The sequence below is a fragment of the Lacerta agilis genome, chromosome 10 (genome assembly GCF_009819535.1).
Source record: "Lacerta agilis isolate rLacAgi1 chromosome 10, rLacAgi1.pri, whole genome shotgun sequence".
Lineage (NCBI taxonomy): Eukaryota > Metazoa > Chordata > Lepidosauria > Squamata > Lacertidae > Lacerta > Lacerta agilis.
In genome coordinates, this window is record NC_046321.1 from 18,163,024 (window position 1) to 18,290,317 (window position 127,294).

At 41.2% G+C, this 127,294-nt stretch overlaps 1 protein-coding gene across 18 annotated transcripts; it reads left to right on the forward strand.

The window, feature by feature from the left end:
- The first annotated feature begins 1,889 nt into the window (after positions 1-1,889).
- On the forward strand, positions 1,890-120,289 carry BICD1 (BICD cargo adaptor 1). 18 transcript variants are annotated; one of them, XM_033163175.1, is made up of 12 exons: positions 1,890-2,017; positions 2,138-2,916; positions 49,152-49,364; positions 69,917-70,069; positions 72,797-73,234; positions 76,454-77,545; positions 81,978-82,129; positions 84,587-84,904; positions 86,123-86,322; positions 88,872-88,982; positions 116,751-116,835; positions 119,098-120,289. In XM_033163175.1, the coding sequence occupies exons 2-12, from the start codon at positions 2,704-2,706 to the stop codon at positions 119,180-119,182; spliced, it is 3,060 nt and encodes a 1,019-aa protein (XP_033019066.1). In that variant the 5' UTR covers positions 1,890-2,017; positions 2,138-2,703; the 3' UTR covers positions 119,183-120,289. The 18 variants fall into 18 exon arrangements, 16 of the variants coding, with proteins under 16 accessions (XP_033019066.1, XP_033019067.1, XP_033019069.1 ...); XM_033163176.1 differs by having other exon boundaries at positions 116,761-116,835; XM_033163178.1 differs by having other exon boundaries at positions 84,587-84,794; positions 86,151-86,322.
- The last annotated feature ends 7,005 nt before the right edge of the window (positions 120,290-127,294 follow it).

The window sequence follows — 127,294 nt, forward strand, 5'->3', positions numbered from 1 at the left end:
AATCCATGGCGGATCCGTGAAACGTATTCCGACATGTGAGTAAGGCCAACCGAACTTAGTGAAACTGACATCTGAGTAACCATGCATAAGTTTCTGCTGTGAATCCTAAAGATTGACTGACATGAAGCAGCTGAGCAGAGCAACCACAAAGAAAAATTTATAAATTAGCACCCAGCAGGCAGAAAGGTTTTTAAAAATATATTATTATTATTTATTAAATTTATATACTGCCCTTCATCTGAGGATTACGAGGCAGTTTACAATAGAAAAACAAAAATACACAACATAGTAAGAAACAAAAACAATAACCCTCTCCCCAGTTTAAAAGCTCATAGATTGTTTAGTTAGCCAAAGGTCTGGGAAAAGAGGAATGTTTTTGCCTGGTGCCTAAAGATAGGAAACAAAATGAAATTGAAATGCCGTGGCACATGATTTATTATTTTCAAATATTTGTGCCATCCCCAGATCCTCAACATCAGGCATGAGACAGAAAAAAGTGAAATACTGTACATTCATAGAGCTTTCACATTATCTCATAAATCCTTACAACAGCCCTGCATAGGTCACTACGGTATTTATTATTCCCTTATATATTGGTGGACTGATTGTGGTGAAATGCGGGGTATCTCATGACTTAATAGCTGAGGTGAGATATGAAGCAGGGCATTTGGGCTCAACTCACAGCAGACCACTTCCACACCACCATTGTATTCAAATAATAATAGTGATTGTTACAATAGACCAGGGGGCTGCAAACTTTTTCAGCCATGGGCCGGTCCACCGTCCCTCAGACCATGTGGTGGGCTGGACTATATTTTGAAAAAATAATGAACAAATTCCTATGCCCCACAAATAACCCAGAGATGCGTTTTAAACAAAAGCACACATTCTACTCATGTAAAAACACCAGGCAGGCCCCACAAATAACCCAGAGATGCATTTTAAATAAAAGGACACATTCTACTCATGTAAAAACACGCTGCTTCCCAGACCATCTGCGGGCCGGATTTAGAAGGTGAATGGGCCGCATCAGGCCCACAGGCCTTAGGTTGCCTACCCCTGGTCTACAAGGCTGTCCCAAGACATTTTGTTTCCTGAGGCAAAGCACAATATGGTGCCCACATATCATGTACAAGTGGTATCCGGACTGACAACTGAATTTTACACTAGATGGGATAGCGTCCTCCACTGCTCCTGAGACAGCGGGACAGACTTTGGGGGGGGGTGTCCAGGAAAGGTGACACGGCAATCAAGTGGAACATCTGGAGGCTTAAAAGATACTATTGCCTCCGGAGCCCCCTCAGCTGCTGCCCCAGCACCTGCTGCCTAGAGGGGGGTTTCCTCATCCTGTCTCATAGGAGGCAACCAATGAAACATTTGAGAGGGCCAGGCTCCCCCAAAGTTGATGGGCATTGCCCTTCATATGGTGTGCATGTACCACATCTTGTGATAGCTCACGTTGGGTGGGGCTTACCTGCCCGCCCAATATCTTATTCAAGTCGGCACCTCTGCCTTGCCCAAGGGTAGGGCAGGCCCTGAACATTGTTAAAAGGCCATTGTGTGGTCTAGAACAAGGTCTTTGCAGGATGCCTCCAGAAGCCTCAGTAGGAAACCTGAGGAAAATATACTGTATGGCAAAGCTCAGAAGAGTGTGCACAAGCACCACCTCAGTATTGGCAGTGAAGAGGGGAGTGTGTGTGTGTGTTGTGTGTTGGTTCTTTCCAGGTGAGCTCTGGGAAGCGTGAAGTGGGGCGGGGGGCAACTGCGCGGGAGACACGCAGCCTCCGCCCCGTCGTCGTCCAAGAGCGCGGGAAGAGAGACGCCGCCGTGAGGAGAAGGAAGAGGCGGCGACGGCGGCGGAGGCGGCGCTGTCATCTCTCCCCATCTGTCCCTTTTTCCTGGCGGCTGGGAGGGGAGGAGAGGGAGGAGAGGCGGTTAAGCGGGAGAGAGAGGGGCAGGCGAGGCGAGGCGGCCTCAGGACGTGTCTGTCGGTAGCCTTTCTGGCTGCTCTGCTATGGTAAGAAATTCATCCGCCCCGTTTCCCATTATTTGTTTCCTGGGTCGCCAGGAGACCGACACGGCCAGGTCTGTTTTTTACTGATATATTGACTTGTTTTCTCCACCCCCCCCCCCACAGGCTGCAGCAGTAACGGCGGCGGCGGCGGCGGTGACCGGGAGAGGGGGAGCAGGTGGAGAGTTGAGAGACTGCAGTGAAGCTACCCTGGAGACATGGCGGACCAATGCCTCTGAATAAGCAAAAAAAAAAAAAAAAAAAAAAAAAAAAAAAAAGGAAGGGAAAAAGGGGGGTTAAAATTAACAATTAAATCCCCCTCTGCCTCCCTCTCCCTTCTCCTCCTCGGTCCCCAGCGCCAGCTATGGTGCCGGGTTGAGGTAGCAAAACGAAGCCGAGGAGCCGAAGGACAAATGGTGCAGCAGCCTCGGGGGGGCTTTGAATTCCTCCTTTCCGCTCCTTCATGGTGCGCCGCATCCCCTCCCTCTTAGCCTTAAGCCGATGTAGCTGGCTGCTTCTCAGGAGGAGCCTCCCGGGGAGAATCGCCGGCTGCCCTGTGCCTCCTGCATCTTTCCACCCCTCCATCTGTCCGCCCGTCCCTCCTCCTCCTCCCCTCCTCCCTCTCCCCTTGCATCTCACTCCATCCATCCATCCTTCTCTTTGCCTCCCCCACCCCTCCAACCTCCAAGGCTATGGCTGCGGAAGAGGTGTTGGAGACGGTGGATCACTATAAGTCCGAGATCGAGAGGCTAACCAAAGAGCTCACGGAAACAACCCATGAGAAGATCCAGGCTGCGGAATATGGGCTGGTGGTCTTGGAAGAAAAACTCACCCTCAAGCAGCAGTATGATGAGCTGGAAGCTGAATATGATGTCCTTAAGCAGGAGCTCGAGCAGCTGAGAGAGGTGAGTTGGCTTTCAAGATTTGTGGTGTGTTTCCCTACCCCTCACTCCAGTGTGCTAGTTTCCCCCCACCCTCCACTTTTTCACTCCTTCCCTCTCACTATATGCTCTCTACATTTTTAAAAAATAGGATGGAAAAGCAGCTCAGTATCTCTTCTGCTTAGAATTGTCCTCTGAACTGCTGTGTCTGATAAGGCTTTGTATTGTAGGCCGGATGATTACAGTTATCCTGGAACTATGTTTGCTTGAGACTGAAATTGCAAGGTGTGATTTATCACAGGACTCAAGGATCAGCCCTGACCATAGAAGATGCTTAAGAATGGATTATGGATGTGATATTTTAAATCTACTACTGACTAAAATTCCAGCATTGCTTAAACTTGCATAGAAATAACTTCTGACTTTCAGATATTTTTATGCAAGCATTGTGATTTATTGCTGTTATAAGTGGGTGGCTTGGCTCTTATTCAGAAAAATGCTATGAACATTTAACCTTTAAAAAAAACCCACACATATTTTTATAACAATATAAACTACAGCAAACTGTGTATGCTGACTTTATGTGTTGACAGACTTTGAGGTTATTTATATGTTTGCTGTAGTTTCACCTGTCAGTGGCATCCACCATCTTTCCTTCAAAATTGCTTCTGTACCAGCACAGAAAGATTTGCTTGATCTGAAGCAACCAAGCTTGTCTGACATAGGTAGACAATCACATACAGCTCATATGTATAGCTAATCTTTGTGTTTTAGTTGGGTTCTTTATATTTTTTCCTATTTGTGTGTTTTGAGAAGAGATGCAACAAAGGTTTATATTTAGTGCATTTAACTATTTCCAGAGGGTTCTGAATTCTGTTAAGTTCTATTAAGTTGATCAAGTTCAGAATTCTGAAATATGTTCATTTTTTGTGTCCAGGAATCATGATATTTCACTTATACATGATAATAGGTGTCAAGGGGTGAACTCCTATATAGGAGTAAGCCTGACTGCATACAGTATGACCTGTTTCCACATAAATATTCATAGGATCACATGGCACATAGACAACATCTTTATATAAAAGGTAAAGTATAATGGGCAAGATCTAGTAAGATTCAGCACTTAATGCTTAAATCTTCCACTGAAATCAATGTAACTTAAAAGTGTTTCTATTACTCAGGATTATATTTGAAATGAATTCTGTAGACATGAGGAATCACTGTTTTATTTATTTTATAAAGCTATATTGCTACATATGTCATACTATAAATTAAACTTTATGTTGCTTTTTGCTTTTTTCAAAAGTTCCTGAGACATCTCATTCTTTTTAGTAAGATTTTGTAATCTTTGTGCATTTGCTTGGGACACCTGAGTATATAAACTATAACGTTTTTGTTTATGTCTGTAAATATTTGTGCCACAATATGATCAAAATCTCCACAGTAAGTTTCAACTTTCTTGGTACGAAAAATTACCAGAGACTTTCCTGAACCACAACAACTGGTATTCCATGTCAACTATAATGAAAGCTTGACTTGGTCTTGTTCCCCAAAACTTTCTGAATCTCAATATGTGAGACAAATGAAAGACTGATTGAGACAGGTATTACCTTTAAAAAATGATTTTTATTTTTATATAACAAATACTGCATAAAAATCAACATAAGCCCTCTGCCCTAAACATATCAGGGAGGTACAAGTTATTGCTTAGAGACTTAGAGTAATGCCTTAAGCAATAGTATTTATTTGTAATAATTTTTAATTAAATTTTCAAAAGTTTGACATACAAATTTCAATACATAATACTGGTAAATTTAACTTTTCTCGATTTAAGCAATAGTCACTTGAAGTAATAGTCTTAATATTTGAGATAGAGCTTTTGCTGATGAAAGTAAATATATTTGGAATACAGTCATAAAGCGTTCAACAGGAGAAACTACAGGACAGGATTGTCATGAAGATGGCTGATACTTTCCATCAAGCAGGAAATTGAGCGAGGAGCTATTTAAGATCTTGCCCAGTTACAACTAGCAAGTGTTTTGAAGCTTAGTAACAGAATTTAAGTGTGTATAGCTTGATGCACCAGTAATAAGAGATCATAAAGAAGCTGCTAACTATATTGGGCCCTGACAGAAATATTCTGCCTGAATTATATTCTTATCTAAACTGTAATTGCTTCCCTCCAAAGGATTATCCAATAGATTGGTTTGGATCATGATCAATTTAAAATAGTACTGAATTAAGTCTTGAGAAGCCTCATCAGAATTGGAAAATTATCCTGTCTACACTGGAAGGACATTGTTTAAATTCCCCTTAAGAAAATGAAATTAATGCTATATAGAAATCTTGCATAGCTTTTATGTTGAGATGATTTTGATAGAATCCCATGTTTGATAGAATCCCATGACTCTATGTTGACTTCCAAAATTCGATTTGTCAACTTTTTACTGTGACTTAAACAGAGCTATGTGACAGCTAGAAACTCAAGAGCAGCAGCTTTTGCAAGCATGAAAATACAGTGATGTGTAAACCTTTACATATTGAATTTCTGTCTGATATGCAGCTATTAATAGCAAAGAAGCCTTGTGAGTAAAAGGTGGAAACTGATGGTGAAACAATTTAACAAGTGGTGGTTCATTTTTTGAGTTCTTAACATATCTACAGTGGAGAGAATACGTATTATATACAAGTTCTAGGTATTGTTATTTCTTTTTGGTTCCCCAGTATGAATCATTTTTGTAATTATATAATTTCCTGAACAGGTATCAATACAGTATTCCATTCCAGGTATCTCATACATTTTTTGAAACCTTTGCCAAGCCACAGTTTCAAACTAGTTTTCAGCTCATCTTCTAAGTAGTGGATGGAAATCCATTTCCTGCCTGTGTTCCTTATATGTAAAATGAAGGTGGAGATACAGATAAATGTACAGAATATAACTGTCATACTGATGAGAAATGAATCTTTTTTCTTTTTTGTAAAACCAGTTTGCAAAAAAATGCAAATACCAATACATTACTGCAGCTCTAAGTATCTCTAAATAGATGATGACATTGCCTGGGCAACTGCTCTCTTCTGGAATGGAACCTCCTGTAGACCTTGTGTTTACAGTAGATGAGATACAACCAGCAAGCGGTGTTAGCAACGTAGTTCTTATAGTACTTACAGTATGGCATAGTACTTACAGGATTATGGTGCAATCCAGTCAAAATTAATGAATGAGGATTACTTCATATGCTACAGTGGACATTACTCCATATTTATTACAGGATGCATATAATTGTGCTAATCCAGTTTAATGTAATTTATTTACAATACCAGACAATATCATTACAGTCCTGCCTGCTTACAAGTACTATACATCCTTCCAGAAGAGCAAGGTTCATGCTCTGTTAATTCCAGCTATTTTTTATTTAACAGGATTTATAGACTACTTTTCTTTCCTCTCCCAGGCTTCTGTCTTTGGCCTTCCTTTCCCCTTATTACTCTGGACTACTTCCTTAATTTTCTTTTCCCAGACACCCTTTCTTTCTTTGGCCTACTGCAATCTCAGGCTCCTGCTTTTTCCTTTTGGGTCAATCTCCCTGTGACTTACTCCTGATTTCTTGAGGCTATAATCCTATACCTGGATTATATCCTATACCTGGGAGCAGCCCCTATTGAACTCAGAGGGACTTCCTTTTGAATAGCCACAACACTCTTTCCCTTGCACTGTATCTCCCTTTTGTCAAAGGAGCACTGTCAATGGCAACCAGGGGCCAGAGTAGTACAGCCAATGACAATCCACAAATCCTTCATCTTGTTCCCTGGTTCAGTATTATTGTCACCACCACAAGCCACAGTGCATTAAAATATACATAATACTGAGATATTGCCCTAAATATTTATTTCCCTACTAATCATTTTAAACCATGCTCTGCTCGATGCAGATTGTGCATACCAATACATTATGTTGGTATATTGGTATATTAGTTTGGGTTGTTTGTGTTAGTATTAGTTTTGTGTTTTGTGGACCTGATGTGGTATGCGGTAGAGAAAAAGGAATATGGTAATCAATGATCTAATAAGGAATATGAATTCCAGTAAGTTAGGCAGGCATTATGTCTGCTACCTTGATCTAAGAGCATTCTCTGAAGAGTGAGGAATCATTCTGTTGCATTTAGGTTTTCAAAGAACTGGACCAATTAGTAAGAGGGTGAAAAGACAGATACTGTTTTGCTGACTATACAGCTTTCAAGGTTGCAATGTGCATACAGTAAGGCAGTCTTACAGCTTTAGGGAAGACTGAATGAAATGTTAAAAGGAATGCAAGTCTTTAGAAGCTGATAATAGTATGTGAGGAATGAAATCCTTAAAGAGGAAAGGTTATTGTCCCATATCTTTCACGTCTGTCCATCTCCCCTGTCCCCTTGGAACACTTTGCTGGAATGAGTGGGATGTGTACTACTAGTGGTGCAGCAATAAAACTGTTAGTACATATCCAACCTATGCAGGCTCCAGTATGAGAGACCACGTGTTGAGATTCCTACATTGCAGGGACTTGGACCAGATGACCCTTGGGATCCCTTCCAACTCTACAATTCTTTGAAACTATGATTCTGTCTGAAAGTTGAGAAGGATTGGGCTGTAATGTGATATGTTTGGGTCACCTGCAACCTTTACTCTGGAAGGGAACACCCTTTTCCATCTCAGGACTGTCTCAGCCATGACACTAATGGGGTACCAGTGGACCTTTAGATGTTGCTGGAATCAAATTCCCATAACCCCCAGCCAGTATGTCCAATGGTCAGAAATAATGTGAACTGTAGTTCGATCCATCCATGACTAGCAGCCAATACACTTCTCTTCTACATACTAAGGAAAGGCAAAAACAGCCTCAAAAACAACAGATATTGTCTGAACCAAACTTGAATGACAATGCAAGAGTCCGGGAAGCTGATGCATGTTCTCGAATATGGGGCTAAGAATGCTGACTAACCTTTAAGGTTGTTATAATGATAGCTCAGCTTCTATTAAGAAAGTGCTCAGTACTGTATAAAATTTCTGTTGTTGTTAATAAGGTAATTTAGATATTACATTTTAGAGAATGACATACAAACTCAGTGGCAATCCTATGATCAAGGGACAAAAATCCTGTATGAGAAGACAACCCAGCCAGATGGGCAAAATGGTAGTGGTGGTGGTGGTAGTAGTAGTAGTAGTAGTAGTAGTAATAATAATAATAATAATGAATCCCAAATATTTCAAAACTGATGTGTGGAGGGGAGAGTCCATATTCAGATGTTCACCATTTTGCATTTGAAAGGCAAATTATTCAAGGTCATTCTAATCATCACTGTGGTGTGAGGTTGTATGTCAAAATAAAGTTTTCATGAACTGGGTACAAACATGTTGCTTATTGAAACACATTTAAAACTAAACTAATTTATTTGTCATGCAGATAAAATGTGAATTCTGAATTCATTGTTTATTGTGTTGCATACAAATTGAATGCTTAACTGCAAGATTCAAGTTCAAGAATTATCTGTTGCTATCAATGAAGTTTATTTATATTTCTTTTGACACTATATAAACTGCTAAAGGTTACAAAATTACATAGAGGAATAGAACAATAACAAAAACATACAAATAAAAGCAAGTAAAACAGTTCTAAAAGAGAGAGGGTGAAAGAAATCTGATCCTGTCCACAAGCCAACTCATCCTTCTGTAAAAGCTGCAAAAATAAAAATGTTTTTAGCACCTGACAAACTGTATACAGTGTTGGAGCCTAACTTGAATGGGCTGTATATTCCATAAGTTGGATGCTGCTGTACTGAAAATCCTAGTCCAAATCCCTGTGGGACAAACCTCCAGCTCAAGTGGCACCACATGGAGGATCCCCCAGATGACTGTAGCAAATGGGCAGTTATACAGGGGGAAAGTCACCATTCTGTGGTCCTTGAATAATACTATTGAGATTGCCTCTGCCAATGAGGTTGTTGGGGAGCAAGACAGGTAGTACACTAACAGTATCCCAAATCTGTCTCTGGCCCAACATCAGATGCAGGCCCTTTAGCTCCATCCTAAGTAGAAGAAGTCTTGTAAATTCTTATGAACCATTGTGATCGCCCTCCTGGCTCCCCAGCTTGTGCTGGTGCTGTACTGAGAGAAGCTGGGTGGAGAAATCTGGGTCAGATCAACTCTGCCCTGTTCAGTAATACATGACAGATCAGTTCCCTCATCCACAATTAAGGACTCAGCTATACGGCTGCAAATAAAACATTTTAAGTGTGTTTTAAGTGCAATATACAATGTGACACTAGATGGCAATGGTGAGCCTTATGGAAAATTCAATGTATTTTTTTTAAAAAAGCATTTTCAGATCGGTTTTTATATGTGTGTAGATTCCACCTAAGTCATGGATCTATGAGGTCTTATTATGAAGCAGTCTGGAGTTTAGTAACAGCACCACCAGGCTAGGGGCAAGGTGGAAGAGAACCCAGATATCTGCAAATTTGGGAAGGGATGGAGAGCATGACAGTGTATGATGATCAACCCCTCCATCCTTAACCTACTTCCCTCTGCCTGATAGCACTGAAATGGGGACCCCTCCCACTTGTTGCCCAAAACTAACCTTGCACACAGACATTCTATGAGACCCACTAAGCAATCAAATACATTATCATTCACAGGCAGGCAGTAATTCCAAAAGCAGCTGGTATCCTATCAGTCATACCCAGATTAAAATTTGCACCGGTTCTACTCCCATTTCCCACATGATGGTGTAGCACATATCATCCCACCCTTTCACAGGCTCTCGCCCTGCATGGTATTGAGCAACTTTTATATCCTTCCACCTCACACTATTTACCATTGCTCAACAAAGAATTCAGGGTTTTACCCTTCGCTTGTGTGGCAGCCTTGAAGGGGCAACCCAAATGTCACCCTGTCGGGGTGGCTCCTCTAGCACTGGACCTATTGTCCACATCAGTGTCTCCTCTACTCCAGGAAACAGATGAAAACTGATGTAACCTTTTTGGAAACTTCTGAGTCAAGCCTGGATGCCTTGGTTATTTCAGTTTCATACAGCTTAGTCCTTCATTTCATTTCAAAGTGTTGGTGCTGACCTTTAAAACCCTAAACAGCCTCAGCCCAGTATACCTGAAGGAACGTCTCCACCCCCATCATTCAACCCAGACACTGAGGTCCAGCGTCGAGGGCCTTCTGGCGGTTCCCTCACTGTGAGAAGTGAAGTTACAGGGAACCAGTAGTGGCGCCCACCCTGTGGAATGCCCTCCCATCAGATGTCAATGAAATAAACAACTATCTGATATTTAGAAGACCTGTTTAGGGAAGTTTTTAATGACTGATGTTTTAATGTATTTTTGTTCCCCAGAGTGGCTGGGGAAACCCAGCCAGATTGGTGGGGTATGAACGAACAAACAAACAAACAAACAAACAAAAATTTCCTAGGCAGGTTCAAGGGTATGCAAGTAGCACAATCTACATTCCCCTGAATTCTGTTGGAAGCCATGTTGGTTTCTGTTGCATACTCAGCTGGAACAAGAGGCAGAGGCTGTGTAGGTTCCAAAAGTCCTTTATTATTGAAAACAGAACTAGACTTCAAGAACAGCCATGTTGCCTGTGAGCCTGCCCGAGCCAGACTGACTAGCTGCTGCTAAACTCTGTTAGTTAACTTGTTTCCTATAGGAGTGTTCACCCACCAAGCTCGTCTGTAATTGGCTAGGTCGCGCCAGGAGGCGGACCCTGTAAGGTGGTTGAACAGCTCCTATTGGTTCCCATACACAACACCCCTCCCCCCAAATTCCAAACATTATGAACAAATAAAATCTTTAAGGTGTGTTGGACGTTTACGTTCTCTTTGGGACCGTCGCAGTTCCGGGGTCTGCACCTGCGACTGAGGAACATCTCCAAGTCCCTGTTTGCTGATTGGTGCCATCAACCGAGGCGGCTCTGCAGGTGTTGCCGGTTGCGGGGCTGCTGTGGGCACCGGCCCAGGATTGCACTGTTGAGGTGTCTCAGTTGGCGGCACACCCTCCGTTTCCCCACTTGTCCCAGTTGCCAAGTCACCAGCTGCGTCTGTTGCACTACCCTGTGGTTCCTCTGGCCGTACTGGGTCGGGAGATGACCGGGGTCTGATCTGGTCGAGGTGTCTTTTCCAAACCAGTCCACCCTCCAGCCTCACCTCATAGGAAACCGGCCCTGTACAACGCTCAATGGTGCCTGGTACCCAACCTGGTCCAAACCCATAGTTCCGAACATATACAGGATCCCCTGGGGCAAATCCCTTAGGTGCTTTCCGCTCCACGGTGTGTGGTCGCTGCTCTAAGGCCCTGTCGGGATGTATGCGATCCAGGAGAGTAGTGAGCCTCCTTCCCATAAGCAACTCAGCTGGGCTATGGCCAGTGGTTGCACTTGGGGTGACGTGTTGAGCCAACAAAAACTCTGATAAACGGAGGGTCCAGTCTCCCTGTATTATACGCCTGAGCGCATCTCAGCTGGAACAAGAGGCAGAGGCTGTGTAGGTTCCAAAAGTCCTTTATTATTGAAAACAGAACTAGACTTCAAGAACAGCCATGTTGCCTGTGAGCCTGCCCGAGCCAGACTGACTAGCTGCTGCTAAACTCTGTTAGTTAACTTGTTTCCTATAGGAGTGTTCACCCACCAAGCTCGTCTGTAATTGGCTAGGTCGCGCCAGGAGGCGGACCCTGTAAGGTGGTTGAACAGCTCCTATTGGTTCCCATACACAACAGTTTCAATGGAAATGTACTATACCCTTGAGCTTTTAAAAAGGCAATATTGGATTAATTGTCTTCTATGCATGGATCACTGTTCCACTCTTTCTCCATTCGTTTCCTTGTTAACCACAGGGTGTAGTCTCATCATTGTGATTCCAGTGAGATGCTGCTCTAGCAGCCAGAGTTATGTGAATCCCATAGTAATTTCCATTGGCTCCATTGTAGATCAGTCAACAGAAGAACTGCCTTTAAAGATCTGCAGTTTATAGGTTTGTGGAAGGGAGTCATGCATGTTTTCGTAATCCTTCTGATTCACAGTTGTAGGTATGGGTATCATCCTCTATTAAATGAATTGGGCAAATGTAAATTGTGCATGTGTTGGGGTGGAGCAGGTTTTTTAAAAGAAAACAGATGTTTCTAGTTTGTTTTTTTTTAAAAAACCCTCTTAAAATAATGATAATTAGGAAAACTGATTGTAGATGGATTATTACAGAGACATGATTGTATTTTTCTAGGTTTGTATGTACTATCTACTGTCATAATGGCAAGTGACTGTGAACCATAATTGTTTTCCTAACACGAATTTATTTTGACACCCATCAGTTTTTGTACATTTGCTTCCAAAAGAAGCATGTAACATTGTTCGGACAATAAAAACTGCAACATGACAAGGTTAAAAGGTTAAGAGCAACCCAGAGAAAAGGAAAGCCCAGTCTCAGTGTTTTGTCTCCAGTGTAACCATATCTGCATGCTGTATGGAAGAGCATTGTGCAGCGTAGGGTTACAGTGAACTCGAGCTATATGGGAGACCAAAATGGAATTTATATAATAAAAAAATGAAATATTCAGATTACAGTGACAAAGATAAGTAATTTCTTTTACTGTTCTATTTATTTAGTTGTGTCAATGTTCACATGTCATTTCACTTCTACTGGCCTGTGTTCAATGTCTTGAGTGTTTTATTGCACTGATTTAACATCACATCTTGTGGCATTGCAGTGGTGCAAGGGTGGGGAAATTAACATGCACATTTTTAAATAAAATGTAAATAGTAGTCACAGGAATAAATAGCAGCAATTGAGGCTTGTCTCCAAAAAGCCATCTTCAGGGGTGAGAATTTTACTCAGGCCATGGCATGGCAGGGAAGCTTTAAACTCTACTTCTCCACCACTTCAATCCCATTGCTCCTTCCTTGTGCACCTGCCATTTATATTTTTATATTTTAAAAATTACATTAATTGTGTGAATGCAATTAATGTGATTTATGCATTGTGTCTTAAAATGACATTAATTGCATTTGCACAATTAATGTCAAGTTCAGTTTGGCCCTTTAATTCCATCAAGGATAGATCTGACCCTTTCCCTTTATATCTCATATTATATTTAGAAAATGAGTTGCTATGTCTTCCACAATCTGGTTTATAAGTACTCCTTGATATTTCTGTTGTGTTCTCACTTCCCCATTTCCTTCTTCCCAAATGGGAGAAATGTAATTAAAAATACAGACCTGGAAAATGTTATTACTTGCAGCCATGGTTGTGAGGCCATGGAATAAATAACTATGTATATGCAGCAAGATTATAAATGCAAATAGCTCAGTCTTGGGACTATCACAGTTGTACAGTATTTGTGTGCACACAAATATCTTTTCTAGCAACTTCAAAAGCAGTTTCCCCACATTTACAGTATTCCTAACTATAGAAGCAGTTCAGCAGTATAACAAACTGCCCAGAGAACAGAATTGCTTTTGCCATTGAAGTGAATGGAGAGAACCTGGCTTGTAAAGGAATTCAATATATGTGAACCAAAGCCTGAACTACTAGCCACAGTATTTAAACAATATATATTTTTAATAAATGCAACTATTTTAGCTTTCTTTGTAATAAAGCCTTCTGTAGTTTTGGGGTGATGCAGTTGGTATTTTGAGGCAGATATCTGTAGCTCTAAGAGTTAATAACTTTTTTGTTTTAGCAAAAAAGGCTGAGATTCATAGCTTTTTAGGAGCAAAACTTCAGTATGCACAAAAAAACAGGAGACTTATGAGTGAGAGCAAAATAATGCAGTTATTCTGCCAATTTCAGTCAGATGAAATGGCCCCATTGTGAACCGCCTCTGTGTGATATTTTCAAAGCTATGTTCGCAAGTTGGGTTGCATAGAAGGAAGGCAAGGGGGAAAAAACATTTTTGAAAAGTTCCACACAAATCAGTATAGGGCATTTTTATATATGATACTAAATGCAATTTTAAACCTTTCTCGTGGTATTGTATTTATGCCTTGTATGAATGCAAGAGAGAAAGTGAGAGGGTACCATTTTTAATTTTATTTATTTCCAAATGTATTAATGACATTGGCATTCTTGGAGCAATCACCTTATTAGAATGGGAGAAAGAGTATTTAAATATGTCTTTGATAGCCAATTAGGATGAAAATTTCCTTAATGGGGGGATAACATCTATGCAATTTGAATGGGATTCAAGAATCTAAAAAACTGCCTAAGAAGACATTGGGGAATTAAAAGCTTCAACTGACTGGGCTTAATTGGGGTGTAATAGTTTGTGACAGATAGTGTGTTCGCTTCTCTTACTTTTTTGTGTGGCTAGGGATTAAATCATTTTTTAGTGTGCATCAGTTTCCAGGAGCTGTCATAACTAGAAAGTGAGTTTCCTTTATTCCATAGTTCTGCAAAAGGAGCACAATTTTTAAATTCCTTGAATTTATTGTTATTGAATCAGTCAGACTTCAGATTTTTATCCTGGTCAATAGCTGTGGCTTCTCCATGTTGCCTTACTTTCTGTTAAATAAATCATGACATGGTGTAATATGAAGTTATATTTACTTAATTTTAAGACCTGCTAAGGAACAGATGATTGTTATTATGCCCTCATATGTAAAACAACAGAATTCTTTTTCCCATGACTGTAGCTGCACAAACTTGATTATTCATTTTTTGCTGTGATTGTCTGAGGTACGTGCTTACCCCATTTTTCCAGAAATACAAAGGCTTTTCAAATGCAGCAGAAAAATATGTGGTCAACCCATGGTAAAACCCCACCCTCCATGTGAAGCTACCTGAGATTTCTGGTAATTACACCTAAATGTTAAGTATCCTAATCCCATGTTCCAGTGAAACATGGTATTTTCCTGGCATTGCAGGAATACAGTGACTACATTGAAGGCTGGTTATGCTGCCTTTGATGTTTAGGTTCCTCAGGATAAATAGCAGTGTGCTGTTCATCTGCAGTGCATGCAGGAATCAGAAACGAGATAGTGTGAAATGCTTTAAATGCAATTGATTCTGCCCTCCACCTCATGCCATTTGTAAAGAGAAGGTAGTGCAGCTTTGCAAGTGACAGGAAGATTATGAATTTGAGAACATCTTGGGGAATGAGGATGGGGAGCTGCAGCAGAGGAGGCTGGGAGAGAGCCAGGGAAGTGAGTCAGCATCACCTTGGCTCTTGCCAAGGCAGTGGCTAATGCATGCAGCCTGAACAATGGATGACATCAGTAGGGATCTCAGACAAGAAAGGCATATAATGGTATAAAACTTTTCCTATTTAAAACACTCAATCGCACAGGCAGTAATAGACATGGCAGAATAGTCAACTTAGTAGATTTTGGAGTGGCAAGCAAATGGGATTCAATTTATGGTTAAAATAATTCCCTCTGGTAATAATGGAGCTCTCCTTCCCCTATCAACCACCCTGGTGCTACAGCATTATGACAAGTTTAGAGACATTATTTTAGCTTTTGACAGACACTTCTCTGCAGCATTTTTTTTAAATATCTTGATTGTAGAGGTGCCATGAAGTACTTCAGGGGTCCTTTTACAGATCAGTAACAGTATGTGGCGGGTGGCGCTATGGGTTAAACCACAGCCTAGGGCTTGCCGATCAGAAGGTCGGCGGTTCGAATCCCCGTGACGGGGTGAGCTCCCATTGCTCGGTCCCTGCTCCTGCCAACCTAGCAGTTCGAAAGCATGTCAAACTGCAAGTAGATAAATAGGTACCGCTGCGGCGGGAAGGTAAACAGTGTTTCCGTGCGCTGCTCTGGTTCGCCAGAAGCGGCTTAGTCATGTTGGCCACATGACCCGGAAGCTGTACACTGGCTCCCTCGGCCAGTAAAGCGACATGAGCACCACAACCCCAGAGTCATCCGCAACTGGACCTAATGGTCAGGGGTCCCTTTACCTTTACCTAACAGTATGTGTGGTGTGGTGGAATTGCCCTCCTGACACTGGCACCACTACTGCATATCTGCATATGAGGTTGTGGCAAGGGCAGGGTTATATGGGTGAATACCCACATGGCCCCAACCTTGCAGTCACCTGTCCAGGTAAATAGCAGAGATGCTAGTGTTGGGAAGGCATCTTTGCCCCTCCCTCCTCTGCTACTGGTGCAGATTACCCTTTACCACTGATAATAATAAAAATTCCCTCAAGGAATCCATCTTTACCTCAGGGTTTGGGTCTTGTCTATATACAGGCAACTCCCCATTTATGCAGGGGTTGTGTTCTGAGGCACCATGCGTGTGTCAGCAGGATGCGCATAAGTCCACCATATTTTGCCTCTTTTCGCCCCCTTGCAGTGCTGAAAACAGTGCATGTGTCAGAGGTCGCACATGTGCTGATCGCTTACAGATGGGGAGTTGCCCATGCTGCAATCCTATATACAGTATATTTTACCTTGGAGTGAGCCAGATGAACTCAGTTAAACTTGCTTCTGAGTAGACATGCATATGATTCTGCTGTAAAAATCTAAAATTATTGATAATCATTTGGCATTTGTAGCGCTAAAGACAGGTCCTCTGCTGGTGTACATTATCATTGTCTAATTTCCCCCTGCATTTATTTTCATCAACAACACAAGCAGATGTGCACTGCTTAAAAATACTTCACTAAAGTTCAAGTGACCTATAATATGTTATAGCATCAACAGAGCGCTTGATTTTTGTAGTCAGGAAAAGAGCTATTAAATTTCTGCAGCATTAACAAGAGAAGCTCTGTTTAAATATTATTTTCTGCTTAGTGTAGTCAGGATAATTTTTTCTGGGTACGATTAACTCTTAGTTTAAGGAAGTCACAGTGTGTTTCATAAATTATTAACTGCCGTAGTCTAAATATTGAAACACCTTTCCTTTCTCCTTCCTACTGCAAATCAGGAATTTCCTTTTAAATGTATGCATATTCTCTGAAATGACCATTACAGAGAGAGCTTTAGAAAAATTAAGGAAACAGCTCTTAGCACTAGACTGTGAGGACATGGCCTGTGAGGACATTCTTGAGAAACTATGGTCATGAAATGTAGTACTGTACACAGTTTTTCCATATTTTTTATTATTACATTTGCATCCCACCAGCAAGCTTAAGACATTATACATGGGATTATCCCATGTTAACCTTATAACAGCTCTGCAAGGTAGGTTGAGAAACCACAGGAGGGTAAAAACAAAATAAAAAATTCTTTCCAGTAGCACCTTGTTGTTGTTCAGTCGTTCAGTCGTGTCCGACTCTTCGTGACCCCATGGACCAGAGCACGCCAGGCACACCTATCCTTCACTGCCTCTCGCAGTTTGGCCAAACTCATGTTAGTAGCTTCGAGAACACTGTCCAACCATCTCATCCTCTGTCGTCCCCTTCTCCTTGTGCCCTCCATCTTTCCCAACATCAGGGTCTTTTCTAGGGATTCTTCTCTTCTCATGAGGTGACCAAAGTACTGGAGCCTCAACTTAAGGATCTGTCCTTCTAGTGAGCACTCAGGGCTGATTTCTTTGAGAATGGATAGGTTTGATCTTCTTGCAGTCCATGGGACTCTCAAGAGTCTCCTCCAGCACCATAATTCAAAAGCATCAATTCTACGGCGATCAGCCTTCTTTATGGTCCAGCTCTCACTTCCATACATTACTACTGGGAAAACCATAGCTTTAACTATACGGACCTTTGTTGGCAAGGTGATATCTTTGCTTTTTAAGATGCTGTCTAGGTTTGTCATTGCTTTTCTCCCAAGAAGCAGGCGTCTTCTAATTTCGTGACTGCTGTCACCATCTGCAGTGATCATGGAACCCAAGAAAGTGAAATCTCTCACTGCCTCCATTTCTTCCCCTTCTATTTGCCAGGAGGTGATGGGACCAGTGGCCATGATCTTAGTTTTTTTGATGTTGAGCTTCAGACCATATTTTGCGCTCTCTTCTTTCACCCTCATTAAAAGGTTCTTTAATTCTTCCTCGCTTTCTGCCATCAAGGTAGTATCATCAGCATATCTGAGGTTGTTGATATTTTTTCCGGCAATCTTAATTCCGGTTGGGGATTCATCCAGTTCAGCCTTTCGCATGATGAATTCTGCATATAAGTTAAATAAGCAGGGAGACAATATACAGCCTTGTCGTACTCCTTTCCCAATTTTGAACCAATCAGTTGTTCCATATCCAGTTCTAACTGTAGCTTCTTGTCCCACATAGAGATTTCTCAGGAGGCAAATGAGGTGATCCGGCACTCCCATTTCTTTAAGAAAGTAGCACCTTAGAGACCAACTAAGTTAGTTCTTGGTATGAGCTTTCGTGTGCATGCACACTTCTTCGGATAACACGTGCATTCAATTCGCTTTCACTTAAACACAGCTTGTTCTTTTCACCTGAATGGGGGATTGTGGCTTTTACACTATCTGTGGTGTTTCTATAAGTTAGCTTCATAACCCATGATTTGAAGATGACTTGTTTTTAAACTAACCATAGGTGGTGTTAAACCACAGCCCCCCCCCCCCACTCAGATGAAATGAAATGTGGTTAGGGGAAAGCAAAAGCTTTCACACTACTGTTCCTAGTTCCATGAGAGGGGAGGGGCAGTGCACAAATCTGGGAGGACACTAAACCATGGTCTTGCATTGCATCAAATGCTGCCAGTGACTTGTCTCATGCCTTCCAGTGAACTTAAAGCCTGAATGGGAATTGACCCCATATGGAACTCACTCCCACAGTAGGCAGTGGTGGCCACCAACCTAGATAGATGTATAAGAGGATCAGATAAATTCATGGAGGAGAGGAATATTAACTAGTACTAGCCATGGTGGCTATACTCTGCCTCTACAGTTGTGGCCAGCAATACTTCAAATACCAGTTGCTAGAAAATAAAGAAAGGGAGAGTGCTCTTGTGCTCAAATCCTGGTTGGCCACTGTGACAACAGGATGTTGGACTAGATGCGCCATTGACCTGATCAAGCAGGCTCTTCTTATTTTTTTATGAACCAATCCAAGTCTAACCTTTTCACACAATATGCCATACTAGCTCTTAAAGCAGGCCTGAGCATTTGACTCATTAAAAATAGAGTCAATTGACAATTAAAAAAAACACAACAATATTTTTCTAATCAACTGCTTTTATACTAATGCTAATTTTGAAAGTGTGATTTGTCTCATTTGCAGCAGCGTATGATATCCTTTACATCAACTGGAACTTTCCAAGTGCTGTTATTTTTGCGGCTGTTGCAGAAAACAAAATAGTGTCATTTGCAGTCCTACACCTTTGTTGCTGATGACAGTTTGAAGATGGCTTGAAGTGATGACTGGTGGCCAGTATAAGAACCTTTATTAGGCTGCTAGGTTAGCTCCTGAGTTTCGTAGCTGTAAAAGAAGTCTGGTTCCAAGCTAGAGTTTATTCAAGTCTGATATTTCTTGAACAAATATATTTTTGTCATGCAAAAACCTGGGCAACCTCCCTCTTATTCAAAGGAGTTTCTTAGTCTGTGAGTCCTTCAAGTGGTTGCCAGTGGTTCATTTGCACCTGGTTTATTCTGTGTTACACCTTGTAGTGGGATATTACAGTGGTACTGAGGCATCTGATCAAAGCCTGCATTTTAAAATGAGCTTAAATATATATTTGTAAATGTTTGTGTGTTTCATTATCATCTACACCAGCCTGCTAAAAATATAAATTTGGCTGTAGATACTCATTTTACTCCAAGAAAGAGAAAGCCAGCATTTCATAGAAAGGGGGCCCCTATCTACAGCTGCTTTAGGAGACAGGTTGACATCTAAGATTAGGAAAGCAGGCTAGAATAAACAACTGGCCAGGCTGTTCCCCCATAATGGATTTTAAAGCTTCTAAAGTTCCCTGTAGAGAGTTAAAGAGCAATAAGTTTTAGAGAGCAGATGGGGAGGAGGTGTCAACTGAAAAAAACCCTTTTCTCTCCCTTTTAAAAAAAGGCATCTTTTGAAAGCTCCCCCCTTATTTTATATATTATAACTAATTGTATTTGCCTTTGTTTTACTTCTGTATAAGATGTGTTAGGTTAAATGAAATAATGCAAAGGGTTTAGAAAGCAAAATGTTAGTTTGTAAAAAGTTTCTTATTTACTTGGTGCTGTCTGGGTAGAAATTCTTTGTATTGATGAAGGACTCTTATCTAGGTAAAAGTTTCAAGTTGTTGCTTGATTGATTTAAGAATGTGTATTTAGGGTCCCTCCCTAGATAGAATTTATTACTTGGTATTAAGTATCCTGATCAACTATCTGTTTTGGAATGCAGAAGTCAAAGATGCTCTGTTAATCAAGGTCTAGGCTTAATGGCAGATTTGTGGCTCCTTGTCAGCCATTAATGGATAGAAGGAAATATAGCTATTTGTCTCCCATAAAAGGCAATAGGAAATGGGTGTATCTTTTATTATTGGTTCTAGCAAACAGCCAATAGGAATTTTAACCAGGCTGATTGGCCCAGGTCAGCAACCGAAGGAGGATCAAGGGGTTGGTCTGAGGAAATATAAGTGCTGGCCAACAGGGCTGGAGTGTGCAGAGCTCTGGTAACCATATACCACTGTGCCTATCATTTATTTGTCTGACAAATAAATTATTATTTTAATTTGTTAATTGCTGCGTTGAAGATTTCATTCCAGCTAAGCGTTAACCACAAGCAAGGTGCTTCAGTACCTCGGTTTAAGAACAGCCCTGTTTATGAACTATTTGATTTACGAACTCTGCAAAACAGGAAGTAATGTCCCGGTTTGCAAATTTTACCTCGGTCTAAGAACGGAATCCGAACGGTGGAAGGGCACCGGTGGCAGGAGGCCTCATTAGGGAAAGCGCGCCTCAGTTTAAGAACGGTTTCGGTTTAAGAACAGACATCTGGAACAGATTAAGTTTGTAAACTGAGGTACCAGTGTATTGTTGAACTATTGCTAGGCTGGTTTAGTTGTTACTGTTTTCTATGTTCTTTTTGCTGCTGTATGCTATCCATTGGCTATTTTTTTAATTAGGTAACTCATGTATGGAAACACTAAACAAACAAACCAGTTTCTTTTTTTGTGACACTATTAGTGTAAAAATGAAGTCTTCACAGTGGAGCCTGGTAACTGAGGAGGGGAAAGAAAGATGAACAGATATTTTGCACATGTATGTAAACTATCCAACATGGAGTTTATTCCAATTAATCATAAATATCAGTGGAGCTATACAGAATAATAAAAACTGCTCCCTACCCCAAGGTGGGGAAATGTGGAGGCAGCAGAGGGAGGACAGGAAGCTGGAGGGGAGGGTAAATGGGAAGAAATCCCATTGTTGTCTGGCTTGCAGACAAAATTAATGTGTTTGGGAAGAGAGCGCATTAGGGAGCATGGCCAGGGGGCTGTGAGCTGTGCCCATGCTTGCAACTTAGTATATTTTCCTCAAGGTACCCTTCCCTTTCACATATTGCTGTGAACTGAGCATCAAGGCCTCTCTGTCACAGCTGACTGAACACAGAGCAATCAATATCAAGCAGTGTGATGAAAACATATGACTGAGAAGTGTGAAAAAGACAAAGGACCATCTGGGGGAAATAAAGGAAGGAAAGTATGCATATAAAACACGTGTTATTATGTTGACTGTCCATTTCGTGGATTACTGTGAGCCATAATGTTAGTATTTAAACAGGCCTTTTTCTTTGGTGGCCTTTACCTCCTGATTTATAGGAAATTGTTGTTGTTGTTGTTCAGTCGTTCAGTTGTGTCCGACTCTTCGTGACCCCATGGAACAGAGCACGCCAGGCACGCCTATCCTTCACTGCCTCTCGCAGTTTGGCCAAACTCATGTTAGTAGTTTCGAGAACACTGTCCAACCATCTCATCCTCTGTCGTACCCTTCTCCTTGTGCCCTCCATCTTTCCCAACATCAGGGTCTTTTCTAGGGAGTCTTCTCTTCTCATGAGGTGGCCAAAGTACTGGAGCCTCAACTTCAGGATCTGTCCTTCTAGTGAGCACTCAGGGCTGATTTCTTTCAGAATGGATAAGTTTGATCTTCTTGCAGTCCATGGGACTCTCAAGAGTCTCCTCCAGCACCATAATTCAAAAGCATCAATTCTTCGGTGATCAGTCTTCTGTATGGTCCAGCTCTCACTTCCGTACATTACTACTGGGAAAACCATAGCTTTAACTATACAGACCTTTGTCGGCAAGGTGATGTCTTTGCTTTTTAAGATGCTGTCTAGGTTTGTCATTGCTTTTCTCCCAAGAAGCAGGCGTCTTCTAATTTCGTGACTGCTGTCACCATCTGCAGTGATCATGGAACCCAAGAAAGTGAAATCTCTTACTGCCTCCATTTCTTCCCCTTCTATTTGCCAGGAGGTGATGGGACCAGTGGCCATGACCTTAGTTTTTTTGATGTTGAGCTTCAGACCATATTTTGCGCTCTCCTCTTTCACCCTCATTAAAAGGTTCTTTAATTCCTCCTCACTTTCTGCCATCAAGGTTGTGTCATCTGCATATCTGAGGTTGTTGATATTTTTTCCGGCAATCTTAATTCCGGTTTGGGATTCATCCAGCCCAGCCTTTCGCATGATGAATTCTGCATATAAGTTAAATAAGCAGGGAGACAATATACAGCCTTGTCGTACTCCTTTCCCAATTTTGAACCAATCAGTTATTCCATATTCAGTTCTAACTGTAGCTTCTTGTCCCACATAGAGATTTCTCAGGAGACGGATGAGGTGATCAGGCACTCCCATTTCTTTAAGAAATCATCTTTTAAAATTTTAAATAGTTCAGCTGGAATATTATCACTTCCACTAGCCTTGTTGTTAGCAAGGCTTTCTAAGGCCTATTTGACTTCACTTTCCAGGATGTCTGGCTCAAGGTCAGCAACCACGCTACCTGGGGTGTATGAAACCTCCATATCTTTCTGGTATAATTCCTCTGTGTATTCTTGCCACCTCTTCTTGATGTCTTCTGCTTCTGTTAAGCCCTTTCCACTTTTGTCCTTAATTGTGGTAATCTTTGTACGAAATGTTCCTTTCATATCTCCAATTTTCTTGAACAGATCTCTGGTTTTTCCCATTCTGTTATTTTCCTCTATTTCTTTGCATTGCTCGTTTAGAAAGGCCCTCTTGTCTCTCCTTGCTATTCTTTGGAAATCTGCATTCAATGTCCTGTATCTTTCACTATCTCCCTCGCATTTTGCTTGCCTTCTCTCCCCCACTATCTGTAAGGCCTCATTGGACAGCCACTTTGCTTTCTTGCATTTCTTTTTCATTGGGATGGTTTGCATTGCTGCCTCCTGTATAATGTTACGAGCCTCCATCCATAGTTCTTCTGGCACTCTATCCACCAAATCTAAATCCTTAAACCTGTTTTTCACTTCAACTGTGTATTCATAAGGAATTTGCTTCAGATTGTATCTTACTGGCCCAGTGGTTTTTCCTACTTTCTTCAGTTTAAGCTGGAATTTTGCTATAAGAAGCTGATGATCTGAGCCACAGTCAGCTCCAGGTCTTGTTTTTGCTGAGTGTATAGAGCTTCTCCATCTTTGGCTGCAGAGAATATAATCAATCTGATTCCGATGTTGCCCATCTGGTGATGTCCATGTGTAGAGTCGTCTCTTGTGTTGTTGGAAAAGAGTGTTTGTGATGACCAGCTTGTTCTCTTGACAGAACTCTATTAGCCTTTGTCCTGCTTCATTTTGAACTCCAAGGCCAAACTTGCCAGTTGTTCCTTTTATCTCTTGACTTCCTACTTTAGCATTCCAATCCCCTATAATGAGAAGAACATCCTTCTTTGGTGTCATTTCTATAAGGTGTTGTAAGTCTTCATAGAATTGATCAATTTCAGTTTCTTCAGCACTGGTAGTTGGTGCATAAACTTGGATTACTGTGATGTTAAAAGGTCTGCCTTGGATTCGTAACGAGATCATTCTATCATTTTTGAAATTGCATCCCAGTACAGCTTTCGCCACTCTTTTGTTGACTATGAGGGCCACTCCATTTCTTTTACGGGATTCCTGCCCACAGTAGTAGATATGATAGTCATCCGAACTGAATTCGCCCATTCCCGTCCATTTTAGTTCACTAATGTCTAGGATGTCAATGTTTATTCTTGTCATCTCATTTTTGACCACATCCAGCTTACCAAGGTTCATGGTTCTTACATTCCAGGTTCCTATGCAATACGTTTCTTTACAGCATTGGACTTTCCTTTCGCTTCCAGGCATATCCGCAACTGAGCGACCTTTCGGCTTTGGCCCAGCCGCTTCATCAGCTCTGAATCTACTTGTACTTGTCCTCCACTCTTCCTCAGTAGCATGTTGGATGCCTTCCGACCTGAGGGGCTCATCTTCCAGCGTCATATCTTTTATATGCCTGTTGTCTTTGTCCATGGAGTTTTCTTGGCAGGGATACTGGAGTGGCTTGCCAGTTCCTCCTCCAGGTGGATCACGTTTGGTCCAAACTCTCCACTATGACCTGTCCATCTTGACCTGTCCATAGCTTCCCTGAGTAATTCAAGCCCCTTTGCCACGACAAGGCAGTGATCCATGAAGGGGTATAGGAAATTAACAGGACTCAAATGGAGTCCTGCCGCATTACTTCTTATTGTGTCCTTAGATATACTGTTGCTTATAAGTAACTGGGTACAGAGCTCTGCTCCATGAGAGATGTGGTCTGAGAGCGCAGGAACCAGGGAGCTGGAAGTGAGCTGCCTGTGCCTTGACAGGGTTACAGTTCTTACAAATGTTTGTTTTGTAAAGAACCATTATTGAAAATCAAAACATATTTCAGTTTCCTGACACAATATGAAACTCAGTTTTATATGAGGTCATAAAAACTGAGGTCATTCTTCAAATTAGCCTGGCTTATGCCAGAAATTCTCTACTAGGTCCACTGGATAAAAGGATGAAAGTCTTACCACTTCATTGGCTATTATCAAATGTTAGCAACATTCACCTAACTTAATTTGCTCACATAACTTAATTTACATATGTTGAATAGTGCAGGAGGAAACAGGATTGTTTCTTTATACAACTGCAATGTGCTTGTGTACCTACAGCTGCAAAACAAGATCCCTGCATGTATGCAAGAGGGACTTGTCACTGTGATTCTGCTTTTTCACCTTGTGTCTAGAATGTGTGTCTTATTTTCTCCATTCTTTAGTCACATGCTATTATTCTAGCATTTGCCATATATGTAGTCTTCCTGGCTGTGGACTGTGGACGCAGGTTATGTGCTTATTCTTAAAGATAACACAATACAGTCGTACCTTGTTTTGCGACCGGGATCCGTTCCAGAGGTATTACTGTATATGCTCACAGACAACTACTTCCTTCTTTGTGCAGTCAACAAACATTGCTGTGGTGGGCAGGGGTGGGGAAAGAGGAAATAAAAAGCACCATAGGTCTACCATATGTCCGGGAAAAACCTGGACATGTCCTCTTTTGGGGGACCAACTTGCCCACCTGGGCGGATTTTTAAATTTTAAAGGAAATGTCCAGGTTTGGGGGGGTTGAGCTTGGGCTTGGGATGCTTGGGCTTGGGCTGCTCTGCATATACACTGCAGCTGCTGCCAGCCTGAGCTGGGGAAAGAGGTATGTGGATGTGGTTGCCCCGCACACCTGTGCCTGTGTACCTCTTTCCCCAGCTTGGACTGGCAGCATCTTGGGCTGTCCTCTTTTTTGCTCTTCAAGGTATGGCAACCCTACCATAGACATACCTGAATTTCAAAGTATACAAACTTGGCAAGGTCAGTAATAATCTCATCCCCCACGCCAAGAGAGATGAACAAAAATATCTCTTGGAAAGTGGTTGGACATCACATTTTTTAGAAAAAGGAGAATATAAAGAGGAAAGTGGTGTCATGGCTGGGATGAGAAGCACTGCAAATCAATATTTGTTTAAACGTATTCCACCATGGAATCCTATGGAAGAAATATTGGATATTACAATATAAATATAATAAAAAATAATAATAATACATAAATATGTGGCAAGGGGCATGCTGCATTTGCTTCAAGGCTGTGGAACCATCTGTGCAATAAATTCCTTAATTGCTCTGGTTTTGCAGCATTTCAGAAAGGATGCAAAACTTATCTTTTCTGAAAGTGTGGGCACTGTACCCCTGTGCTGTGCATACTTTGGATAATATTTTATTGATTGATTACTAACAGCCTCGTACCCAGCGTTGCTTGGGAATTCTGAGAAATCAAAAAATCAGTGCAGTTTCAAAAGGTTCAGTCTGGCATCTTCACACACACACTTCAGCTTAGCCAAAAGGCCGAGAAGCGATTCAGTCTGGCATCTTGAATGGTGTCCAGTTGTATCAAAACATTGACAAAAACCTGCTCCTTGATCTCGAGCCATCATGCAAATTCTGGTCACGATATCTTAAGAGGTGTTCAAATGCACAACTTTCCAAAAAGGCATAGTAGAATGTAAATTATTTTTCTGACCATTTTAATTGTTGTTATTGTTTGTTTTCTTTTGGAAGCCACCTCAAACCTTTGAAGAGGTGGGATATAAATGTTTTAAATAATGCATTGTCTAGAACCAACTCAAGCATTGCTTATTCACATTGCTGCCCCCCTGTGGATTTTAATGGAATTAGTTTGGTGTAATTGAAATAGGATTTTTTTCATCCCATGCATGAATCTTGTTATGGCAGTATAATCAAAAGTTCAGATTTTAGAAGTGAGGTTTCTATTTTATATTGCTCTCTTGCAAAACATCATATAACAGTACCATACAGAAGGTAAGAGGACTGGTGCAACTTAAGAATATTATACAGTTGTGGGATAAGGAATTAAAATTAAATTATTCTTAGTATCTTAAATACACATGGGAGATTTTCAGAAATTTTTTATTGCTTTATTGCTTTATGGGTAAGGTTAAATGTAACTATAGTAATATATTAACTATGATTTTTAATATGTGTTAAATCAATTTTTTTTAAAAAAATTACAGACACTGAAAAGGCAAAAACATAAGAAATGGAGAAATCACATTCATCAAAAGTAATTAATAGAGAAATCAAAGTGTGAGCTGTTTGATTATTACCAAATACTATTACTATTACTACTAATAAATAAGTAGAAGTTGATAAATTTCCATTGCAATAGATTGCTGGCAATTGCCAGGTAGATTGGCTAAAGCTTAAATATTATTACTTATATTTGTAGGAAAGTTAGTGTTTAGATATGCAGACCACCTATATTTCTTTTATGACTTGCTGTTCCTTTCTTTGAAGACCATAGACTATCAAATGATATTGCTACATATTTATCCTATTAGTATATATTTTACCCATAGGAACCTATTCTTCATATGTAAGAATAAATTTAAGGTTTTTAATGTTTCAGAGTGAATTTGTGCCTTTTCTGGAATCCGTCAAACCCTCCTCCCTCCTGCACACTCATTCCTTGCTTACATTCATTTTAGATGCATACATTTCTTTGTTTAGCTTGAGCTTCCTTTGGTAAGTGCCTTGAAACTGTCCCTGCCAACAGATCTATCCTGAGGACAAAAATTAAAAATGATTTGTGTAAGACTCCAGTGGCTTCATGCACCACAGAGTGATGTCCAATTCTGACTTCTGTTTTTATGCACTTTGGTATTCCATAACTCCAGTGCCTGCAAAGCATGGTGTCTAAAGTCAACTTCTGCTACTTCATGAAAGATTAAACGAACATTTACCAGGCTTGCTGGTAACTTTTTACTGAAATTTGTATGAGTATGTTCATGTTGTCACAATAGCACAAGCAAATGACTCATCTGTCCTTGGAGGGCATCCTTTTTGGAAGGCTGTTCATCAGCTGGTAGTGATAAAACATCTAGCTACCTATGATTTCCTATCACCGAGGTATGTGTCAGCTTTAGGCGATGAGAAGCGCAGTCAACAAATACTCTCCCCAGAGTGTAACACATCACTACTAAATATATTTGATTGGTTGCTGGAGTCGGTGAGTCAGCTACTGTACATTAGCAAGTGGCTGAAAGGAAAGGGTAATCAAATTAACTCAGCATTACATACATCTAATCAGGGCCGTCTTAAGCATATACGGCGCCGTGGTGTGAAGATCCCTCCGGCGCCCCCCCCCTTTCCCAGAATTGGCGGACAGCGGCGGACCCACTGCTGGGCACCCCTGCTCCCTCAACTCTGCAGCATTCCCGTGGTTCTCTCGCGTGTGTGCCGAATCCTGAGTTGAGGGAGCAGGGGTGCCCAGCAGCGGGTCCACCGCTCTCCACCGAGTCTGGTGTCTCCTTGGGTCTCCTCAGAGGAGGCGCCACACCAAAAGCCCTACAGAGGCAGGGTGGGCGGGCAGGCGCTGGCTGCTTCCCCTGAGGGGGCAGGGTAGGGAAGGGTGCTGGCTACTTTCCCTGATGGTGCAGGGGTGGGTGCAGGGTGGGCGGGTGCCCAGCTCTCTCCCCCCAGCCAGCCCTTTCTCCCCCCCACCCCAGCAGCTCCCCCCCCAAACCAGCCCTTAATTCCCCCCTCCCCTCAAACCAGCTGGGCTGTGGAGCTCTCCCGGGCGACGCTTCTTCTCCCGCCCACCCCCCAAACCAGTGCGCCATCTCTCTGTCCCCCCCTCCACAAAGAGAGCCATGCAGCTGATGTGGATCCTGATAGTGCCTTCCCTCCCTCCTCCCCCTCCCCCTGTCAAAGGGGGCCGCTCAGCTGATCCTCCTCCTCCCTCACTGGGGAGGGGGAGAAGCTCGCCAGCCCACTCCTCATTCCGAAGGGCTCTGCTCTCCCCGGACTCCAACTCTCCTTCCCGGACACTCAGCTTGGCGCCCTTCAGACCTTGGCGCCCTGGTTCCCCGCACCACTTGCGCCACAGGGTAGAGATGGGTCTGCATCTAATGCACTTGGCTCTGGACCACATTCAGGCAGACTTCTCTGCCTTCTCACTTGCCTGCCATTCCACCTAGCCATGCCATAGAATTTGGCTGGCCTAATGCCAGCACCAGTAACTCCTTGCATGCTGGAAAGGGGCAGGGGATGTGTTGAAGGAGAGTGTTTAGGAGAAAGTAGTAAGAGTGGTACTGAAGGAAACAAGAAAATAAGGTGATACACACAAAAAGGGAATAGAAAGGAAGAGGGTGAGAGATGAAAGTTGCTTTGGAAGTGACTCTGACAGAATTTGGTAGGAGGAAAGAAAGAAACTGGCTGTTGGGGGTAGGCATATAGTACTAGTTGAATGTGAAAGGAAAATGGGAGAAGGAATTACTTAGCATTCAAAAGGGGGCAGGCATCCAGGGGGGAAAAAATCCTTTCACAATCTCACCCACCATTGCACCCATTGTGTTTTGACTATATATGATTTTGATGTTAGGTTTTATCTCTGGATGAAAGAAGACTGTAAATCCTGCATGGGAAAATAACATGTCCAAGGGCAAAAGTAGATCCTTTCTTTGTAATGTCAGTTGTCCAATTAACTTGTTCATATCATGCTTTTGATCTGAATCCAGAACTTTTTTTCAGTCCCTAGTAGAGAATCAAAGAACAAATCTGTTGTGTACAAACCTGGCTCTAAAAATGCTATTAGATAATAGTAGTTGTGGTGCAGGAGCTATTTTTATCCATAAGCACTGGATGGAATGTGAGGAAGGAAGGAAGGGATCACTTATAGACTTATACAAACTGATCTGTTGGTATAAGCACACAGTAGCAAGGACTTGTGGCACAGCTTCTAGTCCTTCAACAGGAGGATTGGGCCCTGTCCCTTGTTCATGCCACAGTGTATCACAAAGGATCGTGGGTATGGAGGGACAGAATCTAGGCAGCTCCCTCCTTAGTAAGGACAGTGCTTTTTCTGGGAGTACTGAAGGTACGCAGAACTAGCACCTCCCCCCCCCCATGTTTAAAGTGTGGCACCTACTGTAACAACTTCATGGTGAGTACAGGCACCTTTCTTTCTTAAAAAAACAACAAACCCACTAAGGATATGCATGTTCCTCATAAATTCTACCTCTATTGCCCATATTTATCCCATTATACTCTGCCAGCTGCATTTGTAGTGTTGCTGGGAACCTGATAAAGCTTTAACTCCATCCCTCCGGAAAATGAATCTTGTGTAAAAAAAAAAAACCCCAACCATGTTGGTAACCTACCAACACTTGTTAATTAGCTGGTGTGATGATTGTGCTGCATGAGGTAATTCTGTTCTCTGGGGGTTGCCCTTTGTCATTTCAGTTCCTGATGAGCACTGGGTGCGTTTAATGTTGCTTCTCCATGGCAACAGTTCCCTGTGCAAGGGCTTTCATGGTTTTATTTTTTATAGCAAACACCTTCCTTTATCAGTATGGAACATAACAGTTTGAGAGCTGGTGTAGTTCACAACACAGTTTTGGACTGGGATCTGAGAACTTTGATTCTGTAGCCCTTCCTGTTTCTGTGCAAGTCTTCTGCTCTCTCAGCAAGAAATAGTATTCTGGCTAATGGAGCTGTTGTGAGCATGAATGAAATAAGAAGCTATATAGAAACTTGCATAATATGCAGCACAGCCCCATTCATTTCAAAGAGGCTCATTTCCAATCCAAGTAGATAATTGGGAAATGTTAGATTATTCCTGAAGTAATTTTGATGTGTGTATACTTGTGTGAGAGAGAGACCCACAAAATTTACTCATAAGGCAATACATTTGTGAACAGAAGATGACTGATGCTTACAGGATTTTCTGGAAGCAGGACATGTGTACAGAGTATTGCACTGAAATTTCAACATGTCCATGCAGTATTTAGAGGCAGTGGCCTCAGAATTTAACCCATGAATGCAAAGTAATCTAATGAGGTTATGAATTAACTGGAGCTTTATTTGAAAGATACATGCTCATAACTTCACACAAGCATATAAAGATGAAAAAATAATAGAAACCTCTTAGATTCCAAGGATAGTAGGGTTTTTAAAAAATGTGTTTGTCATTCTGTCTTACCAAATGCAAGATGGTTCTTTCAAAATTAGATTCGGAAGCAATACAAACACAAGTGAGTAAGCAGATTACAGATTTTATTCCAAACAGCAAGCAATATACAGTATACATTACCAAGCAGCACTTTGATCTACCACTGGGAAGCCCTGAAGAAGTGGCGAGGTGAACCCCAGGTAGTCTCAGGTTTCACAAGATTCTCTCAGCTATGCCCAAAAAGCATCTAATTTATAGATGGCTGGCTGTGCCTTGTTAGGTGCAGGTACTGGCAGCGCAGATTTAGCTATTGGCTACTCTGCTCTACATCAAAGACAGTAAAAAGGCACTCCACCAGACCATACATCAAAGGCAGCCATCAAAGAATTTTTACAAGGGATAGAGAGGAAGTAAAGAGGCCTGGAAGAGATAGTGTTGGACCTGAACCTTCCTCGGGATGTGGAGCAAAGGATCCAACCACAAAGAGGCAATACGCCATGCAGGGTGCAAGTGAATTACTTGTCATGCATATGCAGGGCAAAGGTGCAGTGCAAATGAGCTCGGCAACTGCACAACCCCTAAGAGGTGAGCTCTTCTTTTTATACACAGTTTCAGGAACTCGAAACTTAACCCTCCTGATTTCCCCAAAAACGTGATTTCTGGGAAATTGTAAATTACCATCCGTTATCACCTCAACCTCCAGGAATTCCAAATTTATTGCTGGAGTCCGGTACAGCCCGGTACAGATAAGCTGCTCCTTGATTAACTGCTGAACTATTCACCCTGGCTGCTACAGACTCACTGCATAGAACTCAATTACTGAACAAATAAAATAGTTATTTCCTATTAATTAACAGACACAGAAACTCTTTCTCATTTATAGATCAAAGAGAGCATAGTTATTTCCTATTGATTACCAGAGTATAGTTATCCATTAATGATTAACCATTCGACTAGGCACTACTTTTTGGAAACATAAAAAAGGTAAAGGGAACCCTGACCATTAGGTCCAGTCGTGTCCGACTCTGGGGTTGCGGTGCTCATCTTGCTCTGTAGGCCAAGGGAGCCGGCGTTTGTCTGCAGACAGCTTCCGGGTCATGTGGCCAGCATGACAAAGCCGCTTCTGGTGAACCAGAGCAGCGCACGGAAACACCATTTACCTTCCCGCCGGAGCGGTCCCTATTTATCTACTTGCCCTTTGATGTGCTTTTGAACTGCTAGGTGGGCAGGAGCTGGGACCAAGCAACGGGAGCTCACCCTGTCGCAGGGATTCGAACTGCCGACCTTCTGATCGGCAAGCCCTAGACTCTGTGGTTTAGACCACAGCGCCACCTGGGTCCCATAGGAAACATACTATGAATGAAAATCTTCTATTGGGGTATAAGTGAATATAAAAACAGTTACACATAAAAAAGGATGAATATAAAAAGAGTTACACATAAAAAAGAAATATTATTCTCCATAATATTACATTCATGGTTCCCTTGCCCCTTCAATAGATAAACAGAGGCCTGGAAGAGATGACCATGTCAGATCACTATCTCCTCGAAATCACAATTAATCTTCTGGAAAAGGTTGCTATTCCATGCCAGGGAACCTGATGTCTGTTGTAGGTACAGTTGTACTGAAATATACTGTTTTGGTGGTGGGCAAGAATCACCTAAACTCTTGGGTGTCAGATCCTCCCAATAATTCCTAGATTTAGTAAAAGTTGGAATTAATCAAGACCAGCTTCTTAGAGCTAGTTAGAAGAACAAAGGGTAATGATGGCTGAGCCAATAGCAGATACAAAAGGTCAGAGTTTTAGGAGGAAGGAGCAGAATTGCAGCGGGCCTGTCTTACCTTTAGGTAAGTGAACAGGATAAAGTATCCCTTTTGCAAGCTGGAGTGGGGGGGCAGAATATGGGCGGACGGGCGGGCGCTCATGCACCGGCGGGCGAGCTACAAGCTGCCCGCCCTCCGGAGCCCCAGCTGGAGCGCTGGGAAGGGCGTGCAAAGCCCCGCGCCGCTCCAGCGCCACACCCCTCATCCCCCCGCTCGCCCACCCCCTGAGGGGTGGCCAGCGTGGGAGGGAGGCGGGCAGAGAGGCGGCACGCCGGGGGCGCCGAGGGATTGTTGCGCCACGGCGGCCGATCCCTTTAAGACGGCCCTGAACACAGGTTGTATATATGTATAAGTAAACCATATATCCTAAAGGTAACACAGATCCTGGTAAATGCACCTGCAACCCCTGGAATCTTATACCGCTTATAGAAATTGAGGTGGTGTGTAACAATACAAAGAATAACAATATTTGGGCACCCAATATTTTTTTTAAAATGGTGGTTGGGGCTTCAAGATACTCTGTTTGCCAGTAGAGAGTAGCATGATTGATTTTGAATATTTATTTTTGTCTCTGTATAGGAACTAGCTTAAAAGTTAAGCTGTCAAGTGACCATATCAGACTCCTTCTTGGTGATGGGGAACCAAGGAACATTTTTAATTGTATTCATAGCTCACTAGCCCATCAGGCTCCAACCTTCTCTTACACTTAACCTACACTGAAGTTCTTTAAACATTACAGCTCATTATTGCTAGTAACCTGAAAGCTGGAACCTCCAATGACTTTTCTCAATGATTTGCTTGGCATCATTGCTGTATTTCAGAAACACAACAACATGCTGAACATAAAAGCCAACAGAATGCCAAAGTAAAGGATGAATGGAGAGGTCATCATGGTTGGGTCTAGCAGCAAAGTCTAGCAAGCAGTATCAGGGCTGGCATAATCTAGTCTCAAATGTGCCAAAACTGAAAGTACATGCAAACAACAAATGGCAAACATGGAAAAGCAAGTTTCCAAAGCAAGTTGAACACACAAAATACACAGTACATCTGTGTACTATATTACATTTATACCATTTAAAATGATATTACTTCCTTTTTACTGGTGCAGAACACTGAGGTACAGCAATAAGTAGCTGGCCACAGATCAGTTAGTGAATCCATTACACAGATTCTTACATATAAATAACAATTAAGGAATAAAGAGAGTGCCTCTGAGTATATGCTGAGTGTTCCCCCTCTCCTCTGAGCAACTGAAGCCTCTCCCTTTCTCTCTCCCCCTGCCTTATGATTAAGAAGCAGGACCTACTGTATGGTTGGGGAATCTGTGTCTCCCTTCCTTAATTCTATGAGTACAGTCGTACCTTGGCTCCTGAATGCCTTGGGAGTTTAACGTTCTGGCTCTTGAACAATCAAAAACTGGAAGTGAGTGTTCCGGTTTTCAAACGTTCTTTTGGTAGCCGAACGTCCGATGGGGCTTCCTGCAGCCAATCAGAAGGCGCGCTTTGGAAGTTAAATGTTTTGGAAGTCGAACAGATTTCCAGAATGGATTCTGTTCAATTTCCAAGGTACAACTGTACTTTGTGCTTCTTCTCTGGCACTATTTTACAGCTGGCTCTGATTGGTAGATCTTGCAAGTTTGAAGTCTGCCCACCCCTACCTTTAATCTTGCCCACTCTAATATCTAGCACAAACTTATTGTTCTTATTACTGATCTTTACCACCTTATCTGTTTCTGTCAAATTCCAGTTCATCCAAGCTTTTGCTCTTGCATACCTACCACGCCAAACTGCTCAAAGAGTTCCTCCAATAGACGACTCTGGCCATTCTCTTTTGTTGCCTCTTATGCTGTACCTAATATGCCTGCTAGAAGACCTGTGTTGGGTTGTCAAGCCTGTTGGCCTTCAAATGTTGTTAGACTCCAGCTCCCATCAGTCCCAACAAGCATAGTTAGGGGTAATGGGAATTGTATTTCAGTAACACCTGAATGTTAGCCACACCTGACCAATGTGGCTTTCCAGCTGAAATTAAGCCTTAGTCTCTGCAACTGCATTTTCACATATTGTTCACTCATTATTCTGGCATACCCTCCTCTCTCCCTGTTATATCCTTCTCTGTTGAACTTTGGGGCAGCTGCTTAGGGCAGGGCCTGGATATCTTTTATGGTACTCTATGCAGTGCCATGTGCATTGATGGTGCATTAATAAAAATTAACAGTAACAAAATAATAATGTCATTTCCAGCATTCATTGAGCAGCTGTTAAGAGTACATATGGATTGCTTTTCCCTTCTGGGATATATGCCTTTCACAATATTAGTAAGTACTTCTGAATACAAAACTGAGAACAAATTTTCTTACTGAATTACAACGAACAGTTACGTTGAGTGTTACCTTGTGTGAACTGGAGTACTGCATAACAAACAAGGATATTATACTCTCAGATGACAGGATGAAAGGACATTAGTGAAATCAATATTCCATTAGAGATGCAGACTCCATTAACAGTATGTCAATATGACAGATTATTTTCCATCAATGCTGACATCACAGTCCTGTATACATTTTCCTGGATCTCCATGAGATAACTGTTCCCCTCACTTAGACCTGTTATTATGGTGTCTCTTGGAGAGGTGCACTATGCATGCCATGTATAGTTAATCTTTTCCAGTCTGAGGGCTACTCTGAAAGTCAACCACCTTCCAAGGGCTAAATTCCAGAGGTGGGAATGTCCAATACACTTGTATGCATGCACATGCCAATGCTAACAAACCCACACATGCAGTCCACACACTCATCACACATGCAGAAATAGTTCTCTCACTCAACTTACATACATACGCCACTCTCATTTTAGCTTTCCCTCTCTCTCTGAAGAGCCGTGGGAGGAAGATGAAATGCTTGGTAGTTTATTGTTTAACTCTTATGAATAAACCATGACCTTTGATTTGAACAACATACTAACCCAAACCATAACTTAGTTCAGTGCAATGCAGCAACAAAACTGGCTACAATATGCTCACAAAGTGGCTGAAATACGTTCACGTGCTCACTCTATCCCATGGTTTGGCATAGTGTAATAGGTGAACCAGACCATAGTCTGACCTGGAATAAGATAAGAGACCTATCTTCTCTTTACTGAAAGAAACAGAAGCTTTCTTACATGATCACACTGCTCCCACCCCCACTCACCACAACGCTGCCATGACCAGTCACTGCCCTGTGTTAAATGTGCTACTCAACACTCAACTCACATCCATGTTGCTGTTCTTGGTTCCACACAATGCAATGTTGTCTGCTCCAGATGGGAGCCAAGTAGCACATAGACTACTGTGCAAAAGTGCTGCTTGATGCAGCACTTTTATTTATCTGTGCACACAAATATTTAGCTTATTTCTGCACACAAAGATGAATGCACTGCAAGTTATACCACACCATACTCTGAAGGAGCAGAGGAAGTACAATTACAGATACACAGTAAGATTTAAAATAACCAATCACGGCTTTACATGGCATACACGGCCTTTTATGGCACATTACATCACCCAACTTCTTGGGCATGTGTATTGTCTTCAGGCAGTCTTCGGCCTAATCTTTGTGGGGCCAGCATGGACAACTGTCTGTATATTAATCCTTACGTCGAGAGAATCCATCCAAGCAGTTTGTTTCCCAGGTTCAAGAGTAGGGATCCTGAATAACAACAATACTAAGAAATACAAAGCAAAGCTCATCCTTTAGCAATCAGAGTTTTTCCACAAACCACGGCGTTTTCCTGTTACTTTCTTCATACATACTGAGTCCCAGTGAAAACAAGCCAAAAGAGCAATTCACAATAAAATGGATTCATCTTCAACTTAAAAATTGTCACTAGCAGGAAGTACCTGGTGCTGCCCGGGGGAAAAAAAAATAGGGGTAATTTTTATATGGATTTTATATGGTTGGTGTAATATGTGAGTTTTAGGGCTCTGCGTGTACACACATGCACATGCACACAAACTGAAGGCTCCAACCTGACCCGTGGGACACCTGATCTTGTCTGAATCAATTTAGGAGGGAGGCTATTAATGTTTAATTATGGTTTATTTGGTCTACTAACTTGATTCAACACAGTGTCTGACATCCAAACATGCACAAAAACTGCTTCTTCCACCTCAGGAACCTTCATTCTGAGTTGGTTGACAATATCTTCAGAGCATCTAAATTGGCACTGGTTGGAACCGTTTCCCCAATTTTGGCGTAGCCATGTCAAACTGGGTGATGATATCTTCAGATGTATCCTAATCAGTCCTGTTTGGATGCTTAACACCAACTTGGCTGAAGTCACATTGAAGTCATGTTTCAGTCCACCATCTTGATTCAAAATGGCACCTGGTATCCAAATGTAGATGAAGATTGCCACCTCACCTTTGGGAGCCCTTATGCTGGCACAAGCTGGAACTCTCATGCCAGATTGTGATGGTTCTTTAGAGCCATACAAATTGGTACAATTTGGTTCTGTCACAACAAATTACTAGTCTCACCAAATGAGGTGATGATATCTTCAGAGGCATCCAAGAGAGGGATCCGAATGCAAAGACAGCTGACAGAAAGAAAGACAAAATATTTGCCAAAATATAAAGATTAGAAAAATGAATATATGTGTTAATGTGATGCATAATGTCAACCCATGATGTACTTGCAGATGCACAACCCATTTCTTTTTCGCCACTTGGTCTCAAGCTGTTCCATTTTATCAGTTTGCTTACATATAGACAGATGGCTTTTCTAACCTTCTCACTGGGATTCAGCTCATTAATTCATCCAATTTCTGTTGATTTGCTTTGTTAATAAAACAAGCAATAAGCACTAAGTTCAGACTCCTTGGTTCTGCCATGATTCTCATCAAATTCCTCCCTTAGGACTGCTCTGTCTACTGCCCAGATACTGCATTTCCATAGAGAGCAATTGCCCTTGCTTGTATATCCCAGTGCAGTACAGTGTCACCAGTTTTAGCAATTCAGCAGAACAATCTTAACCCTTTCCCAACTGAAATTAACGTTGTTTTCAAGATTGTTTCCTATATAAGGGGTCTAAAGTTGCATTTCTAGCTGAGGTTCGGCCTTTATCTGGCTTGCTTTAGAGATTTATTTTGTTTTCAAAACTATGATGCAAGTTAACAAAATGTTTACATACACTATTTCTCCTTGAAGTGAAAAGTGGTATATTAATTTCTTTAAGAATAAAAAACCAAGAATAATAGTATGTTATGCAGGGCCAGGGGCAGTGCATCCTGTTTTGCCATTTTCTTAAAAGAAGAAACTTCATTAATTTTTGAAATAAAGACAAAATATGAACAACATTAAAGATACTGTTACAAGGGGGTAGGGTGGGACTAGAATGGATAAGATTGAAGGGAAGAAAAGAGGAAATAATACCCTATATTCATGTAATACATCTTTTGTAATCACAATCTAAGGCATCAAGAAATCAGTTTGTCTTAATCTTCGAAAATATATCCTCTCCAAGCTTTCCCCCTCACTTCCCTTCCCCAATGCTGCAGCGGCTGTCTGTCTCCCGAGTTGGCCTAAGAAGGGGCTCCTGCTTTTGCCATGGCTGTCGGCACCACAAGCCTGCCTTCTTTTTTGCTTTTACACCTAGTGATGCAGGGATACATTTTTTATTTATACATACATACATTTACAAATTATTTTTGTACATATATAGAGAGAGAAAGAGAGATCAAGAACAAGAGAGCTAGAGGGACAGCATCTTTATTTAAATGTTCTACCTTTTTACATCATCTCTTGCTATATTTGGAGTAGATTCTATTTTTAAGTATATGCAGTTGGAACCCATCCCTTATTTCTGCGAGGAAACTTCAGATCAGAAATCTTTTGAATGCACAGTAGAAGTGTTCTGCCAAAAGTAGGGGTTCTTTTCCAGATTCGTACACAATTAACACTGATGCAGTGCAGGTAAAAGATTTTATGCAACATCTAAGAGAAACTATAGAGCAAGATTAATTATATTTATGTCCCTTCTGTTGTTTTGAGAACCCCTCAGAGAATGACAACAGACAGACCCTTAAAGATGGAGCTGGCTGATACGCAACACCTTTGGTTTTAGGTCTGTGATAAGGTTCTGTCATATACTATTAAGTTCACATTGATCACACCTGCTATTTGGATTATACTTCAGTGACCCTGACATACCACATTCAAACATTATTGCAAGCATGAAGGATTGCTTTATATATGGCAAGTGGCCAACACAGATAACTTCTAAAACTATCCAGATATCCTCTGCCCGGATAAGCTGTATCATTTCAGCATGTAGCTAGCTAACGTTTAGAGAATAATATGTGAGAAAAACTTAATTAACTGTTATTAATAAATAAGATATATTATTCATGTTGAATAGCTGGTTCACTGCTAGCACTCTTTCACCAGGTACTTACGACATGGTGGCAGGGGGAGAATTTCCTTTGAGGTCCAAACTCCCTTACTTGAGTACTGTTACTTTTAGGAACCCAACAGTAACTATTGCATGAGGCTGTTGAGTTTCCCTGTTAGCTAGTTTTAACTTACATTTTTATTAATTGATCACACTAATTTATTGATTAAAAATTGTGGTCATGATAGCATTTTCTCCCAAGATACTTGTTAAAGAAGTTATAGTGTAAATCATTTACAAGAAAATCCAGCTCCTAAAAAGTCAGAGATGTTTTCAGCATAGCACTACATTGAGCATTCCAACAGAACATTATCCTCATCTCCCTCTGTGCCTTCCTGGTATATTCTGGGGTTTTCCCAGAAGTATGCAAGGCTCACTTTGGGGGAGGAGGTGGGGATGAATCCCCTTGTGCTACCACAAAAAATAATTAAATGCTGTTAGGTTTTTATGTAGCCTCTGCTGCGCCAGCTTAGCTATTGTGATTAGTATAAATCACATGAGTGTCTGAGAGAGTGTGGGAATGGAAGACTGTCTTATCTCTTCCTCCTGAGTGTGTTATTGTAATGTGATGTTAGTTTCACTTCTTCTGTGTCGCAGTTTGCTTCTTGTTCTGCCAGAGCTTGAACACAGACATAATGATGGATTCTCTGTATATAGATTGTAAATAAACATAGTTAAGATCTACGGATGTTTCCTTCTTCTTGCTGTGTGATGCTAGAAGACTTGTGTGCTCTTCTCATATGGGAAGGGTCACAGATGGGCACTCTGGACTGAAGGGACATGCCATTCCAGAGGCGACCTTCTGGGAGACGCTAAGGGGGTCTTGGGTCTGCCGTCACCCGAGAGAGTGTTTTCCAACAAATACTTCCCTCAGTTTTCTATTGACAAACAGAAAGATGCTTTGGTGTGATGTGCTTTGTTAGTCAGTGTACAGTGGCAGGTAGTTCCGCAGGTTACAGCCCCATGCCTAGAAAGCATGGGTCTGAGCAGTTTCCCCCTTGACCTGCACTTTCTAGGCTTCATGCAAGCGGTTTTGCCCTTGCTCTGCTCCTTTCCCAGGGAAAACCAGGTCTTTAGCTCTAAATTGTAACAAATCATACTCCACGAAATACCCGAATTGCTGTTTGCTCAGATTGAGTGCTGAAGAGCAGTTTTTCCTGGGGTAAAGCAGTGGGCAAGGGGAAGTCAATGGAGTGACTGCCCAAGTCAACCACTAGTGGGCGTCTCAGGATTCTAGGTGGGTGGTAGGGAGTTCTACGGCACAAGCTGAATCTTCCTTCCATCGAGCACTGGTGGGCAGTAAGGAAATTTTACCATCAAGAAAGATGCATTAGTGGGCAGTAGGTATAAAAAGGTTGACTATCCCGGTCTACGGTATATTCTTGGTTCTATGATTAAGGCTAAAATGAGACTGAAAATTCATTTGTTCAGGAATATTAGAGGATCACATCTGACCTGTTTACAAGGCTTTGGGAAGTGGTAAAAGGCATTGTAAAGCAATGAAGATTATCTTTGCCTATGGAATTAAAACATAATAATTCATTTCTATGCCCCAAGAAGCTGAGATAGATAAATCCTAAGCACCACAACATAAAGCATGTTGGTTGTTTGTTCTTAGACTAATCCTGACAAATGTCTGTTGGCTGAAGTAGTGAGGGAAAGCTTTTTATTTGGGCAGTAGATTAAAGCAGAAGGCCATTTGTCAAGAAGCAAGTTGTTTTTTTATAATCCTTATTGAAAAATTATACCAATACATATACAAATCAAATAAACAAAACATAATGTCAAGAAAATAATAAAAAGGGTGAAAAAGATATCACAGATCAATATCATATATTACATTAATTTTTAAAATTCCTTCAAATGTTGTTATGTTTCGCCCCTTCTCTCATCCTCCCCCCTCCCTCCCTCCCTACTTCCCTCACCTATGTGTGATGTTGTCGGTATTGTTATATTCTATATCCTATTCTGCTGTGTTATTTACTTTTATTCTTAATACAGTGGTGCCTCGTAAGACGAAATTAATTCGTTCTGCGAGTGCTGTCGTATAGCGAATTTTTCGTCTTGCGAAGCACCAACGGGGCAATAGCGGTTTGACGGAAAAAAAATCGCGGAAATTTTTCGTCTTGCAAGGCAAGCCCATAAAAAAAATTGTCTTGCGAGATAGCCTTTCGCTAGTGAATGAATGCCTTTCATCTAGCGAGGCATTCGTCTAGCGAGGTACCACTGTATACACATTCTTTTCCTAATATGTTCTGCTAACCTTGCAATTAATATTCTATTGTATTTGCGAATAACTAATTTTCTTTTCCATATTTCTCCATATATAAATCTACACATTCCCATTCTTTATTAATTTTTTGAATAGAGCCTCCTCTCACTGACGCTGTTAATTTTGCCATTGTCATAAATTCACAAATTTTTACTCTCCATTCCAACAACTCTGGTATTTTTGTTGTTTTCCAGTTCTTTGCAACTAATAGTCTTGCCGCTGCTGTCCCATATAAGAATATATAAGAAGCAAATTGTTTTGAGTGTCTTGAAATATAACAAATACCTCCCCCCTGAACTGGGTCTATGAGCTGATGTGTCTTCAAGTGTTCCCTTGAACTGGGACAAGTCCACATTCTTTTAATGCTTTGCTGCTGGTACTTCCTCTCCCCTCATCCCTGTCTGGCACATCTGATGCTACAGAATGGCTGTTGACAGCTCTGTTGAGAGTGGGAAGCTGTCTCTTGCTTCTTTGAGTAAAATAATCGGAAGCTTTCATGCTGGTATCTTGTGTTTCTGGTAAGTCAGAGTTGCACTGGCATTAGTAGGTGGCAGGGAGGGTTCAATATATGCTGTCATACAAATAGCAGGGAAGCGCTGTAGCTCAGTGAGTGGTAGAGCATCTGCTTTGCATGCAGAAGGTCTCGGATTCAGTCCTTGCCATCTGCAGGTAAGGCTGGTAAAGACTTCTATATGAAATCCTCGGAAGATGGTGCCAGTCAGTGTAGGCAATACTGAGCTACACAAACCAAAATTCTGGCTTGATCTAAGACTGCTTTTTATGGACACTGGGGCAGGTTTGTGCAAGTTGTTTATTCTAGTTGTTGTTGCAGTTCAGAGTGAGGGTCCCAGATAATGGACATGCTTAGCCTAGAGCAGGAATTTCCAAACTGTGTGTCGGGCACACTAGTGCGCTATGGGAAGACTGATACTGTACAAGAAGAAATAAGTTTAATTATTGATAGTCAACATTCACCAAAGACGTTCCTGTTGGCTCTTTCTAAAAATAAAATAAAATTCTATCACCAAATCGTCCTGCCACATCTCTGTGTCAGCTGCGATTGGATCACTCATTCACTTCTGATGTGAATTTGCAGTAGAATTATCTGCCTCAGAGGTAGAGAAAGTGGTGAAATTGTGCTTCTCTTGTCAGCTGGCCTTGCCCATCATGTTGTCAACTCTAGCTGTTCATAAATGATAGGTTAATACTGATGTTATCATACACTAAAGTGTCACTTATAAAGAATGTGATCTGTATAGGCTGTAAGGGCATGTAGCGAATGCTGATCTTTGCCATGTTTGACTGTGGAAAGGTACCGAAGAATCTGCAAAGACTCCAGCTCATTAAGCAATTTAGCAGAGTTTGCACTTAAGATTGAGGCTACTAGTTGGGTGCTTTAATTCTCACCCGAAGATAATTGAAATACTAAGCCTTTGTATCAGCTTTTTATTTCTAGTAGTGACTGCAAAAGTAGAACAATGTTTTAATGTTTTGTTTTATGTTTGGATTTTTTTTTTAAAAAAACACAAATTTAATAAAGGTTTATTTAAAAAAGTAGAACAATCAAGATTATAAAAAAGCTTCACAGAGGTGTCAGTAAATGTGCGCTGACTGCCTTGAGTAAGATAAAATAAAGGTACGGTAAATGATCCCTGGGCAGTTGAGTCCAGTCAAAGGGGACTGGGGTGCGGCATTCATCTTGCTTCAGGCCGAGGGAGCTGGCATTTGTCCACAGACAGCTTTCTGGGTCATGTGGCCAGTAGGGAGGTATGACCTAACACAGATCCTTTGTAGATGCATCTGGTGATATATAGGGCCAGCGGTGAACATGTGTAATGCACACTATGTACAGGTATTTGATTTCATGTGTAAAGCATATAATGTGTGAAGAGCCTATCGTTTTATAGCAGATTTAGTCACGTTGAATGACTCTTGTTTGCAGGGCTAGTTTACAGCTGATGGGTATCAAACCTTCGGTGAGTTAGGAAGTTCCCCTGCATGCGAAGACAGGCTGTGGCAGATTGAGCAGATGAGACCAATAGTGGATCCAACGGTCAAGAAGGGAGTTTTGGTGTGTGCTGTAGAGGGAAGTGTGGGACAGGTGGGACTTGTCAACCTGGGAAGGTAGCCCATCTAGGAGAAGGAAAGCCTCTGCTGCCTTGCAGGAATTGGATAAAATAATTGTATTGGCTATCTGCAGTTTTCTGGCAAGTCTTCAAGAAACCCAATATTGATTTTAAAAACCCACAGTAGCTTGGATTTGTTTTTCTTTTCTTCTTTTGTTTTCTATAATGTATGTTCTTATTAAGTTTAAGGAACTCACAAATAACCTTCTGGCCAGGATTCCGGAAACTGGTAATGTAAGACTGCTGGCATATGTAATGAATAATGCTAGATATGACACATGAGACTATTAAATTTTATAAATAATTAAACACAAAGGTTGTTACATGCAGTAATAAATCCACGAAACATGAAGGTAGGATGTGTTATGACAAGGAAAGTGAGGAAGGAAGAAGATCTGTTTTTTGTCTATCTTCTTTTGATTGCCACATCACTATTCTTTAAACAGCATGTGCCTTAGCTTGATACCAGTTTACCTTGTCTGAAAAATGCAGGTCCTTTTGTTTTGATGGCCATCATAACCTTTTCTGGTGGCAATGAGGTATTCCCCCCCCCCCAGGAAAGTAGATACTGTTTCGTCATCATAAGGTAAAGATTAGTAAACACAGGGCAGCACAGCTGTATGTTGAGTACAGCCCATTTATTGAGGCATATTGCTTTACCAACTTGCTGGATCCAGTTTTACTTGTCATGTTTTTAAAAACAGCCTACTGACGTTTACTCACAGCTCAATAGAAGTCTTGGTCCCAATTGCTTCTGACAATCTGAGCTATTATTCTGACCTTTTTGTCTATTCTGTACATACCATGTTCAAGGATTGCCTTGAACGGTGTAAATCAGAATTGCACAAAACATTTTTTGACTCTAAAGTTGGTGTTTTTGATCACTATAATATAGCAGAGCTGATTGGTATTTATCAGTATTTTAATGTGTACTTTATATTTTACATAAACCGCTGAGAGGTTTTGATGATTAAGTGGTATATGAATCCAGCTAAAGAAATAAATTAAATTGTCAGAACTGAATGAAGTTTCTCACTTCTATAATTCTTGATTCACAACATAATTAATGTACATAATTGTCCCATCTTTCCCCAAAAAGGGGAAAAAGGAAGACCCAGGTAACTACTGACCGGTGAACTTAATATTGATAATAATTAAACAGTTGGTCTGTGAGCATTTAGAAAAGGATGCTGTGATTATTAAGACCGAGCATGGGTTTCTCAAAAGTCATGCCAGAGTAATTTGATTTCTTTTTTTGATGGAATTACAAACTTGGTGGATCAGGGAAATGCTGTGGACATAGTGTATCTCGATTTCAGTAAAGCTTTTGACAAAGTCTCCCATGATACTCTTATGCACATTACCGGTAAGTGATGTGTGAACATGGCCTGTGTCTACGACCATTTCAGTTTTCCATGTGTTTGCTCCAGTTCAATTATTTTCTAAAATAAATTTTCTTGCTATATTTTCTTGCTATATTAAGAAGACAGTGCTTTATGCATCATTTTTTCCAAAGTAAAAAAAAGGTTAAAATGAAAATGCAGCTAATCAACATATGCAGCTAATCAGTAAGTGTGAGAGAGCGTGCTTCATGTTTGTAGCAATGCCAGTTTCAAATAAGCTTTTTTGAAGATAAGGAATATTTTAAGTAGCATTTTTCCATTACTAATTTTATGCACTTGAAAATAGTATTTAGAATTCCACTCCACCCACCCAATATCCTACAGCTGCTTTGAATAAATGGACTGTGTAGTTATGTGGCAACTATCTATATAAATAAAAATGAAAATGTTCATTTGTTCAAAATCTTAAATCTCAGAAAGTCCTTCACCGATTGCTTTGAAATTTTGACACAACGTTGCATTTGAATAGGGGAGTGTTTTTATATACCTATCTTCTATAAATGTCACACCTGTGACAGGTAAAAACATGATTTTCGGCAAAAACAGTGCCATTCGCTGGACGTAAAAGCAACACATGGTAATTCCATTTCAGTGTTTCTGATTTACGAAGCGGGGTCGTGTGCACGGGGGGCGGAACCAGCACTTCTACACGCGGGGGCACAGCCAGCAGTTTTGGCGGAAAAATGAAAGGAGCCATTTCTGAGGGAGGAAGAAAGGGGGGATTGGGAGAGGGATGGTCTGAGGGGGGACCTTGGAGGGGAAGGAGCCTCTCTGCTGGGAGACGAGGCAGCCGGGAGTTCAACGGGAGAAGCTAGGGGAGGCAGGCGAAACGGGGTCTCCTTCCAGTACGGGGGGGGGGGAGATGGAGAGGAGGCAGGCGGGAGTTCAATGGGAGAAGCTGTGGGGAGGCAGGTGAAAACTGGGTCTCCTTCCAGTACGGGGGGGGGGAGATATTCGAGGGAAATGTCTGACAGAGGGGGGAGGGGAGGGAAAGGGCCCCCCTCTCAGGAACCCCCCCAACTCTGAATCCGGCAGGGAAGCGGGGCTGCATCCACTTCACCACTCTGAGCCACAGCAACGTGTGGCTGGGTACAGCTAGTACAACATAACATGATAAATGCAAATTTTAACAAAGCATAGAAAAGCCATTTAAGTAGCTCACCAGATAATGCTCATATCCAACAATAAACTTCTCATTGACCTGGTTTGTATGTAACAGTAGGTCAAATCATGGCCTAGTGTGGAAGCAGGAAATATGATCTAGCCAGCAGGTCATGTCATTATCTCCCATGGACCAAATTTGACAGGAAGTGGGACTTTGACACAATGATGTCAAATCTGACACAGTGATGTCAGGACTTCAAAGCATCACACACAGCTTGCAAGAGCCTCTTGTGGCGCTTTGAAGTGCCACTTGTTGTCAAACCCTGGCTCCTGGCTTGTTTTCCTTCAGACAAACTGCAAGCTTGTTCTATAATTTAGCAAAAGTTTGTTCTATAATTTAGCAAAAAGTAGTAGGCAAACCATGAGCCCATTTATTATGGCATAGGCTTTTGCGAATGGGACAGTCTATCCAACCATCTTAGCGACTCCGCTCTGGATTTGTGTAGGGTTTACTCCTTAGCCTTTTCTTTCCCCAAAAATATTCTGCAAGGTAGTGGAGGTTTCAGATCGGAGTTTTTCTTCTCCTAGACAGGCTGCCTTCCCAGCTTGATGAACCCCATCTGCCCCTCATCATTAGATGCAAGCATTAAATATTCTCATGTGCCTATATATACAAGTGTATATTTTAGGGAAGAGGGAGTCTTTTCCTGAAAAATTATGAGCTTTAAAAATTCCGGAAATTTTACATCTCTAGCCCGAAACAGAAGGGGAATAAACCATTCCCTCCCCTAATTTATGGAATAGTCACAATGGTTTCAGTGTTTGTTTGTTTGTTTTTTATAGGAATTATATACAGTAGATTCCTAAAGGGGTAACCATGTTAGAATTTTTCTAAATATAAACCCAGAAGCCCTGATGCTCAGGGGCTCAGCTTTTGGAAGTATCCTCTGAGCCACTGCCAGCTGCCAGCAAACAATAAATTTACTTTCCTTTTCTCTATTGCTGCGTTTTGAAGTTTTCATTCAGTCTGCAGAGTCTTGCAACAGACTATAAGCATACTCATATGAGCTACTGCACCATTAAATAAATGTTGTAGGGTAAGATGCTGTGGTGGTTTTCTGTGGTGTCTTACTTGTGTCACAAGCCATATTAGAACTTTGCACTTGAGTTGGCACTGCTACAGAAGCGACAGCAACTATTGCTGGCAGACTGGCATAATGCAAAGCTATCAGACAATACAGAACTGGGATGTCACCACAGTGTGTCTAGGGATTAATTAACTGTGGTGCATCTTAACAATGTTTCTGTCAATAAAGACCCAGCTCTGTACTTGATATTAAGGTGCCCAGTTACAAACATTCATAGCATTGTCTGGGAGACCATGGATGAGTTCGCCTTTGGAGGTGAATTCAAACAGTTGGAAGGTTACAGTGCTTGCTGTGACTGTAGAGACCAATATGGGAGATACTGTTGTAGCTGGGGCAGATGAAGGTATTCTCCCAGCGATCATTCTGTCCTGCCTGCTCAATAATTACCCTGGTCAGGAGCAACCACTAAGCATCAGGTTCTTTCGATTCTCAGTAAATGGAGGACAACAAACCTTTAAATAGCAGAAGAAAGCTTTATTAATTACTAAAATAATAAGCACAGAAACAGAAACAGGTGCTGATATACAAAGTAAAGATAATTAAAGGATATAAGGGAATACTTAAAGATAAAGTTGCAAAGCTAGCTCAGCCATCCATCATTCCTGCCATTGTTGTTGTTGTTGTTTAGTCGTTTAGTCGTGTCCGACTCTTCGTGACCCAATGGACCAGAGCACGCCAGGCACTCCTGTCTTCCACTGCCTCCTGCAGTTTGGTCAGACTCATGTTGGTAGATTCAAGAACACTGTCCAACCATCTCATCCTCTGTCGTCCCCTTCTCCTTGTGCCCTCAATCTTTCCCAACATCAGGGTCTTTTCCAGGGAGTCTTCTCTTCTCATGAGGTGGCCAAAGTCTTGGAGCCTCAGCTTCAGGATCTGTCCTTCCAGTGAGCACTCAGGGCTGATTTCTTTAAGAATGGATAGGTTTGATTTTCTTGCAATGCATGGGACTCTCAAGAGTCTCCTCCAGCACCTTAATTCAAAAGCATCAATTCTCCAGCGATCAGCCTTCTTTATGGTCCAGCTCTCACTTCCATACATTACTACTGGAAAAATCATAGCTTTAACTATACGGACCTTTGTCGGCAAGGTGATGTCTCTGCTTTTTAAGATGCTGTCTAGGTTTGTCATTGCTTTTCTCCCAAGAAGCAGGCGTCTTCTAATTTTGTGACTGCTGTCACTGTCTGCAGTGATCATGGAACCCAAAAAGCCGGTCCTGGAGCACTGGAAGGGCGCGTAGAGACTCGCGCTGCTCCAGCACCACGCCCCTTATCCCCCGTTCACCCACCTCCCCTCCCGAGGGGCGGCAAGCGCGGGAGGGAGGCGGCGGAGAGGCGGCACACGGGGGGCGCCAGAGGGATCGCCGCGACACAGCGGCCGATCTCCCTAAGACGGCCCTGTGACCAGCACTAATCCAGCATTCTAACCTCTACATTATGCTGGCAACTCCAAATTATGATCATATGTGGATTGTATAACCAAAATAGTTGTGTTCTTATCAGAGTTTCACTTTAATTCAAGTCTGTGTTTCTAATGAAATAAGATACAATTCATCACCATTTTGTGGTATGGTGTATTGATGGAGTCTAAATTTAACTTACTCTTTTGAAATCAAATTAGTCTAGCAGCTTGCTGACAATTTTTCTTTTATATGCTGCAGTCCTTGAATAAAGCAGCTAGAGTGATATATTATTGAGCAGATAGAGTCATTTAATGTTGAATTGCAAGACTCCAAGCATGGTTTTAAAATAAAGTTCCCCAAATAGTTTCCCCTTTTGGCTATGATGCCAGATGTAAAATATTACAAAATCTTGATATGGTATAAATAAGAGCAAAGCAATGAATTTAATTCGATTTCATGCTTCTATTGATGAAAAATAAAGAAAATAACATTTGCACCTGAAATATCACCTGGTAGTTTAGATGAATCTGTCTGAGAGCTGGTGTTAATGTTCAGATTTTTTTCTTATTTCTAATGACAGTCCTCCATTCAGTAGCATTTTATATAGTGACAGTTAGTCTCTCAAATTATACAGCACATCCCTAATGACATATTTATATTTTTTCATTTCAATAGTCTTTTTTATTATTATTCTTGCAGGCATTTGGACAGTCATTCTCAGTACACCGCAAAGTAGCTGAAGATGGTGAGACACGTGAGGAGACACTCCTCCAGGAGTCTGCATCAAAGGAAGCCTATTACCTAGGGAAGATTTTGGAAATGCAGAATGAATTGAAACAAAGTAGGGCTGTTGTTACCAACTTTCAGGCAGAGAATGAACGACTGACGGCGATTGTGCACGACTTAAAAGAGGTAAATCCGGTTAAGAAGTGGTGTGAGATTTAGACTGGATTCTAATTACAGTTTGTTTAAAATGTAACATTATATTTCCTTTTTAGGCCAATTAAAAGTAGTCACAGGTTTGTTTATATTCCATCTGAATGAAGACAACGCTATGCCAAACTAGATCAATTCATGAATTAATCTCTTTAAGCAGAATACCACAACATTTTAGCAATAAGCAGATAGGTAAAGGTAAAGGTAAAGGACCCTTGAAAATGGTTAAGTCCAGTCAAAGGTGACTATGGGGTGCAGCGCTCATCTCACTTTTCAGGCCGAGGGAGCCGGCATTTGTCCACAGACAGTTTTCCGGGTCATGTGGACAGCATGACTAAACCGCTTCTGGCACAACGGGACACTGACGAGTGCCAGAGCGCACAGAAACATCATTTAACTTTCTGCCGCAGCAGTACCTATTCATCTACTTGCACTGGAGTGCTTTCAAACTACTAGGTTGGCAGAAGCTGGGACAGAGCAATGGAAGCTCACCACTATTGAGCAGATTCGAACTACCGACCTTCTGATCAGCAAGCCCAAGAGGCTCAGTGGTTTAAACCACAGTGCTACCTGTGTCCCTGTTAATAAGCAGATAATAAAAGCACACACAGAGGATTTCCCCCCTCTCTTATGTTGGTCAAGTGCTGTCCCTCTGGTTTATACAGGTGGTCAGTCCCTTTACCCTAGTTGTTGTTGTTGTTGTTGTTGTTCAGTCGTTCAGTCGTGTCCGACTCTTCGTGACCCCATGGACCAGAGTACGCCAGGCACGCCTATCCTTCACTGCCTCTCGCAGTTTGGCCAAACTCATGTTAGTAGCTTCAAGAACACTGTCCAACCATCTCATCCTCTGTCGTCCCCTTCTCCTTGTGCCCTCCATCTTTCCCAACATCAGGGTCTTTTCTACCCTAGTAGAAGAGAACAAAGATGAATCAAGTCTCCAGACAACCAAGGCTGTGTCTGCTGTTTGGTTTTGCAGATAGCAGAGTCAAATACTCATGGTGGTACTTGCAGGTTTTCATTATGCTTTCTGGCTCCAGTCCAGACTCATTTTTATAGGCAAACCACCACACACATTGACCAGTATAAGGGTGTATAAATATCAGCAGCAATTTCCTCTAGCAACAGTTCTCACAAGTGTCTTTGTACATGAAGTGGCTGTGTAGGTGTGGCAACACTGTAAACAAATCCACATGGACACATTGGCATTCCAAGGGCATGCTGATTGCAGTTCTCACACATACCTTGTACTCAGTGGCAGCACGGTAGAGCAATACCAAGGTGTATAGCCCGGTGCAAAAGGTTATTGCAGGGTTCGCAGTCCACACAGGAACAGCAGCACAGAATAGCACAAGACAGCAGAAACAGCCCTCCCACATCCTTATGGGGATAACCCTCATGTACTGTGACATTGTCCAACAGCATGATGAACCGGGGGCACCACCACAGTGGCCAAAGTCCCCTAGCCTGCAACCACCCCAGCCACCTGGATTTACCCACAGAGCAGGGATGGCAGCTTTGCCACACACTCCATCAGTGATGCCAGCTCATGATGAACCTGCCCCATGGCTTGCAGGAGGTGAATGGCATAGATGAGGGAGGTGTTGAAACCCATCAACTGTAATGTAAAGCCCTCACATTGAATAAACACTCATCTTCCTAGACAAATTATATGCATTTTCAACAACAGTTTGGACATATATTCCAGTAGTAGTTTTATATCATGTCATGTCGCTCTACTAAGGTGATTGCTTATAGTGTGAAGAAAGAAATAGCTGACCTCCTATGCAGTATTTTCTGTAGAGTTGGCCCAATACTTTTTGCTTCTTGATAAGAAGCACAAGATTGTTGTGGCGGTTCGCTCAACCTACACAGGTCCCCCAGATGTTTAACGGTCCGTTGATACCTGTGCTCACCACTTTGTTAATTAACCGCTACCACCAACCAGTTTGTCTGGTATTTACTTCACTCAGTTCAATCAAGGAGAATATTGGAACAAACTGTTTTTATTGAAGTTTAGTACATAAGCATGTGGTTTCTGAATAAACAGTTCTTTCTTGGTTGTGTTCTTGTTAACAACAGTGCCCAACGATTTCTCCTGCCCTTGTACCTACTCCTTCCCTTGCCACCCTCCTTCCAACCTCTCAATACCCACAAGAAGCCCCAAGTCCCCCTCAAAGACAAAAGACCAAGACCAAGACCAAGACCACTTAACTCCGCCCCCCCTTAAGGTTCTTACTGGTTAATCCTTTTAACTCATTCTATGCCATTCCTAAGTTTGGGTGGTCGCCACAATTGTAACGAATGGCATGATTTGTGTGGGCCTAAGATGACTGAAGTACACCACAAAATGGCTGCTGTCAATGAACTATCAGTGAACTGTGCTGTATAAGAGCTAAGGGAATGTGCATGTTTTGGCAAAAGCAGTGTGCTGGGAACAGTACATGCAAGGAGGCATGAAGACTGACTATGCAACACTAATTTCAAACAATAAAAGTTGTAAAATGCCAAGAACATGCCAAGGACAACAAGGATTGCCAAGAACATGCCAAAGACAACAAAGTTATGCCAAGACTCAGGAGAACAGAAAGAAGAGTATGTAAGTCAAGACTCTCCAGCCTGGGGTGTGTGCTAGACACTGTTGGGATCCTGCTGTCTGGTCACCCATAAGCTCTTGCTGAACTTGATCAATTCAGCAGGGAGTGGTGAGAATGGGAGAGACATGAATGTGTGTGTGTGTGTGTGTGGCTGAGTGCATGTTCCCCTGTCTTGTTATATGTATTCCATGGTAATAAATAAAGTAGTACTATAGAGAAAAGTCAATTTTGGTTGTCTGTTATGTTTACTTCTGCCCCCACCCCTTGTACCAAATCCAATTGTACTGGCAGTTGAATCTTACTTCAGTGGCAGCATGCTTCATAGTATGGTTGGCCCATAGCCTCTGAATAAGGCTCAGACTTCTATATCATTTGGCTGATCTGCTCCTGGTCTGTGTTTGGAATACGCTTTTTTTTAGGTTTTATACCCAGCCCCAATAGCATGTTACTTACCAGAGCATGTGGTGACCTAGCAATATTCCCTCGTAGCCACTGGGAATAGTTAGAACCAGTGTGATTTGATACTTAAGGTTCTCTCAAAGACTCCCCAATGGGAAAATGGACCATTTGCATCTCCTCCAGCTTTCTGCTCCCCCCCCCCACAACCACTCTATAATATTTTGTTCATAAACCCTTGCCCAGTTGCCTAGTGTGAGTATAAATCACTTCCAGGTGACCAGGCAATAAAAATTTTTATATTGGTAGAAAGTTGTTTATTTGTCTTTCTTTATATTTTTAATGTTTAATGTTTTGTTTGTTTTTGTATATGCTGGAAGCCACCCAGAAAGGCTGGGGCAACCCAGTCAGATGGGCAAGGTACAAATAATAATAATAATAATAATAATAATAATAATAATCCTTAGAGTTTGCCATAATCATATTTGTGGGCAAGTACTGTAAGTTAATTTAGTGTTTTGTGATACAGTAATTGCAGGATAATTTTTTTGCAAAGTTGCAGTAGTAGGAGACCTGCAGCAAATGCTGGAAAATCATGAATTGTAAATCAGAGCCAAGCCTGTCCTGCTGTTTATCAAGAACCTACATCAGGCTGCAAAGTTTGCAAAAAGTGTCTCTTCAGCTGTTAATAGCAAATACAAAAGCTGCCAGTAATTGACTTATCCACCTCAGTGTTTGAGCAGTCTGGAATTGACATAAGTTATTTTTAACCAGCAAATCAATACACAAAAAGGCGGATCAGCACTCATGTTTCTCAGTAGTGCTCTCTCATCTATATAAATCTAGATGGTTCAGTCATTAGTTATTACATCGGGTGAATTCTAGTAACTTTCAGATGAAAGTTTGTGAGTTGGAGTGTGCTGTGAAGTTAAGTAAATTATTCTGTGCTCAAAGCAACATTGGAAGCACAAGCAAGACATGGAGCCATCAGTTACTGGCATGTTACTGAAGTAAATTTATTTTCATTTTCGTAGATGTGTATTATCCTGGAGCCACCCAAAGACCTTGATCATAAATTGTAAAGGATTTCTCTCATTTGACTGAATCTCCACCCATAAAGCTATTTTTGATTGAGCAACTTGCCACACCATTCACATAAAGGGTAAAGGTAAAGGGACCCCTGACCATTAGGTCCAGTCATGGACGACTCTAGGGTTGTGGCACTCATCTTGCTTTACTGGCTGAGGGAGCCGGTGTACAGCTTCCGGGTCATGTGGCCAGCATGACTAAGCTGCTTCTGGCGAACCAGAGGAGCACACGGAAATGCTGTTTACCTTCCCGCTGGAGTGGTACCTATTTATCTACTTGCACTTTGTGCTTTTGAACTGCTAGGTCAGCAGGAGCAGGGACCGAGCAATGGAAGCTCACCACATCACGGGGATTCAAACCGCCAACCTTCTGATCAGCAAGTCCTAGACTCTGTGGTTTAACCCACAGTGCCACCCCCCGCGTCCCATTCACATACTAAGAGCATATAGTATAAAACTTTGGGGTGAAAGTTTACAACTTACAACTTCAATCCTAAAAAAAGGTCGGCCTTCACTCATGTTCACTTCATCAAATCTGGCCCTTAAAAAAAAAAGTTTGGACACCCCTGGTATAAACCATAAGTGGGGTAGAGCACCTAATTTTAAGTTATGACATTATTATATATTGTTTTTTTTCCATTTATTTGTTGAATTGGTCCATTGTTTTCCCCCCTAGTGTTAACTGTACTTCTTGACATGCATCTTTAATAAATCTCAGTACTGTATTATTATTATTATTATTATTATTATTATTATTATTATTATTATTAAAAAAGAATATTATGACTGTTATAAGAAAAAACTGCTCCTTTTCCCCTTATGGTGTATCCAAGAGCCCGTATAGAGTCCTTATGTAGGTTCTCTATCAGGAGAAAATAACAGAGGCCAACCAGAGAGTATTGAGAAGCAAAGTAGCTAGTAAGCATGATCTTTATTAAACTGTTGCAACAGGGTCCCCCATTCCTCCCACACATGGAGGGAGGAGAGGAACCCAGAACATTGGTGTGCAAGCTCTGGTTATCTCCTGTTTTGCCCAGTCCATTAACTCATCCATCTTGTTTTGCCCCGTCCCTACATCACAGAAAGAGGTGGCCCCCAGCAGAAATTGCTTCTCTCATGTCTGCCAGGATACCTGATCTCAGGGGTCAGCAACCTTTTTCAACCGTGGGCTATATATAAATGAACACATTCCTATGCCCCACAAATAACTCAGAGATGCATTTTAAAATAAAAGGACACATTCTACTCATGTAAAAACACGCTGATTCCCGGACCGCCCATGGGCTGGATTAAGAAGGCGATTGGGCTGCATCTGGCCCACGGGCCTTAGGTTGCCTAACCCTGCCTTATCCCATTGCCTTTTCTGGGTAGCCTGGCCATTCCTTTGAGATGGTAAATACTTAGTTCCTGAATCTCTTATGCATATTGATAGTATGCTCAGCTTAACAGATACTTGCCAGACTGTATTTACAGGGAGGTGTAAGACCCTAGAGTCCAAAGACAATTGGAAAGCTTTTCCCATTTCCTTCCTCCCCTCAGAGAAATATTTGAGGTCAATTTGGGAGAGTCAAAATGGCTTCAGGATTGTTCTTCTGTACTATTTTAGACATGTGGTTTATATACTTATGTGTGTGTTTGCCTTGTACATTTATGAACATATATATATATATATGGCCTGAGAATTCCTATAACAATGACGATATAAAACATTTCCAATTGTCTGTATTTCTTGGTATTTTAGAAAGCTGTTTTGAGTTTGTGATATAGTATATAGTGCTTGGATATGGAACAACTGATTGGTTCAAAATTGGGAAAGGAGTACGACAAGGCTGTATATTGGCTCCCTGCTTATTTAACTTATATGCAGAATTCATCATGCGAAAGGCTGGACTGGATGAATCCCAAACCGGAATTAAGATTGCCGGAAAAAATATCAACAACCTCAGATATGCTGATGATACAACCTTGATGGCAGAAAGTGAGGAGGAATTAAAGAACCTTTTAATGAGGGTGAAAGAGGAGAGCGCAAAATATGGTCTGAAGCTCAACATCAAAAAAACTAAGATCATGGCCACTGGTCCCATCACCTCCTGGCAAATAGAAGGGGAAGAAATGGAGGCAGTGAGAGACTTCACTTTCTTGGGTTCCATGATCACTGCAGATGGTGACAGCAGTCACGAAATTAGAAGACGCCTGCTTCTTGGGAGAAAAGCAATGACAAACCTAGACAGCATCTTAAAAAGCAAAGACATCACCTTGCCGACAAAGGTCCGTATAGTTAAAGCTATGGTTTTCCCAGTAGTAATGTACGGAAGTGAGAGCTGGACCATAAAGAAGACTGATCGCCGAAGAATTGATGCTTTTGAATTATGGTGCTGGAGGAGACTCTTGAGAGTCCCATGGACTGCAAGAAGATCAAACCTATCCATTCTCAAAGAAATCAGCCCTGAGTGCTCACTAGAAGGACAGATCCTGAAGTTGAGGCTCCAGTACTTTGGCCACCTCATGAGAAGAGAAGACTCCCTAGAAAAGACCCTGATGTTGGGAAAGATGGAGGGCACAAGGAGAAGGGGACGACAGAGGATGAGATGGTTGGACAGTGTTCTCGAAGCTACTAACATGAGTTTGGCCAAACTGCGAGAGGCAGTCAAGGATAGGTGTGCCTGGCGTGCTCTGGTCCATGGGGTCACGAAGAGTCGGACACGACTGAACGACTGAACAAAAAATACTGTATAGTGCTTAAGACTCTTGTTCCTTTTTCTTCATTCACTCCCTTGTTTGATTTCATTTGTTTTGGTGTAAAGCAAATATCTTGTTGGATTGCAGACCTCAGAAATATAACTTGTCTCAGAGAAGCTAATTGGGCAGTTTGATCCCTAGAGGTTCTTCTGAATCCTTTATTCCTTGATTAGTTGGTCCCCCATTTCTGGCTTGTGATAGAAGCAAGGAACATATTAATGAGCAATTTAGATGTTGCTGTTTTGTTAAGATTTAGAGCTTGAGGAGGTAATGCATTCATTGAAATATGAAAAGGATGGTAGATGAACAGCTGCCTGTTGTTAATCTAAAATTTCGATTTGCAAACATCCAGATGTCATTGTGTCCTTGTTTTGGGAGTAATTACAATTTGAGGCAAACTACCCAGTGCTTTTACATCTAATGTGATGGGGGGGAGTGCTAGTTTTTTACCAGACCAGAATAATAATTATGTTACAGTACTGTTTTAATAAAATGTTGCAAATGAAGGGGTGAAATGTTGCCTAACATTTGGGAGCCAAACTAGATGTGGGACAGGAGATCTATGAATAGAATCACTCACTTAAAAAAAACAACACAAAAAACAATGGTAACTAAAGGAGGGAGTGGTTTGGAATCACACTACATTACTGGGGGAAGTAAGATAACTCTTTTGCCCTGCACCAGTTTTCCAACTTAAATTTGCCTCAAAGTTGCACTTGAGTGGTCTTGACTACTCCAGAGTAAGACTAAAAGCTGTGCCCTAGTAACTATTAATAATTTACACCAAATTAAGAGTAAAGTCTGTTAATTTTCTAATTCAGTTGCTAGCTTATTTTGATGTAACCTTTATTTTAATTGCTATAACATTGGTAGGAATATTTTAAGCACAGAATTATTAATTTAGGTTTGGATGATTGGTAGCCTTTGGAGGGTTATGTTTATTTCACTCCTTGTAATATCATTATATCTTTTTTTCTTGAACAGTAGTAGAGAAAAAGAACTTTATAGTAAAGGAAGTTTCAGTGAAGTTGTTAAATGGCTAAATTGGTCTTATTTCTGGGAAATGGGGCACAGATTCCATTCTTAAAGCAGAAGATTATTGGTTGCCCAGCATATGGCCAAAATCAGCTCTGAAAGAGCAAAGGAGATTTTGAACTGTGCAAAGAGATATCCATTCTACTTGGAATCTCTTTCCTCGTGTGAAATACCCATTCTTACTGTTTGGAGCTCCAGTAAGCCCAGTTGCTCAACTATCCCAGAATTGTTGCTGAATAAGGTCTTATAGAACAGCAAAGAACATACTGTGTAGAAGACAGATCCTCTGACCTCCTTCCCCTTCATACTTGTATCTTGAAAACCAGGTGTATAGTGTTAGTTGAACTAATTAACATTCCTATCATAGAAGATTTTCTGTTCATTAATTCTGTCTTCTAACCTGCAGGCACACCAGAATCTCCAGTGGCTGCTCTTTTTTATTTTTGCAAGCCTAGCAGCTGTTGTACAGTTATCTGCCCAGATCAGATAAAGTTTTAACGCATTGTCTACCATGCTTCACAAATCTGGATGGCTTCTAAAGTCCCCACTGTTCCTGTGTTTTGCTGGGGGTTTTATCCCTCTTTTGTTTGTTATGTATTTGACACCGAGCACCCCCTGCACCAACCCCCCCTCCCATAGCAACTTCAGTGTGTAGCAGCGGCGGAAAAGCTTTGCCCATGTTGGAGCTGGCTTTATGCATCTGCTGAAAAAGTTACATTTGTATTGATGAGACAAAATCCACATGCTGTGCATGACTGCAAGAACACATAAATGACTCGCTATGAGGTGAGCTTACTCAGACAAAGTGTTTTCCTGTGTGGCTAACAGACACTGTGAGAACAAGCTTTCATTCTTTCTTTATCATAATACAATTTCTTACTTTATCTTATTTGGTACTTTAGAGTGAAAACAGGTTTTTTACCAATTACCAGCAAAGCTAGTGAAGCATTTGTTGCTGCAACCTCAGCAAAACTATGCACAACAAGAATAGAGTGAGGTGAAAATCAGTGTTTTACTTTCAGCACTTTACAGCTCTTATAGCAGCAAAATGGCTACATAGTTTCCTTTTCTTATAGTGTCCCCTAAAATAACACCTTCTTCTTAAACCATTTCTGTGAATGGCACCCATGAAAAACATCCTTTGTGTTGATTTCCACTGAACAAACACCATTTTGGCTTCTAGTTTGTGTTACTATTATACAACTCGCATAGTTTTTCATGAAACAGAAATAAAAATAAAGACTTTGCCAGTTTTTCTGGGACAGTTATGATATTATACCAAAGAGAAAATGATGTCCTAATGATAAAGGCAAAAGAGACAGTGCTATGCATTACAATGTGTGTTTGGATTGTGGGCACATGCGCTAAACCCTGTCTGTGGTGCCTACCCCTTCCCCCAAAGAACGAGACAAGAGACCAGAGTATGGGTTCAAATTGGCCACCTTAGACCCCACCCCCGGCCTGCCATCCATTGTCCTCCCTGGCCAAGGGCGGGTCAAAGGCCAACCCAAGCAGGTGGGAGGCACCCGCCCAGGTGAGCCCTCGCTGGTGCCACAAACCCCGCCCACCTTGTGGGGAAGGGAGGGCGGAACTTCCATTCTCCATGAAGATTATGCTTTATACCTTAATTCCCTCTTTGATTGAAACCCTAAAATTCTTTATCAGTTTGGCACTTTCATGATACTACTGCAAATAGGTTCTTGGCTCTCATCGTCTAATCTAATAGTTTGTTCTGTGAAAAACAAATGAGTGATGAAAAGGGCAGTAAGGTGAATAGTGAGAAACCCATGCACTCCACTTTAATGACTTTTTAAATGTATGATTCTGTGCCAGGCAAGCTGTTTACTTTTAGCCATTCTCAGCAGCCAAATCCAGTCAGCATCCCAGAAGAGGACACAGGGTCATTCGGAGGTCAGACAGTGGTCTCACTCTTTCATTGTAATGGTCAAATCCACTGTTAAGCTTCAGGATTCAATGAGTTTTTGGGTGACAAATGCTTCAGATATATATAGCTGCCTTTCACAGCTTCCCTATGTGCTGGGTTTTTTATAGAAAGACCAAGGTGACAATGTTGACATTGACATTGTTAAATTATTTTTTATCATATTTTAGTATGGTGCACCAACGTCTTATATAGATGGATGGCATCCAATATTAGCTAGAATAGACGCTTTGAAATAATTTATTTAAATTGGTGCATTCTGACTAATGCTGGATATCACCTACTTTCTGTTAGGCAATAACTTCCCAATTTTCTGACCCAAATAGATTAATTTCTGTTTCAACTAAAAATCCAAAAGGGGTTCTCCAATTATTATTATTATTATTATTAATAATAATAATAAATGTCAGCAATGTTTTTTTCTCAAACATGTCAACTTTGTCTCCAACAACTTCAGCAACCATTCCTTCATATTAAACAATAATATGTCTTTCCATGTTTGTCCACACAAGAGTCTTTTGAAATTTCATCCTGATTTTTAACTGGATAGTTTCTAACAAATTGGTGTCTTAACAAGTTCAATACTTTGGGTCCATTTGCTTCTTTTGCCCCAAAAGTGATAACGAAGCCTCGTTTCCACAGTTGACCAGTAGCCTTGAGACAGTCTTTAAACCTCTTTTGTTGACCACCAGCATTACGCTTTCCATTTTTAAGTTAGGAATAGAGTAGTTGCTTTGGAAGACGATCATCACGCATCCGCACAAAGTGAGCAGTCCAATGAAGTTGATGTTGAAGAATTATTGCTTCAACACTGGTGATCTTTGCTTCTTCCAGTACACTGTTAGGATGGCTGATCATATACAGTGGTACCTTGATTGTCAACTTAATCCATTCTGGGAGTCTGTTTGACTCCCAGAACCATTCAAAAACCAAGGCGTGGCTTCCGATTGGCTGCAGGAACTTCTTGCACTCAATTGGAAGCTGTGGAAGCTGCATCAGTCGTTCGGCTTCCGAAAAACGTTCACAAACCAAAACACTTACTTCTGGGTTTGCGGTGTTCGGGAGCCGATTTGTTCGGGAGCCAAGCTGTTTGACAACCAAGGTACCACTGGAATATAGGAGACAAGTGATGTTATACACTTTTATGGCTTGGTTTCCTGATTTGATCATGTTCCAGTTAGTAAACAAATATTTTCACTATCTGCTGATGTAAGCACACAGAAGCCTTTGTTGTTAGTTCTGGCTGGACTTTAAATAAGTTCAGATATGCTGTGGTTATCTCTCCCCCATCCTTTGGAAAGTTGAAACATCTTCCAAGTTACAGATTAAGCCTTTAGGTTTGTTATAAGAATTTTAAGGTCATATATAAAAAATTAAATCTTCATAACTGTATATATAAACCACATGTCTGAAACCCCACATATTAGGCCCTGAACAAATTGACCTCAAATATTACTCTGAAAGGTCAAAGTGGGAAATCTCCCCATTGTCTCTTTCCTCACAAATCCTGTCCTCACAAATTCTGTCTTAAGGGCACATTCAAGATATGAACAGGGTGTGAGCCTGTGACCTGTGACCTAGATTCAGGAATTAAGTAGTTATAATAACAAAAGAATGGCCAAAACCCAGATAATGCAAACAGGTAACTTGCCAGACAGGAGATAAACAATGCACTCAGATTTCTGTTGGAGACCACCTTTTCCGTGATGTAGGTATGATATATTGGGGGGGGGTCTTGGACTCCAGGGCGGGCAATTTAAAATGTCTATATAAGGGCTTGCACGCATGGCTCTGGGTCCTCCTCCAAACTCCTGTGGGGTGGGGGGAGCACCCTGTTGCAACAGCTTTTAAAAAAGATCAGGCTTAACTAGCTACCTTGCTTTTCACTAGAATTCTGGTCTGGTCTCTGTCATTTTACTAGCTGGTAAGGGCTTCCAATTGTGCTCTGCTGGAGTTCCAGACTCCCTCCCGGAGAAGGACCCCTTTTAACTCTTATTACAGGTTATAGGTTATTATTTTTTCTATACTAGCACTAGCTTCAGCAGAGAATGATGATTGGATTACTGATTTAGCAGAGAGTGATTATTAAATTACTGATTTAGCAGAGAATGAGCCTACATGACGTTTTCCTGCTTCTCAGCCATGAGGCCCATTTCTGCCCTCACTCTGGGTCCAGGTAGCTATCATTAGCACTTGATTGCATCTAAGGCACTTAATACTAAGGTTGCTTGGATAGACTATTAGCCTGCTGTTCGTCTCATTACTGCTTGCCCTGGGTAGCAGTAGCTTTCTAATGTGTCAAGGTGAGGCCTTTCCCAATGCTTTATTATTATTATTATTATTATTATTATTATTATTATTATTATTATTATTATTACTTGCAAAGCATATACTCTACCACTAACTGATAGCCCTTCTTTTGGGAAGTCCAACATTTACTTTTCTGTTCAGTAGAAATCTTGGGACTGTTTATCCAGGTTTCTTACATTTTGTTCTTTTGTTTTGTTGTGTTTTTAAAGAATGAGCTATTTTACTTGGCATACACTGATGGGCATTCATAATATTATGATTTATTGGATACTTTGTCTTCAGTGAATGAATTCTCACAGATTTACAGTGCTGCCAAATGAACTGTGAACAAGTTATCAACTAATTTTTGATTATCAGGGAAAGTAACATAGCAAGTGCTACGGTACATATTCATTATGCTGTGTGGTTACTTACTTTCAACTGGGAAATTTACTTTTGTTTTAATGTGCAGTAGTGCTAATAGGACTGTATAGAAGGCTGATTGCCGAAGAATTGATGCTTTTGAATTATGGTGCTGGAGGAGACTCTTGAGCGTCCCATGGACTGCAAGAAGATCAAACCTATCCATTCTTAAGGAAATCAGCCCTGAGTGCTCACTGGAAGGACAGATCCTGAAGCTGAAGCTTTGGCCACCTCATGTGAAGAGAAGACTCCCTAGAAAAGACCCTGATGTTGGGAAAGATGGAGGGCACAAGGAGAAGAGGACGACAGAGGATGAGGTGGTTGGACAGTGTTCTTGAAGCTACCAACATGAGTCTGACCAAACTGCAGGAAGCAGTGGAAGACAGGAGTGCCAGGCATGCTCTGGTCCATGGGATCACGAAGAGTCGGACACGACTAAACAACAACAACGAGTGCTAATTGGAGGATGGGATGAGGATGTACATCTGCTTCTTTACTGATAAAGATAAGCCATGCTTTGTGGAAAACTGAAGACAGCAACAAGACAAATACCTGATGCTGATAGAAACTTACAAGTTTACTGAGGCATCTGGTTAAGTCAGTTATTGTGTACAAAACCTGATGCCACTATAAACCAGCTTGTTTCTAAGATGCCACAGTTCAAATTGCAATTTTGCTGCTATGGTCTTCACTAGCAGGTGCTGCCTGCAAATGATGGATAACAGTTCAGCATAATTAATTTCACTTGCACTTTTTGCTGAGGCTGCTGTACTGAATTATTGGGTGATATAAACACAGTATCTATCATCTATGTTTATGCGGCTGAGCAGATATGTTAACAATGCAAAGAGCTTGTGCATTAGCCATTTATCTACAATATAGTTCTTTCTCTCCCGTGTTTGTGTATACCTGCAATCCCTTTTGTTTGCATGACTATATGATTCTGTAGGTGGAAATATTTTGTATTTGTGACACAGATGAGAAATCTTACGAGTGAGTCTTTTGGATTGCACTTTTAATGTTTAATGGATATATCTGGAAAATATGCTTCAGCCAGCTATTGTGTGTTCATTTGTAAGCTTTAAAATGTTATCACATAGTTTGGATTTTTAAGAGCCATTAAAAAGGTCAGATAAGTTGCTGCAAGCTATAAAATCCAGTATTTCCTCCCACCTTTTCTGCTCCATCTATATAATGATGGAGTTAATTTCTCAACGAAGGAGAATGATAAGAGTTTGAAGGAGGTGGGTTGGTGGCTATAGTTTCTTGGTTAGATCCAGTGAAAACCCTCCTGGCAGCTCCCCTCCCCCAGAAACACTGTCTTCTCTTGAGAGTTGGTGGGCCGGTGAATAGGATGGACTGCGGGGGCCTATGGGGGAAATGGTGTTGGAGTTTATTTTAGAAGTCATTTAACAAGCATTGGCCCTGCTTTTTGGCAATTCCTATAAACCTTGTCCACAAGGAAACCCCATACGTTGTGGTCGTTCATCCATCCACCCCACAGTTGTATGGCACAGTTGCTTTTGTAAGACTATCTCCACTGAAACATTGTTTTATTTGGAGTTTAAAGTTTTATCTGTGATTATTAATTTTCAATGGCTCCTTCACATATGCAGTCCATCATTTGATTCTACAGCCAATCAGTTATGAACATGCATGGCTGAACCAGTATTCACTCTGATAAATGAAAAGCAAGGGGCAACAAATGCAAAGCACTTGTTTTTGGAATATAAGGAAAGCTAATTTGTAGTAGTCTGAATAGCTACAGTACATACCATAGATGCACACTCTAAATATTTTGATAATAGCAATTTAACTTTAGCATTTCTTCAGCACTGGAGATTGATGTGCACATTTTATGATTAAATGCAAAATCCAGCAGAAACAAAACAAACCTTCCACCCATTCAAAAATGCCACCCCCATCTTGTGAAGTGTCTTTCTCAATGTCAATATGTAATTGGTTTAATTATAACCATTCCAACTCTCTCTCCTGGTGGTTGGAATGGCAAAATACTCAAGGCATCAAAATAAATACTTGTATAATTTTAGCTGCACCTAATGGGTTATGTTGTTGTTGACAGACACAGACAATCTCCACTGTAATATCTAAAAAATGTTTCGCCAATGTATTTTGAAAAATGTCTGGCTGTTGGATATGAGAAATTAAGCTCACTAACACTCTGGAATTGAAGGAACAGGTTACACAAACCTGACCATGCAGTCACCCAAACTGGGCCCCAAATTCCCCAAATTCTTTTTGGAGGGATCCATTAGCAAAAATCCATTAGCTTAAGGTGAGTATAACACAGACCAGAGCCAGGATGACTCCTTTATCAGTTACATGAATACTTAATGGATGGTCTTGTCAGTTGCAAAGAGAGACAGGATGGCTGGTCTTATCGGTTGTAAATATCCTGACCACACTGACGCACAAGCCTTGCAAGACAGGAATTCAACCCCTGTGATGGATTGGCCCTAGGGTGGAGGAGGTATGACATCCCAGCGCAGAAAGAGTTAAGCCACCTTCATTTTGACAGACAGTTCATCCTTTGGGGGCGGGGTGATCCCCAGTTTAAAAGGAGGGAACAGCCGTTTTGGCAGTTGAGAAGAGGGAGGGTGTGTGTGGAGACAGGGAGAAGAGGGGTGTGGGGCCAGGATAGTGGTAGTTAGGCTAGGATAGGATGCAGATTAGTCGGTTATACTGAAAGAGTTTATATTCTAGATGTAACTAAGCTGATGAACTATTGAAATACGTGAAACATGATGTTCTGAAATAAATAAAGACTTGTTTTTGTTGAGCCAAGAAAAAAGAGGCATTTATTTGGTCCAGCCATATATGGATGCTCATGAGGAGGTGAACTCAGGGAAAAGGCAAAACTGACCTGCAGGGTGATAGTTTCTGTCTTGGAGTTTCACGACAGCTGGACAAGAGAACCCTGTTACTAAGTTATCCCTAGTTATAATAAAAGGGGATTATCCACACAGACAGACAGACCTGGGGTGGATAGAAAAAGTGACCCCGAACACCTCAGAAATAATACACTTAGTAACAGAGGGGTAGTTGGCAGGGAGGTTTGTCGCAACCCCTGCACCCAAGGATGGCACCAGGAGTAAGCCTAGGGCTGAGTGACCCTTACTGTGAGATAAGATTGCAAAACGGGAGGGTGGTTGGATTACCACCAACTGTATGGAGTATTCCAACAAGACAAAAAGACGGGGTTCGCCAAAGAAACAACAAGATTGGAGGCTGAGCTAATAAATAATAATTATAAAGTAATTTCAAAAGCTTACCAATTACTATTGGAATAGGAGGTCATGGAGGAGACAGTGAAGTCATCCATGGTGAGATGGGCTCAAGATATTGGGCGACCGATAATGATGGAGTGGGAACATCTGTGGAGGGTTACTATGAACTTTACAAATTCTACCAGGATAAAAGAAAATATGATGAAAATCCAACACAGATGGTATCTCACGCCTTCAAGATTGTCGAAAATCTATAAAGGATCTAGTAGTGTGTGTTGGAGATGTGGGGGAAATAACGGAGATCTATTCCATATGTGGTGGGCTTGTCAAAAAATAAAGATGTTCTGGGGTTCGATTTATGAAGAACTTTAAAAAATGCTTGGAATTACTTTTCCTAAAAAACCTGAATCCCTCCTACTAAATATTGTCGATAAGGGAATCCCAGCGAAATTGAGTGAGGTTTTTCTTTATGCCACGGTGGCTGCAAGAATTTTAATTGCAAAAAGATGGAAAGAGCAAGAGCCACCTTTAATGATTGAATGGCAAAGCAAGCTACAAGAACTCGCCGAAATGGCTCAGCTAACCAACAATCTGAGAGGGGGATCAAGGCAAAAGTTCCAAGAAAAATGGGGTACATATATAATGTATGTACAAAAATACACTAAGGGTCGAATAGCTATGTCAGCCTTTCAATAGTCTTGGAGATAGAAAGAGGAAGCTGATATGACAACAGGGTACTGGTTGATATTGCAGTGGAATGATGATGTAATGAAGATATGTAGACTTGTCGACTTACACTTATAAGTAAGAATGGGTTATACGTTTGGGGTGGACAGGAAGTCAATTGGGTTTGGATCATCTGTTTAGCATTGGTTTTTGTTGTTTTTGTTTGTGTTTTCATTTTTCTGTTGTTTGTAAATTGGTTGGTGGGGGGGAATGTAAAGTGGGTTTTTTGTAGTCATTTATTTATATGTATCTTTTCTTTAGCCTACTGGACCCCTGGTCTAGTAGTTACACTGGTTTATTCTGTGTAGAACTTAATTGGCCATAACCTTATATGCCTTGATCTTGCCTGGTGGCTGCATACTATGGGGGGGGGGAGGAAATACTATGGGCTGCATACTATGGGAAATCAATAAAACTGAATCCATCACATGCCTTGAGACACAGGAAGCATCTTATCTGATACATGCAAGCCAGTTGATTTTTTAAAATTATAACAAAATAAAAAATTTAAAAAATCCTTCTAGTAGCACCTTAGAGATCAACTAAGTTTGTTCTTGGTATGAGCTTTCATGTTCATGCACACTTCTTCAGATATCTGGAATGAATTTTTTAATTTTTAATTTTGTTTTGATTATGGCAGACCAACACGGCTACCTACCTGTTTTAAAATTATGATAATGATTACAACTGGAATGTTGTGGAGCTGGTGTTGAATCTCTTCCAGCACAATGTAGGTATTCTCTGTGGCCAGAATATAGCCAGCAAGCACTGACCAATTTCTCAGACAAGATTTATAATTTTTTTGTAGAAATGTTTTTGCACAGAGTATTTTTGTTTCTATGTCATATCAATATTTAAAGTGAATCAAACCTGGCAGCAGTCACAGCAGATTTATGTTGCATGGTTTAGAACTGTGAAAACTGCAGAGATGCAGACCAATGATTGCATTAATCTTTTTGTTGTTGTTGTTGAAAGAAATAAAGGGAAATTTTACTTGTTCCCAATTGCACCCTGAAAGCATGACATGGGTGAAATTAAAAATCCATGTAAATTGTTTAATACTATTATTTTGTAGCATTTTTATTTTCATAATAATTGCATAAATCAAAACAAGAGAATAGACTCTGTCCTCAGGGATGACACAAGCAAGGGAAGGGAGTAGAGAGGGGGAAATGTAAATTGTTTTAATATTATATTTTAAATTGCTGTAATGTGCCCTGAGACCTTATGGTGAAGGGTGGTTAATAAATTATATTATTATGAATATATGAATAAGAGATGAGAGTTTTAGAATGTCAGACTGATGGGTGAGATTTTAGCAAGTACCGGTATTTAAATCTTTTTAAGACCAAACTGGTATCTGAAGAAGTGTGCATGCACACGAAAGCTCATACCAGGAACAAACTCAGTTGGTCTCTAAGGTGCTACTAGAAAGAATTTTCGATTTTGTTTTGACTATGGCAGACCAACACGGCTACCCACCTGTAACTGAATAGAAATTGTGCAAACTGGCAGCAACCTTTGGTGTCTCCCTGCTGTCTAATTTTAGTTTGTAAACTCATTGGGGCAGGGACCTTTCTGTTACACTCTTAAGAGCCTCCATGTGTATCGACTTCACTCATGACACTTAAAACATGTTGCTATTTATATGAGTCATCTGTGCACTGCCTTGATGATGTATCTACGGTAAGTTACTTTGAGCCCAGAAATTCACATCCATTATAATTCAATCTGAAACAATAACATAATTACTGCAGGGTAGAGGAAACATTCAGATTTGAAGCAAATAATGTGATATGGATTTATAAGCATGAAACCATGAACATGTTTAATCCTAATGTCCTAATTCAGTAGTTCCCAATGGGTGGTCTGCAGACCACAAGGGCTCTGTGGCACCAGTCACATAACAAAAACTACTATAGAGATTTTCAAAAGTAGGGGGTCCATGGCTTGTCATTTGAAAAATAGCGTCCACAGTGCTTACCTAATTGAGAACAACTTCCCCAATTCATTCACAGCCCTTAAAGACTAAAAATATTGGAATCTTTTAAAAGGGTGTTAGGGTCACAAAGCTAAAAAGATTTAAAGATATATTTATTGTTTCAAAAGCTTAAGCATTCAATCAGGATGGACCATCAGATTACCATTCTGTTTACAAGGTGTGTTTGCGGTTACCTTTCTTGTTTATTCGGAAACCTGGGGTAAACAGGTTAGAAGTGTCCCTAAATCCCTAGCTTAATTTACATCACAATAGCATCTCTGTCTGACAGGAGGAAATCTGCTCCTTTAGGGCAAGTTAAGTTTTGATGGAAGGGTTTTCACAAGGTCAACCTCTGTAATGCCAATCACTATCAATTATTGCAGCCCAGGAGTCAGGAAGTCTGGTATTTAAATTCATGTCACAAAGAAGAGTAAGCTAAAGAGAGCTTGATCCCACTGTGCTAGCTACACTCCCAAATCCAGTTGTGAACAAAAGAAAAGGGTGCAAAGTCCTGTCATGCTTACATCACTGTGGACAGCATTGGTGATACTTTGGAGCAGCAATATTTTGGCCTTTGAAAAATAGTTGGTGCCCTTTGGAGTCTTCTTTTAGTCTTCCCTGGACAGTGTCCTACGTGCTGTTGTTGGCTGTTTGCATGAAGCAAAAATACATTTTTGTGTTGAGAAATAAGCCTGCATAGATCATTAGAACAGAAGTAATTTTCTTCCAGTGTTTATGCTTGATATTTTGCATGAGACTTTTACTTTTACACTGAGACACGATTTGCTGGGCTCTGGAACTTGCAGTCTTTGGCAAGGTTGTTAGTATTTACAGGTAGGTAGCTGTGTTGGTCTGCCATAGTAAAAACAAAATAAAAAGTGGGGGATTTTTCCCTCAGTAGCACCTTAGAGACCAACTAAGTTTGTTATTGGCATGAGCTTTTGTGTGCATGCACACTTCTTCAGATACACTGAAACAGAAGTCACCAGACCCTTATATATAGTGAGAGAGTGGGGAGGGGTATTACTCAGAAGGGTGGTGGGAATGGGTGATTGGCTGATAGGTCTGGAAAACCTGTTGACGACTGTTAAGGACTGCAATTGGACTTACAGGAAAAGGCAAGGGGTGAGATGGCTAAAGATATTGTAGCTTTGTCATGTATAATGAGATAAGAATCCAATGTCTTTGTTCAGACCAGCTCTCTCCATGGTTTTAAGTTTGGTATTAAGTCTCTCCATATTTAAGTTTGGTATTAAGGTCTCTCCATGGTTTTAAGTTATCTTTACAGGACAGACTTCATTGCTCATTGTTCTGCTTTAAACCCTTAGAGGAGTGAAAGAACACTTAGTAATTGTATTTTATTCCATCCTTTATTCAGTAAATGAAAGTAATGAGATTCTAAAAACTGTGAGGAGGAGGAGGAGGTGATTCTTTCTGCTCAAGAGAAAAGTTTATTCAGGGATATATTGCTTGTTTTTCCTTCCACGTTTACTTATTTGTGGAGTTTGAGTGGCATTATAAATAGCAGGCATGTTCAGTTGAACAGATTTTTATGTATATGCTAAGTTTACCATTATTGTTTTGCTGGTGTTGTAAGAAAAAACTGCTCCTTTTCCCAAGAGCCCATATAGAGTCCTTTTGTAGGTTCTCTATCCGTAGGAGAAAATAACAGAGGCCAACCAGAGAATACTGAGAAGCAAAGCAGCTAGTAAGCCTGATCTTTATTAACTGTTGCAACAGGGTGCTCACAACCACACGCAGGAGGCAGGAGGGACCCAGAACATTGGTGTGCAAACTCTTATATAGACATTTGAAATTGCCTCCCCTGTAGCTTAAGACCACCCCCAATACATCATACATACATCACAGAAGGGGTGGTCTACAGCAGAAATCTGAGTGTGTTTTCCTGTACTGTTTCCAGACATGTGGTTTTATATATTTATGTATGTGTTTGCCCAGTACAGTTATGAATGAATGAATGAATGAATGAATATATATATATATATAATTCCTATAACACTGGAAATGAAACAATGACAATATATTTCATTTCTTTCTCCTTTTCAGAGCAATGAAATGGCAGAGCTGCAGAGAATTCGGATGAAAGATGAGATAAGAGAATACAAGTTCAGAGAGGCAAGACTCCTTCAGGACTATACAGAACTTGAAGAAGAAAACATTACATTGCAAAAGTTGGTTTCCACGCTGAAACAGAACCAGGTTAGCACTGACTGGATTTTCAGAAACAGGTTGCAAAAGGAACAATACCAACATCTGAATTACATACCATTTTAAAATACAGTATACATTCATTGCCAGATAATGGGAGCAAGCAACAGAAGACACTGTTGAAGGAGGGTTGCCAGAAAACATGCTTTGCATGCAGAGGGTTCCAAGTTCAGTGCCTGGCATCTCTTGGTTTAAAAGGGCATTTATATAGTTGGGCTGGAAGTAGCTTTATTTCTTAATTTTATTACCATACATTTGTATGGTCATGGTGCTGCTGCAACCCACATTTAGCCAGCCTGCAACTCAGTGGTAAGTTCTGACCCATCAGCTGAAGACCAGTAACTTAGTTGACCAGTGCCACAAAATCATGTTAATGGTTTAAAATATGGAATATAATGTACTGTCAGTGGTGGATGCTGAACCCACAAAAAAGAGTGATCTGATTACTCCACATGGTTAGATTGCAGTCTATCATGTGACAGCTCTGCTCTATTAAGAGATTTTAAAATGCCATGAGTTGTGAGCTGGGTATATAGAGATGCATTTGGCTAAATGTTTTGACGTCAATTTAGCAGTTGCTAGCTCCGGCCCACCACCACCCCTTTGTAAAGCATTATTAAGCCTTAGGGTCAGGCTCTGAAGATGGGTGGGGAATTGGCTGCCAAGCCAATTGGGCTAGAAGCTTATGCAGGGTCCAAAGAAGGGAGCAGTTGATTGTGAGAAAACATTTCCAAAACTGAAGGGAGTCTCAGAAGCAATCTGTGATATTGTATGCTTGTGGGTCTGATGTTCAAAGCAATAAAGTCAAAATCCCTTTGGGGAGTCACAAGCACTTACATTTGCCTAAAATAGCTCTTTGGAACCCAGACTATATTTAGAAGTAATTGCTATCCAACATTATTCTACCCTATAAACACAAATAGCAGATTGTAAGCAGAGGCTATGTTTCATTTTCTTTCTTTCTTTTTGTAAAATGGACAATTTCTAATCACTTTTTTGTGTTACGCAGAAAATTGTTCCCATTTTCAGCAAAAAAAATATCACTGCTAATTATACCATAGATAAAGAGCTGATTAACTTCTGAGATTACTCATTATATAGTAATTGTGTTACTTGAATAGTATATAAATATATGCTGTATCTTTAACAAAGGAATTAATTTATGTTTCTGCTGTTTGCAAAGAGCCAACTGTCTCTCATAAATGAATATTGATCAGCTTGACTAGGGATTTTGGACATGTAGTTTCCAGGGAAAATTTATGTATTTCTATGCAATCTTTCAAACCTTTACCTTCTCACAATTTTATTTTGCTGTGTCTGCTTTTATTCATAACATTTTATTTAACCATTTTTTTTATTTAATCATTCTTAACATACACAAAAAGATGATGGACAAAATAAGTCATATATATGTCTCAATTAGTATTTTTATTAAAACCTTGTGCTCAATTGCTTTTGTTACACCATTTTCCTTTAAAAAAACAACTTACCGTGTGTTTTTGAGCAATTTTCTCTCTATGTTCCCTGAATTCATGTTTTTATGTAGTGAACACATATTTTTCATTTGTGTCTTTAATGTTTAAAAAAATGGTTATAGAGTCATAGAATCATAGAATTGTAGAGATGGAAGGGACTACGACGATCATCTAGTCCAACCCCCAGCAATGCAGGAATCTTTTTGTTCAATGTTGGGCTCAAACCCACGACTCTGAGATTAAGAGTCAGTGTGGTGTAGTGGTTAAGAGCGGTAGACTCGTAATCTGGTGAACCAGGTTCGTGTCTCCACTCCTCCACATGCAGCTGCTGGGTGACCTTGGGCTAGTCACACTTCTTTGAAGTCTCTCAGCCCCACTCATCTCACAGAGTGTTTGTTTTGGGGGAGGAAGGGAAAGGAGAATGTTAGCTGCTTTGAGACTCCTTCGGGTAGTGATAAAGCGGGATATCAAATCCAAACTCTTCTTCTTCTTCTTCTTCTTCTTCTTCTTCTTCTTCTTCAGAGTCTCATGCTCTACAGATTGAGTTAATACATTTTCCATAACAAAATAAAAAATAAAAAAAATCCTTCCAGTAGCACCTTAGAGACCAACTAAGTTTGTTCATGGTATAAGCTTTCATGCATGCACAAAAGCTCATACCAAGAACAAACTTAGTTGGTCTCTAAGGTGCTACTGGAAGGAATTTTTTTATTTTTTATTTTGCTTTGAGTATGGCAGACCAACACGGCTACCTACCTGTAACATTTTTCCATATATGTCTGTAAGTCTTGGGCTTAGCAACATGTAGAAGCACCTGAAACATATTGGATTTTCTATTAAATTACAAAAAAATACTTGGTCACATTTGATGGTACAAAATCAATACATTTTAGTTAAGAGGTAAATTTCATGAAATATGCCTGATAATGTTTATTCTGAAAAACTGTTAACCTCCCCCCAATTTGGTTTGCACTACATAATCATCATTATGAAAGATGTAACATATAACAAACTTACGATAGAATTACAATGGTTTCAAGGCATCTCTCTACTGACCAGTTTATATAGTCAGTAGAATTTGAGTCCTTTCTCCATCCAACAGTTTTAAGTACAGTATGTATGTTCAGTCTTTCTTTTCTCTCTCTCTTTTTTTGTACCTTAGTTTAACAGATGCAGCAAATGGCAGGTTGTTTGTAAATCCAACTTTTAGTATTTTGAATGTTCTTTATCTTACCTAATTCAGGTTGAATATGAAGGCCTGAAACACGAGATAAAACGATTTGAGGAAGAAACTGTATTGCTTAATAGCCAGCTAGAAGATGCCATCCGGTTAAAGGAGATTGCGGAGCATCAGCTAGAGGAAGCCCTGGAGACGTTAAAGAATGAGAGAGAGCAAAAGAACAATCTGAGGAAGGAACTCTCCCAGTATATCAATCTAAATGATAGCATGTATAATAACCATATTAATATCTCGGTAGATGGATTAAAGTTTGGAGAGGATGGGAATGAACCTAATAATGATGACAAAATGAATGGACACATTCATGGACCCCACATGAAAATGAATGGTGACTTTCGGACTCCCACAGTTAGGAAAGCAGAATCACTGCACCCAGTCTCGGATCTCTTCAGTGAGCTCAACATCTCTGAAATGCAAAAACTGAAACAGCAGCTCATGCAGGTAACATTTGACATGTATTGTAAACAGAATCTGCTCTTATTCCCTTATGGGGGTACACAAGAGCCCTTGTAGAGTCCTTTGCAGGTTCTCCATCGGTAGGAATAAATAACAGAGGCCAACCAGAGAATATTTAGAAGCAAAGGAGCTAGTAAGCTTGATCTTCATTAAAGCTGTTGCAACAGGGTGTTTTCCCCACACACAGGAGAGCAGGGAAAAGACCCAGAACAAAGGAGCGCCTGCTCTTATAAAGAAATTTGAAATTGCCCATGCTGCCATTCAAGACCACCCCCAGAAACCTCACACATACATCACAGAAGGGGTGTAACCCAAGACCCCCCACCAGATACATCATACCTACATCACAAAAAAGCAGTCTCCAACAAATTTCAACAGAAATCTGAGAAGTTTATTTTCCCATACCTGCCAGTTTATATGATAATGCCTTATCTGATTGCCTTTCCTGCGTAGCCCAGACATTCCTTTAAGCTAGTAAATACTTAGTTCCTGAATCTCTTACGCATATTGATAGTGTGTTCAGCTTAACAGATACCTGCCAGACTGTATTTACAGGGAGGTATAAGTCCCAAAGAGAATTGGGAAGCTTTTCCTATTGTCTTCTCTCCTTGCTGAGAAATACTTGGTCAGCTGGGAGTCAAAATGGTGCTGCTTCAGACATGTGGCCCATACATTCATGTACATTCTTACAAAAATTCCCCCCTTTGAGGCTTAATTTCTTTGATAAAAATATTCTTACAACACATGGACTATTAAAAAGGGAAAACAAAAGAAAAAATTTCTTCCAGTAGCACCTTAGAGACCAACTAAGTTTGTTGTTGGTATGAGCTTTTGTGTGCATGCACACTTCATACCAAGAACAAACTTAATTGGTCTCTAAGGTGCTACTGAAATGATTTTTTTATTTTTTATTTTGTTTTGACTATGGCAGACCAACACAGCTACCTACCAGTCATTAAAAAGGGAGTTTCATATAATGTACCAGATATTGGGCCCAACTACATTTTTCATCCACTCAGTGGGAGGGTGCTTTGTAGTTCTGGTAACTGCATAGGAGAAATAATTCCACCAGATGTGGTTTTTCCCATTATAGTGACAGAAAAAATGACAGATGCAATATTTTATGTTCTGTGCTGCTTTGACAAGCATATACCTCCCTGTTTTATCTTGCCTTCCTTTTTATTCTCTTTTCCGGTACCCTATGCCTACATTTTCTTCAACTATATATACTATATATACCTCTGTCATCTACTGTTTCCTCCTATGCTGCCTGTGCATACAATTCCTTACTTTCTTTAGCTATCCTGATCCTCAGGTAGCCTCCCTGGATTCTTCTCCTGTGCAATCCTGTCCCTCCACTCCACCTACTTATAGCCCAACATTGCAGATACTTATATTTATAGAGTTAGGATAAAGTTTGCTTTTTACATACAGTTTAAATTATTTTTCCATAGAAGCAGATGAGCTTCCAAGTTTCACCATGAGTTTGTTGGTGCTAGTCACTCTTAAATTCCCAGTGTTACAACTGGGAAATAGCTAGATCAGCCAGACCAGTGTGTATTAGAGTTATTTGTATTAGGACAGACCTGTGTGTATTAAGCTGTGTGTTGGGCACCTAAATCCTGTAATAGCTAATTAAGCTAGACCTAATTCCTCTGGAATTAGCTAATTAAGCAATGGATGGGCCATTAAGAAGCCAACAGAGCACCAAAAGAACTTTGAGATTGTGGTGGCATGGAACAAGATAGATTACTATTTTATAGTAGATTGTTTGTCAGTACAAGGCCTATATAGCTTGTGTATGACAACAGTAATACAAATGTAGTACCTATCAAGATTATTGCCTAGAGCCAGGAACACTGTTCCTAATTATCTCTCTTCCTAATTATATATTCACCTAATATTTCCATAAATTACTATCTTTTATGTGTCATGGGGTTTGAAATAATAATGGCCACCATCTACTAAACTAATTAGGTTTGGTTTTATTACATCTCATCAAACAAGTTGCACCACTCACACTTGAAAGAGCTCATTTGCTGCTGTTCTTTCCTTTAAAAAATAATAATACACTGCTAGTCTAATGGCATTTCCCCCTCAAATTGCTGTTAAAATATATCTAAAGTACTTGGAATGGTGTGCATATCTCAACTAAAATTTTCCAGGTTTGGTGGAAAATATTGTTGCCTATGACTGGTGACACAAATATTGGCTTACAGTATTTGCATGCCACATTAAACCATAATTGAAAACAAACTTTCACATGAATGAGCAGCATGCAAATGCACATTGCCCAGAAAGGGTCTCATGTTGCTCCCTTTCTGATGGACAAAGCAAGCTGCCCAGAAAGGGTCTCATGTTGTTCCCTTTCTGATGGACAAAGCAAGCTGCAGGCCAACATGTTGTGTTATCCGAATCTAGGCTCAAGAAACTGGAACCAGTTAACAAGTAGGATACAAACCACAAGCCTGGATTCAGTCGACATTAGCCAGATTCTTGCTTATTTTGTCCATGGTGCAACTGCAGCAAGAGTGAGAGAGGAACATGGCAGCTTTTGAGTAGTGTGCACCAGCAATGCTGCTTGCTCACATAGCTATAGTTTAATATGATGCTTTAACTGGGCCACTAGGCCCATGAACACAGAACATGAGAAGGAATTGTTTATTTACTTTTGCTAGCACAATACCAATTGCTTTATAAATAACAGGAACAAGAACAACCACCATCACCACCATAATAACCAGCAAAGGTACAGGTTAAGACATTGTTTCTCTGGCATTTTAAATGAAATTATTTTTTAGGTCTGATGGGCAAGGAAGCTATATTTTAAGCACTGAAGCTAAGTCATCCATTTTGCTGTCTCAATTGACTTTGAAGTTGTGATGTATCTGGAAGGTGCTTTTCTTGTTTTTTAACTTGTTTTTTGTGCTTTTATTTTAGTGTATTTTTTATTGTGAACTGACCTAGGATGTATTATAATGAAGGGCATCATACAAATGCCTTAAATAAATAAAATGCAACTTTCTTGCAAAATGTAAGATACTGTGTGATTTCTTAGGAGGAGGAACTTTCTGACCTCAGCAGTAGTAGAGGTGCCAGTTGCTAGGCTCAGGCTTTTTAAGATACCAATGGGTACTGAGCAGTTAGTTTTGCACCCAGCTTCTTTTTTGAGACATTAATATTTTTCTCCCTGGGTTATTGCAGGTGGAGCGCGAGAAAGCTATTCTCCTGGCTAATCTTCAGGAGTCACAGACCCAGCTGGAACACACAAAGGGAGCACTTACTGAGCAACATGAGCGGGTCCACAGGCTCACTGAGCATGTCAACTCTATGAGGGGTTTACAAAGCAACAAAGAATTTAAAGAGCTAGATTTTGAGAAAGGCCGGGATTCTGGGGAAGAAACCCATGACTATGAAGTGGACATCAATGGCTTAGAGATTCTAGAGTGCAAATACAAAGTAGCTGTCACGGAGGTGATTGACCTCAAAGCTGAAATAAAGGCCTTGAAGGAGAAATACAATAAATGTGTTGAAAACTACACCGAAGAAAAGGCGAAGTATGAGAGCAGGATCCAGATATATGATGAGCAGGTGACAAACCTGGAAAAGTCAACTAAGGATAGCCACGAGAAAATGATGCAGATGGAAAAAGACTTGCAAAGAATTACAGGTGTTGCAAATGAGAACCACAATACACTCAACACAGCCCAGGATGAGCTGGTGACTTTCAGTGAGGAGCTGGCTCAGCTCTATCACCATGTGTGTTTGTGTAACAACGAAACTCCTAATAGGGTTATGCTAGATTATTACAGGCAAAGCAGAGTTACTAGAAGTGGGAGCCTCAAGGGACCTGATGATCCAAGGGGGCTTCTGTCCCCACGGCTGGCTAGGAGAGGGATGGCATCTCCAATAGAAGTGAGGACACCGACTGAGCAGATTTCAAGGGAGAGTGCAGAAGCCAACAAAGAGCAAAGTCCAACAAAGACACCCACAATTTCTCCAGTCATCACAGCCCCCCCTTCCTCCCCAGTTTCCGACACTAGTGACATTCGCAAAGAACCGATGAATATTTACAACCTGAATGCCATAATAAGGGACCAAATCAAGCACTTGCAGAAGGCTGTAGATCGGTCGCTGCAGCTGTCACGGCAGCGTGCAGCAGCCCGTGAACTAGTACCTATGATTGATAAGGACAAGGAGGCCTTAATGGAAGAAATACTGAAATTGAAGTCCCTGCTGAGTACGAAACGAGAGCAGATAGCGACCCTAAGGGCTGTGTTGAAAGCCAACAAGCAGGTAAGCTGTTAACTGCCCATCTGCCATTAGGAAGGTATGTGTTTTAACTAACAAGTTTAAGGGTACTTTTAATTTAGGTAAGCCTATGTTTATGGCATGGGACGCTGGTGACGCTGTGGGTGAAACCACAGAGCTTAGGGCTTGCCGATCAGAAGGTTAACAGTTCGATTCCCCATGACGGGGTGAGCTCCCATTGCTCGGTCCCTGCTCCTGCCAACCTAGCAGTTTGAAAGCACGTCAAAGTGCAAGTAGATAAATAGGTACCGCTCTGGCAGGAAGGTAAACGGCGTTTCCGTGTGCTGCTCTGGTTCGCCAGAAGCGGCTTAGTCATGCTGGCCACAGGACCCGGAAGCTGTACGCTGGCTCCCTTGGCCAATAAAGCGAGATGAGCGCCGCAACCCCAGAGTCATCCGCAACTGGACCCAATGGTCAGGGGTCCCTTTACCTTTACGTATGTTTATGGCAACCTACGTACGGTTCCCATAAAACACAGACTTTCTTTGGTTTTCCGTTGGCCTCTCACATAATTTATTTTATTTTAGGTACTCTTACCCAAAATTACTTTAAAAGAACTGATAAAATTACTTTATTGCAACAATGAACTTAGTTCACTTAGTTTTTATTGAACAAACTTGAGCATTCTGCATAATAATAAATGTGGCATACACTCTAGATTGCATTGAATTCCAGAGGCCTAGGGAACCAATCATATTTTGCTTTTGCATGGGGTCAACTCAGACCTCAAAACTTCAAACCAGCTCCTTCACGTAATCCCAATTCTTTGTCTTGTTTAAGCAAAAATTAGTTTGACATTATAGGCAAATTTAGGATAGGAAGTTGCGTCAAACAATGGTTTACAATTCTGGTTTAGAGGCAAAGAATTATTTCTGCAAACTATAGTGAGGCTTTAATGTAATGGCAAACTATAAACGAGGAGAGGAAGGAAGGAACTGGAGCTTATGAGTGGAGGAGGCTGCTTTAACCTGTGGCATACTCCTGATCCTGATCAGAGCATTAAAACTGAACCATCTCATAGTGTCCAGCAATTGATAATTAAGGCACTTTACAAGAATGCATATTATGGAATTATGGAAATAGTTAATTATTCAGAGTTCGTAAAGACCTGAGTGGATACACACACATGTTAAAAAAGACTAGTGTGGATTTGACTTCAGCTACTGTTTTTGCTGCAGTATAACATGGGTAGAGCAGTCCTATGGGAAAGGGAGAAATCTAGGTAGATGTATTTTCCTTGGCCTGGGAGGCTTGAGCTGGGAGGACAGAAGGTGAGGGCAATTAAACACAAATGCAATTAAACACAAATGTATAATATCTATCAGAAAAAAAGACAACCAGTTGAAAGTCTGTTTTGACTAATCAGTTGCTTTCAGTTTCATCAGTTTGTATATGAAATGCACATGAACGTTGTAGATATGTGTCCTCAGGAGTGTGGTATTACCAGTCTTCCCCTGGATGATAGATTAAATAGATGGGATTGAAAAAGACTGATTACACATATACCAACCTTTTGGTCTGCAGATAGTAAAATACCAAAATACGAGGTGTAAACCAGCTAATTACGCTACCATAAAGCAATAAAAACAAACAACCCATAAACCAGCTAGGAAGGAATGTTTCTTCTCATATTTTAATTGTGTTAGCTAGCAATTACCGGTAACTTTGCTTTAAAAAATTGTATAGGCAGCCCATCCAGAAGGTTGAGGTAATTTTAATCTATTTTAGTATTTTAACTTTGGTATATTTTAAAATAGGGGTGTAATTTTTCTTGATTTATCTTTTTTATAAACTCTTTGACTTTTTTTTTTTACAATCAAGTGGTATATACATTTTATGAAATGAACAAACATCAATAAGGGTGTGAAATTCTGATACGTATCAAAATGTGCAAAATGCATAAAAAACCACCACTTTTTGAACCAGTCAGGAGCTCTCTGCCTGAGTCACTCACACACCTTGCTTATGCAAAGATAGATAAGCGGCTCTGAATATCAAGCCTCAGCTCTGCACAACCTTGTTTGGGTAGCTTGTTTATATGCTATGATTTCATGTAGTGCTACCAGTCTCATGTTATTCTATATTCTGTACCTCTGAATTATTCTTGCTAGTATAGGAATGTGTATTAACTGATTTCGGACTTAGAGAGTTGTTCCTGAACCAATAACTTCTGTATGCCCATACTCAAAGAGTTCTCACATCTCTAGAGTGGTGTTATGGCTTCTAGTTGCTGAAGAATGAAAACTCGAAGAATTATGTCAAAATGCTTTAATGTTTAGATTGCTGCATTACATATACAGATTGTTGGCTTTAGGCAACACGATCAATCCTAAATACAGCTACAACAAAGGCAAATGCTCTAATTGCCAAAACTTCAGTCATTGATCCAACTCTGTCATACCCCCTGGTTTTCCTGTAAAGGGATGTGGGTGACGCTGTGGTCTAAACCATTGAGCCGCTTGGGCTTTCCGATCAGAAGGTCGGTGGTTCAAATCCCTGTGACGGGATGAGCTCCCGTTGCTCTGTCCCAGCTTCTGCCAACCTAGCAGTTCGAAAGCACACCAGTGCAAGTAGATAAATAGGTACTGCTGCAGCGGAAAGGTAAACGGCGTTTCCATACACTCTGGTTTCCATCCTGGTGTTCTGTTTCTCCAGAAGCGGTTTAGTCATGCTGTCCACATGACCCAGAAAGCTGTCTGTGGACAAACACCGGCTTTCTCAGCCTGAAGCGAGATGAGCGCCACAACCCACAGTTGTCTGGACTTAATTGTCCGGGGGTCATTTACCTTAACCTTTTACTTTTCCTATATATAACAACACTAGACAGCTCAGTACAGTCAGTATATTTACTGACAGGTAGTTCACTAAAAAAAGTACAACACAGTTCCTACCTCTGACTGCCTCTTGTTCTAGGCAGACAGCTTACAAATACAGGATGTCCCAGCAAATGTTCTCCCAGCATAAATTCAGTCAGCCACACTACCAACACCTCGTTACAAATACAGGGCTACTTATACTCTACTTTGTGCTGAATCATTGGCATCTGGCTCTGACTGATTCACACCTAACAAGCTGCAGGTACAAGAACAGTATATTCAGATTAACCCTGTCTTGACTTTTATCTGCAAGCATAACTTATTCCAACAGTTACAGGTAGGTAGCCGTGTTGGTCTGCCATAGTCAAAACAAAAAAATAAAAAAAATTCCCCAGTAGCACCTTAGAGACCAACTACTGTAAGTTTGTTCTTGGCATGAGCTTTTGTGTGCATACACACTTCTTCAAATACTCTGAAACAGAAGTTACCAGACCCTTATATATAGTGAGAAAGTGGGGAGGGGTATTACTCAGAAGGGTGGTGGGAATGGGTGATCGGCTGCTAGGTGTGGAAAACCTGTTAACGACTGTTAACGACTGCAATTGGTCTTACAGGAAAAAGCAAGGGGTGAGATGGCTAAAGATAGCTTTGTCATGTATAATGAGATAAGAATCCAATGTTTTTGTTCAGACCAGGTCTTTCCGTGGTTTTAAGTTTGGTAATGAGTTGCAATTCAGCAACTTCTCTTTCCAGTCTATTTCTGAAATTCCTTTGTAATAAGCTTATACTCGTCCCACTTGGCCTCCAGTAAATGGGTTTTGCAGATATTTGTATTGTTTCAAAACATTTGACTGGAGTTGGCAGTGGGGCAAAAGAACGTTATACAGTGGTACCTCGGGTTACAAACACCTCAGGTTACAAACACTTCAGGTTACAGACTCCACTAACCCAGGAGTAGTACCTTGGGTTAAGAACTTGCCCCAGGATGATAACAGAAATCGTGCGGCGGCGGCATGGCAGCAGCGGGAGGCCCCATTAGCTAAAGTGGTACCTCAGGTTAAGAACAGCTTCAGGTTAAGAACAGACCTCCAGAACGAATTAAGTTCTTAACCAGAGTTCTTACCACTGCACCATCGGGATGAAGTCTCCCTCAGACTGCCATCTTTTTTCAGCCAAAGAAAACTTTTGCCTCAAATGTTTGAAATGCAGTGTATTCCAGTTGTATTGCATAAGCCAGACTGAAATAAATTTGCACTAATGACATGCTGTGTAAATGTGAGTATATTGTCTCAGCTAGTTAAATATGACAGTTGTTGAGCTAAACATAGCATATTCGCTTCTGTTTCTTGTAGTTTCTGTTCCATCCAGCCTACCTTTACTGTCACAAGCAATATGCTTCTCAATCTCATTTGCTGGAAACCATAGGAGGGGACAGTGCTGATATGCTCAGGTCCTGCTTACGGGTTTCCCACAGGCATCTGGTTGGCCACTGTGAGAACAGGATGCTGGACTGGGTGGGCCATTGGCCTGATTCAGCAGACTCTTCTTATTTTGTGTTATTCAATATACATACATATATAATGGCTGTGTCTTTGCTTCAGACAGCTGAAGTGGCCCTGGCTAATCTGAAGAATAAGTATGAGAATGAGAAGGCCATGGTGACAGAAACCATGACTAAACTACGTAATGAGTTAAAGGCTTTGAAAGAAGATGCAGCAACCTTCTCATCCTTGAGAGCCATGTTCGCAACCAGGTACTGAAATAATTTTATAAATAAATAAATAAATTTAATTTCTTTATCATATATAACTTGACATAAAACAATCTAAATAATAAAGAAAGATAGTACATTGGGATAATGCAAATGATTTTATGAGTACAGTGGAACCTCGGTTCCCGAACGCCTCTGTTATTGTACATTTTGGCTCCTGAACGCCGAAAACCCAGAAGTACCATACTTTTCTGTGTATAAGAATAGCTCTGTTTACTTTAAAATAATGTTTTAAACCTGGGGGCATCTTATACACGGGTAGTGGTTATGGGTGATGGGTGTTTGGTTGCATCCCCCCCCCCGTTAAAAAGCTCAACAACTCTGTGCAATCCTCCCCCCAAAAAGCCCAACAACTTATACATGGGGGCGTGTTATACGGTAAATGCTTCCATTTTTGAACGTTTTGTGGAACCTGAACATGCAACGCAGCTTCCGCTCAGTGCAAGAAGCTTTTGCAACCAATTGGAAGCCATGCCTCGGTTTTCGAACGTTTTGGAAGCTGAACAAGCTTCCGGATCAGATTTCGTTCAAGAACTGAAGTACTTGAAGTACTGTAGTCCATTTATTCCTTTTTCTCATTAAGAGTTCTCAAAGTTCATTCTTGCTTAGCAGGCAGATAGTTAATGCTTAATATCTTACAGTGCAGTGCAGCCCAGCTGACTCAAATAGGGCTTACTTTTAGGCAAGTGTGGTTAGGATTGCAGCCCGAGTCAAACACCCCAGCTTCTCAAGTCCATTCCGCCCTCAGTCTCTACAGCAACCTCCATTATCAACTGTGATAAAATGCAGGTCCCTGTTGTGACATCTTGTGCTTCCAGCGATCACACTCTTTCAGAGATATGGCCTTCTTTCCCAAGAGAAACTAAGACAAACACGTAGTTATTTATGTCATAAGGGTTTCTCTGTTGTGCTGGTTCATTTCAGCTGGGACATGAGGTTATTTGAATTACTTTTAAAGGAAACAAACAAACAAAAAACAACCAAGGCACAAAATTCAAACTTATAAACTTAAAAAGGGGGAGAAACAGGCTTATGAAGCAGTAATATCAAAAGAGATTAGGGCATACTTAACAGTGCTTTGAATTAAGAGGAAAAATTGATACTTTAGTATGGAGAGGTATTAGGCGTATAAATAATAAAAGTTTTCAAATTCCCTAAAACTTTCCTATTTTTACTGCAGAATTTCTGGTGAGCTTATACTTTAGTAAAATTTGGGAGTTACTTAATTTGATAATTACAGTGGTACCTCGCTAGACGAATGCCTCGCTCCTCGCTAGACGAAAAACTCGCTAGACGAAAGGCATTCGCTAGCGAAAGGCTGTCTCGCAAGACAAATTTTCCTATGGGCTTGCCTCGCAAGACGAAAAATCCCCCCCCCCCCGTCAAACCGCTATTCTCCCGTTGGTGCTTCGCAAGATGAAAAATTAGCTATATGACAGCACTCGCAGAACGAATTATTTTCGTCTTGCGAGGCACCACTGTAGTTCTTTCTGAGCTTCACTGAAGAGTTTCAGTTCTTTTCAAATGCAGTCCATGTAGCAGTTAATATATAAAGCAGTGGTTCTTTTATATTAACAAATTAGCCATTAATAAAGCATTTAGACAGTTGGGAACAAAAAAAAAAGAAATCAGTTATTGATCAGCATCAGAGTCCACTTAAGTACAGAACATTGTGACTTTTTGAGTGCTTGGCTTGTACTGAAATGAAAGTTCCTGTAAGGAAAGAAGCTCTGCTTTCAGTATAATTAAATATGTTTCCCTCCAGCTGATTACTAATACTATGACATAATGTCTTGGCTCTGTTAGGAATATTTCTACTTGAAACGTCCTGGGGTCATGTCCATTTTTAATTTACATTGCAATATAGATTGCATTAATTTAATTTCCTTAAGCAAGTCCCGCCACACCTTCCACCTTTCCAGCAGATCCAGTAAATGTTAGTAGTGGCATATGTAAGTTTCAGAGCAAGTAAGAGATGAGTAACTGAGGAAATAGTTTTCTCCAGTGTCTTGTGCTTGTTGCATGATTTCAAGTCATGGGACTGAGAGGGTTTTTCACTCAGATTGGTTTTGTTCAGTGGGTTTCTTGGAGCCTTTTGCTTGGCTGACCCTTTTTGATTGCATATTGTTTTGTTTCTCTCTCTCATTGAATTGAGAATAATTCAGGGCAGGTCCATGTTAGAAATGTCTTATGGCCCATTGACTCAGGCAAATTTAGTACCTTTTTCTGTCATGGAAAAGCATTAAATTGGCCCAGACTGCACATAAATATAGCCAGCAGGCAGCAAGATCAGTTACTTTAGACATACTTTTTCAGCTGCCATGATAACAGGTGATGGGTACTTTTTTCATATGTAGCTGGTTCATGCTGACATTTCTCCGTGAGGGACGTTCACATAATCTGGAAGACACTTCTCTCTCCCTCGCTCTCTCTCTCCAGGTGTGATGAATACGTAACACAGTTGGATGAGATGCAGAGGCAATTGGCAGCTGCAGAGGATGAGAAGAAGACCTTAAACTCTTTGCTGCGGATGGCTATCCAGCAAAAGCTCGCCCTCACCCAGCGTCTGGAAGACTTAGAGTTTGATCACGAGCAGTCCCGGCGGAGCAAAGGCAAACTTGGAAAGAGCAAGATCGGCAGCCCTAAAGTAAGTGAGGAGGCATCAGCCACCGTGCCAACCATAGACACTTTCCTCCTGCATAGTCAGGGCCCACAGCAACCAAACATACTGGTCAGCAGTGGCACTCAGAGGAAAAGGTATGCATGCAGTCATCTTTATAGTACAGTGCAGTGGCCTGACTTGAATTAAGGTCATTCACTGAATTGCAAATAATGAATATATTTTGGCTGGGGTCATTGAGAGATTGGGCTGTGTGAAGAAGTGACTTTTCAAAATGTGAAGCTTGGCTAGTAATTCCATCTGCCCATAATATTTTTTCTTCCTTTTGATATAGTCATGGTTCATATTCTGTCAGTATTTCAGCATATTCTGTATGTTTTGAATGTATCTGCTTAATACATAGCAAAAATATACCTCTTGATGGGGCGGGGTGAAGTGGAGGGGCATATCTAAGAGGCATATCCACATCCAAAGGGAAATGATCCTCTGATAAACTAAGGTGCTTATAAACTTTTCTTTTTCTCTTCATTATTGAAATGTGGGCAAGGAATGTGATTATCCTGTTGTGCTTCTCAACACCTGTGTTAAAATGAATAAATGTTCAATAGCAGATGACTTTTATTCAAACCCAGAAACAAACACTAGTGGTTTGCAGAGTTGCATATAGTTCTGTTGCTGTCCCACCAACAGGGGAAGGGAGGTCAAGGAGAAGATGGTGGACAAAAGGTCCCACCACTTTGTGGGAACAACTTCCACGAACAGTATCTAAACAAGATTCCCCTTGTTAAGAGACTTTTAGGGCAGACTTTCATTGTCTGTGTACTTACACATTCAGCATAAATGTTAAATGCAGATATTATAAATGAAATGGAAAATATGCATGATGCCTAAATAATAATTAAATACCTAAATTGGGGGATGAGAATTGGATGAGGGGCCCTATACAAGATGTGACCCACCAAGCAACACCACCACCATGTATTATGGCCTCAGATTCTTGACAACACTGAAGAAGAGCCCCAAGCAAGCAGCAAAAACAGATTTTATTGACCCTATGGTGGGCCATTGTACATGGCAGGTGATCTATGCTCAGCTTGATGGGTCATGTTGAGCAGCTTGTATCTTCTCTTTCTAAATTTTATAAGCGAAGCTTCCCTTTATAGGAAATATGTTTTCCTGTCGGGTGGCAGCAATGATAGGGGTGGTGACAACATGCTGGTTTGCTTCATGGAGGGTGGTGCGGGGGGGGGGGGGGGAGAAGGAATGTGATAATGTCATTCAAGGAGCCATTGCTCAGTAATTAAAGTAAAAACTCTTTTGTTTTCGTATGTATTTTTTCTTGGATCTCCTGCAAGACTATTCTCACCTTCCCCTTGTGATCAGAGCCATCCCAGGACTTCAGGGACCCACCTACTGCCTTTATTAAGAACCCCCCCTGATCACACCTCCACAGAATCATTTCTTCTGAGGGGCCCCCCTTCCATGGCCTCCATGAATGAATTCTTCTATGGGCACCATCTCAGCAAGGAAAAAAGGTTAACTGTGGCCATCCCAGGTAAACATTTTTTCCTTGGGTGCATGTAGTGCAAAATGATTAGCTGAGTATAGGGGGAATCCCTGCCAAACACTGCACATGCAATTTTTAATTTGGGCACATTCTTCCGTCTTTTATAGATTTGCATCTTTAGACTGCCCCAGACTACTCCTACATGATAATCAGTGAAACTGTTCTGGAGTATGTGATTGGAAGATTTCTTCCGAAGTGCCCTCTGCTCATTTCAAGCAAAATTCTCAGTGGGTCACATTTCCCTCTGGCCCAGGTCAGATAGTCAGTCAAGGCTTCAGAAGCAATGCTTTATGAAGCCAGGAAGACGAGTCTGCGTCAAATACTCTTCCCTTGCCCCCTCCCCATTGTGCACTGACTTGGGTGCAAAGATCCTGGCTTGTATTAAGTCAGAGCTCCTCTGGAAATTCTGGTATGTTAACTAACTAACCATTCCTGTTTGTTAAGCCAGAATTCCCATGGTTGGATGTAGCAGGGAACTCAGACTTACTATAAGGCAGGAGAAGAGAAGCAAGGGGAGCAGTGCTGGGACCCAATGGTCATTCACAACTTCATAATGCATAGATTATGAAGCCTTGAATGATTGCCTGAACTGGGTCATGTTACTGTAGTCAAGATAATAATTTCAACTGGAGTTCTGTTAGTGCCTTGGTTGAGTTTGATCCAGTGTTTCATTTGAAGCCATTTGATGAAATAATAAACTGGTGCAATGAAACAGCTATGATAACTTGGTTGAACAGTATATTATAATTATCTTTCAACAGATAGATGCATATCTTCAGAGCTAACATGTTGCCTTTTCTTACAATGTGCCAGTTGTTTACTGTGCAAGGTACTGATAACATAATTCAAAGAAACCTTCCAAGTGCAGGGGAACTTTTGAATGGTGTGAAATTTTAGGAAAAGTTAGAAGAAAGATAAAACCTTATTGAGTTTTGACACAATGTGCACAACCTAACAGAGGTAATTTCAGTGGTTTAACTGCTTAACTGTGTTGGGTTGAGGCCAAGACTTGAACATTTACCCTGGATTTACGGCTAGTGTTCCTTTCATGCCCTTGTATGTTGCTTACTGACAGTTTGGCCAACTGGAAACAACATGGAAACATTAAGCCTACACGGCGCTTTGTAATAAGAGGCACTTACAGGTTAAAAGCTCTCAGTGGTATCCAACAAAGTAGTTCTGTTAGTGCAAGGATTTCTTGCACTATGGAACTTCCCCTTCTTCTTTTCTCCCCTTGTACCTCCTGCCCCCTCTCCAGATCTGCTCAGGAGGTCTGGGGGAACTCCCAGAGCAGAATAAGGGGGCATGCAGGGAGAGGAGAGGAGGGGGATAAGTTCCATTGCACAGCCAAAAGTCCTTGCAGTAGCAGAAATACATAGCTGGATAGTGCCCTTCATCTGCAACCTTGTGCAACTATTGTAGATGGAATAGCTTGTTTACATATCGGAAATGGCATTTTTCACAAAGAAAGTGTTTGAAATACAGTAGTATCCTGTGGAATTGAAGTCTGTTTCCCGGAGAACCATAATGGTTACTTAGAATCATTATGTGAAAGTTTAGGGGGGAAATACATAAAGCAGTGCCATGCCTCCTATTAGTAAAAGGGGAGTATCTTTGTTTTTCAGTCTGAAACGAGCTATAGTGGGGAGAAGCCCTTTGGCCTGGTGATATACATTCTGGGGTGCATAACTCTTCTTATAATGTGGCTTCTGATCACCCTTGCCTGATTCTGCAAAATCAACTTTAAGCTGACTCAGTGCTTGTGATTTATGTGGTAATAATGTGTAAAGGACAGCAAGATGTTTGTAAATCTTGAAGCAGTTTTTTCTACAAGCCAAACCAAATTTTCACCAGAAAGATTTGGGAAGCATCTGATTAACTAATAAAAGCAAAGCATATTGATAACCAGTGTAGGTAAAGTGTGGCTGAGGACAGGGGCGTTCACCCAAGACCTGTCCCTAACACCCTCGCTTCCCCCCTCTTGTCTAAATGGAGCTTCTACTCAATTTTGCTTGAATGCAAGTAGAGCCCTCTGTGTGACTGGGGACTCTGATGAAGCAGGGACCTGAACTGCACAGAGTTAATCTGTTTGCGTTCAAACATACACAGATAAAAGTCCCATGTAGGTGGGAGACAAAGCAGTGGGGATGGGGTGATGTGCATATGGATGGTGGGGGTGGGGCTTTTGTGCACACACTGCCCCTGTTCCCATGTTGCCTGAACACACCTTAAGATAGCATAAAATAGATTCAGCAGAGATCTCCTTTTTAGGGTACAGCTCACCATCTAAATTCTGCTAGAAAACTAGTTGTTGGTTCTGCACAAGCCTAGCACAGTGTTATATATGGCAAATTATGTCAGATTGATTAGTTCAGCTATACACTGGATTTAGGCATGTCGCAAAAATGGCAGACCAGGATATCACAGGTAATGAATTGTGAGAGGCAATCAGAATAAAGTCATTTCCATTGTTGCCTTCATGTCTCCCCTGTACCCTGCTTATTACTTATAACCGCCTCTTTTCTACCTCTCAAAAGTTCTGGCACCAGTGGAACGTTGCAAAAGGCAGAACATCCCTCATGAGGAGCACTTGAGAGGAATTTTCATGGATTTTGCATCTAGGCCCAGTACATGTTACCAAATACAAGGTGGGGGTACTTTTGGTCATTATGCATAGTTCCTCCACCACTGATAATTACGCTGTTGGAATGTGCTAAAGTTGATCCAAATCTGACATGCTTTTGGTGGAAATGATCTGATGTATTTTTAATTCTTTTAAACGGAAGAGTTCTTTCAAATGAAAAAGTTCCTTTTTCTAGCCCCATTGCCCTTCCAATAATACAAACTTGCACTCTGCCTTTTGACTTAGATACTTCGTTATCATCTATTAGAAGAAATGCTTATCTTTTTTATTTGTCTTTTAACTGCAACTCCAAAAGAGCCTTACTTTGAGTAGGCTCATTTAAATTAATGGTCATGACTAACTTAGATCTATTAATTTCAATGGGTCTACTGAGCAAAAGTTACTTGAATACAACCCATTGTAAAAACAGAAATATAAATTTTCTAATAAAACCAGTAGACTCTTAACTAAAAATAAAGGCAACATACTCAGACAGACTTCTGGGGGACTCTTGCAAGAGCTCCCACTGAAAATACCTTCTTAAGCTCTTTATGTTGTGAATTAGAAATATACAAGGTAACTTCCGATACTGGCAGATTTTTCCTGCTCTTTTCCTAGTTATACGTAAGACCATTAAGAGCAGATAGAAAAGTGAATGAAAACAGCAGGAGTAACATCCTTGTTCCTTTAGGCAAGAAAAGGTGCTTGTAAGCAACAGCAGTTCTTTCATTGTATAGAGAGCAGAGCAGTATGAGACTGAAAGGTGTGCAGTCATAGGTGCTTCTAGTATCTGTCTGAGCCAACAGTCAGAGAGTTTTAAACATGTGAAGTTCAATTCAGGAAGCATATCTTATTGAGATTATTAATATTGTGCACGTGGAAGCCGCTGGATGAACAAAAACTGTCTCTTGTATTGAAATAAAAATTATCCAGTCTAAAAATATGGTTCAAAGGTTTTACACACAGGGCTTAATTTCAAAATAACTTTAAACAATAAAAATTACATTCAGTTATTTCCATATTTCTTACACTCGTCCCAACATAAGGCATAATAGATTACAAATAACTTGTATTCTGTGCTAAAATCAAAGCTCTGTCTCTTCTCCAATGCAGCCTCAGGCTGTTTGCTGGAAACTGAGAGAAAATACATTGTTCTCTTCAGTAGCTTAGAACAAAAAGACACCGCACCAAACATGGATGCCTACCAGATTAGCATATGCATAGATCTGTGCATTTCATGTGACTGTGAGCTAAACACCTTGTGACTGAGCCACAAATATAGTCCCATGATACAGCTCCATTACAGCTCCTAACCTGGTAGGCTGTTTTTCAACTTCTTGGAAATTTCCTGACATATTTCACAGTATGCAGTACACACGGCTGCTGCTACTACTAATTTTATTATTTATACCCACCCATCTGACTGGCTTGCCCCAGCCACTCTGGGTGGCTTTCAACTTAGATATAAAAAATAAATTAACACACTATAGACATATCAGTTCATGGGACGTGTCTCTGTACAGTGCCAGTCACATGTATTAGGGCCAAACTACATGTTACGTTGTTCATACTTTCTTGACAGTGCTTCTGTTTCCAGGTCAGCCCCTTCCCCCGGTTCAAAAAAATACTAACTCAGTCTTTTCCCATCCCAGCTGCCATTTGACCCCAAAGGTGCTGTATGATGACCTGTGCAGCACAATCCTATAATATGTACTTAGAAATACATCTTACTGTGTTCTGTGAGGCCTACTGCCTTGTAAGTGTGCTTCAGATTTCAGCCATAGTTTGCTGAGAAAATGCATTTCTAGACCTTTCAACAACCAACCAATTTCTGAAAAATGTGTCATGGGAATGAATTAAAATTGAATATCATAATTCACACCATGCAGAACTACAGTCCATAATTCAGTTTAATTTTATTTTTTACAATGATTTTTAACCAAATAATGTCTCAAACTTAAAAATATAACTGGAAGAAGAGTTAATATAACTACAAGAAGAGGAAAGGGGTCTAGTATTAGTGTTTGGTTACTCTTCTTTCTTCCATTTATTAATTTTACTGTAAGGTCTTTTTAAAAAATTGAAAGTCCTTTTTAAACTATGTGCAGTTTCTTAAATAAAAATGCTGCATCTTTTAGCTCTGGTGCATCAGATACAGTTGGGGGAACCTATCTGATGCATATTCTTTATTTATAATATATTCTTAGGCAGCAGGTGCTGACTTGCTTGGTGCTACATTCTGAAAGACAATTTCACACATTTTAAAAGAACATTTAAAATATTGCTAAAATCCTTTATAGGGGGAGCATAGGGAATTATCTTTCTTTCTTAGTAGTCTAAAAGGTAAAATTAAATATATTTCTAAATAATATTATTTTCTATTGCTATAAACCTCACTCCCAATTAATTAGAGTTTCTTTGCACCTGCATTTTGTCTGGTATGCAGGGTCAATGTTGTGACCTCTCTTCCAGCCAGTTCTTATCTTCCCTCGCTTTTGCAGCCATGAATGCCTCAGCCTTTACACAGGGGTCCCTTTCAAGAAGCAGGAAAAGAAAGCTATCTGTGTAGAAATGCTGGCTTTCTTTGTCTGAGAGAGAGAAATGAGCATTTGCACCCCATAATTACCTTTAGTCTTTAAACTGAGTACTATGCATTTGAATTGATATTTTACTAATGTAGCAGGCTGCTTGGATGATAATGAAACACACAAACATTTGCAAATATATCTTTAAGCTCATTTTTAAAGGCAGGTTTTGGTCAGATGCCTCACAGGGAATTAGATGCTTGTTTTATTTCAAGTGCTAGAGGTGCAGTGGCACATCAAAGTAACTGAAAGTGCAATCCTATATGCTTGCTATGTCAGGGAAGGGGATATGCTGCTGCTACATTGGTGGAACAGCTGTCATATCCTAAGCATGCTAACTCGGGGAGGGGAGGGGAAAACACACAAAGTATAAAAATGGTACAAAAATAACAGACATATCCCCACTGCTCCTAGAAACATGACCAGTGTCCACCAGGAAGAGGTGGGCCAGCGACAATGGCAATATGTTGTCCATGCATGAAGGGAACAAAGTCATGTTGCCATGGCCCCAGTATGGAAGAAGCACAGAGAATAAGGTAGTGTCCACAGATACAGCCCAGGAAATTCTGTGCTGTGGTCCTCAAAGCAGACAGAAACACACCCAGGAGTTCACTGGTTTAATTCCACAGAAAGAGCAAGTCATTAACCTCACCCCATCCTCATCCCTAGTGGAGGAAAGAAATAAAACTACCAGACTCCAGATCCTTGAAATGAAATACCGGTATGCTGTTGGTTTCCTCTTTGTTTTATTTTGCTTTTGCCTGCCAGTGGCGCTTTCTTGTTTTTGTGCTTGGTATTCTGCAAAGTTGGAACAAGCATGCTTTAATTCAAATCCACACAGATCCCCCCCCCCTGTTCCTGGTGGGCATCATTTAGTGAAAATGTGATGGCCAGTACTATTGCATAGACACATCAACAAAGGTTCACTTGCTTCCTGGGGCAGTAGCTCAATACCCCAATGAAAATACATTTTACAGACAGCTTACACACACCATATTGGTGGGAAGGTCAAGGATAGCATAAGGGAAGGCAGGTGGGCAAGTGGGCAACGAGCATTCAGCTCATGAGCATCAAGCATTTTGCCAAGGAAATGCTCCGCCTAAGCTAGGAACCACACAGGAGCATGCTTCCTTTCCCTTCCACCAATGGGTTTCAGGGGTGTGAAGCATAGGATGTGGAGCCAAATGTACACATTGCTGCATAAGGGCAGGTGGTTACAGCACACTTACCTTTGGCACACAGAAAGAAATAGGTCCTGATCCATTGTGAGGCCCGTGCCCAAGAGGGGGTGACTGCCCAAGCGAGATGGAGTTCCATAAGCTCGGGTTTTGGAATAGACTGGAAACTCCAGTGCTAACAAACACACATATGTATCTTCGTGTGTTCTATTAGCATAGTGGGGTTTTGCCAAATCATAAAGCTTCTTAGCCAGAGGATGTTGAGTATCAGATTGCATCTTTGAAGCTTCATTGGAAAATACCACAGTCCTGGTTTTCTTTTACTTTGGGGAATTATATAATATTGTCTGTTCCATTCTTTGGCCTCCCTGTGTTTTCATTGAACTTGATTACATCTCTTCCTTCAGTTGAAAAATCAGCTTTAGATGGATCCGATTTAAATCACATGATATTTTAAAAGCTAAAAAAAATAATTAAGAGGACATTTGAAAATAAAATGTTTTTTGAAAGTATTCTAGGTCTGAGAGCTTACTTGATATAACCTAATATCCTTCTCTATGGATGTTTATGCTGGAGTTCAGTTGTCACTGGAAGAGATGTTCCAAAGAAGATGACACTAAATAAGCGTTGATCGTTCCTAGCACACTGTGAAATGCTGTGTTTGTACCTAACAAATATTTCATATTTATCTGCTGGGACTGACTTAGTAATACTTGTGTGTGGGATGTCCCTAATGTTCTAAATGCATCATTGGGAAAGAAGGTGAAAACCTCTTGCTCCTTCCTTTCATATAACAATAAATTTTGGAAGTGTTCCAAAACAAGACGGCTTTAGTGAGTAGGTTTCTTTTTCTCTCCATCCTTACACCCAGTGATGGTAATCTGGGGCGCAATTGTATGCTTTAAAGATCTGCTTCATCTGTGACATTTTTTGTATGTGGAAAATTTCTCCATTTTAGAACCTTTCTAGCCACATGGTTACTTGAGAGTTTGACAGTTTGTGCTGATGTTTTCGAAACCAGAGGCTGCACAGCTAGGGCTTCTGCTAGTCAGAGATAAACCTTTTTTCCATCAGGACACGTCTTTGGTTTCTTGGCCTTGTGTTCTTAAAAAGTATCCCCACCCCCACTTATTTATGAGTCCCAGTTTCTCTTACAAACAAACAGCACATAATTCCTGTGCATAATTCCAAATTATCGGTACTCATTTTTTTTAAGTGAGGAGGATACACCAGAACAAAGCATGGAAGTAATTTTATGTTCCCACCTAATATCACAATCCACCTGATAGTTAACTTGTACAAACCCCACTGGAATGAATGAAAGCTGCACAAAAAACACAGCATTTATTCCAATAGGGCTCATGCAGGAGAAGTTCCCAGTGGGGTTATGTTCTTGTTTAGTTAACGGGAAATCAAGGGCTTTATTCACAGCACATGCAGAATTCTGTGCTGCTGCTCTCCTCTCTGGTCCAACTTAGTCCTGAGAACCCCAAGCGTATCTAGGGCTCAAAAACCATACAGTAGAACTGCTGTGCTACAATAGTTGGTAGAATACTGGATGGAATTCAGTGTTGCGCTCTTATGAACATTCCATCTGCACAAGCATTGCTGCTTGCCAGGTGGAATGACTGCCCGTCTCCTTCCCCTGTATGTTGCTCTGGGGTTCTCCTGAATCCCCCCGCCAGCCTATTTCAGGGGGTAGGGGAGCAGAGGGGTAGGAGGGTAAAACCCCCATTAATAATAAAAAAATAATTTTATTATTTATACCCCACCCATGTGACTGAGTTTCCCCAGCAACTCTGGGTGGCTTACAGCTGAAGGCCTTGCATCGAAATTCCACTGGTGGGTGGGGTGTGTTAGGTGAATTCCACCCCATATTTCCTATTGCAGCTGATCTAGCTGTTATCAATTGGGGGGGGGAGATTCAGACTGGTATTGTATTTAGCTCTGGTTTAGTTCCTGAGATTATTTAAATGATTATTCTTAAAATGTTGTTTTGAATGCATTTCCATTGTTTATCAATAATATATGCAAAGATGAAAGGGTTAAATACTATACTTTAAATTTATGGGCAAGTGTTGACCACTGTTTCAGCTCAGCGCAGTCACTTCTTCCCTGAAATACCGTAGTGGGGCTGATCTGGAGCAGCTATATGTTTCGGCACCTGCTGTTGATGTCAGATGTGGAGGCCAAGAACTCAGAGACCAACCAGAAGACTGGCGAAGAGATGAGGAACAGCAGACTGGTGTGAACGGGGAGACAGATTCACCAAGAAACAGCCAGTTGAAAAGGCCAGAATCCAGAGAGGGAACAGGGGAAGAGAGGCTGTCTGGACAGGATAGAGCAAAAGACACATCACGAAGGAGAGAGAGAGTTGCACCGAAAAGGGAGAGACTGCAGAAGCTTGGGAAAGAGCCAGGCAAGGTCAGAGAGGACAGCTCCAGGAAGGAGGTAGGGTCAAAGGAACTGGGAGAAAAAAGACTGAGGGAGGGGAGAGATGCAAGGCTACTTAAAAGGGGAGAGGGCATACTAGAGGAAGAGAAAAGCCCAGGTGGAAGTATAAAGTCAATGACCAGTGAGGACAATATACAGGCCTACCTGGAATCTATGATTAGTAGCCAGCTGGAATTGACATAGGACTTGCACTATATGGAAGGTCACATTTCTCAACCCTTAAACAAGGATTAGTACCATGGTCAAAGGGAGCAGCAGGCTTTCGGCACAGCTGGGTTGGTGGAGCATCAGAAAAGATGCCTGGAGGCATCACATTGGAGCATGCAAAGCTCAGGCTCACAGCAGCGAGAACTTGTCACTTACACTAAATCATAGTTCAGTGCAGGAATGGGGAACCTTTTTCAGCCTGAGGTCCACACTCACTTTTGGGCAACGTTCCAGGGGACAAGTACCAGTATCTGATGGGGCCAGATACAAAAGTGGGAGGAGAAATGCATGCAAATTTACCTTTGTGGAGTAGGGTAGTTTCTACCTAAACACTTATCTATCTTCCATTTATGCAAGAAAGAAACATTATTGGAGGCAGAAACACTTGGTTTGAAGCAGAGGCAGTAAAGGTGTGTGGCTTGGGAGGGGGAACGGGCTGCAGAGAATCCTAGGGCCAAAGAGATAAGCTTGGTGGACCACATTCACACAGAGTTCCGAGATTCCCAACCCTTGGTTTAGTGCAAACTCTCCCAGTGGAACAAGCGGAAGTATGATGTCTTCTGCAGAAGTACAATCTATGTGGTTTGGTTCTTAATTTACAGAACGTTACATTGATGCACGTGTAGGGAGAACCTTAGTTGTGCAGCTTCTTTCAGAGGACAAACAAACACAGGAATTTGTAGAAATAGAGAATAAGTGTTTATTGCTGGCAGCAATAAGATCCAGCGAGTAATCTCCAAAGGTGTGGACCCCAAGTAATTGAGCCCAGGGTTTATATAGGTCACCTCAGATATTACATATTCAGTTACATACTCGTATATTAAATCAAAATTAAGCCAATAAGCGTAAGGCAGCACCCCAGCAACCCTCCCTTGCCCTTTGTCCTCCTAAAAGGGAACACTTCTGCTTTTTTGTAACTTGGTGTCCCTGTAAACTTTACCCCAGTTACTTTGTTAGGCAAGTGTTATGGCTTAGCAAGCAAAATAAATCTCCCTTTGGCAGACCCAGCAAAAACACCCATGTCCCCAGACATCTTGAGTGCTCAGCACCTAGCTCAGACATCGTGTTTCACCCAACATCCTGTTTTAGCAAAACATCTTGAGACTATGGGACATTACGACATGATGGATGTCTTCCCTGGCCATTCTGCACAGCTAGATATGTCTGTTCTGCTAATCTAGCTCCAAGGCATAGCAAAATACACAGTAACATGATTGATGCATTGGAAATTACACAAAGTGCAAATTGCAGGTATAATATCAAATAAAGCATACAGAATAGGATACAGGTAGAACTATTAAGATGCATACGTATTTCAGGTAGCCTTGCCACAACATGATTGTGGTGGGACATATTCAGTTATCCAACTGGCTTGTTGGCCTTTCATAGGGACCAGCTCCATGGACTGCTCCATGTAACTTACAATGTCCAGGATCTAAAGAACTGCACAATAACTTCCACGTGCCCAACTGTGAAACAATAGTCCCATGCTACATAATTGCTGTTTTAATATTTTCCTAATTATTCAAGAGAGTACAATGACTCATGTAAAAATGACTCATGTTTTATAGAGTGTGTTGGCATAGGCAGTTTGCTGAACCATTGCTCGGGGTTCTCCATTGGTTCTCTGACCTACCAACTTGGATTAACATATCTAATCCCTTTTTATACAAATCAAAGGAAGCTTTTATTGCAGCTCCCTCTATGGACATTTGTCATAACAATAGCTAATCACTGCTGAGGAAATTAAGGAAATGTTCCACAGTTGTTTGTGACATGGCATGGGTGTGTGTGTAAGTCAGGAAAGAAAAAGTTTTAAAGTCCCTCCAGGTGCTGTGTATTCAAATTCTCTTGGATTCTGGTCAATAAATGAAGGGTGATTGTGGTGACAAACCACAGATCCCATTTTAAAATATATATATATTTAAAAATTCAGTAATTCTTCTGAAAACATTAATGGCCAAATGAAGGGGGGGACACTACCAGGCTTTGACTTTCTGTAGAGTATGGTTTAATAGGCAAATAGTAACTTGATTCTTGTAGTCTGATGTTCCCTAGGTATGAGCCCATCTCTCCCACACATCATTTTGAAATGAATTGCAAGCAATTCTGTTTGAACATTGGAGCAACCAAATGTGTACCAATGCAGATGGATCAAAATTATTATCAGGCAGATTGCAACCCTTTTGTATTCTACATCCAACCAATTCATTCTGTGCTGCTCTGAAATGAAAACAGATGCTTCTTATAGAGCAGGGATGGGGAAAACTGTTGCCTTGCAGATGACTCTGGACTACAGTGACCACTGGCTGTGTTGACCAGGGCTGATCCAAGACGGAATCTAACAACATCTGGAGGGTACAGGCTCCCCAGCCCTGTTATAGCAGCTAGTATAATAATAACTTAATTTTTCTCTGCAGTTTTCACATATCATGTCTTATCCTGTGTTTGTCTCATTATTATTTTAGATCTACCATATTTGATATGCTCATTGAATCAAACCAATAAGCATTACATGTGCATATATATTCATTCCAGCTGTGGTACAAGTCCTTGTGAAAGCTAATTTAAAATGGGGGGGGGGGAGTTTGCTAAGGGCCTTCCTTGGCTTTAACTTCTTATCAACCCAGCAAAACATACTTTTACCTCTTGGTGCCACTGCTTTGTGCTTTTTCCTCTGGTCTGATTATGTTTCCAAGTACTACAGACAAGACTGAAGGCATACATTTCATGCTGAGCAATATGATTTAATAGTTGTGATGACACAAATTCACTGCTGTGCTTTGCTTATTACTTTCTCTCCCAAATTTTCATTTTTAGTTTTATTCAACAGGATCACCTTATTAAACCATTTCTTTTACTGGCAAGCAAGCCATGTGTACCTTCTGCCAAACCTCGCTAAATAAAACAGCTGGAACGTATTGAAGCAGAATACATGCATAAACATGAGATATATCATAATTTGCTACTAGCAATTGTGAGCACACTAACAGATAGAGTAGACCATAGCTAAAATAAATTAAAAAATGCATTCTTCTCGAAGTTGGTCTTTACAGGTTCCAAGCTTAGCCCAGTTTATCAGTAATGTGGTTGCCTCTTAAAAATGAACCCATGTGGGTATAGTTGCAAGCTATGTCAATCAACTCTTCACAAGGAGGCACCAGTTTCAGCCATACTACAGCAATCTTTGGCATGTTGTTGTACTGTATCCTCAATCACCTATTATTTACAACACTTGTTGGCATCTTTTAGGAATTCTTAGCACAAACCCTTGATATATTTAGGTTCCTGCTGCCCCCAGAACGGTTTAATGAGATTTTTAGTGTGTAACCTACTTTTTCCATTCCATATGAGCACACTGCATTGTGCTGGACATTTGAGAAGGCAGGCGTATCAATAAGTAATGATTGCTGATTCACACAAGTTGACTTGGTGAATGGCTGCCCCCTTTTCTTTTGCATCCCAGGATTGCAGAGTGCATGTGCCAAGCTCGTTGTGCAAGCTTGTTATGCAAGTCGATTGTATTGAAATTTCATGCGAGCCTTGCCACCCAGGAGTATGTCTGCCTGCATTTTGCAGAGGATTCTGGGGTGCATTTGTGGGGAACTAGTGTGGTTTGTGGTGCTTACTGATAGCCCTGCATGAATTTAATGTTCACCACAGAATTCATTTTAACTGTTTCCCAATCCCAACTACCGGTATTCCCCATGCTGATGGGGCTTTGAGGAGTGACAGGGCCACTTCTGCATCCGCAGCTCTACTGCTCACAATGAGCATTTTGGAAGGTTGGGGAGGATCTGGCTCTGATGGGTGTGATGCTGCCAAGTGATGGCAGTGAAAGCAGCTTGGGACCCAATGGATCCTGGGTTTTTTAGCTGTTGCATAATATTATTTACAACATAACTGCCTCCCCTAATATGACCAGCTAATAATAACATCAAGATTAATGGAAGCTCTGTACGGTTATTCAGTATGTAATATATTCCAGGAATGCCTTTTGGTTGTGCCTTTAAACTCTTGATCTAGTGCCCATTGATACTTTAAATTGAATGTGTCCAGCAGATTATGTTTCACTTCAGACTGATGCCATGTGGAATGATATCAAAATCAAGGTGCTTACAAGATCTTTGCCTACTGTAGTATGGGAATTATATGCCACATTTTTAATATGAGCATGTGCACTCCTAGTGCTAAATGTTTTTTGCTGTGTACTGTATAAGGCAATGAAAGAAACATTAAAAAAAATCTTCTCTTTCTGTTACTTCACTAACATGTTAACCTGCTGGCTAGACTGTCAGTAGATTTAGTGAGGAATGATTAAAACAGTATATTTTATCTGATTTTTTTCAAATTCTTTAAAATATATCACAATTATATTTTAATTACAGGGTTTCACAATTCTTTGTATACATGTATTTGTTACATTTTGTAGAAGTGTAATAGAAATGCACGAATACACTACAGATGGACTACTTTTAACTGTCACTTACGGTACTTGCTTTTGAGCAAGGTGTTCTGTCAGTTCTGTAAGTGAGCTATAAATCTCTAATAGAAGCCTTATCTGTTGTAAAGAGTAGAAATTGAGGAGATATTTGATTTTGTTTTGCATTTTAATGAGAAACTAATTTACACTTCTCAAACCATTCCCCAAACCAAAATTACATTTGCACACCCCCAAATTCTACAGTGAAGTTCTCCAACCAAACATTATTTACAAATATAAATGTATTGGGTGGAAATCTGCATAAAATTTGCATATATTAGGGGAAAGAATATCCCAAAATGCTTTATATATGGGAAAATTGCTTGTAAAAATGTGTATATTAGTCAACAATGCATACAAACATGTGTTTAGTAGGAGAAATTTACACGAAAAGGTCCCCCCCATGGGAATTAGGAAAAAAAACCTGTGTGGAAATATGCAGCAGTATATTTAAGATTGGAAAAATGAGAAATGAAATCGACAAATTTATTCATCCATAGCAGAGGCATAGGAAATCTATAGCCCTCCAAATGTTGTTTGACTCCGATTTCCATCCAACATGGCCAGTTGTCAGGGATGTTGGGAATTGGAGGACATCATCTTGAGGGCCACAGCTTCCCCATCCCTGAAGTAGAACTCTGTATCTATCTCTGTAGATCTCTGTATCAATAATAATAATAATAATAATAATAATAATAATTATTATTATTATTATTATTATTATTATTATTATTATTATTATTATTATTATTATTTGTACCCCGCCCATCTGGCTGGATTTCCCCAGCCACTCTGGGCGGCTTCCAACAGAAATCAAATACAAAAATATCAAACATTAAAAACTTCCCTAAAAAGGGCTGCCTTCAGGTTTTTTCTGAATGTCAGGTAGTTGTTTATTTCCCTGACCTGTGATGGGAGGGCATTCCACAGGGCGGGCGCCACTACCGAGAAGGCCCTCTGCCTGGTTCCCTGTAGTTTTGCTTCTCGCAGTGAGGGAACCGACAGAAGGCCCTCGGCGCTGGATCTCAGTGTCCGGGCTGAATGATGGGGGTGGAGACGCTCCTTCAGGTATACAGGACCGAGGCCGTTTAGGGCTTTAAAGGTCAGCACCAACACTTTGAATTGTGCTCGGAAACGTACTGGGAGCCAATGCAGATCTCTCAGGACCGGTGTTATGTGGTCCCGGCGGCCACTCCCAGTCACCAGTCTAGCTGCCGCATTTTGGATTAATTGCAGTTTCTGGGTCACCTTCAAAGGTAGCCCCACATAGAGCGCATTGCAGTAGTCCAAGCGGGAGATAACCAGAGCATGCACCACTTTGGTGAGACAGTCCGCGGGCAGGTAGGGTCTCAGCCTGCATACCAGGTGGAGCTGGTAGACAGCTGCCCTGGATACAGAATTAACCTGCGCTTCCATGGACAGCTGTGAGTCCAAAATGACTCCCAGGCTGCGCACCTGGTCCTTCAGGGGCACAGTTACCCCATTCAGGACCAGGGAATCCTCCACACCTGCCCTCCTCCTGTCCCCCAAAAACAGTACTTCTGTCTTGTCAGGATTCAACCTCAATCTGTTAGCCGCCATCCATCCTCCAACCGCCTCCAGGCACTCACACAGGACCTTCATGGCCTTCACTGGTTCTGATTTGAACGAGAGGTAGAGCTATCTATCTTGGGGCAGAGAATTTAATAAGTTAAATATGCATGAGAGGGCCTGTACCAGACTATGGGAGCATAATCTGGCTGTTGCTCCCTTGCTCCTCTTAGCTGTGGACAGCAGCACCCTCTTCTGGACCCATTATTAGATAGATAGATTGATTGATAGATTTATATACAGCTGTTCCTCTGAAGATCACTGGGTGGAGCCATTGCCCACATTCCTTTTCCTCCTCTCCAACAACATTATTATTATTATTATTATTATCAATATTTTGTTATGGTGATAGCAGTAGCAGCAAATGCAGATTCTCTGGTACCTTGGCTATGAGAAAGGACCACAGGCCCTTCATCCAAGTTAGATATTTGATCCTAGGAAGGCAGTTAAGAGGCTGAACTGCTGCTTGATAGATGTGATGGACTAGATGGGCAGAACAAGTTGAAAACAGAAGTATTGCTAGTGAGTAGACAATATGCTTTATATAGCCTGATTGGAAGGGAGTTGCCATGGTAATTCCCTAGTGAGCCCTAGTGACTTCAGATTGGTCTACTATAGTGCTTTGTATGTGGGGCCACCCTTGAATGATGACGAGTACTAGGCAACTTGATTCCATCAACCTGGTTCTGCATCAGGCCCAGACCTTGGTAATATGGTGTCCAATCCCAGCCCTTGTGATGCCTTCCCAAAGCCAGGTCGGTGAGGAGCTGGACTTTGGGAAGGAGGTGTGAGGGCTCTAGGACCCTGCCAGAGCCCCCACACCTCCTTCTGGAAGCAAATGTTTATTAGGTTTTGGAAAAGAAGTGGGAAGGCTAGGCACCTTGTGCGGGGGTGGGGTGGGGGGGATGGGGACGGGACTGGTTGCACTGCCTTAAATCCGCTTCTGTCTGCATATTCCACAGTGATAGTTGGTTTGTTTCCAGGCTCAGTTCAAGGCACTAGTGTTAACTTGTAAAGCTTTACTTGTTTAAGGCATAATAATAATAATAATAATAATAATAATAATAATAATAATAATTTACTATTTATACCCCACCCATCTGGTTGGGTTTCCCCAGCCACTCTGGGCGGCTTCCAACAGAACATTAAAATGCAACAATCTATTAAACATTAAAAGCCTCCCTAAACAGGGAGTACCTTAAAGACTGGCTTCTTCTGTATGTTGCTCCCTGTGTACTCTGAGAGTCACCTATGGCCCCACTCCAGGTCTCTCAACCTCATGAGGAGAGGCTGGTGACATCAAAGTGGAGGGTTTTCTCGGTAGCGTTGCTCCCCCTGGTAAGGAATGTCTTGCCAAATGAGTTGTAGGCCCCATCACTATTCTGTTTTAGATGGCTAGTAAAGAAGTAACTTTTTAAATGGGCCTTTAGCTGACCCCCACCCCCCGTTTTATTTTGGTTTTTATTTTGATGACTCCTTTGGAATTGTTAAGTTTTTTGGTTAATCACTTGAATTTGTGCTAAGGCTTAGGTTCAGCTTGGAGTTTGTTGTTTGTTTTATATTGCTCTATCATTTGTTTTGTCTGTCACCTTCAGTTTCCTTGGAAAATTAGGCAGTCTATAAGTTTCTTTTCAAAAACCATTTTTAAAAATTAAAAAGCTCTAAATGCTTGCCCTGACAGGGAGGGTGCTCCAACCCCTATCTCCATTTTGGCAGCTATTTTATGCACCTTTTCAAAGTCTTTTTGATATCATAGAATCACAGAGTTCCCTTGATATGGACACGATACTTCTGTTGATGCAGCCTAAAATAGCATTAGCTTTTTTTGCTGCTGCGTTACACCATTGACTCATGATAAGCTTGTGGTCCATTAAGACCCCTAGATCCTTTTCACCTGTACTACTAGTAAGCAAGGGACGCGGGTGCCCCATCTTATATTTGTGTAGCTGTTTCTCCCTGCATAAGTGCAGAACCTCACATTTGCCCCTATTTAAATTCATTTTGTTAGTTTGGGCTCAGTGCTGCAATCTGTTAAGGTCATCCTAAATCCTGCTTCTGCCTTCTGTGACATTAGCTACCTTTCCTTGCTTGATGTTGTGAGGAAAATGAGCAGAGAAAGGCCTGACCTATGGAATGTTCAAGTATGCCTGATATTTTATGTAGACTGACAATTGTGTAAGCTGATAACCATATCAGAGTGGAGCTTGTCACGTAGGCATAGTGGTATCTGCTGAAATGGTACATTGGTAATGCAACAGCTGATAAGAAAGAATGAATGAAAATTGCAGGTGCGATGCTGCGGCAGAATGTAACCAATCACAGTGTGCTGTGCCATAAGTTATCTCTCAACCCCCACCATTGTTTTGGTGGACTGGGGATCCTGCTGCAGCATTAATAAATATCAACCTCCTGGGTGCTCTTCCTTTACAGATTGGTCTCAGTCTATTTGTAACAGTTGCATTTGAAAACGAACTTGGCAGTGTGGAGTTTTCCCACAACAGTGTTATGTGCAAGTTTGATGAGCAACTCCTCAATTCCTTTATGCAAGACACTTATAAAGATGTTGAACAACAATGGGCCCAGGACAAAACCCTGTGGCCACTTTCCCCCATGATTATCAGGAACCATTAGTAAGCACTCTTTAGGCACAGTCAACATATGACCTCACACAGCCATTAAATAGTTGCTTTTTAAAAAGAAGTTTTTGAAGCTGACCCAGAAACACTAGCGGGTGCAGAATGCCATGGCGAGGCTCCTTACGGGGTCCTTGCCGCAGGATCACATTCATCCAGTGCTTTACCAGCTGCACTGGCTCCCAGTGGAGTACAGGGTCAGGTTTAAGGTGCTGGTTTTGACCTTTAAAGCCCTATGCGGCCTAGGACCCTCGTACTTACAGGACCGCCTCTCCTGGTATGCCCTGAGGAGGACCGTAAGGTCCATAAATAACAACACTTTGGAGGTCCCCAGCCTCAAGGAGATTAGATTGGTCTCAATTAGGGCTTTTCAGCAGTGGCCCCGACTTGGTAGAACGCTCTGTCACAAGAGACTAGGGCCCTGCAGGATTTGACATCTTTCCACAGGGCCTGCAAGACAGAGCTGTTCCGCCTGGCCTTCGGCTTGGACGCACTCTGATTTGGTATATAAATTTCCCCTTGGCTTTTTTGCTGGCCCATGTAGGACCAACATGTAGCTGGCTCTGGTGAATATCTGATGTTTCCTCCCATTATGGTCTTGATTTATGCGCTATTATTAAATGAGGCTGCATTTTAAGCTGTGTTTTAAGCCGTATTTTAATTAACCCCCCCTTACGTTTTATTGTAATTTATATTTGGTGTTAGCCGCCCTGAGCCCAGCTCTGGCCAGGGAGGGCGGGGTATAAATAAAATTTATTATTATTATTATTATTATTATTATTATTATTATTATTAATTAGAACTTAAAAACAATATAGAGTTCTAATTCTGTCGTCTGGGTACGAGAGACCTGATACAGTGTGGTTAGTGTGTGGGATACTTTGCTAACATCTCTTTCCTAGATTCAGGTACGTAGCCGTGTTGGTCTGACACAGTTGTTGTTCAGTCGTTCAGTCGTGTCCGACTCTTCATTACCCCATGGACCAGAGCACGCCAGGCACGCTTATCTTTCACTGCCTCCCGCAGTTTGGCCAAACTCATACTAGTTGCTTCGAGAACACTGTCCAACCATCTCATCCTCTGTCGTCCCCTTCTCCTTGTGCCCTCAATCTTTCCCAACATCAGGGTCTTTTCCAAGGAGTCTTCTCTTCTCATGAGGTAGCCAAAATACTGGAGCCTCAACTTCAGGATCTGTCCTTCCAGTCAGCGCTCAGGGCTGATTTCTTTAAGGATGGATAAGTTTGATCTTTTTGCAGTCCATGGGATGTAAAAAAAATTGTCCAGTAGCACCTTAGAGACCAACTAAGTTTGTTTTTGGTATGAGCGTCCATGTGCATGCACACTTCTTCAGATACCATCTGATACCATCTGAAGAATGCATCTTCAGATATTCATATCTTCAGATATGCATCTGAAGAAGTGCGCATGCACACGAAAGCTCATACCAAGAATAAACTTAGTTGGTCTCTAAGGTGCTACTGGACTATTTATTTAATTATTAATATATTTCTCTTTCCTAGATTTATTTTCAATCAAATCAATCACAATAAGCTCAGACTGTTTCGGTATATATGTGATGTTAGGAGCCTTCCCCTCCCTCAAAGGATCATCTTGTAGGTCAGAGAAATAGGAAAACAGAGGCAAGGCTGGGTAGTAGAAAGCAAGGCTGACTTTTTCTTTATGGGTCTATTTCCAGAGTCCTTCCTGCCCCCACCACGCAAGGGAAGTGAGGGAGCCCAGAGCAAAAATAGGGAACAACTTCTAAAGACTTTAGAAATAGTCCAGCCCCTTACCCAAAGAACACCCAAAATGTAATACATGGAAATGGGTTGTACATGTAAATGCTGCATTATGTTTCTGCAACATATTTACAAGTCTGTCACTCAGGGATTTGAATAAGGTATGCTAATTGATTTCCCAGGCTGGCTGCAGCATTCTGTTGAATTGGGGTCAGAGCTGATTGACAAAGATTGGCCCTTATTCAAATACAATACAGTAGTACCTTGGGTTACAGATGCTTCAGGTTACAGACTCCACTAACCCAGAAATAGTACCTCAGGTTAAGAACTTTGCTTCAGGATGAGAACAGAAATCGCGAGGCGGCAGCGGGAGGCCCCATTAGCTAAAGTGGTACCTCAGGTTAAGAACAGTTTCAGGTTAAGAACGGACTTCCAGAACGAATTAAGTTCTTAACCCGAGGTACCACTGTATTCGCTTTTGACAGGTCTTCCTGGGTGATTTGCAAGTGTAAAGTGTTGTTGTGGAGGAGTGATGTTATCAAGAACTTCCTGCTACCTGTTCGGAGGGGTCTCAGAGTTAAACTGGAGGTCACTCTTGCTCTGTGTATTTGCCTGGTTCATGTTTTATCTGTACAACTATTTCAAGGCACATATATCTACATGTACCCCAATTTTGTATAACAGGATATTTTACTCCCAAAATGCGTTACTTTTCTTATGCAACTTATTTTGAGCAGCAACATGGTAAGTGAAGTTCATTCTCTTAGTTGGAGATGCTTCTAGAGTCTGCAGGATACTTGTCTCTCTGGTTATTATGGACCCCAAGGTAAACTGGTTTAGATGGGTACCTAGCTACACAAGCTTTACGGCAGAGGTTTTCCTCTTCCTATCACTTAATTTGGGCAAGACTTTCTCTTTTTAAAGGAAGCTTTCTTATCTTTAATAGCTTCCTTTATCCTGTTAGCCCACACACAGACATTCTATTAGAACTGTTTGCATCTTTCACAATTTGTGGTTCATATTTTATCTGAGCATTTGTCATAGTGGTTTTCAATAACCATCATCCTGACTTCCTGAAATGAAGCCATGTTTTGCTTTGAATCTCATTTAAGATTATAGTGCATTTGTAGACTAAGATACATTTGATAGTTTAAGGTTTTCTGCACCACTTTTGATTTTCAGGTTACTCATATTTTGTTAAATCTATTCACATGATCAATCACCAGAGTTCAAAGAAACATGTCCAGTTTTGAAGTCACATTCTCTTGTGTTGTCTTGAGTGTGTGAGTAGAAGAAATGGGAACCATTTGCTTCTGAATTTAAAGTGACTGATTTGTTATTACAGTACATCCCAACAAGGAAAATTGTGGTTAGTTTGAACTATGGTTTATTGAAATAAACCTATATCAAAGTATGATTTCTGAACCTGGCTTGTTCCAATAAACTAAAGTTTAAACTAACTGAGAAATCATGAAATGTTAGCAAATAGTTAGCAAATGTTAGCAACTATTTCTACCCCACCCTTCCCTGCCCTAACTGGCCAGGTTAGTCATGCTAGGCCAGTAGGGAGACCAGGGAGAAATTTTAATGTAGGGACCCAGAAGGGTTTCTTCAGAAAGAAGGGAAAGGGAAAAGGAATACGGGATCAGGCTAGATTAAAGGCCAGGCGGAATAACTCTGTCTTACAGGCCCTGCGGAAGGAGGTCAGGTCCCGCAGAGCCCTAGTCTCGTGGGACAGAGTATTCCACCAGGTCAGAGCCAACAATGAAAAAGCTCTGGCCCTTGTGGAGGATAATCTGGCTTCTTTTGGGCCCAGGACCCTTAAACTGTTATTTGTGGACCTTAAGGTCCTCTGTGGGGCATACCAGGAGAGGCAGTCCCGTACATACGAGGGTCCTAAGCTGCATAGGGCTTTAAAGGTCAGAACCAGCACTTTGAACCTGACCTGGTACTCCACCGGGAGCCAGTGCAGCTGGTAAAGCACTGGATGAATATGCTCCCATGGCAAGGTCCCCGTGAGGAGCCTCACTGCAGCGTTCTGCACCCGCTGGAGTTTCTGGGACAGTTTCAAAGGCAGCCCTGCGTAGAGCGAGTTACAGTAGTCAAGCCCGGAGGTGACCGTCGCATGGATCACTGTGGTCAGGTTGGGGCGGGAAAGGTAGGGGACCAACTGCTTGATACGGCGCAGATAGAAAAATGTCGCCTTAACTGTTGCTGTAACCTGCGCCTCCATGGAAAGGGAGGCGTCTAGGATTACACCCAAACTCTTAACGGAAGGCGCCGGGACCAATTGAGCCCCGCAAGAGAAGGGAGTTGGTCTGCCCGCCTTATACCATCCCGACCCAGCCAGAGGACCTCTGTCTTCGAGGGATTTAATTTCAGTTGGCTCCTGCGAAGCCATCCAGCCACAGCCTCCAAGCATCTGGACAGTGTGTCTGGGGCCGAGTCGGAGTGGCCATCCATCAGCAGATAGAGCTGGGTGTCATCAGCATATTGGTGACAACCCAGCCCAAATATCCGGACAATCTGGGCGAGGGGGCGCATAAAGATGTTGAAGAGCATCGGGGAGAGGATTGCGCCCTGCAGCATTCCACACACCAAGGAGTGACGCGACAACATCTCCCTCCCTAGCGCCACCCTCTGTCCCCAACTGGAAATACTTTGAGTCTTGAACAATGGTCATTATAAAATCATTGGGGAAGAAAGATTTTACATCCATGGAGCAGAAGCAGGGCAGAAGCAAATATAATTTTAGTGCTGCCAGCCTCAATCAGCCATAAGCAGAGGTCTAGTTTAGTGTCTAGAAAGGCAGATAATTTAAGGAGCCTACGAAACAGATAATTAAAGCAAGGAGACCAATATACCCTACAGGGGTGCCACACATCCCCCCCGCCCAGCATAATTGAAATTCTGACCTGGGGAAAATATTCCTTCCATTTTACAATGAACAAATTGCTTTTATAGAATTGTCCAATGAGAGCCAGTGTGGTGTAGTGGTTAAGAGCGGTAGACTGGGTTTGTGTCTCTGCTCCTCCACATGCAGCTGCTGGGTGACCTTGGGCTAGTCACACTTCTTTGAAGTCTCTCAGCCCCACTCACCTCACAGAGTGTTTGTTGTGGGGGAGCAAGGGAAAGGAGAATGTTGAGACTCCTTGTTGTGGGGGAAGAAGGGAAAGGAGAATGTTGAGAATGCTTTGAGACTCCTTCGGGTAGTGATAAGTGGGATATCAAATCCAAACTCTTCCACTGCTTCTTCTACTAAGCTTTAAATCAAGGCAGTAATTCTAGTACCTGCAAATACCTTGCTGAATTAATGATGCACATGGCTTGCTCCTCCTAGATTCACTTATAAAGTACAGAACTCTGAAGATCATAGGTCAGTTTGGGAGTCAACACATTAAGACTGACACAAGAGTGACACATAAGCACTTTCCCATGTTTCTGAAGTGTAACATGTTTTTCACTAACTGGAGGTTGCGTTCATTGTCTGATGTTACATTAAAGAATACACCCTGAGTCTTAATACAACTATGCAGTGACAGCCTGGTTCTCCAGCACCATTTCTGCTGAGTGCTGCCTTTGTGGCCATAGTTTTGCATTAATATATTCCCTCCCCCTTCCAAGTAATATTCTATACAGATTTTAATGCAATCGTCATGGTTCAAATCAAAACAGTTTGCACTATGAGAGAAGAGCGAAACTAATTTACAAGAGGACTCTTCCTACAACAAGATTGAAAAAGGCATTTTCTGTTCCTGCATAATTTATTTTGGGGGAGCAAGAACAGTTTAATTCATGCAAGTAGCAAATACTGCTGCATAAACATAGTGTTATCAGCAGTGTAACAAACAATGCCTGAGCATTGAGGTCAGCTTCTGAGGCACTCAATATGTCACTGTACTGTCAGGAGTAGTACGTGGGCATGAAGGATACAATCTTCTCTGTTGTTGCACCAAGCTTACGGAATGGCGTCCCAGAGAAGTTCTACGTGGCCCCAGCTATATTTGCTTTTGGGTAGATAGTAAGAACACATATCTCTAGGAGGCTTTATGTGCTACATTTAATAACAGTCTGCTGGAGGCTATTTTTTATTTTTTGAATTCCTGACTTACTGCTGATGGCTCCTAAATCGTTTGTTTTAATATTTGTAATTGTTCTATCGTTGATGAGGTTTATATTGTTATCGTGCTTTGAGTATATATTTTTTTAAAAAAGAATAAGTGTGACAAGTGGTCAGGAGTATATGTAAACAACATAGATTCGTCCAGATGAACAAGCTTGCACTCGCATCTGCAAGATGTGTTGATGGTCACAAGGTTGGGTCTTGGGGAAAAAAGATGAAACAGCTGTGAGCTGTAATTTGTCAATAGAACCTCAATGTATGGAGACACTCTGTGTGTGTGTGTGTGTGTGAGAGAGAGAGAGAGAGAGAGGGAGGGAGAGGGAGGGAGGGAGAGAGAGAGAATGTAAGATGCAGGGGACAAACAAGGGATGAAGGATATACCTTTCATGACCTCTGTTATGAGAAATAAAGCCTCTAAGGGGGGGGGGCGCTTATTAGGGAATGACATCACAACACCGCTCTTGAAGAACACTACCGCGCCTGAGCCCACAGCCCTCCCCCTGCTGCAGAGCTACCTCAGCCAAATGAAGCCGCCTGCACACCTCGTTAAGCAGATATAAACTGCATGTATTTTGTCTCGATCCTTGGATACTGTAAATCCGAAATGTACACCTTTGTTAGCGCCTAGAGATATTGTCCAGAATGCTAGACCAGATGGATCTTTGATCGAGCACCACTTTCTATAATAACAAACATAGGTGGTTGATTGCCAACGGGATTTTAGCCAAAATAGGGCCACTGAGAAACAAATGGGAGGTATCTGGACGCCGTAGTTAACTCTGAAAGTACGCAGAAGTACAAAATGTTTGTTAAACCTCACAAAGGGAATGCTCCTCCCAAAACAGCCCAGTGCAGTCTGAGCATGCTTAGTAGCCTCTAGGACAGGTTTCCTCAACCTCGGCTCTCCAGATGTTTTTGGCCTACAACTCCCATGATCCATAGCTAGCAGGACCAGTGGTCAGGGATGATGGTAACTGTAGTCTCAAAACATCTGGAGGGCCGAGGTTGAGTAAGCCTGCTCTAGGAGCTACAGCATGCCCTGTTTGAGCCTCTAACCTCTCTGCCTGCCTGCCTGTAACCGTGAATAGGTGACTTCTATTTCAGTGTATCTGAAGAAGTGTGCATGCACACGAAAGCTCATACCAAGATCAAACTTAGTTGGTCTCTAAGGTGCTACTGTAAGGATTTTTTTACTTTTTACTTTTTTATTTTGTCCTGAATAGGAACACTCCTGTTGGATTATGAAGAGGATTGGGACTGCAGGATTTTGTTGCAAGTCCCACTTCTTATTATATCCTTATGGAAGCATAACATTCCATGTCCTTTACAGGAGTCAAGAGGAAGGAAGACCATAACGTTTAACACAACTATCTGAACATGTTACCTTTGCGCCAAACCATTAAGCCCTGTGATGGCTCTCAGTGTAACCCTGCAGGGAAATGAAAGTAATGATACAGGAGAGCAAGCCTATTCCAGAGGGCAATTTAAATATTAGGCCATTTATCTTTTGTTGTTTCCAAAGTATGGCATAAAGCTGTTAGCACCTGGGCTTTCATTACATTGTTTTGGAAGGCATAGACAGCATCTTATTTTATTGCTTTGCATTGCAAAGACAGGAGTCATTAAATATTACAGGCTTGGCAAAACAAAAAGCAACCCAATTGTATTATCTTTGCTGGGAATTTAGTAGTTTTCCCACTACTATAAAAATTGTAGATGTATCAGAGACAGAGGAGAAAAGAATTAGCGAAGGAAGAACCAAAAGCTCATGTGACATAATGCCACCAGGTGCCTTACCTGCCATAGCTCAGAAGCAGAGCATGAAGTTGGGGAGCCCCACTGCCAGTCTAGACACTACTGTGGCAAGAATTATTCTGGCCGGACTCTATAAGGTAGTTTATATATTTCTCCAGATTCAGAGTTTCAGCTTTTAAACTAGAAGTGAAATTCCCTGAAAAGTGGTGGTATGACTGCTGCTGCTCAATAAGGTCAAGTTCTAATCCTCTGCTAGGTCCCAACAAACATTTGACTCGCTGAAGAAGCTGATATATATGAGTGAACACACACACACACACACACACACACACACACACACACTTACACTAAGAGCTGCCTTGGGAGCTTAATTAGGCAGAATGGTCAGGTATAAGATTTAAAATGCATGTATACTAGGTGTATACATACCTATATATAGGACGCGGGTGGCGCTGTGGGTTGAACCACAGAGCCTAGGGCTTGCTGATCAGAAGGTCGGCGGTTCAAATCCCCACGACAGGGTGAGCTCCCGTTGCTCGGTCCCAGCTCCTGCCCACCTAGCAGTTGGAAAGCACATCAAAGTGCAAGTAGATAAATAGGTACTGCTCCGGCGGGAAGGTAAACGGCATTTCCATGTGCTGCTCTGGTTCACCAGAAGTGGCTTTGTCATGCTGGCCACATGACCCGGAAGCTGTACGCCGGCTCCCTCGGCCAGTAACGCGAGATGAGCGCCGCAACCCCAGAGTTGGACACGACTGGACCTAATGGTCAGGGGTCCCTTTACCTTTTATACTAGGTGTATGTAGTTGGCCCATGTGTACTCTAATTACAAGGCGAATCAGAGTGATTTGGGAAAAGGTGGTCATATTTCCAAGTTGGACTGCACTGTTAGCAAGTTATTTCAAGGCAGATCAGGATCCCTAAACTTCCAAGGAGCCATTTGACTATGACTTTCCAAAAAATGCATGGAATCTGCCCCCCACCTCCGAACAAATTAAACCTAGCTGACTTGAAAAATGCCCAGAGCTCAGGAGGGGAAGGGAGGCGAGAGAGTTTTTTCCATTTTGATGGATAGGTTTAACTTTTAATCGTAATGGTGTATTTTTTCTCAGAGCACTCCATTCACAGTGCTTTGGGGAAAAGGATAAAAAACGTTATTTTTCACACGTGCTTTCTCCTGTGTAAAATCCATGGGGAATTTTCCACTGTATCCTCAAAAATTGGTGAGGGTGGGGGAACAATGTCCTTGCTGGACGGTGATGTTTTCCCACCCCAGTCTTTCCTGTGGATTCTTGCCCTTTTCCTAATACCACCTACACCCCCTTGATTTGTATTTTACTCACCCCAAGTCTGCTGCCTTTGCAGGAGAACTGCAAATTTCAGAATGCTTCATCCCTGCCTTGCACCCCTCCCCAAAATATATATTACTACAATTTCACAGGGTTTGGGGGGTGCTCCTGTGCCTGTAGATTTTATCCACTCTGGCAAAAATAAAAAAAGTTATAGCTGTTTTAGATTCCACATTGTAGTGATTGAGGAACAAATAATTAAGTATTATACAGATCATCTAGGAAGCTGCAGCACACATTGAAGTGGAAGAGCAAAGAGAGACTTGGGAGTTTTAAAAATGCACAGATATATGAGCACATTCTCTCATGCTTATTTCTTTTCTCGAGTTTTCCTATGGGGGTAGAGATTTAGACAACACGATGGCACTAAATGGAACTTTGAAATACACCAGATGTTTATTTCTAGTTATAACTCTTTTTAGTTTTTTGAATACTGATTTGTATGCCAATGCTGTTGAATCCTGGAAGCCAAGACTCAAGTTTGGGGCAATGACTCCTTGGTGAGAGAACCCGAGTAGAGATTAATATCACAAAACACACAGCAAAGATAATCCTGGAAATATAGGCTGTAAACCCTTTAAAATGTGCCCATCCAGTAAGTCCCAAAATAACAATTTTAAAAGCTCTTTCCAAGCTATGCTATATCCCTAGCAGATAGACTATATATTTGGTAAGTCATATAATGGTTTACTTACAAAACTCCTTCAGACACCAGATTCATGTGCTTTCCCATACAGCAGTGAGAAAAGATACACAGGCTGTTTAAAATGTTGCTTAGTTACAAAAGGTAAAAAGTTTCTAAACAATGTTAGAGAAAAATACTAGTTTCAGAATCCATTCTGGTCTTAAACAAAATAAGGCTTTTTAAAACCTTGCTCAGAACTCCTCTCATAGCGAAATCCACATTTGGGGGGGGGGGTGGATGAGAGAGAGAGAGAGAGAGAGAGAGAGAGAGAGAGAGAGAGAGAGAACAAAGGCTTGGTAATCCATTGCTTCTCAAGATGAAGGGTGATGACATAGGCTAAGCCTGGCAGGATAGTTTTTTGTTGTTGTTCAGTCGTGTCCGACTCTTCGTGACCCCATGGACCAGAGCACGCCAGGCACCCCTATCCTCCACTGCCTCCCGCAGTTTGGCTAAACTCATGCCAGTCGCTTCGAGAACACTGTCCAACCATCTCATCCTCTGTCGTCCCCTTCTCCTTGTGCCCTCCATCTTTCTCAACATGAGGGTCTTTTCCAGGGAGTCTTCTCTTCTCATGAGGTGGCCAAAGTACTCATGAGGTGACCAAAGGACAGTTTACTCTATGTTTTTAACCCCTTCATGCACTAATTAGATTAATACATGCTAGAGTTATATGAGGCTTGCACCCTATAAAACCAACACTACATAGGACAGAATATTTCAAAGGGCAAGGAGTTTTGAAATGACTTGAGCTCTAGTTAAAAGATGAAATGAGAGGATGATAATATACTTAGAACTAAATAATATTAGGGGTGGTGTCTGCTAACTTGGTATAATGCAGGAACCCCACCTTCTCTTACTTGTGCTCTCATTTTATATAGCTAAGATGTATAAAATATTTTTTTCTCACATGGAACAGGATTTTTTTTTAAAAAAACTATATAATAGTTATTATTAACATTTATCATTTATCTAGCATATTAAATTTATAAAGTTCCCAAATTCATAACTTTTTCTGAAAATACTGGAGCTTGCATAGGATTTTCAACCTTGATTTTTTTTTTTGTAGCAATAAAGTACACTCACCAACTCTCCTTTTTTTGCTCAAAAACACTGTAAAGCTCAGTATGAAAATCCAGGGGGTATTTTGAAATCATGATCATGACTAGAATAGTTTCCCCTTTAAAGTCACCCACCCCCCAAAAATATTGTTTTTGGAAACATGCTTTCTCCTCATTGTGACTTCATCAGTTCAGCACTGAGTTCACTTGATAAAAAAGATCTTGACCTCTATTTTTTTGTACCCTGCCTTTCTGCATAGCACTCAAGGTGGCTAATAATTCTACAATAATACAGCTTCTTAATTAATATATCACATTACTCAAAAGAATACCTCCCAAGCTCTACCCAGCATTTCAAAGCATTTGCAATTCAGCTGTGTCAGTAAAATAACTCCACACATTGTGGCGTGTAATACCCTCCTGCCAAAGGTAATTTTTCTCAAGGTCATAATATACTGCCATTCTTTGGCCCAAAATACAAAATTGCTTATATCTATGTGCCAACTGGAGGGCAGTGTGGATCTCTAGAAAAAGTAAGGAATTGGAGGCAGCCTGGGTAATGAAATAAGATGGGAAAGGAAAGGGAAAGGGAAGGGAAAGGGAAAGGGAAAGACACGCAGAATCACTGGAACCTATAGTTAACCCTGCCCATTAGGTATGCAGCAGGCGTATTTTTGCTGACATTCTGATTCAAGTTACAGTTGTGTGAAATAGATGTAATGAGTGCTTTGCCACAAGCTGGGGATTTTTGCATTGCAGTCAACCTTGAAATGAGCTGAGGAATGACATGCTGAATAGCATCTTACAGTTATTGTCACATTTGAAATCTCATCCGAGAGAAGAAACAGCCAGCCATGCACTTAAGGCTGACATGAATCAGCGCTCAGTAACGTAACAGGGGACGAAAAAAAAGAAGTGTCACTATCTTCTGTGCCTTAGTTGTGCTTTAATCACATCCAAACAAATATATCTGTAACAATGCTTCCATTTTATTGTGGGATCAGTGCTCCTCAGGCATGGAAGTTTCATGCACCATCTGTATTGTTGTTGGCATCAAAAAATAAAATTTAAAAATCCACATTTCGTATGTATTTACCCTTTCTACAGAAAACCCCGTTGCTGCTGTAGTTTTTAATCTGTTGCCAATAACTCACCAGAATTATTAAGTCTCTGTCTGGAATATGAGTGGGAACCTTCGCCTTCCCAATGTTGCTCAATGGCAACTCCCATCATCCCCAGCAAACATGGCCAGCAGCCAGGGATGAAGGGAGTTGGTAGTTTCAGCAACATCTGAATGACCATAGGTTCACCACACATAGTCTAGAAGCAGCTTCTATTTTGAAGGGATCTCCAAGGGGCATATTGAGAATGTTACTTTTTTATTATTTCTCAAGGATTTTTAGCCTCTTTATAGCACCTACTGAGAATAAGGGAGATCATCTATAATTCATAGGCTATGTCACTCTTGCGTTTAATTTTTGTACTTGGAAATTCATATTCGACATATTTTAAAAGACGTAATTATGGCCATGTGCATACACTTTCCTGATAAGTGTATAGAATCCAAAAAATAGACTTGCACAACACATTCTCGTGTTGCTTTTATGTGTATTTCCGTAATAGGAACCTGCTTCATAACACAACAGTATTAACAAAATATTTAATTATATGGATTCAGACTTAGCTCCTGCTCCCCTCGCGATATGAAGAACTACTATTGTTCATCATATTATTAACAGGCAGCAGTGGTTCCTGCCAGATTTTGCAGGGATACCAGTAACCTTTTACTAAGTGGTAAATTTGTGAAAGAACCCGTAATGATCTTAACAGTTTATTCCGACCAGCTCTTAACAGAGCACAAATTCCTCACTAAATCTCTTCCACCACCTGCCTTGTCTGTTATAGCTTACTAACCCCTTGTGTCATCTCTTTGTATATATGTCTAATTTATCAGTTTCTTGTAGATTGTCAGCAGCCTGCTGCCTCCATACCGCCACACGGCTCACAACTAGCCAGGAGCAAGACTGCCAGACTGTCAGGTAATACTTGGCTAACTCTTCTCTCTACTCCTTCCTCTTGCTCTTCACTGCATGCTGTGATCAATCTGCCACGGACAACAGCAAAACTTACCACCCCACTTCTTTTCTATGCAGCTGTCACTCCTGACCCCACCTCCATTCCATCCTTCCACTTCTTAGTTTCTACATGGCTTGTGCTTTAACAAAAAAGAAAAGAAAAATCAAATATATATTTGATTTTTTGCATTAGTATGTGTGAATACCAACTGAGAGTCTAGCTAAAGCCTAGCAGAGGAAAGCAAGAAGATTGCTGTTGTGGTCCGCAGCAAGGACAATGTGTTTTAGGACAAATTATCAGCATCCTTGAAATGTCCCTCAAAGCAGAACAATTCAGGGATGTCTCATGCACTCAGTTACACTAAAAGCTCTTGATTAACATCACCATTCATAAGCAACCTTTCAGAGAGAGTCTGGGCTTGTTACTGAGTAACAGTTAATGACAAAAACATGGATGGAGAAGTTCCTAAGGCAGCCTGACTTAATTTTATTAAATGACAACCCAGCCATAAGGCGTTTTTTGGCCACTCAGCAAAGTTCTGTTTCTTTACTGAGAAAAGAGTATTCCAATCTAAAATCTTTGAGAAATAGATTATTTTTTATTTTGTCAACACAGTCCATGAGTAATGTGCTGCTTGCTTTGATGGGATAGGTTTTGGATTTCTTATGAATTGCAAAATGAATGAATGATGAACAGGGGGGAGTTGGTCTCACCCAGCTGTGCCCACCTAGGTACTCAGTGCAGCATCAAAGCAGACCTGAGGATCAGGGAGGGGGAGTTGCTGTGGTCTATAGAAATTCTCTTTCTCTCTAGGCTCTCTGTCCAGCCTCACTGCCAGCCTCACTGCCCAGCAGTCTTCCTGCCTGAGCTGACAGAGCTGGTCTCAGAGGCAGTGTTGGGGACTCCCAGACTGCTGGTTTGGGGGGACTTCAACATCTGTGTTGAGGCAACTGGCTCTGGGGTGGCTCAGGACTTCATGACTGCCATGATGACCATGGGGCTGTCCCAACATGTCATCGGCCCAACATGTCATCGGCCCAACACATGTGGCAGGCCACACTCTGAACCTTGTTTTCACAACGGGACAGGAAGAGGGTGATCAGAAAGTTGAGAATATTTACATCAATCCCTTGTCATAATCAGATCACTTGCTGTTGAGATTTATGATTTTAGCACCTTCTTCCCACTGCTGAGGCAGGGGACCTATAAGGATGGTCTGCCGCTGGAGGTTGATGGATCCAATGGGCTTCCAGCTGGCTCTGGGGAGTTTTCTGGCTGCTATGACTGTCACTCCTGTTGAAGCCCTGACCGACCTCTGGAACATCCAAATGGCTAGGGCCATTGATACGATCACCCCTGAACGACCTCTCCCACTTTGCGGAGCCTGCTTGGCTCCCTGGTATACTCCAGAGCTTAGTGCGAGGAAACAAGCTGGGAGATGGTCTGAACATATGAGTGGAGAAAAACTCCAGACAAATGCAATGCTGAGGGCTCATCATCAAGCCTTCCTCGTGGCAGTAAAAGCAGCATAGAAGTCATGCATTGCATCGTGTCGTCCAGCAGAGCTTTTCTGTGGGGGGTATGGGGGTCTTCTACATTCTGGCCCCAAAGAGGTGACAGAATGAACAGTAACTTGCTGTGACTTGTTTGTAAAGCATTTAGAGGATAAAATTGCTTCTACCTACTGGGACATTAGAGGTATCCAGAGCCCTGTCTGGTCCTGTTACGTTGGAGGAGTTTCAGTTGGGAAGGCTCCCTGTTTGTGAAATACTCTCCCCAGGGAGGCTTGCCTGGCACCTTCGTTACATACCTTTAGGTGCCAGGACAAAAACATTATTTTTCTTTCTGGTTTTTGGATAATTAAACAATCTATGGCCTTTTAAACTGCGTGGAGCGAGGGGTGGTTATTGTTTTTGTTTGGTACTATGTTATGTATTTTTTTGTTTTTATATTGTAAGCTACCCTGTGAGCCTTGGATGAAGAGCGGTATATAAATGTAATAAATAATAGTAGTAACACTCTGACCTTTAAAACTTAAGATAATGTGTTTTCAGGATCCATCCTGTGGCTGCAATTTATCTTAACTGCTTTTAATGTTGAATTTTAAATTATTGTAACCCACCTGGCACCTGCTGGTAACAGATGATGATGTTGATGATAATCGGCATAGCAAGAGTGCACAGAGACTTGGTGATATATTAATCATCCCCCCCTTTTATTTTCAGTCCTGATGTAGCTCTTCCAGAAGAACAGCCACATTCCAGCTCTCAGTGTGCTCCCATCAGCTGTCTACCTAAGCCTCCTCCTTAAGCCTAATCTTCATATGCAACCTAAGAGTTGGGGGGCGGGGAAGCCCCCACAAAGAAACTGAGTCGGAGTTCTCACAGCAAAGGTACAGTTTGCGCCAAAGGAACCATTAGGCATTGCTGCCTTTTTGCTGCATTGATGAGTCCGGACACATATCTATGGTCTTAAAAAACTGAGGATGTATGGAAGAGCACAAAGTACAGTGCCCGAACTGTTCAAGAAGATCATTTAAGGTTCCTCTGGTTTACATCCAGATAATCACGGCTACAGTTTGGATGTCAAAATATGTTTGTCCCAGCCATTTGGCTTGTACTGCTAATATGCTGGGAACTTAAAACTGCTGAAACAAAACAAAGAAAATGTGTTACAAAACCTGATTTTGACAGTTGAGCCACAGCCACAACTCTAGTTTTTCTTTATGTGGATTAAAGGATGTTAAATATCTGTTTTCATTTTATCATATTTGCACCATGAGTTTATTAGAAATACGGTCCATGCCGTGTGAATGTTTTTATTCTGGGTTGTTTTTGTTTTTTTAAGTGACGCAGAAATAGTTTACCTAGGGAATGATTCCCCGCAGTTAGGGTTTTTGTTTTGTAACTGAGGATTATTCACTTGGCCAAAGTGTGTGGCCTGGTGTTCTCTTTTCTTAATTGCACAAAAAATGTTGAAAGTGTGTTGAATTGGAATGTGAACTTTGGGGGCATTGCAGAAAAAGCTGGATGTGCCTAAATCCCGTTGAAATAAATAGGCACACGGTGAAGCACTTGAAACCCACCATCAACAGAATTCAGGCATGTCTAACTTTTCCTGTATTGTGCCCATTGACTTGTACTTTTCTGCTGCACTGGTATTGTTTACGCACTTATTTTATAACTAATATGATATTAGCTGCTGGTTGTTGTTTTAATACTTCACTAGGATCTGATTAAGCCGAAAATGGGTTTTAGTGAACAGTGCATTTAATAATTGTTTCCCTGTGGTTAACTCTTGTGTTTTGGGGAGGTGCTTGTTTTGTTTTAGGGATTTCCCTCCCTCTGTTTTTGCATTTCAGATAAGCTGATGACTTGGTGCTGCTCATTTTTCTGTTTGGTATCTGGACAAAAAAAATAATGAAATGAACTTGAAGTAAACATGCTGTGTTTTATTATAACTGAAATGTTCAGGATGTTCTTCACTTGCTGCTCCCAAGTTCAGTGTTAACCAGGGTAAAGCCTTCCCTTGGCAAAAGAAAGTAAAGGAAAAAAGAAGAGGTAACTAAATGTAACAAAAAATAGTACATTTCCAGCTGCACTGGGTGGTGAATTTAGCTGTGCAGGTGGGATTGATGTCTTGGACTGAAGATAATTGTTTTAAATTATTGCTCTAGTGCATTTTTTTTTCCTTGCCAAAACCCCCAGCTACTATAAAGATCTATCTCGTTGTCAGTTTGATGACAAATACTCAGGTGACACACAGGAAGCAGATTCTGTTCCTGCACTGCACAGCGTTCCCACTCGTAAGAATCTCTCCTTTAACAAATGTTTTGAGGAGCAGCGAGTATAGAAGAAAACCAAGCATATTCAGATTTATTTTGCACATTACCTGGCAGCGAGTCAGACTGCTGACTAGGCTTAGAGTCATCACATTTATCCATCTGTTGCATTCCCCAGAAACAATTCTACCCATCAGTGCTAATTAGCAGAATTCTTGCTCTCAAACAGGTAGCCTTAATACATTTAAAATAAGGCCTGGGCAGATTCATGTCTCTGTCTTTCCTACTTGTGCAGTGTTCATATGATCCACAAGGGAGAAATTTGAAGATGTCCTGAACCATGCAGCAGCTTTGACAGAAATCAAAGGCAGCTGGGATAATTTGGCCTAAGCCATCTGAATTTGAGAGAAAGAAAATGATACACTTATTACCAAAAAGAAAAATAAAGGGAGGACTTTAAGCCAAGGAAAGTCTAGATGGCCAATCATTGTGCCTAACAATCATTACAAAACCAGTAACCAAGGTGCTAAAAAACAGAATAGTCCTAAACAGCAATTCCTGTAATGAATCACAACAGAACAGCTGAGTTTTTGTAATGGATTAGAGATTCAGAGTCAGGTAAAAAGTAATTTAGCAGTGGAATCTACAAGCCACTTGAAAGCAACATATTTTGATCCTTAAGGGCAAATATGTGGTACTATGGGTACTTAATTAAATAGAAATGCATTGGCTTTAAATGGCTTGTGACTGACAGTCAAACTCATATGTAAGTCTGCTGTTAGAAATCTTAACAGCGCTTTGCACTCATTTAACCTTTTTGTTTCCATGTTTCTTATATTGTGATGTGTTTAACATTTTAATGCTGTATCTTATCCTCATATTCTTATGTAACAAGTGAATGTCCTCAATTATTATATGTAAACAGCATCTAGGGCTGCCATCTCTAGCTTTAGATGGGGTTCTTTCATCAAATAAAATTAAAAAACCTAATACCGGTAAGTGGGGTGAAGGGAAACAAAGAGCCTTGAGACAACTTAGAGACAAACACATTTATTTTGGTGAAAGCTTACACCAAATGTTGCACCACAATGAATGTGCTTGCCTTTAAGGTTCTATGCGACTCTGTTGTTTTGCTGCAACGTGGACTTAACACAGCTAACCTTCTTAAAGCTATTGCACAGTGGTCTATGATTAAACTAAGTACCTACTAGTCTACTGACATGGGAATCCTGTTGAGGGGTAGAGGTGGCAACCTTGTTGACATAATTTTGGCAAACACTGAAATGAGCCCTTATGTGGGGTTTGTTTTGTTTTTAAATTGGGTATGATCTACTGGTACTCTAAATTACGCATGATGATTTCAGACAGAGAGAGAGAGAGCTAAGCACATGCTTAAATCTCATTCACTGAAATCGATATGCCTTAAAAATGCTTAAAATTGGTTAGAACATGCTCTTTATATCAAATTTATTTTATTAAGCATATGTTTTAGCTAGGCCAATGTAACCCTCAGAATACTGGGGCTTGTTCATTTCCACATGTTTCAGATATGAAAACATGAGTGTTGCTGGCTAAGCAGCGCTACTGCAACTGCCTCTTATTCTTACCAAACATCTTTTAGAACTACAAAGATATTCTTATTAAAATTATTCCAATAAAGTACATTAATGGCTGCAATCCTATGCATACTTACCAGGAAATAAACACTACTGAACAAAGTGAGACTTGCAAGTAAAAATGCATAGGAATGCACTGTTAAGCTTTCTGCCCTAAGCACATTTGCTCTGAACTCCAGGGAACATACTTCCAACTACCGTAAATGTGTTGAGAATTTGTTTTTCTTTCTAATATATTGCAGTTGGGTTGGTGGGTGGGTAGGTTATTCTTTTGAAATGTTTATTTCCAGAGCATTCAAAGTACTGAAAATTATAATTTTGGGTCGTATCAAATAATTATATTTGGAGAGTTTTAGGGAAAGAATTAAAAATTGAATGCAAAGATAATAGAGCTCCAATGCAGAGATGGTCATGAGTACCCCGCAAAGTGATGAGGTTACACATTCCTATCTATATCAGAAGATGAGAATGCACTTGTTCACCACACTGTGCAGATGCAAATGAGAGGTGGGGGATTTGCTATGGATTTGCACCCACCTCCATACATGTACCATGGTTTATCTGGACATGAAAATATCCAGTGCTGACCTTCATTCATGGAAGGCAAATATATAGACCTGCACTTTCCTCCCTGTGTGCAGTGCAGGTTACTATGCACCACACGTTTCTGGATGTAGAAGGCTGCTGCATTATGCCTGCAGTAATGGCTGGGTCATAATTACCGGTATGTCTAGATTAATTACTAGAAACTCAAGATCTGAGTGCAAAAATGGTAGAATACCTACCAATAGTGCTCAGAAGGCCCCCTCAATGCAGTCTTAAAGCTATATATAACCCAAAGGGTAAGGTTTAGTCACGAGAACCTACAAGTCTACGAGTGGAGTGGTTTCAAAACAAGTCAACACTTTGCTAACAAAACTTGCTTACCTGGATATTACTGGTATTAGTAACATTGGACCTTAAACTTAACTATGGCAGAGGAGTGGGACAAAAATAACTATTGAGTAATCCTATACTACAGAAGCTAGAAAGGGTTCAACCCGATAACTAATTCAACAAGATTACAAATGACCCCTTTCTTGGTTGGTTCTTTTCATCTGGTGACTTTTTGACTTTAAATTATATTATTTCCTTTATTAATAAAGGTGTCATTTATTTCAAAATTCCAGGTACTGAGGTACATTAGAATCCAGGTACATTAGAAGCACAGCCATTTCCTTATTTCTTGCTTTAAAAATACCCTTTTTTCCTTCCTTCAAGGTTTCTTTCAGTCGTTCATTTTCTATACCTAAAAGGGACATATAGTATTCAGATTTTTTATTCCATATATTTAATTTTTTTGGTTCATATTCTGCATAAAGAAAAAAAGAAAAGCAATTAATTGCATTCAGCCTTAAGGCAGAAATGCATCTAAATATGCAATATATTTAAAAGCTTGCATGACGTGATTTCATGTACCCTTTCCCACAACCCCGATGATGAAGCTGAATAATTCTTATTTCATGAGATAGTCTTTCCTGCTTACTGCATATTGGAAATGCACGTCCAATATAACTTTCATCAAGAGACGCACGGCTTAAATCCTCATTGCATTTTAATCTCTCTCCTGCAGAGCTCTTGATAATCCCCTCTATTAAATCTGAAGGTAACAAAGTGATAAATTGACAAGACACAAAGGAAAAAATATGTTGCTGCGAGTGGAGATAATTTGCTGTCAGACTCTGGAGGGATGGGGGCCTTGTGTTTCAATTAGTGTCTTGATATGAAGGTACATGTGCTGCTCATTATTATTATGCACTGATTGATTTTTTGCAGCATAAACATATTTTGTTTTATTGCAACTTTGACTTTATTATTATATCTGTTTTGGAGATTTGTCAGAAGTGTTTGGTACAAATGTTAGGTGAACAATCTTGCTAACCAGCTCTGGAGGGTGGGGGGTGGGGAGAGAAAGAAAAGAAGAGTAATCTTGCTTTGAAAACTTATTTCTTCAGGGGTATGGCTTTGTGCACCATATCTTTGAATAAACTTAAGTACACCTCACTAGTTATAGACCTAGTGCTTCAAACCCTGTGGTTTGACTGTTAAAGGTTTGATTAAATCAATCCTTCATAAGTAAAGAGAGAGAACCTTAAAATCCTGATGTTTTGTGATTTTGTAATCTATGAATGTTCCCCTTTGCATGATTATCCTTATCTAATTAACCTCATGAAAGGACATACTGTGTTATACTGTATTCCAAATGGTTTTAAATAATGGTGCAGTTTGCATTAAAATACAATTTGTATACTGTACATTTGACTGCTGTAAAAGTCGGCTGTTCCTAAACTAAATTGAAATTCTGTTGTAAAGCCTTTTTGAGGTTGAATGGAGTATTTCTAGGTGGTGGAGGATACAGATAGATGTGATAATTGACTTAAAGGTTGAATGTTAGAAACTTCTATTGTGTTGCAATTCTGATTTTAAGACAAGAATATTGACCAATTCTGGATTCCAAAACAACTCATTTTGAAGGCTTTGAATTATTGACATGTCAAACTCTCTCCCATCCCAGTCTTGATACTGTAGACAATCCTAGATACATTGCTTCATGAGGGAATCATGTGCTTGTACATGTGTGGTATGATCATGCGGGTTGAATGGTTGGGAAATTAAGACGCTCCAGAACTGAAGAAACTAAATTAGAAGCTAATATACTGATTCTTATATCATTATGTTCCGATTAAAATTATGGTGTAATGCATAACTATCCCAGTAAATAAACTGGCCATTTTTTGTTCCTTGAACTTTGTGCTGTATCTGTATTCTTTAGTATGTCACTTTGTGTTGCTGTGGTCTGTGTGTGCCCACACCTCCGATTCTCTGAAGAAAGGAAGCAAACAGGACTCTATCTGCAAAATCATCAGATGGCAGAATTATCCAGGATATCAAATTTTGCCTTACCCTGGTGAGAGAGCAGCAAACCTTTTTAGATTAGACAGTTATTAAAGTTTCAGGCAATAAAACCACACAGCACACTGAATTATTGAATGCATCTTGAAATTTGTAATGTAATGTAGGCAATTTGTAATGTAATGTAGGCAAAAGGCACACCTCTTTATTGGTGGTGCCAGGACACTACCAGTGAAAAAGCACTTGGAAGGCTTTTGGAAGAGGACCTTGACGTAAGGTCTTGACCACAGGGAAGAGGCACTCCTTCTGACATTTGGATCCCAAACCATTTAGATACTTTAAGGTAAGTACCAACACCTTGAAATCGCTCTGGAAATGAATAAATAGCGATTTTTGTGTGTAATATGAACAAACCTGGCTGTTGTAGTTGAATTGTGGCAGATAAATTCTTCAATAATTGGAGTTTCTAAGTTGTATTCAAGGGCAGCCTCATGTACAATGCCCGACAGTAATGCAGCAGGGAGGTTACTGGAGCATAGATCCATCCCCTTGAGATAACTTAAGCACCTTAAAGGACAACCCCCCGGCCTGAAATTAGGCACTCCTACTTTGTTCCATAGCTGTCTGCACCCATGGACTGGTGATGTGCAGTGGAAGACCTTCAGCTCTTCAGGCTCAGGAGAAGGTGTCCTGAGGGTCTGGCCCTAAAGGCCATGGGTCAGCAAGGTTTATCTTGCCTGGGCCAGATTGGTCCCACGGAGATCTCTCCGTGGACCGGATCGCGTGTGTGTCCGCAATTTTCGGCATCTGTGCGTGCACAGAAGTAATTTTCGGTGCCACGGAAGCGAGTCCCTGCACCGCGCCAGTTTAGCACCGTGCGCAACTCGGTTCAGAGGTGCCTCGGGGGCCAGTCAAATGACCTCCACGGGCCGCTTCTAGCCCATGGGCCTTAGGTTGCTGACCCCTGCTATAGGCCCTGGTGATCTGGGAAGTTCATCTGGGGACTTCTGTCTAACAGCCTCAGGTGCAATGGTATCCCTATATTCAGATTCAGAGCATGGAGCTGGCTGCTGAATATAGGGATACCAACAGGTGCTCTGCAGCCTCCAACTCAGTGCCCCAATCACTACTAGATTCAGGGGTCACAATAATTCCTGTGATGGGAATCAGAGCTATGCACACCACTGGCCTGTCATGCAGTCTTAGGTGCACTGGGAGACACTATCATGCTGCCAGTGTTCAAGTAAAATCCAGTCAGCTTCTGTACTTTAAATTGAAGATGGGGAGTAAGATCTTGTCCATTGCCTCAGGAAGCAAGGGCTGCCTGTTCAAAACATTTTCAAAAAATAATCAGAATTCAGCATCAAGGTAATTAAAATTGTGTATAATGCTCCCCCCATGTACAAAAATCTGACCTGTGAAATATATAAATTATGCATTAAGCACATTTGCATGTAATTCCTTAAATTGCAGTCCTGCTCTGCTAGGCACAGGTGATATAAGCAGCAGCAGAATGCTGAAACATAACCCTCTGGAAATCCTGCTTGGTCACCATTCTGGCTTCTGAAATGTCACCTGTCAGAGTGCAGAGGCTAGGGCATACTCTCTGAACAGCTACCAACCCCAGGATGGTGAAATCAGTAAGAAAAGTTCTGCTTCATTGAGGAAGCCTGGCCCACTCTTTATAACAGGGGTGAGGGAGTGTCAGCTGACCTGCTGTTGGTTATCTACTGTGCCTGACTTCTCTGTAGCTTCCTCACTTTGGCCAGGGACAGGTGGTGTTGCACACACTTATAATCTGTACTTCACGTCCTGCTGTGACCCTGACACCAGCACTCAAAGCGCTGTCTTCTAGCCAATTTTGCAACAGAGACCTAGGCAGGACGGTCACAGCTTTGCAAATACGGTAGTTTCTTGAATTGTTTTGGAGCTAGATACCTGCTTATATCCCAGTTGGCCATTGTGAGACCAGGAGGCTGGACTAGAGGGGCTCGATACCCAAAGGGGGAGCCAAAGGCAGTCACAAGAATAAAATAAATTTAAGCAATTCAAAACAGCAGAAGAGACCTTCTGGGTCAGACCAAAGGCCCATCTAGTCCAGCATCTTGTTCTCACAGTGGCCAAAGAGATGCC

Bases quoted from the DNA above. Each gene is read 5' to 3' on its own strand.
- BICD1 (XM_033163175.1), top strand. From the start codon at position 2,704: ATGGCTGCGGAAGAGGTGTTGGAGACGGTGGATCACTATAAGTCCGAG. The intron at 70,070-72,796 runs GTTAGCACTGAC...TACCTAATTCAG, and splicing joins CCACGCTGAAACAGAACCAG to GTTGAATATGAAGGCCTGAA. The intron at 86,323-88,871 runs GTAAACATTTTT...ACCTCTCAAAAG, and splicing joins GTTAACTGTGGCCATCCCAG to TTCTGGCACCAGTGGAACGT.